The following is a 144,179-nucleotide window of genomic DNA, read 5'->3' on the forward strand; positions in this document are numbered from 1 at the left end:
CCTCAATCATGTAACGTGTGGCCCTACTGGAAGTTACATTAGTCTCTTCGTCGTCGACACTGGAGTCAGTATCCGTGTCGACATCTGTGTCAACCATCTGAGGTAGTGGGCGTTTTAGAGCCCCTGATGGTTTTTGAGACGCCTGGGCAGGCACAGGCTGAGAAGCCGGCTGTCCCACATTTGGTATGTCGTCAAACCTTTTATGTAAGGAGTCGACACTATCACGTAATTCCTTCCACAGCACCATCCACTCAGGTGTCGACCCCGCAGGGGGTGACATCACATTTACAGGCATCTGCTCCGCCTCCACATAAGCCTCCTCATCAAACATGTCGACACAGCCGTACCGACACACTGCAAATACACATGGAATGCTCTGACAGAGGACAGGACCCCACAAAGCCCTTTGGCGAGACAGAGAGAGAGTATGCCAGCACACACCAGAGCGCTATATAACACTGGGATCCCACTATCAATGAGTGTTTTCCCTATAGCTGCTTTTTTATATATATTATATATATATAATATCTATACTGCGCCTAAATTTAGTGCCCCCCCTCTCTTTTTTACCCTTCTGTAGTATTCAGACTGCAGGGGAGAGCCAGGGAGCTTCCTTCCAGCGGAACTGTGAGGGGAAAATGGCGCCAGTGTGCTGAGGGAGAAGCCCCGCCCCCTTTTCGGCGGACTTTCTCCCGCTTTTCCTGTAATACTGGCAGGGGTAATTTTACATCTATATAGCCTCTAGGACTATATATGATGTATATTTTGCCAGCCAAGGTGTTATTTATTGCCCTCAGGGCGCCCCCCCCACCCCCACCCCCCCAGCGCCCTGCACCCATCAGTGACCGAAGTATGAGGTGTACATGAGGAGCAATGGCGCACAGCTGCAGTGCTGTGCGCTACCTTGGTGAAGACCGAAGTCTTCTGCCGCCGATTTTCCGGACCTTCTTCGTGCTTCTGGCTCAGTAAGGGGGACAGCGGCGCGGCTCCGGGAACGAACACCAAGGTCGGGTCCTGCGGTCGATCCCTCTGGAGCTAATGGTGTCCAGTAGCCTAAGAAGCCCAAACTACCACCTGTTAGGTAGGTTCGCTTCTTCTCCCCTTAGTCCCTCGCTGCAGTGAGTCTGTTGCCAGCAGATCTCACTGAAAATAAAAAAACCTAAATATACTTTCTTTCTAGGTGCTCAGGAGAGCCCCTAGTGTGCATCCAGCTCAGCCGGGCACAAGAATCCAACTGAGGTCTGGAGGAGGGTCTTAGTGGGAGGAGCCAGTGCACACCAGTAGTCTAAAAGCTTTCTTTATAGTTGTGCCCAGTCTCCTGCGGAGCCGCTAATCCCCATGGTCCTTACGGAGTCCCCAGCATCCACTTAGGACGTTAGAGAAATAAATTTAAAGATGTACAATGGCAACAAGGTGACCTCCTGGTGACTGCAGACGTGGGATCTTTATATTCGATAATAGAACATGATCGTGGCTTACAGGCAGTGGAAGAGGCATTAAATAATGAGAATATGGAAGTAAAGTTAAAGAGTTTATCTTTCAGAGTATAGAATTTATTTTGAAAAATAACCACTTCTTTAAGGCTACTCATTATGTGCAATGCCTGGGGACAGCGATTGGTACGCAGTTCACCCCCAGTTTCACAAATATATTTATGAACTTGTGGGAGGAGCAAAATATATGGAACGAAATGGGGCAGGTCTTGTAGAATACCATCGCTACATAGATGACATCATTTTTGTGTGGAGAGGTGGTGAAGAGTCTCTGAAAAAATTTCAAGACAGTTTGAATACGAATGATTTCGGTGTAATTTTGACCTTTATGATTAGTGAGTGCAAAATCAATTATTTGGATCTGACAGTGTATATAAAAGATTTGTACAAAAAATTATGCTAAGCCTATAGATAGCAACTCTTTAATAGGCAGGGATAGCAGCCATCATCCTAGTTGGCTGCGGGGTGTCCCTGGAAGTCAGTTCAGACATCTAAAAAGGAATTGTACTGAGGATCTGATATACAAAGAACAATTGCTGGTGATGAAAGAACAATTTTTGAATAAAGGTTACAATCAGGAAAGTTTAGATCACACCTTGGTAGATATAGAGAAAATTGAAAGAGATGCACTATTACGTAAAACTACCAAGAAAAAGGAAGGAGACCTAACCATCCCTTTGATAACAACATATGATAGTGAATACAAGAGCACTGAAGCTGCGTTGGGAAAGCATTGGTGTATTTTAAAAACTGATCCCATTTTAGAAAAAATATTGCCGGAAAAACCTACAGTTATATATAAATGGGGTCCTAATTTAAAAACACGTTTAGTGAAGAACGCGTTTGCCCCTAGCCCTACTATGATCACCAGAATAAAATCAAAAGTTTTTTTTAGGTGTTGCCTGTGTACAGGATGCAAGTGTATTAAGAGCAAGGAAGGTAATAAAATTGAAACCTTTGTATCAAATACCACAAATAGAGAGTATAAAATAGATCATTTTGTGACATGTGGAAGCAACAATGTTGTTTATTTGATACAATGTCAGTGTATGAAACAGTACATAGGGAGAACTAGTCGCCAGGGCCGTCTTAACAGCAGTGTGGGCCCCTGGGCACAACAATGCACTGGGGCCCCTACCTATCCTCCAGCTGTAGGGGTTGGGGGTGCTATCAGCGGCAGCTTTGATGTCCCGTGGGCAGTAGGGGGTGTTCTATCTTCAGCTCAGCATGTAGGACCTGGAGCAGTCATTTCTGCTAATTAATCTTTTACTGCACAGATGCGGTGGTGAGAACACTAAACTGTATAAGGGGGCATTGGGGTGAATGAAGGGGCCCTGGTACATGACTTCCAGGGTGGTAGGGGGTGTTTAATACGCAGGGGAGGGGTGGATAGTGGAGTGGGCTTAATATTCACCATTTTGCGGTGAGAGGGCAGCTTGCTTGACTGCAGATATCTCAAATTCCTGGAAATAGATTTCTTAGCTTTGAATGGGATAAAAACACTAAAGAGTCTCACCTTTCAGGAGGTACTGGGGACTTGGTAATCAGAGTTCAGGAGCCAGAGCAATCCACCAACGAAAATATAAAACTGCATACCAGGCCTGCAGAGCTGAAGCAGGGACCAGCTGCTGGAAGGCTGATATCTCTGGTTCTGGGCATAGTAGAGACAAGATGCCAGTGTCCACTGAAAGGGGAGAGTCCCATCTTTTGGAATATATCCTCAGAAAAAATATAAGTCAAACAGAATCCGAGATATCTGGCTGGGAAGAGCAATTAACAGTCTTGGATGGGGACCACTGCTTTGAAGTCGGATATCTCTGATTCCCCTTGCCCGATTTTAAAAAATCTGGTACCCCTGGAAAGACGGGACCCTCGGCTATCAGCCTAGGGCCCTTATACGCCTGGGGCCCTTGGGCAAGTGCCCATTGAGCCCATAAGAAAAAGACGGCCCTGCTAGTCGCCCATTTAAAATCAGAATGGGAGAACATCTCAAAAATATAAAAAAAAGGAGTGGAAAATCATTGTTTATCAGCTCATTGTAAAGAGGTACATGATTGTTCCATAAATAGCATTAGAAGTTGCAAAATAATTGATCATGTAAAGGGAAGTTGGAGACAAGATGATGTGGCAACAGCATTGGTGAGGAGGGAGATGTGGTGGATCCACAAACTCAAAACACTTCAACCAAGAGGTCTAAATAGAAGTTTTGAATTAAAGTGGTTCCTGTGATCACATTCTATACCCCATATTCTGTTAGGAAGATCCAAGTGCTGAAATAGGAATGCTGGCATGATATTGAATGATATTTAAGTTATGCACAATGCTATGTATATTCACAGTCATGTATTCTCTAAATAAAAAAAATCTTGTATTCTTCAAATGAAAAAGATCTTGGCTTTCCTATCAATTACAGCATTAAGGATACCAAATATAAACAATTAATGTTGACGATATTATAATCATTGTGTGGGAATTGAAGGTGTGCATCAGTGTAGGTAAAAATGTGAGATTTTATAGATTGTAAAAGGTGGAATGTATTATTATTATATGGAGATATGACTTTAAATAACCCCGGAAGATGTGTAAATATACACGGGAGTGAGCATGCCGGATTCTTAGGAAGCAATATAAATAGAGTGACCAGACCAAGCCCACCTGTGCCTTGACAAAGACCCAATTAGGGTGGAAATGCACGGCAGCAGGTGGACTTGGTCACTATCTGTATACAGCAAGGAGGCAGTGTTTGGGAGCAACAGGAGAAGAGCGGTACAGTCCGGTGGCGCTGCAGTGCTGGGAGTCTCATGGGGAGAGGACAGCTAGAGGTAGTGATTCAGCATCTGTGCATAGAACGGCATCCTGAGGATCCGGTGAGCTCCGTGCCATGTGTATATCTGAAAGCCGGGAATTATATTTCATTTGCCCTGCCAAACTGTCACTGCTTTTTGCAAGAGTAAAAGGAGGAATTTTTAAGGAAATTTTTTATTAAAGTGATTTTAGTTATAAAACCTACCTGTGGTTTATGCTGGACTATTTTGGATTATTGGAATAAGTTTACCATATTCTTATGGAAATCAGGAACTCTCTGAAAATTTGTTGAGAACAGCGCTGTGGTTTTTACTTTATATGATTCTGAGTGCTATGTTGCGTGCAGATTGAGCTGATCTGCTATATAAAGGATAACAGCTGCAGTTACGTGAGCGCTTAATAAGAAGGACTTTCCTTCCTATTGTTTGGCATTGGATTTTAAAGGTTGTTACATAAAAACCTACGAAATGAATGAAAAAGCTGTTTATAATATGGAATGTAACTAAAACTAATCTACACAGCAGAAAGAAGCTTTAAAGGAACTCATAGATAACAAGAAACTTGCTATTAATCAATCTGACAAATGTATGGGCATAGTTATATTAAACAGGAATGTTTATGTTAAAGAAGCAAGTTCACAGCTTAATAGTAGGAAATAGGATCAATGTTTTGGAAAGAATGAATTTCATGTTCTGATACTACAACAATGTTCTCACGTTCCTGCCCATCTCTCTTGCTCCATTGCAAATGCGTACCTTTTCTTTCTTTTGCCAACTGCACATGTGCAACCTGTTCTCCCTATGCAAATGTGCATGCATGGAAATGCTATCAATACCAAATCAATATTATTTGCATGATTTTTAGGTGGATTAAATACTTTGACGCCTTAAGAAATTTACTTGATATTGGCCTAAGAGAAAGCATTATCCAGAAAACATTATTATTATTATTATTATTATTATTATTATTACACTCTACAGTTCAACGTAGAGAGCTTGCCCGGGACTGAGTAATTTAAGAGGCTGTGGTCATGCCCCCTTCAAAATAAAAAAAATAAGACTAAAGTACCAGAAAAAGGGGGCATCATGAACCCTTGGTCAAGGGCAGAGTCGGGGTGGGGTTGAGTGAGGTGTGAGGGGGGTCATAAGCAGAGCCGGCCCTAACCAATATGATGCCCTAGGCAAAATTTTGGCTGGTGCCCCCTAGCACCACCGCTGGTTCCGCCTCTGACCTTGCACCTCTTTCCCACCACCATCACCCCTCACCCATAACAGTCCTTATTTTGGTGTTTGTACCCCCTATATTTTAAATAGGAACAGTTCGCACATTTGGCACACAGCCCAAAAAGGGGTGTGTTTTTGCTGGCAAGGGGCATGGCCACACAATAGTAACCCCAATTCCAATTACGCCACACCGTACTGCAACTTTATTCACATTTGATCATGCGATAGTGTCCATAATTCATATTACATCCCACAGTAGTATTACTTTACCTTATAAACGTTACTCCTCACAGGAGAGCCCCTTATTCACATTACACCACACTGAATTGCTCCTTATTCACATTACACCACACCCTATTGCTCTTTATTCATATTAGATGACACCGTAGTGCCCTTTCTATACGCAACGCCACATAGTAGAGCACCTTATACACATAATGCCACACAGTAATGCATTTATACACATAATTCCAAACAGTAATGCCCCTTTATTTATTAATGCTCTTTTACACATAATGTCCTTTACATATATGCTGCACATTATTAATGCCCTTATACACAAAATGACACACACAGTGCCCCCTACACATTTGCTGCACATTATTAGTGCCCCTATACACATAATGACACACATACAGTAGTACCCGGTTACACATATGCCGCACATTATTAATACCCTTATACACATAATGACACACATAGTGCCCCTTACACATATGTTGCACATTATTAATGCATTTTTACATGACACACATAATGCTCCTTACACATATTCCGAACACTACTGCACAAGAACCAACCCACTCACATGCACACAGCACTCACACTGCCACTAACACTGTGACCTCTGCCTCCGCTTGGATACAGATGTGTCCTCATAAATCTTGCCTCTTGCACCTTTTTTTATGAAAATGCATCTTATTTGCATTGCTATGTGGCTAGGATGCACAAGCAGCTTCTGCTGATTAAAATGATATGCGGCATGCCAATATACTGTGTGAGACTGTGGCTGTATCTGCATATGAAATGCTATACACAGAATATAGGCATGCCGCATATCATTTTAATCAGCAGAAGCTGCTGATGCCCCTGGGCATATCAAATGCCCTAGGCAATTGCCTAGTTTGCCTATACCTACGGCCGGCTCTGGTCATAAGTGTGATCGCTTTCCCTCCATAGGCAGAGGAGGCTGCTGTACTTCCTGGATCCACCGCAGCCAAGCACACAGCAGCGTGTGCTAGACTGGGGAGAGAGGCTGCTGCTACTGGCTGACAGATCAGACTCGACACCACTGAGTCTGAGTTCTCATCTTAAATTGAACAAGAGTAAGGAAAGTCCAGATTTGGTGTAAAAGACAATGGGCTGTAACTTTTCTATACTTCTAAACTGTCTGCATTGAAGGCTACATGAAAACACTTTAGACTTTTCTAGCACTGTATGCGTTCTGTATTTATATTTACTTTGTAACATTCTACTTAAATTACCAATATTTTGCTAGCAAGACAGTAAGCAGCTATATAATTACTACTAGGATGCAGTCCTATTAAAAAATAGAAGTGAAACAGAAGACTATTATATAACAAAGAGAAAGCACATGGCTTTGTGGGAGTGGTCCATAACGGATTCTATTTGTAGTGTCAAACATCTTTGTACTGGGTTATGAATCTGAAGGTGATACAAGTTCTGCTTTTCTTTACTTCTTTTGAAAGACCTCATGGAATGGGAGACTGATGTTCATTGTATTACATCAGAAAGTTGGTGAAAGGTATTTGGGAAATTGAGGTTAGTATATGTACATAATGATGTGAATATTATGCAAGTATATGGTAACATGGCAACATAACAATGGATTTGGTTTATTAGGTTGACATTCACCATATCCACTTTTATAATGTCAACATGGTGCGCATGTTAGATGTCTACATCATGACTGTCGACATTCTGTTGTCCGTATTTATGAATGTCAACATAGTAAATATCGACATTAAGACTGCATAGGGACATTTTGACTCTGGGTATGCAGTCATGATGTCAACATTGCAATGTCCAGTGGATGTGATGTTCACATGGTTGGAATGTCCACATAAACATAGTGAAAATGTCTACATTGCCGTAAGGAGTTAGGGTTAGCGTTAGGTATAACTAAAAAATATCTTGTTGACATATGCACCATGTTGACATTCTCATGTTGATATTATGAATGTCATCCTAATATCATCCTCTGTCTCGTGTCTATGAAGGGTATGCAGTCATAATATTGACTTTATGCGGACACCAAAATGTCAACAGTCATGATGTTAACATCTAACATGCTGATATCTGGAATACGTCAACAGGGACAAAATGTCGTCATATGACATGAGTGTTAGGGTTAGAGGTAGTCACGCTTGAAAACTGCATTATTGACATTGTGACCATGTCAACATTTCATCAGTGTCGATATGTGCATCATGTCAACATTGTGAATGTTGACCTAATAAACCGAATCCACCAGAAGCGCTGTGTTGCCTTGTTAACATAATACTCACAGAATATTCACATCATGGTCTGAATATACTAACCTCAATTTCCCTGATAACCTTCACCAACATTCTGATGGAACACAATGGACATAAAGCTCCCATTCCATGAGGGCTTTCAAAAAAGATGAGACAAGCATAACTTGAGGCCTGATTCAGAGATATATGCCATTGAGGCTGCGAATTAGTAAGAAAATACGCAAATGTCCCAGCCGTCGGTATTTGTACTAAGACGCCCAATGGAGGCATCTCAAATCTGCCACCTGTGTATGAAGACACAGACATCGGACTCGCATAGTCACACATACTGGCTGATGAAACTGAGAGGCCAGTGCCATTTTTCCTTTGTTAGGGATCGTAGTTGCAGGCAGTTACATACCCCAAAGTGGTTGCAACACAGAGATTGTGAGAAATGACGGGTTTGACTACTAAAATGCAGTAGTCAAACCCGTCATTTCTCACAATCTCTCCTTGACTGTAAATCACTGTGTGACTAAATCCTCACTGTGACTGCCATCACAACACCATAACGGCACATGTGTGGTGTGACTTTAACGCATGCGCAGTGGCAAGAAAATGCTCCACTGCATCCAGTAGCGGATCTTGCCACGGGCAAGCAGGACTTTTGCCCGGGGCGCCGCCTTCCAGAGGGCGCAGCACCATGGCAAGATCCGCTGCTGCTGTGGTGCCCCCCACTGCCGCGGCCCGCTGTCCATTGTGAAGGGAAACTAGACGCTACGCGTCTAGTTTCCCTTCGTGGGCTACCCGCTGTGAAGGGAAACTAGACGCTAGACGTCTAATTTCCCTTCCTGGAGAGGACCTTCACTGTAATGATGTGCGGTGCGCGTTGACGTCATCGCGCACCGCACAGCAAAGGTCCTCTCCACGAAGGGAACTAGACGCTTAGCGTCTAGTTTACCTTCATAGAGAGGACCTTTGCTGTGCGGTGCGCGATGGCGTCATCGCGCAACGCACATCCTACAACAGTACAGGGGGCGTAACTGACCACGCCCCTGTATGAAGCCTTGCCCCCTAATGCCGCCCGGGCGCCAGAAGCCCCGGTACCGGCCCTGACTGCATCCAACATCTCTGAACCAGGACCTAATCAATACTATAGATGTAGGCATGATACACCTGTGTACCCATATCCAACTTCTATTTAATTATAAAAATTTGTTTTTTTTCTATTTTCATGAAGACAATGCTTTTAGCTCTAACTATAGATCTATAGCCATGAATACTGATTTAAAAATGTTTGTGTTCTTACTGGTACAGATGAGTCCACATTTATCTTGACCTTTAATAGGATAAACTGAGACTGGCCAATCGGACTTAATCCCCTGCTGTAATGACTTAATCCCCTGCTGTATTGTTCTCTGTATTGTATTGCAGTTGAGAACAATAGATGAAGGGTTTATGCCAGGGGTGGCCAAACAGTCGATCGCGATCGACTGGTCGTTTGCGGACATGCAACCAGTCGATCGCGATCCGCCGCCCATCCACCCGAAGCCGCGACTCTCCTGCCTGCCGCCCTGCCCCTCAGTCTGGTCTCCGGCAGTGACGGCGGAGTGTATAGCTAAAATCAGGCGCCGGTTCGTTAGCCAATCAGAGCTCGCGGACCGGCGCCTGATTTGATATATACACGCTGCCGTCACCGCCATAGATCAGACTGAGAGGCAGGGTGGCAGGCAGGAGAAGCGTGCGCTGCGCTCTCCACATACAGCACAGTGAGCAGTACTATGGGGGCATATCTGGCACTGTGGGCACATGGCACAGTGGGGGCATATCTGTATCTGGCACTGTGGGGGCATATCTGGCAATGTGGGGACATATCTGGCACAATGGGGGCATATCTGTATCTGGCACTGTGGGGTCATATGTGGCACTGTGGGGGCAAATATAGCACTGTGGGCACATGGCACTGTGGGGCATATCTGTATCTGGCACTGTGGGGGCATATCTGGCACTGTGGGCACATGGCACTGTGGGGTCATATCTATAATCTGGCACTGTGGGGGCATATCTGGCACTGTGGGCACATGGCACTGTGGGGGCATATCTGTAATCTGGCACTGTGGGGGCTTATCTGGCACTGTGAGGTCATATCTGGCCCTGTGGGCACATGGAACTGTGGGGGCATATCTGTATCTGGCACTGTGGGGTCATATCTGGCACTGTGGGGGCATATCTGGCACTGTGGGGGCATATGTGTTTGAGATATTTTACCTGTGGGGGCCAATGTGTTATTTTGTGCGAGACAGTCATTAGACTCTGTGCAGCAAGGCTACATCCCTTTTTTGTTATACCACGTCCACTTTTTGTTATACCATGCCCACTTTTTTGTTATGCCACGCCCCTTTTTTTGGCGCGCGCCGATTATTCCACCTAGATAGAGCACAAAAGCTTTTCAGTTGTCAAAGCAGATCGCCGACTCCAAAAGTCTGGCCACCCCTGGTTTATGCTAATAAGTCATGTTGTGACTAGGCGCAGAAAACTAGTCAAGATAACCGTGGACCCATCTGTATCTAGTCTATATTTACTTCTTCCCTAGATAGTCAACTCAGACCATACTGACTTTATCCCAGAGAGACAGACACTAGACAATACTAGAAGAATATTTAACATTCTCTCATATGTACATCAATCCAAAACGTATGACTTGGATCACTGAAAGAAGCGTTCTACCATATTAAATTATGTTTTTATGGAACTTTGACTCCATAAATTCAGACTCAATGGCCCTTCTCTTAGTGCAATCCTATCAACTATGTGAACAACCAGATCAGAAATGTATTTTGAATGACTAAGCTCCATATGCTTCAGTGACTAAAGCAGTCTTTATTTCAAACCGCTTTACAATCTCCAGTGGAAGAAGACAATTTTGCCACTTCTCTCCTCTGAAATAGCTCTCCTTAAAGAACTTACCGTTCTAAGAACAGGTCATAAAAACTGCTTATTTCTAGGTTATGTTATACTTACCCTTATACAACCAGAAACATCCATCCATTCTCCATATAAGCTCTTAAATCAACATAGTGAGGTCTTTTATCACAAGCCAAACATTAATAAAACAGGTTAGTAGTTGTTTTACCGATGGACACAATACCGACGGTCATAATCCCGACAGCCATTGACCGACAGTCAAAATACCGATATGGTCAAAATACCAATATTCATTATGCCAACATGTTCAAAATGCTAACATAGGAGGGTATGCAATTAGCTTTGTTTTTCCATCTAGGTGAAAAAATGTAGCCTTTTCGCTATCTTTAGTGCGAATGGAGATTCGCCTTATGCAATAGCAGGGCTGAATTTTTTGCCTAGGCGAAAAATGTGGCAGGGGCGGAGAACACGCGGCGAATCCACTTTTTTTCCATCGAAAATGCGGGCCATTTTCTACGATTTTGAGGCATTTTTCGCCAATGACTTTTCACTTAATAAAAAAGGTGAAAAGGCACTGGTGAAAATGCTTTCAAAACAGCTGAAATCGGCCCTATTTGAATACTCATGTGGGGCAAATTCATTAGGTCCAAAGTGATTAGAACTAATTACATACCCCCATAGTCAGAATACCAACATTTGAAATAATGACATGTCAAAATGCCAACATGCATTTTTAAGGCATTTAAAAAACAAAACAAAAAAAAACAGACTTGTGCATACTTTACCATCCCAGTGGACCTGGAGGGGGAATATAATAGTGTGCCCAGCACAGCGAGGCACCATGCCGGAAGCATGGCAAGTGCAGGGAGCCATGTGAGGGGAAGCGGTACACTTAGACGGTGTCCATGTCAACCTGTGTCGACATTGACACACACAAAAAACAGAAAACTCATTGGTATTTTGACATGTCTGCATTTCAAATGTCTGTATTCTGACTATGTCGGCATATTGAACATGTCAACATAATGAATGTTGGTATTTTGACCGTCTCTGTATTTTGATTGTAGATCAATGGCTGTCGGGATTATGACCATATGTATTGTGTCCGTCGGTAAATCATACTGAACCCTTAAAACCGAAGACCTTCCTCTGAATGTATGTCCTTTCATTTAAAGTCTATTTAAAGTTGTCTCCATTAAACAATTAGGGAGCCATTTATCTTGTTCACCTCAATGTAAAACGGCATGAAATTACTCCACTCTAATCAATAAAATGGCAACCTCTAAGCAAATGGACTCCTTTCACATTCTCACTACTGGGTCATATTTTTTTCATTCCTATATACCTTAGTGGCGTCACAAGGGGGGTGCGGCCCGCTCCCGGGTGTCACCCACCGAGGGGTGACACCAAAATGCCGGTTCCTGCTTAGAGACAGGAGCTGAGTGCTGCACTGTTATATGAAGTGCAGCAGTCGGCTCCTGTCATTGTGGAGGAGCCAGCACTGCAGGCACAGCACTCCCCAGCAGTGAGCCTGCACCTTCTAACCCCCCCAAGTTGGAAAAAAAACGGGTGTCGGGACGCGAGGTTCCGCCCCTTTTGGGAAGCCACGCCCCTTTCAAGTCATTCAAGCTGATAAACAAGATGTCAGTCCGTGAAGCCTCGCCCCTTCCCACGAAGCCCCGCCCCCTCTTTTGCCGCCGCACCGTGTGTCCAAGAGGTGAGTCCGTGAGTGACGCCTCTGTATACCATTTCATAACAATCCCTGCTTCCATGTCAAATTACATTTAGAAGTTTGTATGAGGAAAGAAAAAGTTCACTTATAGTTTTGTTAACTAAATGTATTGATATTTTAACAGCCCCAGACTACTGTAGGCACAATAAATAATTAATATTATCCAAAGAACAATGGCACCTGTATGTGGGTTTATCTGGAAACCAAAATACAGGCATTAGTAGGGATAGTGTGTACAATTTCTTGCTATGCCTAAGAGAGCTCAAAACTTATAAAATATAACTTATAAACATATGTGATCTGACGACAGCTTAAAAAAATATAACAATTTATTGATCACAGTAACAACACATATAAAATAAGAGAACTTCTCCACATAGATGAAAAATAGAAATGACTTCTCCTTATTGACGCCTCTGCAGTAGGTATTACTTAGCCCACACACACAGCTTAGGGGCAAAATAATTCTTAAAATTGTGCTAATATAACAGTCTTCTAACATAACAGTGTCGCTACAGTGATACAGGGGCAGATGTATTAAACTGGAGAAGGCATAAGGAAATGATAAACCAGTGATATGTGCACGGTGATAAACACACCAGCCAATCAGCTACCATATGTAAATTAACAGTTAGGAGCCGATTGGCTGGTGCATTATCACCTTGCACTTAACACTGCATTATCACTGGTTTATCACTTCCTTACGCCTTCTCCCGGTTAATACATCTACCCCACAGTGAAGCACTTCCCCAGCGACCTATTAAAAATGTATGTATGCTGTCGGACTTAAAGGTGCCTGAGCTGGGAGTGACGGAAATAAGATTACTCTGGTGATGGCTTACACCTTGGCACTTTGTACAGTGCACTTTATTTTTCACGTGACACTATATTTTCCTTGCCCTAGCCTTTTGACTCTTCATAGTACCTCGACCTATGTGGTCACAGATTCACCCCAATTGTATTTTCAATTACTCTGGATTTATTATGGAAGGTATACATACCTAAGAATTTCATCCTCTTGGTAGCCGTATAATTGGATGCCACTAACAACTGAGAGGCTGTGTATACATAATTGTACCATCTTACATCTTATTTTGCCATTGATTTTATGTTGCTTAGTAGAGCATTTTGTGAATTTTATGCTCCTATTAACATCTAAGCTTCCTAATATCTGACAATTAAATTCATGAGCTCTTGGTAGCTGTTTTATTGGATTTGACCATCAGCTAAGAGGAATGGCCTAGCAATAAGAATGGGTGCTACTTGCATGGTTCTAGTCAACTTGACAACCTACTAAAATATAAGCACCGATTTAAAATGACTATTTCTAAAATCATTATACCTTACACCTTAAGCTTACAAACATCTTATGCTTTTGGGGAAAGGGTTTCACTACTAAACTAATTGTTTATCAGTTTATATATTTAAGACCTTTGCCTCCTAACTATTTGGGTCTGACTAGTCTCTTACATTCGATTATTATATTCTATATATGTATGTGATTAATTTGAAATATCATTTATTGTTTTTACTTGTGCTTTTTTATATATCATTGTTCTAAAGGGCAATTGTGTATTAAATACCTAATACCTGGTAGCACTGTTTATTTCTATTTACTATTACTGTATGGGGAGAGGGCTTTTTATGGCAATCTGCTAGCAAATTCCATGAATCCGCTGGTGGTTTGTCCATTTGGAATCTGTTGGCCCTCCATAACTTAATGATCTCTAGGGCTGATATTCAGTGCGGTTCTGCATCCCTGACCCCTCTCCAGCCACTGAATGTCAACAGTCAGAGTCAAATGTATGCACACCACCTCTCTCTGTGGCTCTCACTGACCACCAGCCTCTGGAGCTGCCTTAGCCTTCTCCCAGTCACTAGTATTCCAAAAAATTAGGTCATTGCTCGCACACTTGCACATGTGTTACTGGTGACACACAATTGCATCACACCTCAATATGTCAGGGCAGCTCACTTCTGCCATGCCTCTACCACATTTGCTACCAGAAGCCATCAAAAGCACTGCTAGAACTCAGCAAAGCGATAGCTTATGTCAGGAACCAACCAGGGTGTATTAGGAATAGTGACAGGTGGGAGGTGGATGCGTGTTATCTGTCACGATCCGGGTATCTGGACGCCATTACTTGCCGTTTAGGTGTCTTCTGAGACTGGCCCAGCGTTCCAAATCCGGATCTCATCTGTGTCAACACTCTGCACATCCCTCCTGTCATTCTGAGACACTACCACAGCGGCGCCATGTTTGAATCCAACATGGCGTCTCCCGTCCTCCGCGGCCTCCGCCGCCGTTACTGTGTTATTGCTGCAGGTTCTCAGAATCATGTATCATGCCTGCCGCGGCCTCTGCTGCCCTCCAAGTGTCTCAGCATATAACTGTCATCTGGCGTCTCCTGTCCTCCGCGGCCGGCGCCGCCATTATCATTATGTTTGCACATTTCATTTCAAACCAGTTTTCCCTCCAGGTTCCAGCATGGGTGCAGCCATGTTGGATTTGATCACATGCTCCAATTCCTCCAATCCACCGTCTCTGGAATCTGCATAATTGCCCAGCCAATGCCTGCATAGCAGCAGGTATAAGTATCCTGTGTCTGGGCCAGATAGAGGTCAGTGCTTTGAATGTCATACCTTGTTCCAGTCTCTCTCTCCTGTGGCTTGTTTCTCCAGGTTCCAGTTCCTGTCTCCAGCATCCACAAAGAGACCCGCACCTGCTTTCCATCTTGCAGTGCAGCCTGACTCTACAGCCTTCCGTGGCTGTCCAGTTTCCAGCTATCTACTATCTGCTTCCAAGCAGCCAGCTTTCTACTGATTCCAGCTTCTACCAAACACCGGTGCTGATCCAGCGGATCCTATCTTACCAGCAGTATCCACTACCACCGGTAACCATCTTTCAGCTATTCTGTTTCTACGCTCCCTAGCATCTCACATCATTCACTCTGTGTTTTATCACCTGGCTGATTCCATTCAGCATCCACTCTGCATTTCATCACCTGGCTGATTCCACTCAGCATCCACTCCGTGTCTTACCACCTGGCTGGTTCCATCCAGCTGATACAGCAGCATACTCAAGTTACAGATTCACCTGCTACAACTACTGGCATGTTCCTCGGCTATTTCTACAACTACAACCAGGCCTGGTAAGGTGATTCCATCAAAGGACTTTTACATCTGTTCTAAACCTACCAGTGCTCTGAGAAACCTTCTATGGTTATGTATTCCAGGAACTGTGTTATTTGCCACTGTCTTTGCTAAACTTGAATACTGCTTGTTGTCACACGGAGTCTGTTAATAAACTTTTATTTTGAATTTTAAACTGGTTGTCATGGTCACACCTTCGGGTAATCATTCTGCACTTACATGTCCAGGGGTCTGATTAAACCTCCCAGGTTTAATTTCAACTCAGCCCCTACAACTGAGGCTTCCTCCCGTCAGCCTAAACCCTCAGTTGTGACAGTAAGCACTGACCATATGAATCCAGCCGGAGACCAGGATCAAGCGGCTAGACCTATGCAAGAACTGGCAGCCAGACTCGAACATCAGGAGGCTGCACAAGGTCACATCATCCGCTGTCTCCAGGATCTCTCTACTCGGCTGGATGGGATTCAGACGACCCTCCGTGGACCTGGCACGTCTGGTGCGTCCGCCACAGTGACTCCAGCTGTAACCCCACCCACCATGCCCATTTCCATACCACGTCTTCATCTTCCAACGCCAGCAAAATCTGACTGATCTCCAAGGTTCTGCAGGGGATTTCTCAACCAATGCGAAATCCATTTTGAGCTTCAATCTGGCAACTTCCCCAGTGACCGTACCAAAGTTGCTTATATTATTTCTCTCCTCAGTGGCTCAGCCCTTGATTGGGCATCACCGTTATGGGAGAAGTCTGATCCCCTGCTGTCCTCCTATACTGACTTTGTAGCATCATTCAGGCGCATCTTCGACGAGCCGGGCCGGGTTTCCTCTGCTTCATCTGAGATTCTCCGTCTACGCCAGGGAACACGTACTGTGGGACAGTATCTTATACAGTTCAAAATCCTGGCATCTGAACTGGCCTGGAACGACGAGGCCCTGTATGCTGCATTCTGGCATGGCTTGTCAGAACGCATTAAAGATGAGTTAGCTACCAGAGACTTGCCTTCTAAGTTGGATGAGCTAATTTCACTATGCACGAAGGTTGATCTACGGTTCAGAGAGAGAGCAACCGAGCGAGGAAGATCATCCGTTCCTAAATCTTCTGCTCCTCCTCCTCGTCAACCATCTCCATCCAAGGATGAGCCTATGCAAATTGGTCGTTCCCGTCTATCTCCCGCTGAGCACCGAAGACGCCTCTCCGAGTCTCTATGTCTCTACTGTGCAGCTCCGTCGCACACTATCAACGCCTGTCCCAAACGTTCGGGACTCCAGATCCTAGCTCGCCAAGGAGAGGGCCGGCTAGGAGTAATGATCTCCTCTCCATCTCCTCATGATTGTAACCTCCCAGTGTCGCTCCAAATTGCTCAACGTTACAGGAACGTCATTGCCCTCCTTGATTCCGGAGCAGCTGGGAATTTCATAACCGAAGCTTATGTTAAACGGTGGTCCCTACCCACCGAGAGACTGTCCTCGTCCATCTCTTTGACTGCCGTGGATGGCAGCAAGATTTTTGACGCAGTCATTTCCTTAAGGACTCTTCCAGTTCGTCTGAGAGTGGGAGTTCTTCATTCTGAGTATATTTCTTTTCTAGTGATTCCAAGAGCCACACATCCAGTGGTTTTAGGCCTTCCATGGCTCCGTCTCCACAACTCATCGATTGACTGGACGACTACGCAAATACTGGCATGGGGTCCCTCCTGTGCTGAGACTTGTTTAGCCAAAGTTCTTCCTGTTTGTTCTTCCTTCCCCAGGTCATCTGATGTTCCACCTCCTTCATATCAAGACTACACGGACGTGTTCAGTAAAGCCTCTGCTGATATCCTTCCTCCTCATAGAGAATGGGACTGCCCAATCGACCTCATTCCAGGGAAGGTTCCACCGCGAGGCCGAACTTATCCGTTGTCTCTGCCTGAGACACACTCCATGGAAGAGTACATCAAAGAGAACCTGGCAAAGGGTTTCATCCGACCATCTTCTTCTCCAGCCGGCGCAGGCTTCTTCGTTAAGAAGAAAGACGGTGGTCTGCGTCCGTGTATCGACTACAGAGGTCTGAACGACATTACCGTTAAGAACCGATACCCTTTACCCCTGATTACAGAACTCTTCGATAGAGTTAGTGGTGCAACCATTTTTACAAAGCTGGACTTGAGGGGTGCCTACAATCTCATCCGGATCCGTGAGGGTGACGAGTGGAAGACCGCCTTTAACACCCGTGACGGACATTATGAGTACCTCGTCATGCCCTTCGGATTGAGCAACGCTCCAGCAGTCTTCCAGCACTTCGTGAATGAGATCTTCAGGGACATCTTATACCGCCATGTCGTGGTTTATCTAGATGACATCCTCATCTTTGCTAATAATCTAGAAGATCATCGTTTCTGGGTAAAGGAGGTTCTTTCCCGTCTCCGTGTCAACCACCTCTATTGTAAATTGGAGAAGTGTATGTTAAAACCATTCCGTTTCTAGGTTACATTGTGTCCGGTTCCGGACTAGAGATGGATCCTGAGAAACTCCAAGCAATCCAGAATTGGCCTATACCCTTAACCCTCAAAGGGGTCCAGAGGTTCTTAGGGTTCGCCAATTATTATAGAAAGTTTATACGAGACTTTTCCACCATTGTGGCGCCTATCACTGCATTAACCAAGAAAGGTGCTAATCCATCCAAGTGGTCCGAAGAAGCTACGCAGGCCTTTCACCTTCTGAAGGAACGGTTCATCTCTGCACCAGTTCTGAAACAGCCCGACACCGACTCTCCTTTTATCTTAGAGGTAGATGCCTCCTCCGTTGGAGTAGGAGCGGTGTTATCCCAGAGGGCCAAAGATGGACATCTACATCCTTGCAGTTTCTTCTCCCGGAAGTTCTCCCCAGCTGAGCGCAACTATGCCATTGGCGATCAGGAGTTGCTAGCCATCAAGCTCGCTCTGGAGGAGTGGAGATACCTGTTGGAGGGAGCTTCTCATTCAATCACCATACTTACCGACCACAAAAATCTTTTATATCTCAAAGGCGCACAATGTCTGAACCCTCGTCAGGCCAGATGGGCACTTTTCTTCTCTAGGTTTGACTTTAAACTCCAGTTCTGTCCGGGTTCTCAGAATCGTAAGGCCGATGCCCTTTCCCGCTCATGGGAGCAAGAAAATGAGTCCGAGTCTGCAGACAAGCATCCTATTATTAATCCGTTGGCATTCTCCACGGTAGGGATGGACTCTACGCCCCCGCCAGGGAAAAGTTTTGTTAAGCCAGTTCTAAGGAAGAAGCTCATGCATTGGGCCCACGCTTCCCGCTTTGCTGGACATACAGGCATTCAGAAAACCCTAGAGTTTATCTCTAGGTCCTACTGGTGGCCAACTCTGAAGAAGGACGTTATGGAATTTATTGCCTCCTGCCCAAAGTGTGCCCAACACAAAGTCTCCCGCCAGTCGCCTGCGGGGCAACTGGTTCCATTATCTGTTCCCCGTCAACCATGGACCCATTTGTCGATGGACTTTGTTACCATTCTACCTATCTGCAACAAGTTTAATACCATCTGGGTGGTAGTTGACCGGTTCACCAAGATGGCACATTTTATCCCTCTCACCAGTCTTCCGTCAGCTTCCAAGTTGGCTCAAGTGTTTATACAAGAGATCTTCCGACTTCACGGTCTTCCTGAAGAGATTATCTCGGATCGTGGAGTACAATTTGTAGCCAAATTTTGGCGAAGTTTGTGTCAAGTCCTCCAAGTCAAGTTAAAGTTTTCCACAGCTTACCATCCTCGGACCAATGGTCAAACCGAGAGGGTGAATCAGGACTTGGAGGCCTTCCTCCGTATATATGTGTCTTCCTCTCAAGATGACTGGGTTCAACTCCTTCCTTGGGCCGAGTTCAGCCACAACAATCAATACCATTCCTCATCTTCTTCGACACCATTCTCCATTAATTATGGATTCCACCCTAAAGTCCCAGAATTTCATCCGCTTCCCGCAACTTCTGTTCCAGCAGTGGATGTCACCTTGCGTCAGTTTTCAAATAACTGGAAGAACGTCCGTGCAGCCCTGCTTAAAGCCTCATCCAGGTATAAGAAGTTTGCCGATAGGAAGCGTAGAGCGGTTCCTGCTCTCAAGGTGGGTGATCGTGTGTGGTTGTCCACGAAGAATTTGAAGTTGAGAGTTCCCAGCATGAAATTTGCACCTCGCTACATCGGTCCCTTCAAGATTGAACAAGTCATCAATCCTGTTGCCTACAGATTACAGTTACCACCCTTCTTGAAAATACCCAGGACATTTCATGTTTCCTTGTTGAAACCGCTGATCCTGAATCGGTTTCATTCCGCACTTCCTCCAGCTCCCAAAGTTCAGACTCAACGGGGAGTCGAGTACGAGGTGGCCAAGATTTTGGACTCACGTTTCCGTTACGGTCAGTTACAGTATCTCATTGACTGGAAGGGCTATGGTCCTGAAGAACGCTCTTGGACCAATGCCTCAGACGTCCATGCTCCTGCCTTGGTCAGAAATTTCCACTCAAAGTTTCCTTTAAAGCCTAAGAAGTGTCCTGGGGCCACTCCTAAAGGGGGGGGTGCTGTCACGATCCGGGTATCTGGACGCCATTACTTGCCGTTTAGGTGTCTTCTGAGACTGGCCCAGCGTTCCAAATCCGGATCTCATCTGTGTCAACACTCTGCACATCCCTCCTGTCATTCTGAGACACTACCACAGCGGCGCCATGTTTGAATCCAACATGGCGTCTCCCGTCCTCCGCTGCCTCCGCTGCCGTTACTGTGTTATTGCTGCAGGTTCTCAGAATCATGTATCATGCCTGCCGCGGCCTCTGCTGCCCTCCAAGTGTCTCAGCATATAACTGTCATCTGGCGTCTCCTGTCCTCCGCGGCCGGCGCCGCCATTATCATTATGTTTGCACATTTCATTTCAAACCAGTTTTCCCTCCAGGTTCCAGCATGGGCGCAGCCATGTTGGATTTGATCACATGCTCCAATTCCTCCAATCCACCGTCTCTGGAATCTGCATAATTGCCCAGCCAATGCCTGCATAGCAGCAGGTATAAGTATCCTGTGTCTGGGCCAGATAGAGGTCAGTGCTTTGAATGTCATACCTTGTTCCAGTCTCTCTCTCCTGTGGCTTGTTTCTCCAGGTTCCAGTTCCTGTCTCCAGCATCCACAAAGAGACCCGCACCTGCTTTCCATCTTGCAGTGCAGCCTGACTCTACAGCCTTCCGTGGCTGTCCAGTTTCCAGCTATCTACTATCTGCTTCCAAGCAGCCAGCTTTCTACTGATTCCAGCTTCTACCAAACACCGGTGCTGATCCAGCGGATCCTATCTTACCAGCAGTATCCACTACCACCGGTAACCATCTTTCAGCTATTCTGTTTCTACGCTCCCTAGCATCTCACATCATTCACTCTGTGTTTTATCACCTGGCTGATTCCATTCAGCATCCACTCTGCATTTCATCACCTGGCTGATTCCACTCAGCATCCACTCCGTGTCTTACCACCTGGCTGGTTCCATCCAGCTGATACAGCAGCATACTCAAGTTACAGATTCACCTGCTACAACTACTGGCATGTTCCTCGGCTATTTCTACAACTACAACCAGGCCTGGTAAGGTGATTCCATCAAAGGACTTTTACATCTGTTCTAAACCTACCAGTGCTCTGAGAAACCTTCTATGGTTATGTATTCCAGGAACTGTGTTATTTGCCACTGTCTTTGCTAAACTTGAATACTGCTTGTTGTCACACGGAGTCTGTTAATAAACTTTTATTTTGAATTTTAAACTGGTTGTCATGGTCACACCTTCGGGTAATCATTCTGCACTTACATGTCCAGGGGTCTGATTAAACCTCCCAGGTTTAATTTCAACTCAGCCCCTACAACTGAGGCTTCCTCCCGTCAGCCTAAACCCTCAGTTGTGACATTATCTGTGAAAAGAGGAGGAGAGAGACAAAAGGTTGAAGGTAGAAACAAAAAAGAGATGAGAAAAAATGGGGAGGGGGAACTATGGGAGAAGAGACAAACCTGCAAGTGAAATGAGGGAAAGAGAGACAGGGCAAAAAAAGGCGGGAGAAAAAAAAATGGAAGAGAATAAGAGGGCAACTGAGAGATATGTGGGTGAAGAGAGACAGACAGATGAAAGGGGGAGTGATGACCAGGATCATCTTAATGCATAGGCACACTGGGCAGCTTTGCCCAGGGCCTACTGTTCCGTTAAGATGGCCCTGGTGCATGGTGACAGGAAAGTCCTGCAACGTCAGCCTACAGTAACCCATGCAGATCCTAATTTTATAGCACTTTCTATGCTCACAAGCCGGCAAATGATGGGTCCAGAATACCAGTACAATATAATCATCACCATGTCCTGCCCCAGGAAGATCAGTATTGGAAAGGATATAAGGATCTCCACATAAATAAAGACTGATTATTGTTGTTATTATTATTAGTTAATATTATTACAAGTAAAATGTGTACATATCCACACGGAAAGTTAATGGTATGTTCACGTTACTAAACAAAATTGTTGTTAAATCAGTGTAACTGTACTATTTGTATTTGTTTTACCACAGAAAGACAGTGGAGTAACTTGAAGACCTGACTTCAGGAAATTACCAGATTACTGCAAGACCACAATGAAAAACAGTATCTGTTCACACTTTTATAGGCACAGACTGAAATGGATGTATGGACAAGTAAGATATGTCTTATCATAATATCATTATTGGTATTAGTATTACTATTGGAGGGATTTATAGTAAATGTCATTAGAAAACACTGCATGACACTGTGTTTATGCATCTTCATAACATATTGCATTTTAGAGATGAGCGAGTTCGGTTTTACTCGTATTTACTCGGTTCTCAAAACGGCATCTTATTGGCTCACGGATGTCTCTGGTTTTGGATAGCTAATAAGATGCCGTTTTTAAAACCGAGTAAAACCCGGACCCGCTCATCTCTATGCATTATGGACATGATTCAGGTTGATCGCTTATGCGGTCCAACCCACAGTTTCCCGATGGTCAGGAAACTGCGCACGTGCAGGACCCATTCTGCGCATGTGCAGAACGGGTCCTGTGATTGCATTGTAATAATGTGAACTCCTCTGCTTGATTGACAGGCAGAGGAATTCAGGAGGAGGGGTGGGGGCGGCGAGTTGCCCAAGTTTTCCGGGAGTGGCAAGGCCAAGGACTGCAAACGAGTGGCGAAATGAGCGATCTAACTAGATTTGGCCTGCATGCAGGCCAATCTAGTTCCGGCGATAGTCCGCACATCGCTATCGCTATGGGGCATACACACGGAGAGAGATCTCTCCGTGTGTACACCACTTAAATTTAGGACTACACAGATGGCTGATGGCTGCTCAATGGTGATCCGATGCTGCTTCTTCGGATGCAGTGTTCAGATCTGCTATGCCGTCTGTGGGCGCCTTTTGTCCTCAGATGCCTCCTTTGGCTTTAACACATTTTCGCATCGCTGCTGCATTCAAAGACGGAGCACAAATGCAAATAGTGTAGAACTTAGAACCAGTCCCTGTGTTACTTCTTCATATAGACCCATAGTATCAGATAGTGCTTTGGGTTTTAAGTGGTACAGATGTGTCCTCATACATCATTGTTGCAGTCGCACCAAACAGCCCCTCATGGCGCACCAGGTCCAGTGAAAGTCTGCTAGCGTTGGGCATCTTTTTTACATCTTTTGTGACATAAATCTGTATTAGACTCACCAGGAGACTGTACTAATTAAGTTTATATGTGATACTTGTTGTTTGTATATGACTGAGTCTCTGAATCTGTATAAGAAGTGCTACAGCAGCCACAGCTTTTTTCCAAAACGAGTTCCATTGTGCTCCATATGCGTTCTCAGTCACACACAATATACAAGTGTCGCATATCAAATGAATCAGCACAGTCTCCTGGTGCGTGCTGGCTACATCGCACTGTGACAATGTCGCATTTTTGTCTGAAAAAGACGCTCGACACTAGCAGAGTTGCACGGGACCTGGCGGCTCACTCGTACCTGGCGTGACACATCTGTATATGGAAACTTAATTTTTTAACACTATCTACTATATGAACATAAAGTTAATTACAAGGCAGAAAATAACAGTATCATTCAATTAGTCAGTGTGCTGATATCAATGCTAGTGGTATCTGAGGAAGAAAGTAAAAGTCTTTGCCAAATACCAATAAATGCTTTGTATTTGGCAACATATATGGGTGTGCAAAAATGACTGGTACATATAACACAGCCTCCCATGCCCACAGCCCCTCCAAAACAGCAGCACAATCTCCCTTGCCTGCAGTCCTCCCCAGAACAGCAATATTACACTGTACTGTACTGCTCTTACCACTCTGTATTATACTGTACTGTCCTATCCCCTGTTTACTGTACTCTATTATACTGTACTATGCTGCCGTAGCCACTTTCTATTATACTGTACTATGCAGCCCTAATCACTCTATATTTTATTGCCCTGTACTGTACTATGCTGCACTAACTACCCAGTAACTGTACTGCACTCCCCAGTGTCACCCACTGCCTGTTTCCATCCTCACCTACTGCCTTTCACCCACTGCATTTCCCTAGTGTCACCCACTGTTTGTTGCCTACTGCCTCTCCCCAGTTTTACCACTGGCTCTCCCCAGTTTCACCCATTGCGTCTCCCAAGTGTCACACACTGCCTGTCACCCACTGACTCTCCCATTTGTAAGAGGGCGCAAATGTATAGTTTGCAGGGGGGCACCGAGCACCCTAGAACCAGCTCTGGGTACGCGAGTATGGGCCAGAGTAGTGATTTTATAAGCAGGCGGGAGGTAGCCACCGCCTGGCCAATAGGAGCATTTTGGGGTGGGGATTCAGGATGCAACCAGAGGTAGTGGGTGGGCAGGGTGTTGGGAGGCCATCATAGGTTTCAAAATCCCAAACAGAATCTGCATAGTTGGCAGGGTTGATGCCAGAGTGGGGATGATGGCCAGCGTGACAAGCATGCTAAACTGGGCGCCATATTGAGGAGGACTGTACTTGTACTGTGTGGCATAATGGGCACTACTACTCTGTGGCATAACGTGTATATGGGGTACTAATACTGGGAGGCGTAATGTGTACATAGGGTACTACTATGGTGTGGCATGTGTATAATGGGTACTACTGTGGTGTAGTATAATGTGTATAATGGGCACTACTACGAGATGGCTTAATGTGTATAATAGACACTAATACTGTTTGGCCAAATGTGTATAATAGGCACGGCTTATATGTGGCGTAACGTGTACATGGGGTACTACTACGGTGTGGCATAATGTGTATGTGGGGTGATACTACTACTGTGTGGTGTAACATGTATATGGGATAAAACACAGAAACATAGGGGGTCATTCCGAGTTGTTCACTCGCTAGCAGATTTTAGCAGCATTGCACACGCTAGGCCGCTGCCCTCTGGGAGTGTATCTTAGCTTAGCAGAATTGCGAACGAAAGATTAGCAGAATTGCGAATAGAAATTTCTTAGCAGTTTCTGAGTAGCTCGAGACTTACTCCGACATTGCGATCAGCTCAGCCCGTTTTGTTCCTGGTTTGACGTCACAAACATGCCCTGCGTTCGGTCAGCCACTCCCCCCGTTTCTCCAATCACTCCCGTGTTTTATCCTGGCACGCCTACGTTTTTCCGCACACTCACAGAAAACGGTCAGTTTCCGCCCAGAAACACCCACTTCCTGTCAATCACACTCCGATCACTTCAACGATGAAAATTCTTCGTTCGGGCGTGAGTAAATCTACTAAGTTTTGTGCTAAAATACTTAGCGCATGCGCACTGCGTACCATGCGCATGCGCATTTTCGCCCTAATCGCTCCATTGCGAAAATCGGCAACGAGCGAACAACTCGGAATGACCCCCATAGGCCGCAAAGGCAAATCTGCAGAGAAATAAACCAGTGTGTTTTATTACATGGGGCTATAAGTACCAGCGGGCCTTTAGAGCCCTGCATGCTGGTACTTGTGGTTCTCCAAGTACCAGCATGTGTGGCAGGCTTGCTGGGACTTGTAGTCCCACTGTAATGGACAATATTACTTTATACACTTGCACAAACTATCAACCCGCACCCACCGCCATGGGGTATGGGGGGATAGCCCCAGGCTTCAGCGAAGGCCTGTGGTACCCAGGTGTCCCCACTTCCCTAGGAATCCCCAACCTGAGCTGACTAGTTAGGAGGATGAATGCATTGGCCACGGGACACCGTCAAGTGTCCCTTGGCTGTGGAGCCTGGTGCTTGTTCTAAAAATACAGGGGACCCCTGCTCCCCTTTCCCATATTGTTAGATCCAGGGCTGGCTCCTAGGGCCCAGTGCTGGTTCATTAAATATGGGGGACACTACACATTTTGTTTACTGGTTTTGTTTTGTTTTTACTTGAACCTTGACCAGCTTAAATATTCCAGGGCTGGTCATTAATTGGAGAGGGAGCAAGAGAGAGACTATGGGAGACAACACAGAAAAAAAGCCATTCCTTTTCCTGTGTGCTCTTTAGAGGGCCAGCCCATTATGTGTATTACAGAGGCGTATCTAGGGTAGGGCGAGTGGGGCACGTGCCCTGGGCGCCTTGGCAGGCCCAGGAGAGGGGGGCGCCGCCGGCGTCCAGGGCATCATGCCCCACTCGCCCCCGTCAACCCTAAATGTAAGGGGAGGAGAGCGCAGCATCTCTCCCTCCCCTCACCGCCGCTGCCAGCAGCGCTGCTGTGTCCGGTCTCCGGCGTTAGCCAATCAGAGCTTGCGGACCGGCTCCTGATTGGCTGCCGGTCAGCGAGCTCTGATTGGCGGCTGTCTGGCGCCGATTCGCTAGCCAGAGACCTGGAGCGGTGAGGGGAAGGAGAGGCGCTGCACTCCGCTCTCCTCCCCTCACATAGCAACAAGCGGCCGGTAAGTGACGGGGGGGGGAGTCCGGCGGCACGGGTGGGGGTCCGGCGGCACAGTGGGGCATGTATCTGGCACCAAGTGGGGCCTGGTACTGTGGGGCATGTATCTGGCACTGTGGGGCATTGTATCTGGCACTGTGGGGCATTGTATCTGGCACTGTGGGGCAATGTAACTGGCACTGTGGGGCAATGTAACTGGCACTGTGGGGCAATGTATCTGGCACTGTGGGGCACGTATCCGGCACTGTGGGGCAATGTATCCGGCACTGTGGGGCATGTATCCGGTACTGTGGGGCAATGTAACTGGCACTGTGGGGCATGTATCCGGCACTGTGGGGCAATGTAACTGGCACCGTGGGACATTTTCAGTGGCCACACCCCTTCTGGAGCGTGGCCACACCCCGTATGGTGTGTGGCCACGCCCATTTTTCCGCAACGCGAGCCTTCGGCGCGCACACATGCTTCTTTTTGTGTGTGTTTGTTTTGTTTTTTTTTGGGGGGGGGGGCATTTTCCATCTTGCCCTGGGCTCCGAAAACCCTAGTTACGCCTCTGGTGTATAATTGAGTATTATGAGTATTCCTGAGCTTGAAATCCTGTGGAGATGCAGGGAAATGTATGTTATAGGCCACCTGCCAATTGAATTGTGGAATTAAGGAACCGCTTTCGGGTCCATAGTATATGTGTGTGTAAATATGATTCTGATACCAGCCAGTGCTTCACCAGCCACTGACCTAACCGCCAGGGCCAGATTGAGGGCCTCATGGGCCTGGGGCTGAAAATGTTCAAGGGCCTATTATGAGCAGCAGAGGTGGTATGACCATTGCTGTGTGGGCGTGGCCAGTGCCATGTAGACCCCATATACTATCAGCCCCAATGTCTCTCTAAATATGTCAAAGTATAAAAATTGCATCATTTTGTGTGGAAAATAGAAATACAGTTTAATGCTTATGATTTATGGCTGACCGTATGGACAGCTGTGCAGCTGGTCATCATTATGCTATCATTATGAAGGGCCTTTTTTTATGTGGAGGCCTGGAGCTGTATCTCCATTCGCCCCATTGTTAATCTGGCCCTGCTCAACGCACACCATTGCCGTACAATATGTAATACATAAATATTACTTACTAGTATATTGGACCTGGCATTCGCTGGTAGGATAGGTCTCTCCTCCAAATTTCCTTCATTTACCTCACCTGCAAAACATTTTGACTGCCTCCCGACCTTACTGCAACTCACCCCTTCATTTCGCCCCATGCTTTCACTGCCCGTGTTAATCTCAGGGCATGTCAAATAGAGGTAGCACTGGAGCCCTGTGTACCATAGTTCACACGCACAGATTTCTTTCCCTTTGCTATTTTAGTTTATGGGGGGAATTCAATTATGCGCTGGGTTTGCACCTGGAGCTATTTTATTGCGCTAACCCATGGATTCCGTGCAAAGTGTTGTAATCTGAGTTATCCCTGCGCACTGAATGCAGAGTCCTGAGGCTGTGAAGGAGAAATCCACCCTCTGCTGGTTAGCGCATGGGGTTCCTGCAGCTACTGTAACTGAATTGGACAGCACGTTCAGATAGCTGCAGGACAAACCCAACGCCTAATTGAAACTCCCCTTATATGTTAATGTTGGATTTATTTAAGTTGTGTAGAATTGTGGTTGTGTTATTTTGTGAATCCTCCAGTATGATATCCCGGCTGTCGGGATCCCAGTGGGCTCGCTGAGCTTGTCACGCTTTGGGCCCAGTGGCGACCTTTGGTCGCCACAGGGTTATATTTCCCCTCGAGTGGTAGCATGGGGATTCCGGGCATACCGACCGCCGGTATTTCACCAGGTGTCCAGATTCCCACGTCTGTATCCTGACCGCCGGGATCCAGGCAGCCGGCAACTTGTTTGCCTCCCTTCCATTGTTTATATGCACTTGCACTGCAAAAAATGTCTTAATCTTGTACAAAACCAACATTTATTAAGTAGTAATAGTGTTAGAGAAAACAAATATCAAAACAGCAATTTAGTGTAAATCCCTCAATAGCTGCTTAGCATGTCATTCACAAACTACTCACTTATGGTATCCTTTATTCATGAAGTGCCAACATATTACACAGAACCGGGGGATCAGGGCTTGAAAGCAGATTGCTGTGGAGGGGCTGACGGATTTCAGTTAAGATTAAATCAAGCTGCCTGACATTGGGTGGGTTAAATATATATATATATATATATATATATATATATATATATATATATATATATATATATATATATATATATATATATATATATATATATCCAACAGCAGGTGCGGCACTCCGTGCGACGAGATCAACGGGACACTTACTTCAAGGTGAAGTAAGTGTCCCGTTGATCTCGTCGCACGGAGTGCCGCACCTGCTGTTGGTTTTATTTGAATCTTTGTGGAGGCACCCAGCGCTTTTGTTTGCTTTATTGGGAGAGCCGGACTCGCTTGTTGTGTGTGTGTGTGTGTATATATATATATATATATTGCTCAAAAAAATAAAGGGAACACTAAAATAACACATCCTAGATCTGAATGAATGAAATATTCTTATTAAATACTTCGTTCTTTACATAGTTGAATGTGCTGACAACAAAATCACACAAAAATTATCAATGGAAATAAAATGTATTAACGCATGGAGGTCTGGATTTGGAGTCACACTCAAAATTAAAGTGGAAAAACACACTACAGTCTGATACAACTTTGATGTAATGTCCTTAAAACAAGTCAAAATGAGGCTCAGTAGTGTGTGTGGCCTCCACGTGCCTGTATGACCTCCCTACAATGCCTGGGCATGTTCCTGATGAGGTGGCGGATGGTCTCCTGAGGGATCTTCTCCCAGACCTGGACTAAAGCATCCGCCAACTCCTGGACAGTCTGTGGTGCAACGTGGCGTTGGTGGATGGAGCGAGACATGATGTCCCAGATGTGCTCAATTGGATTCAGGTCTGGAGAACGGGCGGGCCAGTCCATAGCATCAATGCCTTCGTCTTGCAGGAACTGCTAACACACTCCAGCCACATGAGGTCTAGCATTGTCTTTCATTAGGAGGAACCCAGGGCCAACCGCACCAGCATATGGTCTCACAAGGGGTCTGAGGATCTCATCTCGGTACCTAATGGCACTCAGGCTACCTCTGGCGAGCACATGGAGGGCTGTGCGGCCCCCCAAAGAAATGCCACCCCACACCATTACTGACCCACTGCCAAACCGGTCATGCTGGAGGATGTTGCAGGCAGCAGAACGTTCTCCTTGGCGTCTCCAGACTCTGTCACGTCTGTCACATGTGCTCAGTGAGAACCTGCTTTCATCTGTGAAGAGCACAGTGCGCCAGTGGCGAATTTGCCAATCTTGGTGTTCTCTGGCAAATGCCAAATGTCCTGCATGGTGTTGGGCTGTAAGCACAACCCCCACCTGTGGACGTCGGGCCCTCATGGAGTCTGTTTCTGATCGTTTGAGTAGACACATGCACATTTGTGGCTTGCTGGAGGTCATTTTGCAGGGCTCTGGCAGTGCTCCTCCTGTTCCTTCTTGCACAAAGGCGGAGGTAGCAGTCCTGCTGCTGGGTTGTTGTCCTCCTACGGCCTCCTCCACGTCTCCTGATGTACTGGCCTGTCTCTTGGTAGTGCCTCCATGCTCTGGACACTACGCTGACAGACACAGCAAACCTTCTTGCCACAGCTCGCATTGATGTGCCATCCTGGATGAGCTGCACTGCCTGAGCCACTTGTGTGGGTTGTAGACTCTGTCTCATGCTACCACTAGAGTGAAAGCACCGCCAGCTTTCAAAAGTGACCAAAACATCAGCCAGAAAGCATAGGAGCTGAGAAGTGGTCTGTGGTCACCACCTGCAGAACAACTCCTTTATTGGGGGTGTCTTGCTAATTGCCTATAATTTCCACCTGTTGTCTATTCCATTTGCACAACAGCATGTGAAATTGATTGTCAATCAGTGTTGCTTCCTAAGTGGACAGTTTGATTTCACAGAAGTGTGATTGACTTGGAGTTACATTGTGTTGTTTAAGTGTTCCCTTTATTTTTTTGAGCAGTGTGTGTATGTATGTGTGTGTGTGTGTGTGTGTGTGTGTGTGTGTGTGTGTGTGTGTGTGTGTGTGTATATATATATATATATATATATATATATATATATATATATATATTGCAAAAAAGAGGAGGCACTCGGAGTCAGCATATATATAATGTGGTGCTTTCTTTCAGCGCTCTCTATAAATTTATCTCAGCTGCATTAGTTGTAGAGGAATACAGTTATGTGACCGGCGGTCTGACCGACCGCTCATGATCCCGACGACCGGCGGTATCCCGCCCGCTCATGATCCCAACAGTCGGCATGCTGACCAACAGGGACTATTCCCACTCGTGGGTGTCCACGACATCCATAGAGTGGGAATAGAACCTGTAGCCGCAGGTCGCCACTGAACCTGCAAGGGGCTTGCTGCACTCGCCCCCCCACCAGAATTCGTCACGCAATCCCAACCCATCCCAACCTGTTGTAGATGGGAAATGTATAGAAATTTCACCGTGGTGCTTACTAATGCAAACAACAATACATATACATAAATAGTATTTATTTTAGAAAACCAGTAATTTTAAACCTCCCTGGGGTATATACAGTAATTTACCACAGATTGACACTGCATATAACATGCATTAGAGCATTAACGCTAAACATAAAAGGCCATAATTAAATGGTAGATTGATATAAGTCACCTGAGTAAAGCATGGGACAATAAAAAAAAACATTTTTTTTTCCCTGATAATCCAGCAATGTAGCGGCTCCTGAGCAGAATGACCAGTGGATTGCCCCGGTAATGGATCAAAAGATAAACGGGGTATTGTGAATATAGCGTAAACGCTCAAAAGGAGCCAAGTTATTTCAAGTATTAACAGTCAATGTGAAACATGTATGCCAGAATGGAATATCTCACCACCCATGATCAGTGATGGTGTCTGATCCTTAGCCACCATGTGCCGGGACCAGCGTTGTAGCCCAGAGCATGTGCCTGAATCAGAGTAGCGGCAGTGATTGACAGGGCGTGGCTGTGCGCTCCCATCTCCTTGTTGGTGTCAGCTGCTGGAATAGTGGGAATCTAGCATCAGGACCAGCGATGTAGCTTGGAGCAAGTGCCAGGATTCAGTGTAAGGAGGTGGCCCAGATTGGGAGACGGAAGCTAATGTCCGTCACACCTGCAAATGCATGTACGCAGCTACTGTGCGAAATGTTGCAGTCGCCAGGATTTGAAGTGATACCCACTGGTAACTTTGCAAATTCTAGCAGCTGCGTACAGGACCCTGACAGATGGGATCCCCGCAGTCAAAATAGCAATGCTGAAATCCCAACCCCACTCGGAATGCTGACACCAGCATCAGTGTAGGGTCACAATCCCCGATGCCAGCATCACAACCGCTGGGATCCTGAACAAGCGAGTGCCAGCATGCAGGACAGGTAAGCAGTGGGGGGGAGGCTAGGTTTAGACACCCCAGGGAGGGGTAGGGTTATGCTGCAGGGAGAGAGGATTACGTTTAGGCTGTGGGGAGGGAGGTTAGGTTTAGGCACCCCTGGGGAGGGTTAGGTTTAGGCTGGGAGGGTGCAACACAGGGCCATTGGAGGGGAAGGAAAGTATACTTTTCCATCCCCGTCAGGATTCTCAATAGCAAGATGCCACGGTCGGTATTCTGACCACCGACATCCCGCCTGCCAGCATTTCAATCCCAACCCCTGTGTACAAATATTAGTCACAAACCCTTTAATTACATTACTCTGCAAAAAATTTTTGACTCTCTGCATCTGGCATGTGATATGCATTTTTGCCTAATTTAGGGATGCTGAATTCAGTGAAAGAATAAGATTTTCCCTATACACAAATAACAAAAGCGGTAACAGCTATAGCTGAGAAAGTAGATAGGTGAAAATTTCTGTTGATCTCTATAGAATTTAAATATTGTTATTGTATTTATTTATAAAATACTAATAAAACTACAGAAACGCATAAAACCCACAGAAACCAAACTTCAAAAACTCTTAACAATCCAAATTATGTAATTGTTAATAAAAGATAAAATGTAAAGTCACTTTGTATTAGGGAAATAGGATGCTGACGCTTTTCGTTTGTACAGTGTCTCATTGGTCTCTCTAACAAGGCACCAGCCAGCAGTAGTTCCCCATCATTGCAAGGTCCCAGCATGCTTGGTAGCAATGCTCCATTGTCAGAATGTCTTGGTCAAAACGTTTCCCCTGTTTATCACTTACACTACCCAGGTTGTCAGGGAAAGTCTAGATGGGAATGTAAAAAGTGAATGTTGTGTGACATTGTACAACCCATATTCTTGTAGTTGTCCAAGAGTTTATTCACAATGGACACGCCGTTGGCCTCTGTTTTCTGTTGCCTAAGAATCCACATACAGCAGCCTTGGAGGAGGACCAAGCAGCAGACTCAGTTTCTGTCTGTCATGAACATGACCACTTTTCTTGTGCTAGTAGCTTGTCTTATGACTTACCTCTGCCATCAGTCCTGCAGTTCACTGCATCCTGTGTTGCTCAATTCATTACATGAGTTGTCTCCCAGCATACAAGTTGCACTCTGTGTTCCTGGCTGCTGATTAGCCACCTGAGAGTTCACTTTTGTAAGTAATCTGCAGAATCTTGTTTTCAGCAGTGTTCCTGGACCAACTGATCTCTCTGCATGTTGCTCTCAGCTAGCAGTAAAGCCTGCACACACTGTCCCTGCACAGCACTCTCAGCATTATGATACTCAAACTGAATGCCAAAGTTCCCTCCAAACCTCAGACATGGGCGCCGCCATGACACTTGCAATCGGCTGTCCTCTGATTCTCCAACCGCAGCCTTCACAGCAGTCAGCTGATTCCATCTCCCAATCACCACTGACAAGGGAGCAGTGGCGGAGCTACTGCCGGTGCAACCGGTGTATTGCATTGAGGTCCGTGGCAGTGAGATTGCTCACAGCCGGCGATATAAATTGTACTAATAATGAGTCTAAGTGACTCTTTATAGTATTCCGCCCAGACGCTGCAGGCCTGTAACCAAGGAGACGGCAAGTCGCTCAGAGTAGGGGAGGCCTGGGACAGATATTGCAGTACTACCCCGTTATTTCTTCCTACGCTGTTTCCTCCCGTTCGTAGGGCCAGGCCCGCCACCTTCTTACCCTGAGCCCACCCTCTCTACCCTGCTACCTTGCTCCTACCCGTCTGTCGGACCAGACCCACCCCCTTCTTCCCCTCTACCCTGCTCTCTCTTTTCAGTGCTCTCTTCCGTCTGTAGGACTAGGCCCCCATCTTCACCTCAGCCCACCCCCTTCTTCCCCTCTACCTTGCTCTGTCCCATCTGTAGGTCTAGGCCGACCACATCTTCCCCTCAGCTACCCCCTTCTTCCCCTCTACCTTGCACTCTCCCGTCTGTGCTCTCTCCCATCAGTAGGGCTAGGTCCCACACCCTCTTCCCCTCAGCCCGCCCTCTTTTTCTCTTCTACCCTGCTGTCTCCCATGCAGTGTACCAAGCCCTTATCCCCCTTCTACTCCACGCTGCTGCCTTAGGCTAATTCTACTCAGCCTGGTGCTCCGTTGGTGAGTGGACTCATGGGGGTAAATTTACTAAGATGGGAGTTCTATTTAAGATGGGATATTGCCAATAGCAACCAATCAGATTTTACTTCTCATTTATCTAGCACCTTCTAGAAGATAATACCTAGAATCTGATTGGTTGCTATGGGCAACATCCCATCTTAAATAGAACTCCCATCTTAGTAAATAAACCCCTTGGTGAGTTCATATAAAAGAGAGGCACTGAGATGTTTTAATTTATTGTGAGGAATGTAGTGATGTAGTATGTTGTATGGGGAAGGAAGTGTAGATATGTAGTGCAGCTTATGGGAGGGATGCAGCGTAATGATGTAGTGTGAGGTATGTAGGGGTATAGTGTAGTTATGTAGTGTATCGCATAGGGGATGTATAGTATAGTTATGTAGTGCAGTGTGTAGGGGGGCTGTGGCATAGAGTGGCATAGTGATGCAGCATACAAGGGGGGGGTTATAGTGTACTGCCCCTTTTTTTTTTTTTCCTTTAGGTAACCTCAAACCTATTTGATCCTTAGGTTTGCAAATCATGTGATAGAGCTAGGTAAAAAGATTCTTTAATATGCTAAAAGATAACTTGTTGTAGCAAATAGTCGAGGAACCAACCAGAATAGGGACTATACTGGACCTAGTACTAACTAACAACATAGAGATTATAGCAAATACCACAGTAGGCGAGACTTCATAATATGATCACATTCAACAATAGCTTTCAAAAGCAGCTAAGGTGCAACTAAGACTTTAAACTTAAAAAAAAAAAAAAATTACCATGCTGAAACACACACTTAAGGACATAGATTGGGAAACCTTGTTTTTGGCAAAGAATACTGCTGAAACGTGGGATGTTTTTATCCCCATGGGCAGTAAAAATAAGAATATTAAATTCAAACCAATGTGGTTAAACAAAAAAGGTAAATGAAGAAATGGATAAAAAGAGGCGTGCATTCAAAACTTTTAAATCAGATGGGAAGGCGGAATCATTCCAGTACTACAAGGAATGAACAAAAAGAGTAAAAAAAAAACCAGAGCAGCTAAAATAGAAAACGAAAAGCAAATCGCTAAAGAGAGTAAAACTAACCCTAAAATATTATTTAAGTACATAAATGGCAAGAGGCTAAAAAAAGAGAATATAGGGCCATTAAAAAATGAACTGGGATTCTTGATAAACAAAGAAAAAGTTGAATTATTGAGCACATATTTTTCATCAGTGTTTACTAGAGAGGACCAGATGGTAGGATTAGTAAGTAACAAAAATAATAGTAAGGATAAAGGCCCATTACTTAATTCTTATTTGTCTGAGCGATTAAAAAAATTAAGACTAACAAATCTCCTGGTCCAGGTGGACTTCATCCTAGGGTTTTGATGGAGCTAAATGCTGAAATAGCAAGGCCATTGTATCTGATTTTCACTAATTCACTTACTTCAGGCATGGTACCAAAGGAATGGCGTATAGCAGAGGTAGTCCCATTATTTAAAAAGGGTAATAAAATTCATCCTGGTAACTATAGACCTGTTAGTCTGACATCAATAATGGGGAAACTTTTGGAAAGTATACTAAGGGATAGCATACAAGATTATTTGGAGAACTCCCATGCTATTAATAAGAACCAGCACGGTTTTAAGAAAAACAGGTCATGCAAACTAATTTGATTAGCTTCTATGAAAAAGTAAGCAACAATCTTGACCAGAGTAACGCAGTAGATGTGGTCCATCTGGATTTTGCAAAAGCTTTTGACACCGTGCCTCACAGGAGGCTGATTTTCAAATGAAGGGAGCTCGGTATAGGAGACGCTATTTGTACATGGGTGAGTAATTGGCTTGATAACAGGGAAGAGTGAGTTGTGGTTAATGGGATGTTTTCCACCTGGGCTAAAGTAATCAGAGAAATACCACAGGGTTCTGTGCTGGGGCCACTATTGTTTAACATATTCATAAATGATCTAGGAGAAGGACTAGAAAGCACAGTGTCAATTTTTGCAGACGATACTAAAATATGTAGGGTAATCAAGTCAGATGTGGCTGTGAAGTCCCTTTGGACTGATTTAATTAAACTTTAATTTTGGGCAACGAAATGGAGCATGAGGTTTAATGTAGAAAAATGTAAAGTTATGCACTTTGGGACTAAGAATAAACATACAACCTATAAATTTGATGGGGAAAATATAGCGGAAACTGTATTAGAAAAGGATTTGGGGGTGCTCATTGATAGTCGATTTAGCAGCAGTACACAATGTCAAAGTGCAGCAACAAAGGCAAATAAGGTGGAATTGAGACAAGGGATGAGAACGTAATCCTGCCACTATACAAATGATTGGTACGGCCGCATCTTGAGTATTGTGGACGGTTCTGGGCACTACATTATAAAAGAGATATATCAGAACTTAAAAAGGTTCAGAGACGAGCGACCAAATTGATTAAGGGGTAGGAGACACTGGACTATGAGGAGAGGCTTTCTAGGTTAGATATGTTTACACTAGAAATGAGCCGACTAAGAGGAAATATGATTAATATTTACAAGTATATAAAGGGGCAATATGCGGAGTTATCGGGTGATTTGTTTATTAAGAGACCTCTACACAAAACGCATGGACACCCGCTAAGGCTTGAGGAGAGGAAATTTTGTACCAGCGCAGGAAAGGATTCTTCACTGTAAGGGCAATACGACTATGGAATTCACTGCCAGAGAAGGTTGTAATGGCGGACTCAGTCAATGCGTTTAAAAATGGGTTAGATAAATTTCTAACATAAAAAGATATACGAGGATATAGCCTTTAACCAGAATATAATAGGGAATATAAAATAATTCAGGTTGAACTCTATGGACTACTGGTCTTTTTTCAACCTCACCAACTATGTTACTATGTAAATGTATTAAGCTTTAATAAGAGATAAAGTGAAGATGGAAAAAGAGTGATAAAGTACCAGCCAATCAGCTTCCTAACTGCCATGTCACAGGCTGTGTTTGAAAAATTACAGTTAGGAGCTGGTTGGCTGGTACAATGTTATCACTCTTCACTTTATCACTTTTCAAGGCTTAGTACATCTTTCCCTAATACATTTAGGCCTTGTGCCCTTATTTAGCAATAAAAGTTTGCACCTAAATTTCATTTTAAAGGATAATTAGGGATTTTATTTTATTAGTATCCCCCTGCGCTGTATTCCGCTTGGTTTGTTTTTTTCACCTTCTCACATAAGGTATATTGGGGCAGATGTATTAACCTGGAGAAGGCATAAGGAAGTGACAAACCAGTGATATGTGCAAGGTGATAAAGGCACCAGCCAATCAGATCCTAACTGTTAATTTACATATTGGAGCTGATTGGCTGGTGCCTTTATCACCTTGCACATATCACTGGTTTATCACTTCCTTATGCCGTCTCCAAGTTAATACATCTGCCCCATTGATTCCTTATTTATCATTCTCTTAAATGAATGTTTTAGCATCTACAGCGCTATTTTTACCTTGCCTGCTGCTGTGCGTCTTTAAAATAGTTCTGGCTGAAATATGCCTTGGGACTCCGTGGAGAAGAGGAAGCTCTGATCCTACCCGCTTGGAACACATCCCCAGAATTGTCGCACCATGGCATCTGGAAGTGGATACTGCACATCCGTCTGCAAATTGACTAAGGCGCATGCACCATACCTTAAGTTGCGGGGGGCTAATCTCCATTTCTCAGTGCTGCAGGAATGTGACCTGTGTGCTGACAGGTCAGAATCCATTAGCGCTCGCCATGCTAGTAGTTCATATTGAATAGATGAGCATAAAGCCAATATAGCTTGGCGAATGGAAACACTATATATCACTACAGAGCAGGATTGATGATAAATGAGGGCATTAGTTCTTTGTAAGGATATTCATATGCCTGTCCCAAGCATGTTTAAATTGCTCTACTGTCTTAGCCTCTACTACCTCTGACGGGAGGCTATTCCACTTATCCACTACTACTGCTGTGTGGCATAATGTGTACATGGGGTACTATAACTGTGTGGCATGTTTATAATTTATGATAAGCCACCCTGGGGCCTCGCCTTGTTTAAATAGTAAAAACAAAAATAAAAAATGCTCCAGGCCTTGTTTAAGAAATAAAAAAGAGCCCCAGGCCTTCCTTATTAAAAAAGACCCAGACCTTGTGTGGGCAGGGTGTGAAACCACGCCTCCTCCGAGGTCATACACACAGTTTTTCATCCACTGCCCACACCTCCCCTCACTGCCTGGCCCCCATTCTAGTATGAACACTAGATTATGTATCTATATAAGACTTCTATCATGCTTTTATAGTTGTTGTTTTTTTTTTTGGGGGGGTGCCATTTTTCATCTTGTCCTGGGCGCCCTACTTACGCCTCTGCCTGTATGTGCAGGGTTATGGTCTGTAATCTCCCACTTCCCATCAGGCAGCAGAAAAACTATTCTTGCACACTGCCTATCACAATGGCAGTAGCTGTACTTTGTCATGGATAGGGCAGCATTCCAATGCTAATGGCTAATACAGCCTTTAATGGCATGTTCAAGCTCCTCATGAGCATTTTCCAACACATTCAATAATAAATTAGGCCATAGACACATGCTCTGAAAATATTTTAGGCCCCCGGTGTCAGCATCCGGAGTCTTACCTCCAGTTCTGGTCCCTGCGGCCTTCCTGTTAGCTGGCTGGTGTGGCTGCGGTGGTTAGGAGCTGCGCAGCGACGTCCTCCGGTGTGGCTGCCGGGCGTCTGGAGGCTGGGATCCGGGTCCTGGGGGGGCTGTGCTGCGGTGTCCGGAGGCGAGGCCGGACAGCGAGACGGAGTTCGACTAGCTGCGGTGTGGCGCTGAACCAGCGACGGTCTCTGGAGAGGTGGACTCTGACCCGGCTCCCCCCCGCTTCCGCTTCCACGGCTGTGCTGCAATGTCCGGAGGCGAGGCTGGGAGATGCGGCGGTGATCGGCTTCCACGACTGGCACCGGATGAGTGATGGCGGAGGATCCCGGGAGACATCTGCCTGCATGGGTGAGGATAGAGCCTGCTGAATCGGGACCGACTGCTAACTGGGGGGGTGGCCACTGCTGCCCTCGGCTCCCTGGGTGTTCGGATCTCTCTCAAGCCCTCTGGCCCTGCTGCTGGAGACTGGGACCTTGTATCTCCTGCTGCGGTCGAACAGCGGTGGTGATTGCTGGGGTGAGCTCTGTGCCTGCTCGGCCATTCTGAGGGGACTCTTTCGTATTAGCTGTGATATGGGGATGGGGGCCGTCATTGGGTGCACGCTGACATAGTGGACGCTGCATTGGAAGCTACTGCGGCTGTTTAAAAACTTGCCTGCCGCTGACCACTGGCTGCTTGGTCCTGCTGCCTGGGACTGCATCATTACCCGCGGGACTTATGTGACCTCCTTTTACGCTTGTTACCACCAGCCGGTTAAGTGCCTCTCCCCAACTTCTTTTGCACTACCTCATACCTCTTTCCGACTGATTGCTTTGTCTCTCCCCTTTACTTTGGCACTTTCGCCTTGTGGTGTGGGGGCCCAGGCCTCTCCCCTATTCTTTTTTCTGTATCTCGCTGGATTCTCCCTTTTTTTTTCTTTCCCTGTCTGCTCACCACTATTACTGTACTTACCACTGCTGTTTGAAGCTGCTTCATAAGGCACTGGTACAGGAGTTCATAGAGTTGTGTAGTCCCTATACAGAAATCTCTTAGGTTACATTGCCACCTGGTGGCGACTTGATGTTGTGACGCTCGGTTTAATTTCAATGGCTATATTAATCCACTGTTACCCTTTACAGAGCCTTTTCATTTGCCTTTTTATGCTTAGTATGTAATTTGATGTTTTTATTTTCGCTGAGTAGCTCTGACATATCTTCCAACTTGAGCTCTTACGTGAGGTGTTTTATTATCATATACCACCGTGTGTTCACATCAGGGCCTGCTACACTTTCTGTTTAGCGGTCTGCCGACCGGGTGATGGACAAATTCGTCCATAAAACTCCAGCGGTTAGACCTTCTCAGTCCTCAGTGAATACAAGAATGAGTGAAAACAAAAACACTGCGGGGAAGCTTAACCCCCCCCCTCTCCTCCGGGTGGGGGCAATCCTCAGGCTCGGCCTCTAGAAACAGAGGCTCTGCCTGACCAGCCCTCTTTACTACATATGGCACAGGAGATCTCGCGACTCCTCATGCCTCAAATTGACAAGAAACTTGAAAATATACAGTTCATTGATAAAAGATTGGAACAGATACAAACACTACTAGATTCCACACTTACAAAGATTGATCAGAACACCTCACGGATAAACTCCTTAGAGCAAAGGGTTAGTGACGGGGAGGATCAGGTGCATATGCTACAACGATCCACTGCCACCCAAGATTCATCTATTGCTGCTCTGCAGGCAAAGATAGATGATCTTGAGAACAGGGATAGGAGATCGAATCTGCGCTTCGTGGGCATCCCCGAATCAATCAGGGACGGGCAGTTGGCTGATTTTATACTGCATGACCTGTTCTCAGCTCTAGATATCTCAGACCCCCCATTTCTTCTGCATATTGAAAGAGCACATAGAATTGGTCCCACTCGCCCTGATGTTGATGTGAGACCACGGCCTGTCATTGCGAGATTTCTGGATTTCCGCATGAAGGAACATGTTTTGCGCTCTTACCGGAAAATCCCGCAATTGCTAGTAAATGGTAAACGTATTTCTCTGACGTCCTAAGTGGATGCTGGGACTCCGTAAGGACCATGGGGAATAGCGGCTCCGCAGGAGACTGGGCACAACTATAAAGAAAGCTTTAGACTACTGGTGTGCACTGGCTCCTCCCACTATGACCCTCCTCTAGACTTCAGTTAGAATCTTGTGCCCGGCTGAGCTGGATGCACACTAGGGGCTCTCCTGAGCTCCTAGAAAGAAAGTATATTTAGGTTTTTTATTTTACAGTGAGATCTGCTGGTAACAGACTCACTGCAGCGAGGGACTAAGGGGAGAAGAAGCGAACCTACCTAACTGGTGGTAGTTTGGGCTTCTTAGGCTACTGGACACCATTAGCTCCAGAGGGATCGACCGCAGGACCCGACCTTGGGGTTCGTTCCCGGAGCCGCGCCGCCGGCCCCCTTACAGAGCCAGAAGCAAGAAGTGTTCCGGAAAATCGGCGGCAGAAGACTTCAGTCTTCAACAAGGTAGCGCACAGCACTGCAGCTGTGCGCCATTGCTCCTCATGCACACCTCGCACTCCGGTCACTGATAGGTGCAGGGCGCTGGGGGGGGGCGCCCTGAGGGCAATATAAGACACCTTGGCTGGCAAATCTACACCATATATAGTCCTAAAGGCTATATAGGTGTAAAAAATACCCCTGCCAGAATTCCAGAAAAAGCGGGAGAAGTCCGCCGGAAAAGGGGCGGGGCCATCTCCCTCAGCACACTGGCGCCATTTTTCCCTCACAGCTCCGCTGGAAGGAAGCTCCCTGGCTCTCCCCTGCAGTCTACAAGCTACAGAAGGGTAAAAAAGAGAGGGGGGGGGGCACTAAATTTAGGCGCAGTGTATATATATATATATATATATATATATATATATATATAGCTAGCAGCTATAAGGGAAAACACTCATTTATAGTGGGATCCCTGTGTTATATAGCGCTCTGGTGTGTGCTGGCATACTCTCTCTCTGTCTCCCCAAAGGGCTTTGTGGGGTCCTGTCCTCTGTCAGAGCATTCCCTGTGTGTATGCGGTGTGTCGGTACGGCTGTGTCGACATGTTTGATGAGGAGGCTTATGTGGAGGCGGAGCAGATGCCTATAAATGTGATGTCACCCCCTGCGGGGTCGACACCTGAGTGGATGGTGCTGTGGAAGGAATTATGCGACAGTGTCGACTCCTTGCATAAAAGGTTTGACGACATACCAAATGTGGGACAGCCGGCTTCTCAGTCTGTGCCTGCCCAGGCGTCTCAAAAGCCATCAGGGGCTCTAAAACGCCCGCTACCTCAGATGGCAGACACAGATGTCGACACGGATACTGACTCCAGTGTCGACGACGATGAGACTAATGTAACTTCCAGTAGGGCCACACGTTACATGATTGAGGCAATGAAAAATGTGTTGCACATTTCTGATGTTACCCCCGGTACCACAAAAAAGGGTATTATGTTTGGAGAGAAAAAACTACCAGTAGCTTTTCCTCCATCTGAAGAGTTAAATGAAGTGTGTGAAGAAGCGTGGGCTTCCCCTGATAAGAAACTGGTAATTTCTAAGAGGTTACTAATGGAGTACCCTTTCCCGCCAGAGGATAGGGCACTGGGAAACATCCCCTAGGGTGGATAAAGCGCTCACACGCTTGTCAAAGAAGGTGGCACTACCGTCTCCGGATATGGCTGCCCTGAAGGAATCTGCTGATAGAAAGCAGGAGGCTATCCTGAAGTCTATATATACACACACAGGTGTTATACTGAGACCAGCTATTGCTTCAGCATGGATGTGCAGTGCTGCAGCTGCGTGGTCAGATTCCCTGTCAGAAAATATTGATAACCTAGACAGGGACACTATATTGCTAACCGTAGAGCATGTTAAAGACGCACTTTTATACATGAGGGATGCACAGAGGGATATTTGCCGGCTGGCATCTAAAATTAGTGCAATGTCCATTTCTGCCAGAAGAGGGTTATAGACTCGGCAGTGGACAGGAGATGCAGATTCCAAAAGGCACATGGAAGTTCTGCCTTATAAGGGTGAGGAGTTGTTCGGGGATGGTCTCTCGGACCTCGTTTCCACAGCAACAGCTGGGAAGTCTACATTTTTACCCCATGTTCCCTCACAGCCAAAGAAAGCACCGTATTATCAGGTACAGTCCTTTCGGCCCAATAGGGGCAAGCGGGTTAAGGGCGCGTCCTTTCTGCCCAGAGGCAGAGGTAGGGGGAAAAAGCTGCAGCATACAGCCAGTTCCCAGGACCAAAAGTCCTCCCCCGCTTCCTCCAAGTCCACAGCATGACGCTGGGGCTCCACAGGCGGAGCCAGGTACGGTGGGGGCCCGTCTCAAATATTTCAGCAATCAGTGGGCTCGCTCACGGGTGGATCCCTGGATCTTTCAAGTAGTATCTCAGGGGTACAAGCTGGAATTCGAGACGTCTCCCCCCCGCCGTTTCCTCAAATCTGCCTTGCCAACCACTCCCTCAGGCAGGGAGGCAGTGTTACAGGCAATTCACAAGCTGTATTCACAACAGGTGATAGTAAAGGTGCCCCTACTTCAACAAGGACGGGGTTACTATTCCACAATGTTTGTGGCACCGAAACCGGACGGTTCGGTGAGACCCATTTTAAATTTTAAATCCTTGAACACATATATAAAAAAATTCAAGTTCAAGATGGAATCGCTCAGGGCGGTTATTGCAAGCCTGGACGAGGGGGATTACATGGTATCACTGGACATCAAGGATGCTTACCTGCATGTCCCCATTTACCATCCTCACCAGGAGTACCTCAGATTTGTGGTACAGGATTGTCATTACCAATTCCAGACGTTGCCGTTCGGTCTATCCACGGCTCTGAGGGTCTTTACCAAGGTAATGGCCGAAATGATGATACTCCTTCGAAAGAAGGGAGTTTTAATTATCCCGTACTTGGACGATCTCCTGATAAAGGCGAGGTCCAGGGAGCAGTTGTTGGTCGGGGTAGCACTATCTCGGGAGGTGCTACAACAGCACGGCTGGATTCTAAATATTCCGAAGTCACAGCTGGTCCCTACGACACGTCTGCTGTTCCTAGGGATGGTTCTGGACACAGAACAGAAAAAAGTGTTTCTCCCGGAGGAGAAGGCCAAGGAGCTGTCATCTCTAGTCAGAGGCCTCCTAAAACCAAAACAGGTGTCGGTGCATCACTGCACGCGGATCCTGGGAAAGATGGTAGCTTCCTACGAAGCAATTCCATTCGGCAGGTTCCATGCAAGGACCTTTCAGTGGGACCTGTTGGACAAGTGGTCCGGATCGCATCTTCAGATGCATCGGCTGATAACCCTGTCTCCAAGGACAAGGGTGTCTCTGCTGTGGTGGCTGCAGAGTGCTCATCTTCAAGAGGGCCGCAGATTCGGCATACAGGACTGGGTCCTGGTGACCACGGATGCCAGCCTTCGAGGCTGGGGGGCAGTCACACAGGGAAGAAACTTCCAAGGACTATGGTCAAGTCAGGAGACTTCCCTGCACATAAATATTCTGGAACTAAGGGCCATTTACAATGCCCTAAGTCAGGCAAAACCCCTGCTTCAAAACCAGCCGGTACTGATCCAGTCAGACAACATCACGGCGGTCGCCCATGTAAACCGACAGGGCGGCACGAGAAGCAGGACGGCGATGGCGGAAGCCACAAGGATTCTCCGATGGGCGGAAAATCACGTGTTAGCACTGTCAGTAGTGTTCATTCCGGGAGTGGACAACTGGGAAGCAGACTTCCTCAGCAGGCACGACCTCCACCCGGGAGAGTGGGGACTTCATCCAGAAGTCTTCCAAATGATTGTAAACCGTTGGGAAAGGCCACAGGTGGACATGATGGTGTCCCGCCTCAACAAAAAGCTAGAAAAGTATTGCGCCAGGTCAAGAGACCCGCAGGCGATAGCTGTGGACGCTCTAGTGACACCGTGGGTGTACCGGTCGGTTTGTGTTCCCTGCTCTTCCTCTCATACCAAAGGTACTGAGGATAATAAGGAGAAGAGGAGTAAGAACTATACTCATTGTTCCGGATTGGCCAAGAAGAGCTTGGTACCCGGAACTTCAAGAAATGATCACAGAGGACCCATGGCCTCTGCCGCTCAGACAGGACCTGCTGCAGCAGGGGCCCTGTCTGTTCCAAGACTTACCGCAGCTGCGTTTGACAGCATGGCGGTTGAACACCGGATCCTGAAGGAAAAGGGCATTCCGGAGGAAGTCATTCCTACGCTGATTAAAGCTAGGAAAGAAGTAACGGCAAACCATTATCACCGCATATGGCGTAAATATGTTGCGTGATGCGAGGCCAGGAAGGCCCCAACGGAAGATTTTCAGCTGGGCCGTTTCCTGCACTTTCTACAGTCAGGGGTGACTATGGGCCTAAAATTGGGTTCCATTAAGGTCCAGATTTCGGCTCTATCGATTTTCTTCCAGAGAGAACCGGCTTCACTACCTGAAGTTCAAACTTTTGTTAAGGGAGTGCTGCATATTCAGCCCCCTTTTGTGCCTCCAGTGGCACCTTGGGATCTCAACGTGGTGTTGGATTTCCTAAAGTCACATTGGTTTGAGCCACTTAAAACCGTGGAATTTAAATATCTCACGTGGAAAGTGGTCATGTTGTTGGCCTTGGCTTCGGCCAGGCGTGTATCCGAATTGGCGGCTTTGTCATGTAAAAGCCCTTATCTGATTTTCCATATGGATAGGGCAGAATTGAGGACTCGTCCCCAATTTCTCCCTAAGGTGGTATCCGCTTTTCATCTGAACCAACCTATCGTGGGTGCACCTGCTTCAAAGCAGACTATTGCTCGCTGGATCTGTAGTACGATTCAGCTTGCACATTCTGCGGCTGGACTGCCGCATCCTAAATCAGTGAAAGCCCATTCCACGAGGAAGGTGGGCTCTTCTTGGGCGGCTGCCCGAGGGGTTTCGGCTCTACAACTTTGCCGAGCAGCTACCTGGTCGGGGTCAAACACGTTTGCTAAATTCTACAAGTTTGACACCCTGGCTGAGGAGGACCTAGAGTTTGCCCATTCGGTGCTGCAGAGTCATCCGCACTCTACCGCCCGTTTGGGAGCTTTGGTATAATCCCCATGGTCCTTACGGAGTCCCAGCATCCACTTAGGACGTCAGAGAAAATAAGAATTTACTCACCGGTAATTCTATCTCGTAGTCCGTAGTGGATGCTGGGCGCCCATCCCAAGTGCGGATTGTCTGCAATACTTGTATATAGTTATTGTTTAACTAAAGGGTTATTGTTGAGCCATCTGTTGAGAGGCTCAGTTGTTATCATACTGTTAACTGGGTATTGTATCACGAGTTATACGGTGTGATTGGTGTGGCTGCTATGAGTCTTACCCGGGATTCAAAATCCTTCCTTATTGTGTCAGCTCTTCCGGGCACAGTATCCTAACTGAAGTCTGGAGGAGGGTCATAGTGGGAGGAGCCAGTGCACACCAGTAGTCTAAAGCTTTCTTTATAGTTGTGCCCAGTCTCCTGCGGAGCCGCTATTCCCCATGGTCCTTACGGAGTCCCAGCATCCACTACGGACTACGAGAAATAGAATTACCGGTGAGTAAATTCTTATTTTTAGTCTTTCAGGACTTCTCTGCCTCTGTGGCGCAAAAGAGGAGAGAGTTTTCTGATGTTTGCAGGATGCTTCACGAGAGTAATACCAAATTTGCGTTGATGTATCCAGCTAAATTGAGGATACATGACAATGGCCGCACGCTACTATTTGCGGATCCTGTTACTGCCAAATCCCATGTCACAAGTATGTTGACTCCTGAGAATCCGTAACATAAGTATTAGTTATTACTCCACAATATGTTTACTGCCTTGGGTGGGCTTATCTTTAACAACTAGGAGACCATGAATCCCGTACCACACCGACCAGCTTACCCTTCAATGCAGTATCTATTATTGTTGTGGTCCTCGTTTGCACTGCAAAATTCCAGTTGTTTTGGTGTTCCCTGCCTTATATACTGAGTTGGTTTAATGTACACATGTCTGAGGCCTTAGGTCTCATTATCGGCTGCTCAGCTTAATTTAATTTTACTTTACGTCAATTACTACAGTTATTGATGTGTTCCTCGCCAGTGCTACCGGAAGGTTTAGCACTTGCGCTGTTACTAGTTTGGTTTGGAAAATGTGAAAATGGTTATGTGAAGCAATGTATTTTTTTTTTTATTTTTTTATTTTTTATTTTTTATTTTTTTTGCCTGTGCCGTGCCTCCCTCACCAGATCCGTTAACTAGCTCTATGGTTCACTGTGGTTTAGATTGTCCCTCTCCGCTCGCTGGGACGGGGGAGGGCAACTGTGTGATGTAGTGTTCCTTCTGGATTGCCGCCCTCGGGTGGGTGTAGGTTAGCAGACTCATGACTGCCTTCGATACAAGAGCCTCCTCATCGGATGCTTTTTTTAAGATCCTGTCCTGGAATGCGGTCGGCCTCAACTCCCCGATTAAACGTAAAAGGGTTCTTACACCTTTAAAACGGTTTAAACCCCAGATTATATTTCTCCAAGAGACCCACTTGATGTCGGGCGCCTCCTCTGCTCTTCGGGCACCGTGGTTAGATGACTGTATTTCCGCTGACTATACACGAAAGACCAGTGGGGTTGCGATCCTATTTAGTGAGAATTTACAATACACTATTCTGGACTCTATTATTGACCCGCAAGGCCGCTATTTAATTTTAGATGTGGAAGTTTGGGGTACTAAATATACACTAGTGAATGTCTACGCACCCAATGTCGAAACTGCTGCCTTCCTCCGGGACTTGAGCTCTCAGTTGTTGCAACGCGACAATTTTCAGCTTGTCCTGGGGGCAGAGCTGGATTAAGGCTTCGGGGGGCCTGGGGTACATAAGACAGGGGGGCCCTAAAATTTAGTTTCCAGGGAGGAGAAGGAGCCGTGCGGGGGGCAGTGCGGCGCGAACGGGGACAGGAGGGCATGTCGGGGGCGTAACCACGGCGGCTGCGCTGGCAGGAGGCTTCACTAATTTCTACAATGAAGCAGAAATTGCGAAGCGATCGCAATTTTTGCTTCATAAAGGGGGGAGGCGGTGGTCAGCATGCTAGGAAAAGGATTGCAAATTCTGCTAATTAGCAGAATTTGCAATCCTTACTGAATTGGGCCCTGAATATGCTTGCCATATGATGAATACAAATAGGATTAATGAAGCCATTTGGGTGGTGATATATAGTACATACATAGGAATGGATGGCCTGGCACTCCAATAAAGGAGCAAATGCCACTGGTGCCTTCTGTAATTAGTACAACAGGAAGAAAACAGCGGTACATAAAAATGAACACATTGAACTATTTGGACAAAACCATCAGACTGCCGCTGTTTTCTTCGTGTGTGTGTGTGTGTGTGTGTGTGTGTGTGTATATGTATGTGTGTGTGTATATGTATGTATGTGTGTATATATATATATATATATATATATATATATATATATATATATATATATATATCTCCTGTACATAATAAAACAGCCAGCCTTACATTTTTGTGAAATGTTCTCCTGGTAGGCTGCACAGATAATATACAGAACAACTGTATTAGGAGAGCTGGCTGGGTGCTGGCTGCATCCATACAATGTGTACTCCTTCTTCACTGCAGCCTGCGCGCCCAGCCAATGACTGAGCCGCAGGCTGCTGCTCCCCAGATAATTGGACAGCTGAGCTGTCGCTCAGCTGTCCTTCCCTCTGTCTCCCTGTACCATCCTTTCGATACACTGCAGACTGCAGTGGGGAGCCTCCCGTGAGCCGCCAGGGACAGCAAACGATTAGCTGCCCTGCGTGTGATGCCGCCGCGCCGGCTCCTGGGAGCGGGGAGCGCAGTGCAATACCGCTGATCGGACCAGTGATCCGATCTATGGCGGTGGCGGGGGGCCCTTTTGAAAAAGGGGGCCCGGGGTACTTATCCCCGGGACCCCCCTCTTAATCCGGCTCTGCCTGGGGGGTGACTGGAACACGGTAGATGATCCTGCTGTTGATAAATCTCAGGTCCCACGCACATCCCAATCTTCTTTTTGGTCACACCTTCAAACTTTAATGGTCTCCCTCCAGCTTACTGACGTTTGGCGTCTCCTAAACCCTTCCGACAAATCATTCACTTTTTTCTCCTGGGGTTCATCGATCCTGGTCCAGGATTGACTCGATTTTAATTGCGGATTCTCTGGTCACGCGGGTCGCGCATGCTGATATCCGTAATATTTTAATTTCGGATCACGCTCCGGTGACATTGATGCTACAGAGAACTCTTCAGTCAGGGGGCTCCAGACACTGGAGGTTTCCGAGTTATCTTTATAATTGCGATGACTTTCGGAAATTCTTGATAACTAATTGGGCTAACTTCTTAGACGATAACCTTGAGTACTGGGATCGCCCGAATACTCTCTGGGGTGCAGCGAAGGCTGTTCTTCGAGGTCAAATTATTGAATAAGTCCATAGATTGCCAGATTTTTCATTTTCATCTTATACTGCACTACATTCAGAGTTAGATGCTGCGCTGCAGAATCACCATGCCCTACAAACTGAGGAATCTTTGCGGCTCTATTTGCAGGCAAAACAACTACTTGGGGTAACAAGTCTGGTCGACTTTTGGCTAATATGGCTAGGAAGAAGACTGCTCGAAAATTCATAACGGCTGTTAAACATCGGGATACGGGGCATCTCCTTACCTCTTCCCCTGCTATAGTGAAGCATTTTGAATCTTATTTTGCCGACTTATATTCGGATCTCCGTTTTAGTGAATGTGCTCATGTCGCACTTTTACCTGATTCAGCTTTGCCTCCTATACAGAGTACGCAGTCGGATTTTCTGGTGAGTGCAATTACTGAGGAGGAGCTTGTCTCGGCTATGTCCAAACTCCACCTGCACAAATCCCCGGGCCCGGATGGCCTCTCTAATGAATTTTATAAAATCCTTCAGCCTCATATAACTCCGACTCTGCTAGAACTGTTTAACGGCCTGCTGCATCACCGTGCCCCTTTTCATCATTTCACAACAGCCCATACCATTTTGATCCCCAAGCCTGCTCAGGACCCTCAATTGGTGACTTCATACAGGCCCATTACGTTGTTAAATACCGACATAAAATTATTCACCAAGATTTTGGCGGATCGACTACAAACGATTCTCCCCCACGCTCTAACTACTCATCAACTTGGTTTTGTTCGTAATACACATTCGATAAAAGGAATTCGAGCTGCTGTTGCTGCAGTCATAGCCTCTGCTCATTCGCCCCATTCCAGGAATTTACTCCTCAGCCTAGACACTACTAAGGCCTTCGACACGGTACTGTGGCCCCATCTATTCAGGGTCTTGGAACGAAGACTCTTCCACCAAGACTTTGTTAATATAATTCGTTACTTATATGACTCTCCTTCCACTTACTGAATGGCTATACCAGTGATCCGGTGGTTATGCATCGTGGCACGCGACAGGGATGTCCCTTGTCACCCTTATTGTTCAGTTTGGCCATAGATCCCCTCCATCGTTTGCTATTGATTGACACTCAGTTTCATGGCATTCAGATAGGTCGTAGGGAGCTAAAGCTTACTGCATTCGCTGATGATCTACTGCTGTATGTTTCAGATCCGGGGACTTCCTTGACTCATATATTCAATTTACTGCAGGCATATGGACATGTTTCTGGCTTCAATGTTAACTGGTCGAAGTCAGTGGCACTACGACTGGGAAATGGTGCGTTTTTGAGAAATGGGGTGGGGGGTTTACCACTGACATGGAGCTCAGATCAACTCGCCTATCTGGGGATTCAAATATCGAGACAACCGGAGTGACTTTACACCCTAAATTTTCTCAGCTATCAGAAAAATTGAGGCAGAACTTGACTCCTGGAAATCTCTGCCTTTATCGTACATGGGGAGAGCGAATTTGATAAAGATGATATCATTCCCCCATCTGATGTACTTTATACAAGCCATGCCACATGTGCTCCTACCCAAAGATGTTCAACGCATCAATTTTTTCTTTTTAGACGTTTTATTTGGCAGGGAAGAAAACCACGTATAGCGTTGATTAAATTACAGCAAACCACGGAGAATGGGGGAATTAATTTTCCTAATGTCCTTTGGTATTCCCAAGCCGCTCAACTATGATATTTGCATGAATGGGTGCACAATGACCACAACTACACGAACACTAGCTTAGATAGAGAATTTTTACAAGGGGGGGACCTGGTCGCCTTTTTACATTTGCATGCTCGGGAGGTGTCTGGGGAGTGGAGGAGGAATCCACTATTGTGGAACGTTAAAAAACTATGGACTGATATGTGTAATAAACTAGATTTGAACTCCCACAAATCACTGTACCTTCCGTTCATGGCTAATCCAGACTTCCAGGAGGGTAGGGCGCATTATCCATTCAACATCTGGCGGATGGGGGGTGTCTCCAAAATAGCTCATTTGGTGGATTCGCAAAGCTTGAGGCCGCTCACATTCCAGGAAGCCACTGCTAGACATCCAGTTCTACTGGCCTATCCTGTGGCCTTTCTACTAGCCCAACATTATGTTTCTACTACTATTGGCTGTTTATCACCTATGGATTGGAACAATCCGATAGATAAACTACTGCAACAAGCCCCTAGAGTTAGGAAGGCAATATCAATGGCATATGGATACTTTAGGACTGTTCTAGACTACTCTACGGGACAGGGAGGTATCCGGTCCTGGACAGAATGTCTCCCGGGGATCGAGACGACTGACTTGCTTACGGCCCATGTAAAAGCTTGTAAACTGTTTCCCTCTTCTAGATATAAAGAAATGTCTCTCAATATTTTGCACAGGACTTATCTATCGCCTCATAGACGTTGTCTCATAGGGCTAGCTGACACACATGCTTGTTGGAAGTGTGGTTCTCCCCAGGCAGACCTATATCACTGCCTGTGGACATGCCCTCTGATTAGACAGTTCTGGATAAGGAATTACTTAACGACTAACCTAGTGAATTATTGGAGTTTGTGCCCACAATGGGCGCTTTTCGGTATATTCTCCCCGGACCTACGTCTCTCTCAGGGAAGTAGAAAGCTACTGCTAGCAGTTAGTATAGCAGCCAGAAAGGCTATTCTGCAAGTACGGATTGCTAGGGATCCACCTACACTTTCGTTGTTTAAGGCCAAATTATTTTATCTCTTTCAAATGGAATGGATAGGATGTTTGCTAGACAAAGATACTAAGACACAGAGATTCTTTGAAGTATGGGAAAGCTATATAACGACCTTGTCGACAGCAGTCAGGATACAGCTCCATAACTCTTATTCTAATACAGAATGGTTTTTGACTAGAATGATTGCGGGGGATCCGCCGATTGTGCTATTGGACTGAACGCCATTTTCAGCTCGGTAGACGACTGAGGAAGTTGGCATACGGACACGTTTGTTTTTTTTTTTGTGTGTATTTCTCTTTTTTTTTTTTTTTTTTTTTTTTTTGTTATCCTCACTTGCAAGTGTCTGGGGCAGCTGACTAGACCAGCTTTTAACCTAATATTTACTGAAGCCCAGAGAGACATGTTCCATATAAGTGTAATATGGTTGTTTGTACTGTGTTTAAAATCTCTCTTGATTGGGGACTTGGTTGTATTATTATTTACTCCCCTTTCGCTTTTTCCTATTTAATTAAAATTTGACCTACTGTGAAAATGTACGTATGTTTTGCATATATTGCTTCAATAAAAATATGTTTAAAATAAAAAAAAAGAGAAAGATTTGGGTGAGGTTCCTGACAAGGAGGACTGGTCTAAAATATGGGAGTATGGGGGTAATTCAGACCTGATCGTAGCAGCAAATTTGTTAGCAGTTGGGCAAAACCATGTGCACTGCAGATGTGGCAGATATAACATGTGCAGAGAGTTAGATTTGGGTGTGATGTGTTCAAACTGAAATCTAAATTGCAGTGTGAAAATAAAGCAGCTAGTATTTACCCTGCACAGAAACAAAATTACCCTCCCAAATCTAACTCTCTCTGCACATGTTATATCTGCCTCCCCTGCAGTGCACATGGTTTTGCCCAACTGCTAACAAGTTTGCTGCTACAATCAGGTCTGAATTAGGACCTGTATTACCACCAGTACCATATGTGTCAGAACAAAAGATGCCTTGTTCTCCTGTTGGAGAGTATGTCACACTGATTGCACCTTTCTTCATATTTGGTGACTTTGCCCAAGGCAATCCACTTGTTGTGGAGACATTAAAGAACTATTTCTAGTATTCTTAAATTTGGAAATCCCATTTTTCCCTAAATACTTCCTCCTTCCCATAGATGTCCCCCTTGTTACATGTCACCAAAACAAATTGATTCGCCATATCCACTCCACAGCTACTTGTCTGGTTGCATCCTCGTAGGAACATCCTTGTCCCCCTACTAGTCATGCTCTTAAATCTAAACTTTAGTATACCTACCAAATGGAATTTATCGCAAACTTCCTTAATAACTCCTATAAAAACATTTGTGAAAATATGGAAATCCTGGACTCAATGGCGTCCAAATTCCTTTTTTTAATTAGGGGACAATCTCTTAACAAAAGATTTACCTCTGCTCCCTTCTGTCACACCTGAGGGCTGAGGCTGACTGAGGGAAGCCTCAGTTGTAGGGGCTGGCGTGTAGGTGAACCTTGGAGGAGAGATTAGGTTCCTAGACATACAGTACGTTTATAGCACCATGAGCCCGAACGCGTGACCACAACAACGGAGTAAAATTATAAACAGTCAGTTTATTGAACACACAGTACAACTTGTGGCAAAGAGATAGTGTCAACAGTGAGTGCAGGATAAAAATGCAGTACAGTTCCTGAGTATGCAATTGGTAATTGAGACTGTGGCTATGTAGAACAAGATCTCAAAGTCCTTTACTTGAATCCGGATTTGGAAAGTCTGTGACCACAGCTAACCGCTGCAAAAAGGAACAAGTACTGCACAGTAGATGGTAAACAGGAGACTGGAATAGGCACTGATACACTGAGGTTGAAATATTGTAGATAGGATGCCAGAGACTACCGGACAGAACTGGTGTGAGGAAAGTTGTACTTGAACTCACCAGTAGAGCAACAGTTCGATGGTGAGCATCGATGGATACTGTGGTTGTTACGATTCCTGTACTCCAGACTGGAGAAGATCTTATGGCAGAGATCTGAGTACAGGAATGAAATACAGGTTGTGGGAGCTGGAAAGCCTAGTAACCCCTGGCACCCTAACTCCGTTGTCTCGCCCGTGTTATCAGAAATCCCCTGCGAGACTATGGTTGCTTGAGCCCATGGCAGCCGCGTTCGAAGGGCGGATTATGTCTGCCCAACCCCGATGCCCCCGCAGGTCTTAATGGGAGACAAGGGGAAGTCCGAGACAGGGTGATAACAAGGGGCCCTCTGACTAAGCAACCAAGCCAGGGGTTACAAGCTAACTTAACTAAATCAAAAGGTATGTGCGGACTAGCCGCCAGGGAAAAGGACAACCAAAGATCCACTGATCCGACACTCCTATCCGGCACCGCTGGACACCAGAGTGGATCTTGTGGAAGCGGAATCCTCCGCAAAGCTCCAGAACACAATATAAACAAAATAATAAATAATAGCGGACAAGCTGCAACACACGGCTGCGCCGCGACTCACGAACACCACCAGATGTTAAAGGTGCTCGATCAGACTCCAGGAACAGATGGTAACTTCCGAGTACAGGATCACTGAGAACAGGAACAAACGAACAGACCGGGACTGGGAACTCTCTCTGCAGCAGAATCAGGCAAACAGGAAGCTATCACCGGCGTCTGTGAGGAGTCCTGGGAGTGCTTTTAACAGAGAGTCCTAATTAAATAATCCAGAGCAGCTGGCCTATTGCATGATTCCAACTGACAAAATGCAATTAGCAGCCAGGTGAGGCTGAACACATGGAACAAGCTGCAATTACACAGACTAACCAGCGGCAGCAGACAAGAGCATACTAAAACAGAGCAACAGGAAATCCTGGCATGCAAGACAACTTAATAAACATGAAATACCTAACAAAAATGCAAAACAGGAATGAGCCTCAGCCGTGGCTCATAACATTACCCCCCCCTTGAGGAGGGGTCAAAAGACCCCAATATTCAGACTATCCAGAACAAGGGATACAAAAAAAAAAAAAAAACCTGACACACTGGTCTAACAGACAAGAAAACAAAAAACAAGCTGTAGCAACAACTTGTAACAGTGCCCTCCCCTTGATGGTGGCCACTGGACACAAGACAAGGAAAAAAAAAATCTTTTTTTTTTTTTTTTTTATCAAGGCAAGAGTCAAAAATTATTTCTTTTTCTTCTTCTTCTTTTTACAAAGCTCTTTAGGTCTGACCAAGGTAATTCCCCAAACATTGTCTGAACTGATGGTACCACCCAGCAAGGCTGCGTTCAAATCAGAGACAGGTCTCTTACCCTTGGGAGCTGAACTTTCTGGTAAAGTACTATTATTAGAAGAAGAAGTCAGAAAAGCACATCCTGCAGTCAAAGCAACGGGCTGGGACTCTTGTGCCGAGTTTACAGTATTTGGTGGACTCTCAGCAGACAAGACGGGTGACTTAGAGGAACCTGAACCAATTTCTTTGGAACCGTATCTTTTAACAATTGCATCACAGAATGCTTGGGGATCCTGAAGAATGGGATCTTCAGCTTTCATTAGGCTGGTCGCCCACTCAGAAGGCTCTCCTCTAAAAGAATAAATCAGATAGAGCCCAAGGTTTTCTGAAGTGATGCCCAGAAATGGTCTAGACAACATAATAGTGTAATAGTGTTTGAAAAGCGCCATAAATTGGGCGAAGTCCCCATCAAAGGTTATGGATGTTGAAATATCAGAGTCAGGATCTGTTTCCTTTTCATCTGACTGACTGGATTGCATTGCTAGGACCTGGTCACTATTGACCTTACTCGAGGCTGAGACTCTCTGAACCCCACCCGGGGCTGAGACTCTCTGAACCCCACCCGGGGCTGAGACTCTCTGAACCCCACCCGGGGCAGTGACTTTCTGAACCCCACACGGGGCAGTGACTTTCTGAACCCCACACGGGGCAGTGACTTTCTGAACCCCACACGGGGCAGTGACTTTCTGAACCCCACACGGGGCAGTGACTTTCTGAACCCCACCCGGGGCAGTGACTTTCTGAACCCCACCCGGGGCAGTGACTTTCTGAACCCCACCCGGGGCAGTGACTTTCTGAACCCCACCCGGGGCAGTGACTTTCTGAACCCCACCCGGGGCAGTGACTTTCTGAACCCCACCTGGGACAGTGGCCTCCGGGAACCCCGCTGGGGCAGTGGCCTCCGGGAACCCCGCTGGGGCAGTGGCCTCCGGGAACCCCGCTGGGGCAGTGGCCTCCGGGAACCCCGCTGGGGCCAGCACCTCGGATTCTTTTACTGGGACCGGGTCGTTGGCCTCCCTGACTGGGATCGGGCCATCGGCCTCCCTCTCTGAGTCGATAATAATCGAAAGTTCTCCCGGGACTATGACTTCCGGGACTTTTGCTGAAGCAATAACGTTCAGAACCTCCACTAATGCAATGCTTCTTAAGTTCTTTCCTGGGGAAGCGACTTCTAGACCCTTCTTAGGGGCTGCGTCTCTCGAGACCCCACTTGGGGATATTACTTCAAAGATCCCTTCTGGGGTTTTGCTTCTCGAGTTCCCTTCAAGAACTATGGTTTTAGATACCCTTTCTGGGGTTGCGCTCCTCAAGTCCCTACCTGGGGTAACAGCTTCTGAGACCCCTTCTGGTATGGAAACCTGAGCTACAATATTTGATTTCCCTCTATAAGCTTGGGTATCGGGTACCGCTCCAGCACTCTGGGCATCGGGTACCGCTCCAGCACTCTGGGCATCGGGTACCGCTCCAGCACTCTGGGCATCGGGTACCGCTCCAGCACTCTGGGCATCGGGTACCGCTCCAGCACTCTGGGCATCGGGTACCGCTCCAGCACTCTGGGCATCGGGTACCGCTCCAGCACTCTGGGCATCGGGTACCGCTCCAGCACTCTGGGCATCGGGTACCGCTCCAGCACTCTGGGCATCGGGTACCGCTCCAGCACTCTGGGCATCGGGTACCGCTCCAGCACTCTGGGCATCGGGTACCGCTCCAGCACTCTGGGCATCGGGTACCGCTCCAGCACTCTGGGCATCGGGTACCGCTCCAGCACCCTGGGCATCGGGTACCGCTCCAGCACCCTGGGCTACGGGCACCACTCCAGGGACTTGCAACTCCGCTTCCACAGGAACCTCAAGAGAGGAGAGAAACATTCTCTTTTGATTCCTGAATCTATAATGGGGCTCCCTTGCCCAAGGACCCCAATTATAGGACAGAGAGCTTTTTTGTGTGGGTTGTGTGACAAGTACCTCTGCCACAGTAGAGACAGGAGTAGGTCTAGTATCATGACTCAACTTGGACAGAGGGCAAGACTCGTCACCACACTTTGGCTTGCGCAACTCACAGGTCTGCAGATAATGGCCTAAACCCCCACAATATAGGCATAAGTTTAAGTTTCTGCGACGCAGACGCTCCTCTTCTGAGAGCCTGGGCCGCAGAAAACTTTTAAACTTTTTCTCTTCAATTAAACCAGAGGATTCTCTTGTCACCATACTGTGAACAAGAGTCTCTTTAGAGATAGATGTACTCTCAACGACTTCTGGCAAAATAAGCAAGATTTTAGTCAGAAGGTTTTGCAGTTGCTTTAGGGATTGCTGAAAAGCTTCTAGTCGCTCTGGTCTCAAAGCACTGAATACAGAGTTCAGGGCTGCGAGAGATGCCTGCAGGGCTTGCATAGTAGACATAGGAGGATTTAAAACTAGACAAGACAAGACAAGGCAAGACAAGGCTAGGCAAGGCAAGGCAAGACTAAATTTTTGCTAAACAAAACAAGACTTTTTTTTTTTTTTTTTTTTTTAAACACCGGACTGGATCCCTAAACACCGGACTGGATCCCTAAACACCGGACTGGATCCCTAAACACCGGACTGGATCCCTAAACACCGGACTGGATTCTGCACAGGACTGGATTCTAGACTAGACACTGGACTGGGCCAAAAAAGGAAAAAAAAAAGTTTTATTTCTTTTTTGTGGTATGGCCGGTGATAATGTTACGATTCCTGTACTCCAGACTGGAGAAGATCTTATGGCAGAGATCTGAGTACAGGAATGAAATACAGGTTGTGGGAGCTGGAAAGCCTAGTAACCCCTGGCACCCTAACTCCGTTGTCTCGCCCGTGTTATCAGAAATCCCCTGCGAGACTATGGTTGCTTGAGCCCATGGCAGCCGCGTTCGAAGGGCGGATTATGTCTGCCCAACCCCGATGCCCCCGCAGGTCTTAATGGGAGACAAGGGGAAGTCCGAGACAGGGTGATAACAAGGGGCCCTCTGACTAAGCAACCAAGCCAGGGGTTACAAGCTAACTTAACTAAATCAAAAGGTATGTGCGGACTAGCCGCCAGGGAAAAGGACAACCAAAGATCCACTGATCCGACACTCCTATCCGGCACCGCTGGACACCAGAGTGGATCTTGTGGAAGCGGAATCCTCCGCAAAGCTCCAGAACACAATATAAACAAAATAATAAATAATAGCGGACAAGCTGCAACACACGGCTGCGCCGCGACTCACGAACACCACCAGATGTTAAAGGTGCTCGATCAGACTCCAGGAACAGATGGTAACTTCCGAGTACAGGATCACTGAGAACAGGAACAAACGAACAGACCGGGACTGGGAACTCTCTCTGCAGCAGAATCAGGCAAACAGGAAGCTATCACCGGCGTCTGTGAGGAGTCCTGGGAGTGCTTTTAACAGAGAGTCCTAATTAAATAATCCAGAGCAGCTGGCCTATTGCATGATTCCAACTGACAAAATGCAATTAGCAGCCAGGTGAGGCTGAACACATGGAACAAGCTGCAATTACACAGACTAACCAGCGGCAGCAGACAAGAGCATACTAAAACAGAGCAACAGGAAATCCTGGCATGCAAGACAACTTAATAAACATGAAATACCTAACAAAAATGCAAAACAGGAATGAGCCACAGCCGTGGCTCATAACAGTGGTTCGATGTTGTGTGGGATGAAATGCTGGGCGATATAGGAATATTGCTGGGGATGAGATGAAGCACCGCTGAAGACAGATGGTAACACCCAACACTGCTGGAAGCGATGGAACGCTGGACGCTGGAAGCCAGTGACAAATGTACCTTGAAGCTAGAGAGCGATGCAGTAGTGCAGAGCGATATAGGAATACCGCTGAGGACAGATGGTAACACCCAACACTGTTGGAAGCTGGAAGCGATGGAACTCTGGAAGCTGAAAGCCAGTGACTAATGTACCTTGAAGCTTGAGAGCGATGCAGTAGTGCAGAGCGATATAGGAATACCGCTGTAAGTGGTATGCAGCAGCACTGTAGGCAGATGGTAAGATCAATCACTTCTGGAAGCTGAGAGCGATGTGGACGACACGCTGAAGCTGGAAGCCAGTGACACTTTACCACAGAAGCTAGAGTGCGATGCTATAGATAACTGGAAACAATAATGATAATCATTTTATTTATATAGCGCTCTTTCTCCAATAGGACTCAAGGCGCTTAACAGATACATAACATAATATAGTACAGAAAATAATGAAGTACATTTCAATGATGCCAGGATACCGCTGGAGCTTGAAGACAGAGTAGAACCTGCGCTAGAAGCCGGTATCAGGATTGCTGTAGAAAGCCAGGAAGCAGGACTGGAACACTGCAAGAGTCAGGCTGCACCGCACAATGGTAATTGGTGCCGGTCTCTTGGAGAAGCTGAATCACAGGAGCTGGAATCCCTGGAAAGTCAAGCTGAGCATTCACCAAACAGGAGAGACATGTATGCAGGATTGACAACCAAAGCACTGACAATTATCCAGCCTTGGAGAAGGATATTTATCCCAGTTGGTAAGCAGGGATTGGCTGGACTGCAGGAGAAAACATGTGATGCAAAACAAACATGGCTGCGCCCACATTAGAAACTGGAGGGAAAGTCTGTTTGTATTCCACATGTGAGAATCAGCAGTAATGGCAGTGGAGACTGCAGAGGGCAGGAGACGCCATACTTTAAACAGATGGATGTTTACTGTAATGTTGCCACGTCAGCACTGCAGCGATCACAGAGGAGCATCTTGAGATTCAGATATGCAGCACCCTGCCCGCAGACAGCGCAGGTGGAATCCGGGCCTGGAACGCCGGGCCAGTCTCAGAAGGCACTTTGCAGGTAAATAATGGGGGCTAATAACTAGTGATGAGCGGGTTCGGTTTCTCGGAAACCGAACTCCCTCGAACTTCACCCTTTTTACACGGGTCCGAGGCATACTCTGATCCTCCTGCCTTGCTCGGTTAACCCGAGCGCGCCCGAACGTCATCATCCCGCTGTCGGATTCTCGCGAGATTCGGATTCTATATAAGCAGCCGCGCGTCGCCGCCATTTTCACTCGTGCATTGGAAATGTTAGGGAGAGGACGTGGCTGGCGTCCTCTCCGTTATTGTTGAACTTGATTGTGCTTTATTGTTTAATTGTGGGGAGGAATGGGGAGCAGCTGTATAATATAGGTGGAGTACAGTACAGAGTTTTGCTGATCAGTGACCACCAGTTTTATCCGTTCTCTGCCTGAAAAAAACGCTCCTTATCTGTGCTCAGTGTGCTGCATATATCTGTGCTCACACTGCTTAATTGTGGGGACTGGGGAGCAGCTGTATTATATAGCAGGAGTACAGTGCAAAGTTTTGCTGACAGTGACCACCAGTATACGTTGTCTGCCTGAAAAACACTCCATATCTGTGCTCAGTGTGCTGCTTTATTGTGGGGACTGGGGACCACCAGTATAATATTATATAGGAGGAGTACAGTGCAGAGTTTTGCTGACCAGTGACCACCAGTATATAATATATAGCAGTACGGTACGGAAGGCCACTGCTGTACCTACCTGTGTGTCGTCAATAAGTATACTATCCATCTACATTCTATACCTGTGGTGCATTTTAGTTTTGCAGTTTGCTGACACAGTGACCACCAGTATACTATATATAGCAGTACGGTACGGAAGGCCACTGCTGTACCTACCTCTGTGTCGTCATTAAGTATACTATCCATCTACATTCTATACCTGTGTTGCATTTTAGTTGTGCGCAGTATATATAGTAGTAGGCCATTGCTATTGATGCTGGCATATAATTCCACACATTAAAAAATGGAGAACAAAAATGTGGAGGTTAAAATAGGGAAAGATCAAGATCCACTTCCACCTCGTGCTGAAACTGCTGCCACTAGTCATGGCCGAGACGATGAAATGCCATCAACGTCGTCTGCCAAGGCCGATGCCCAATGTCATAGTAGAGAGCATGTAAAATCCAAAAAACAAAAGTTCAGTAAAATGACCCAAAAATCAAAATTGAAAGCGTCTGATGAGAAGCGTAAACTTGCCAATATGCCATTTACGACACGGAGTGGCAAGGAATGGCTGAGGCCCTGGCCTATGTTCATGGCTAGTGGTTCAGATTCACATGAGGATGGAAGCACTCATCCTCTCGCTAGAAAAATGAAAAGACTTAAGCTGGCAAAAGCACAGCAAAGAACTGTGCGTTCTTCTAAATCACAAATCCCCAAGGAGAGTCCAATTGTGTCTGTTGCGATGCCTGAACTTCCCAACACTGGACGGGAAGAGCTTGCGCCTTCCACCATTTGCATGCCCCCTGCAAGTGCTGGAAGGAGCACCCACAGTCCAGTTCCTGATAGTCAAATTGAAGATGTCACTGTTGAAGTACACCAGGATGAGGATATGGGTGTTGCTGGCGCTGGGGAGGAAATTGACAAGGAGGATTCTGATGGTGAGGTGGTTTGTTTAAGTCAGGCACCCGGGGAGACACCTGTTGTCCGTGGGACGAATATGGCCATTGACATGCCTGGTCAAAATACAAAAAAAATCAGCTCTTCGGTGTGGAATTATTTCAACACAAATGCGGACAACAGGTGTCAAGCCGTGTGTTGCCTTTGTCAAGCTGTAATAAGTAGGGGTAAGGACGTTAACCACATCGGAACATCCTCCCTTATACGTCACCTGCAGCGCATTCATCATAAGTCAGTGACAAGTTCAAAAACTTTGGATGACAGCGGAAGCAGTCCACTGACCACTAAATCCCTTCCTCTTGTAACCAAGCTCCTGCAAACCACACCACCAACTCCCTCAGTGTCAATTTCCTCCTTACCCAGGAAAGTCAATAGTCCTGCAGGCCATGTCACTGTCAAGTCTGACGAGTCCTCTCCTGCCTGGGATTCCTCCGATGCATCCTTGAGTGTAACACCTACTGCTGCTGGCGCTGCTGTTGTTGCTGCTGGGAGTCGATCGTCATCCCAGAGGGGAAGTCGGAAGACCACTTGTACTACTTCCAGTAAGCAATTGACTGTCCAACAGTCCTTTGTGAGGAAGATGAAATATCACAGCAGTCATCCTGCTGCAAAGCAGATAACTCAGGCCTTGGCAGCCTGGGCGGTGAGAAACGTGGTTCCGGTATCCACCGTTAATTCAGAGGCAACTAGAGACTTGATTGAGGTACTGTGTCCCCGGTACCAAATACCATCTAGGTTCCATTTATCTAGGCAGGCGATACCGAAAATGTACACAGACGTCAGAAAAAGAGTCACCAGTGTCCTAAAAAATGCAGTTGTACCCAATGTCCACTTAACCACGGACATGTGGAGCAGGGCAGACTCAGGACTATATGACTGTGACAGCCCACTGGGTAGATGTATTGCCTCCCGCAGCAAGAACAGCAGCGGCGGCACCAGTAGCAGCATCTCGTAAACGCCAACTCGTTCCTAGGCAGGCTACGCTTTGTATCACCGCTTTCCATAAAAGGCACACAGCTGACCACCTCTTACGAAAACTGAGGAAGATCATCGCAGAATGGCTTACCCCAATTGGACTCTCCTGGGGATTTGTGACATCGGACAACGCCAGCAATATTGTGCGTGCATTACATCTGGGCAAATTCCAGCACGTCCCATGTTTTGCACATACATTGAATTTGGTGGTGCAGAATTATTTAAAAAACGACAGGGGCGTGCAAGAGATGCTGGCGGTGGCCCGAAGAATTGCGGGCCACTTTCGGCATTCAGCCACCGCGTACAGAAGACTGGAGCACCACCAAACAATCCTGCCCTGCCATCATCTGAAGCAAGAGGTGGTAACGAGGTGGAATTCAACCCTCTATATGCTTCAGAGGATGGAGGAGCAGCAAAAGGCCATTCAAGCCTATACATCTGCCCACGATATAGGCAAAGGAGGGGGAATGCACCTGACTCAAGCGCAGTGGAGAATGATTTCAACGTTGTGCAAGGTTCTGCAACCCTTTGAACTTGCCACACGTGAAGTCAGTTCAGACACTGCCAGCCTGAGTCAGGTCATTCCCCTCATCAGGCTTTTGCAGAAGAAGCTGGAGACATTGAAGGAGGAGCTAAAACAGAGCGATTCCGCTAGGCATGTGGGACTTGTGGATAGTAACATAGTAACATAGTATCTGAGGTTGAAAAAAGACAATTGTCCATCGAGTTCAACCTATTTGTGGTCTCCTAATGCATTATGATTTGACTAAAATTTCTGACTGATGCTGCTGTCAGCCGTTGCATTTTATCCCTATTTATAGTAACTATAATGCATGACTATGCACCATACCCCTGGATATCCTTATCCATTAGGAATTTATCTAACCCATTCTTAAAGGTGTTGACAGATTCCGCCATTACAACTCCCTCGGGCAGGGAATTCCAAACGCGTATTGTCCTTACCGTGAAAAAGCCTTTACGCCGTATTGTGCATAATCTCCTCTCCTCTAACCTGAGCGAGTGTTTACGAGTCCTCTGTGTTGATCTAACCAAAAACAGGTCCCGCGCAAGCTCTGTGTATTGTCCCCTTATATATTTGTAGATGTTGATCATATCCCCTCTTAGTCTCCGCTTTTCCAATGTAAACATGCCTAGTCTTTCAAGCCTTTCCTTGTATTCCATCGTCTCCATGCCCTTAATTAGTTTGGTCGCCCTCCTCTGTACCTTTTCAAGCTCCAGGATATCCTTTTTGTAGTACGGTGCCCAGAATTGTAAACAGTATTCAAGGTGTGGCCTCACTAGTGATTTATATAACGGGAGTATAATACTCTCGTCCCTAGCATCAATACCCCGTTTTATGCATGCTAATATCTTATTAGCCTTCTTTGCTGCAGTCCTACTTTGGGTACTACTGCTTAGCTTGCTATCTATGAGGACACCTAAGTCCTTTTCCAGTACAGAATCCCCTAATTTTACCCCATTTAGTAGGTAGGTGTAATTTTTGTTCTTGTTACCACAGCGCATTACCTTACACTTGTCTGTGTTGAAGCGCATTCTCCATTTGGCTGCCCATGCTTCTAATTTAAGTAAGTCGTTCTGAAGAGATTCGGCATCCTCCTCTGTATTTATAGCCTTACACAATTTGGTATCATCTGCAAAAATTGACACCATGCTCTCTAGACCTTCTGTTAGGTCGTTAATGAAAATATTGAACAATAGCGGTCCTAATACTGAGCCTTGCGGCACACCGCTTAGCACTTCAGTCCAAGTTGAAAAAGATCCATTAACCACAACGCGCTGCTTCCTATTATCTAACCAGTTTTTGACCCAAGTGCATATTGTGCTTCCTAGCCCTGATTCTTGTAGCTTGTAGATAAGTCTCATGTGTGGTACAGTATCGAACGCTTTGGCAAAGTCTAAAAAGATTACATCCACGTCTTTACCCTGATCTAGGTTTGCGCTTACTGTTTCATAAAAGCCAAGTAAGTTGGTTTGACAGGATCTGTCCTTCATAAACCCATGTTGATTCCTTTTAATGACCTTATTGGTTTCAAGGAACTTCTGAATACTATCTCTTAGAATACCTTCCAATACTTCCCCCACTATAGATGTAAGACTAACTGGTCTATAATTACCTGGTTCAGCTTTACTTCCCTTTTTGAATATAGGCACTACTTCCGCTATACGCCAGTCTTTGGGAACCATACCTGATATAACTGAATCCTTAAAGATCAAAGATAGCGGTTTTGCCAGTTCAGAGTGAAGCTCCATTAGAACCCTTGGATGAATACCATCGGGCCCTGGTGATTTATTAATCTTTAAATGTGTTTTTTTTTTTTTTAATTCAATGTTTTTTTATTGAAGTTTTTCAATTTTGCTTTAACACTTCACACAAACAACACACCTAAAACTACCACACACAATATGTGCAGGAACAAGGGTACATGTATACAGCATATAATACGTCCAATAGGTATTACTTCTCATACCTCTTATAATCGCAGAGCAACGGTGTCCTAGGCCAACACATCCTAAACATAACACTTCCATTATATTCATATGCACAACAGAATTGGCACATTATGTTACATATATCATAGCAGGGCAAGACCGGCCGCGGGGGTGTCCCCCTCCCACAGAGCCCTATACCGATACACGGGAAGGAATCCAGATCTACTCATTCCCTATCCTTGTAATATTTAGAGTCCAACCACCTGCCCCATATTGTGGACCATTTCCTCTCCACTTTCCTAGCCAGAAACACAAATTTTTCGTGCGCTATTGTTTCGTTGACCAGGGATATCCACGCCCCAGATGCTGGGGCCTCACTAGCCAGCCATAGCCGGGCAATACAAACCCTAGCTAAGGTGCATAAATTAATAACATATCGCCTACTAGACGGATCTAAAACTTCCTCATCCACAATCAGCAGTGTACAGAGCGCAGGAGTACATACGAAGGATGGAATACCTGTATCACACAGGATACGTATAACAGCCGTCCAAAACAAAGACACGCCAGGGCATAACCACAGTAGATGCCAAAAATCTGTATCCACAGCTCCACACCTAGGGCATTGCGAGCTGTGGGAACCCCCAATATGCGCTAATCTCACCGGGGTCATATACACCCTGTGCAGAATGTATAGTTGTATTTGCTGGTATCTAACAGAGGAAGTGGAGATCCGGTGGGCTCCCACAGCAGCATTCCATGCATCGTCCGATAGCATACCCACATCTGCCTCCCATCTACCCCGAAGAGCCGTAAGAGGGTCATTGTGATGCATTTGCAGGATACGACCATATATCCTAGAGACTAAATGTCCCGAATCTAGCGTTTGCAACATTAATTTAACCGGGGAGTCAGCCAGGACTGGAGGGCCATTTGGGAACTGGGCTGCCAGCGCGTGTCTTAACTGTAGGAAATGAAAGAAGAACCTTGAGGGAATGTTGTGTGCGTGCTGAAGTTGTTGGAATGAGTTAAGAGTCCCATCACTGTATAAATGACCCAAGGATGATACTCCCCATTTTCCCCAAACTTTCCGGACCTGAAGATGACACAGTTCTGGCAACCCATATATGTTATCCAGTGGGGTATCAGGATCAATGCCATGACCCCGCATCACAGAGTGCACCATTTTCCATATTAGTAGGGATTGCTTAATAAGTGGTAATGTGGACATTTTAACGCTACCACAAAGAAGTAGTTGCAGTGGGGAGCCCCCCGGATAATCATGATGCAACATCAGCGAGTGCAGAGCCATGGCATCGAGGTCACCAACCCACTTCCAGACATGCGCCAGCTGCGCCGCATAATAGTAGAAACGGAAGTTGGGGAGGGCCAGACCCCCAATTTCTCGTCATCTGGTCATGGTATCTAGTCTTAAACGTGCTCGTTTACTGGCCCATACCAGGGAGGAAAGCAACCCATCTATTTGTTTGAAAACCTTCTGTGGAATATAGACAGGAGATTGCTGCAAGACATAGAGAAGTTTGGGCTGGAAGACCATTTTAACCATATTAACCCTCCCCGTGACCGTCAAAGGCAACTTACCCTACGTCTGCACTCGGCCGCGGAGATACATTATTTGAGGGGTAATATTAAGAGGAGAAAATTTTTGAGGGTCATTAGACACCCAGATACCCAAATATTTGAAGGATTCCACCCACCTTAATGGAAGAGCCACCAACGGGGAGGCAGGGACTTCGCCTCTAAGTGGGATAATAAAGGATTTCTCCCAGTTAATCAGGAGACCAGAGTATTGCCCGAACTCAACAATAATTTCCATGATCCTAGGCATAGACTCAGCATAGCGATCCACAAACATCAGAACGTCATCAGCATATAGGGCCACCCTGTCCTCCCGAGCGCCCACTTTAAGTCCATAGATCCCTGCATCTTCCCTCAGAAGACACGCAAGGGGCTCGATAGCCATAGCAAACAGGGTAGGGGACAAGGGACAACCCTGTCGCGTGCCTCTAGATAAGGGAAAAGAGTGAGATACGAAACCATTAACCGCCACCCTTGCCGAAGGAGACGAATACATCAGCCGAACACATTTAATAAAATTCGGGCCAATACCAAATCTACGCATAACTTCCCATAAATATTCCCACTCCACAGAGTCAAAAGCCTTAGCGGCATCCAATGACACGACTATGGAGGAGGAAGGGTCCGCACGTGGGATTTGTAGGTGGGTAAACAGACGTCTGAGATTAATAGAGGTCGATTTATTGGGCATAAAGCCCGTATGATCCGGGTGTATAATGTGAGGAATAACTGTATTTAATCTGCTAGCCAGCACCTTAGCCAAAATTTTAATGTCAGTAGGTAGGAGGGATATAGGGCGGTAGGACTCCACTTTCCTGAGATCCTTATCAGGCTTAGGGAGAACCACAATCACTGCCTCCGCCATAGACGGGGGAAGAGACTCCTGTGTAAAAATCTGGCCATATAACTCAAGTAGGCGCGGGACAAAAAAATCCAGGTTATGCTTATAGACCTCAGAGGGTATTCCATCCAAGCCCGGGGCTTTACCACTAGGGGAGGCCTCAATCGCTGCCCTAACTTCATCGGGGGAAATAGGTGCCTCCAGAAGGTCACAAGCCTCACTGGATAGGGTGGGGAAGCAGACCCCGTCTAAATAATCGTTCAATTGTGATGAGGTACAATCCTTTTTAGATTTATACAAGTGGCTATAGAAGGATACAAATTCAGCCGTCATTTGTGGAGTCTGGGTCAGGTGAACACCTTCAGCGCTCACAATCTCCACCACTACACTAGTAGGTCTGTCACCCCGAGCCAAAGAGGCCAGATATGTCCCCGGCCTGTCCCCAGTAGCGTAAAAGGTATGGGATGAGAAGAGGAGTCTATGCTGAGTCTTTTCCATTAGATAATCTCTCCATTCCCTCTGAGCTGACAGCCAGGCTGCCTTGGAGCTGTCCAAAGAATCCTGCAAGTATTGCAGCTCCGCTGCGACACTCCGGACCTCCAACTCAGCCTCCCTTCTCTTATAGAAGGATTTCAAATCAAACACCCGTTTAATCAAACTCCCCCGTAAAAAGGCCTTAAATGTGTCCCATAAATTAGAGAGAGCCTGGTCGGCACTATTCAGCTCAAAGAATTCCTGCCATGCGGCCACCAGATCAGAGCCGTCCCCCATGTGCACAAGCCAAAATCGGTTAAACTTCCACACAGCTTGGCCCCTATCGCAATTAAAGTCTAAATTAAAGGTTAAAGGGGAGTGGTCTGATATACCCCTAGTCTCATATCTAATATTACCAACGCGGGGAACCATGTCGCTCGAGAGGAGGGCCAGGTCAATCCTAGAGAACGAGGAGTGAGAGTGTGAAAAACACGAGTATTGTTTGAGAAAAGGATATCTCAGTCTCCACGGATCAACCAGTCCCAGCCCCGACACCACATTTGCAAAACCGGATCTCCCAGGACATGCAGCAGACGGAGACATAGAGAGCCTATCCTTTACCACATCTAGCACATTATTGAAATCCCCGAGGCAGATAACAGACATCCCAGGGGATGAGGCCATGAACCCAGCAACCTTCTTAAGAACATCGGGGGAGTATGGAGGGGGCACATAAACAGCTAGCAGGAGGACAGGGACGTAAAATAATCTACATTTCAAAAACGCATATCTCCCCCAGGGGTCCGTTTGTATAGATTCCATTACAAAGGGGACGGTCCGCCTAATAAGGACCGAAACCCCACGTGAGGCAGACGTGTGCATAGAGTGGTATGCCCATCCCACCCAGGGTCTCTTCAATGAAAGAATCTTACACCAAGTGTGTTTCCATAAGGCAGACAATATCAGCGGCATAGTGTTTGATCTGTCGGAGTACGAGAGACCTCTTAATTTTATCATTGAGCCCTCTCACATTCCACGATAACACCTTAAGTCCCGCCATAGTACACCAAAAGTATAATAGGTGCATCACCCCGCGGCCAGCCAGCCCCGCCACGTACAGATTCAGTAACCAGACACCGTTGCTTATATTGCACAGTAACAATCCATGTACTTTCACAACATACATTTCCCCTTAAAAACCAAATATAACCTAACATCCTCCCCCGCCCCCCTCCCCGTATACCACCCCCAACATGCAGCATACTTGGATCCCAAAACTGAGTGAGCATACCTAAAAAATAACTAAACCAAACTTTGTGGCACCATCGACCAGTGCAACTACTCCTTAATCGGGGCCAAGAATGTAATGACTCTTGGGAATGGAGAACAACTAGAAAAAAGGAAAATTAGGAGGTAGCTCCCAGCCACCAACCATTCCCCCCTCTAAAACAAAAACAGATGAGGGGGGATCATAAGGGCCCGCCACCTAGGTCCATCTAGTACTCAAATAAAACATACTCGGATATCATGAAACCACCCAAATCAGGCCAAATATATAACAATCCCCTCCCCCCCCCGCCCCCCGCACATATCCCGCAACCTATCACCTCACAGTAAATAGCACACATAAGTAACCCAAACAGGATGAGTAAAAACAAAAAAGGACCGGAGAAAGTCAGCCTCCAAAGACAGCCGGAGATTCACGGATCTGCAAGGGCACGCCTCGCCGGGAATCGTCTGTCCAGCCACACCATGGCCTCACGAGGAGTTGTGAAAAACTTTGTTTCCCCATCAGCCACCACCCGCAGCCTAGACGGGAAGAGCATGGCATATGGCAGGTCAAGTTCACGGAGCCTCCTTTTGACAGGCAGAAACTGAGCCCTATCTTTTTGTACATCCACCGCAAAATCTGGAAATACTGATATAGGCGACCCATTCCATTTCAAAGGGCCCTTGGTACGAGCCAGCCTCAACACTGTGTCCCGGTCACGGAAGTGGAGGAACTTAGCAATGAAGGTGCGGGGTGGAGCCCCCGGAGGCAGCGGGCGCATTGGAACTCTATGGGCCCGTTCAACAGTAAAGTATGGCGAAAAATCCTCAGATCCCAAAGGATCCCGGAGCCATTTTACGAGAAACTCTTCGGGAGCGGAGCCTTCTTCCTTCTCGGGCAGGCCAAAGAAACGGACGTTATTGCGCCGCAGACGCCCTTCCATATCCGTAAGCTTTTTGCGCACGTCAGTCATCTGAGATTCCAAAGCATCAGTACGACGACCCAGCGGGCCGACAGAATCTTCAACATTGGATATACGGGTCTCCGCTTCCCCCACTCTCTCTCTCACCCGCTGAAGGTCCTGATGAATAATGGAGAGATCAGACTGCACTTGCCCGATTTTATCAGCCAGACGCACCTCGCTGGCAGTCACCGCATCCAAAACTCTCTGTAGTGCGGCATCCGGAGGGTCAGAAGAGGCAGAACTGTATGCAGGAGAAGGGGGCGATGCCTCATATCTTGCAGTCTCCCCCCTCCGTTGCTGAGGGCCCTGGTCACGAACAAACTTATCCATCGATCCCGCCGCCGCGCCAGTCTGGCGACCCTTCACCATTTTGGACAGCACGGTGTCGTTCCCTCCGGTCAGCAGGATATATCAAAGCAAATACAGGCAGAGGGGGGCGCCCACCCCAACACCCCACGGGCCGGGCAACGGGTGCAAGCCAATATATAGATATGTATAAATAGCCGGCAGGACCAAGGTCTCCAGGTATAATGCAAAGTGTCCGCCTAATACAGCAGGGATGCAGGGACTGTCACCCCCAAACAGAACCGCGGGACGCAGAGGATCAATCCCCCAGCAGCAGCCTCCAGATTTAGCAGGGAGGCTCGCACCACCGATAATGCAGGCAGGGACAGCAAGCCCGAGGATTAAAACAGGAGGGGGAAGAGGATTATATGCAGCCCAATAGCCACTCAGCCAGTGTAGTTGAGGCTCCAATGGTTAATCCCCCGTACAGTATAGAAAGTGCACCACCTGCACTTGGGTCCCAGTATAGAAGGGGATATAAAATGGAAGGAGTCCAAAAAATGGCCGACAGGGCAGGCAGCCAGCGATGTGCAAGGTGGCCACACACCCCTCCAGGCTTCACCCACGAGCAGGGGCAGACAGTGCAGTCCCGCGGGTGTAGGAGAGCCCCGGCCGTCCGTTGCGGTCAGCGGAAGACAGCGGGAGCCGCACTTCCGGTATCGCGGTCAGCAAGAGCCTGCGGCAGAGGAGACGATGCAGGGAGCTCCACGCAAGGCTCCCCCGGACACCACAGGAGGCTTGCTGGGCGGCAGAGGAGAGCTCTCGTCGTTCAGGTGCTCCGGACGGCCGCAGCAGGTGGCGGCGGTGATTAGAAGCCGAACCTCCGGCGGCAGCACGTGGAAGCCGTTCCCCACTCCGGCCCAGCACAGATCAGGGTCTATAGGTATTCAGGGCTCCCGGTCCTCCGGAGACAGCGGCAGGAAACTCAAACCCATTCCAGGGGGGGCAGGGGGTACTCATACACCGATGGCCCCAGTATTAGACCCAGGGGGGAGTACAGGATATTACTGCAGGATTTAGTGGCTGGAGAGCTGCACGATGCTAGTGCTACTCCATGCCCGTCCAAGCCACGCCCCCCCAATCTTTAAATGTTTTAATCGGTCACAGACTACTTCCTCGCTTAAATAAGTACCTATCAGTGGGATATTCTCATTATTGAGATTATGTGTTAGTCCCTGAATTGGGTCCTTTCTAGTAAATACTGTTGAAAAAAACTCATTTAGTGTGTCCGCTATGTCATTATCATTTTTGCTTAAGACTCCCAATTTGTCTTTTAAAGGGCCTATACTCTCCTTCTTTAATCTCTTGCTATTAATGTATTTAAAGAATTTTTTGGGATTCGCTTTGCTTTCCTTTGCTACTAGTTTTTCAGTTTCTACTTTAGCCGCTCTTATTTCCTTTTTGCAAATTTTGTTACATTCCTTATAGTGCTGAAATGACTCTGCTTCCCCGTCAGATTTGTATTTTTTAAATGCTCGCCTTTTCTTGCCCATAAGTTCCTTAATCTTTTTGTTAAGCCACATCGGTTTTTGATTTTTATTCCTTTTTTTGCTACTCGTAGGAATACATTTGAGTGTATTTTTAGCTAGCAGGAATTTTCGTACCTCCCATTTCTCCGTAGTATTTTTTCCTAAAAACAAACCTTCCCATTCAATATCCCTGAAAAATACCCTCATATGTTCAAAATTTGCTTTGCTAAAGTTTAAAGTCCTAGTTGAGCCAGTATAGGGCTGTTTATAGAAACTGATACTGAATGGAGCCCTTAATTCGCTTAACCAGGATTCACGGGTGGTCAATCTGTTGAAATCAGAGCACTACATTTTGGCCACCGTGCTCGATCCTAGATTTAAAACCTACGATGTATCTCTCTTTCCGGCAGACACAAGTCTGCAGAGGTTCAAAGACCTGCTGGTGAGAAAATTGTCAAGTCAAGCGGAACGTGACCCGTCAACAGCTCCTCATTCACATTCTCCCACAACTGGGGGTGCGAGGAAAAGGCTAAGAATTCCGAGCCCACCCGCTGGCGGTGATGCAGGGCAGTCTGGAGCGAGTGCTGACATCTGGTCCGGACTGAAGGACCTGCCAACGATTACTGACATGTCGTCTACTGTCACTGCATATGATTCTCTCACCATTGAAAGAATGGTGGAGGATTATATGAGTGACCGCATCCAAGTAGGCACGTCAGACAGTCCGTACGTATACTGGCAGGAAAAAGAGGCAATTTGGAGGCCCTTGCACAAACTGGCTTTATTCTACCTAAGTTGCCCTCCCTCCAGTGTGTACTCCGAAAGAGTGTTTAGTGCAGCCGCTCACCTTGTCAGCAATCGGCATACGAGGTTACTTCCAGAAAATGTGGAGAAGATGATGTTCATCAAAATGAATTATAATCAATTCCTCCGTGAACATTCACCAGCAATTGCCTCCAGAAAGTACACAGGGATCTGAGATGGTGGATTCCAGTGAGGACGAATTAATAATCTGTGAGGAGGGGGATGTACACAGTGAAAGGGGTGAGGAATCGGAGGATGATGATGAGGAGGAGGACATCTTGCCTCTGTAGAGCCAGTTTGTGCAAGGAGAGATTGATTGCTTCTTTTTTGGTGGGGGCCCAAACCAACCAGTCATTTCAGTCACAGTCGTGTGGCAGACCCTGTCGCTGAAATGATGGGTTCGTTAAAGTGTGCATGTCCTGTTTATACAACATAAGGGTGGGTGGGAGGGCCCAAGGACAATTCCATCTTGCACCTCTTTTTTCTTTCATTTTTCTTTGCATCATGTGCTGTTTGGGGACAATTTTTTTGAAGTGCCATCCTGTCTGACACTGCAGTGCCACTCCTAGATGGGCCGGGTGTTTGTGTCGGCCACTAGTGTCGCTTAGCTTAGTCACACAGCGACCTTGGTGCGCCTCTTTTTTTCTTTGCATCATGTGCTGTTTGGGGACAATTTTTTTGAAGTGCCATCCTGTCTGACACTGCAGTGCCACTCCTAGATGGGCCAGGTGTTTGTGTCAGCCACTTGTGTCTCTTAGCTTAGCCATCCAGCGACCTCGGTGCAAATTTTAGGACTAAAAATAATATTGTGAGGTGTTCAGAATAGACTGGAAATGAGTGGAAATTATGGCTATTGACGTTAATAATACTATGGGATCAAAATGACCCCCAAATTCTATGATTTAAGCTGTTTTTTAGGGTTTTTTGAAAAAAACACCAGAATCCAAAACACACCCGAATCCGACAAAAACATTTCGGTGAGGTTTTGCCAAAACGCGTCCGAATCCAAAACACGGCTGCGGAACCGAATCCAAAACCAAAACACAAAACCCGAAAAATGTCCGGTGCACATCACTACTAATAACCCAGATCGTGACACCTTCGCCCCCCTTTTTTTTTTTACACTTTAGGCCCTCATGGATACTCCCCTCCCACCATCCTTCTTCTCCTTCTCCTTGGCGCACCACCGCTTCCTCCTCCCTTCCCCTTTCTCAAACTTAAAATCAGGTTCAATGCCTTCTTATTTGGATTACATGTATTGTCTTGTGATTTTTATTTTGAGGACCAGTACCACTTTTGATTTTTGAGTAAAAATGGATTGTCTGGTTTTCCTACATGATACATAATAAACACCTGCGACTCATCCACAATATATGAGGGCATGAAAATACCAGTAAGCACAGGGAAGCAAAGGAAGGAGGGCTAATAGAGGTGAAGAGCAAGCAGGCTGGGTCATTTATTGTTAATCTATAGTAAGTAGACCAGACGTTTCATTGATCAGCAGTGCTGCCTGTATGAACAGCAGATATGTGAATGCACTAGCATCAATGGTCTAGACCTTAGGTGCTTACAGTATTTTATGTGCCCGTTTTTAATGTCTACTGTATTTTTTAACAAATGTGTTTCCATCCTAGTATCTATATGTATTTATTCTAGCTCATGCAAGTTCTAATTTTTGTTCTTTTTGTGCTCAGAGAGAGCAGAAGAACATTATATGTGAGTGTAATCCACAGAGACATGCTCTTTCAGCTTGTGTTGTGCATTTGTCGTGGTTTCATCCCATTGGGATTTTAGTCCATCTTAGCAACATAATCACCTTGTGAAATTCATGGGAGTTGAATAGACTCTAGTATAGCCATAAGATTTGGAGAAACATAAAGATCAACATTCATTTTACAAAAGTACTGAACCATGTATGCAGAGATGTAACGTGGAGCCATGGCACCCCCTTCCCTTTCTTTCAAATGAACAAGTCGGTCATGTTGCAAGGACTGCATCAGCTGGTTAGTCCCCACATAACAGTTTTACTTAACTTTATTTCTTGTAGTCCCATCTACCACACAGGTCTGGAAAGCAGTGGTCTCCATGCAGTGTCTGTATCATGTGACTGCAGCAGCCACATGAAACAGCAGGGAGAAATCTGATTCTGATCAGGGGGATGTAGTTACGGAGACACACAATACCGACGGCTACATCCCGTCCACCTCAAAATCCCGACAGTCGGCATGCCGACTAGCGGGTACTGTTCCCACTCGTGGTTGTCCACGACACCCAGAGTGGGAATATAACCTGTGCTCGCCACCGAGCACGCAATGAGCTTCAGTGTGTGTGTGTGTGTGTGTGTCCCCTTCTAGCATCTAAATGCCGGGATCCCTGCCGTCGGTATGGTGACACCAACCTTAGTGTGTATGATAAATGAGTGCTCATTCAGATGAGACAGAAAACACCAGCACGTGAAAATGAAAAGTATTATATATATTTCACTGAACAATAAGCCGTAAAAGCATGATTGCCATAAATAAAAATGACAAAAAACAAACGCAAAGTATTGAAGCCATAATGTGTGCAATAAGGAATCCTAGACTCTTCTCAATCAGTATTATTGTATATTATTATTATTATTATTATTATTATTATTAACAGTTTCTTATATAGTGCAGCTTACAGTGATAAAACAAAACTGGTTAATAACAAAAAGTCATAGAGGTAGGAAGGCCCTGCTCGCAGGCTTACAATCTGTAGGGAAATGGGCATTGATACACAAGGGCAGGTGCTATCTGTTGCACAATTGTCCACCAAATTGCAAAGGTTCTTGGTGGGCCGTATGATACAAGATCGATATGTGTGCCTGGCAAACTGGATGCTGGCGGTCACAATATCAACGTTGGCATCCCAATGGTCATGATCCTGACAGTGGCGAGGTAATTATTCAAACCCTCCCCAGCCCCCAACCCTAACTTTCCCTTACCACAGCCTAACCATAACCTCCCACTCAGTGCCTAAACGTAAACCTAACCCCCCAGTGGTGACTAACCCAAACCTTCCCTCCCCGCAGTCTAACCCTAAACCCCCCCCCCCCATAGCCTAACCCTAAGGCATCTAAACCACCCCCCTTCCCGCAGGCAAACCCTAACCCTCCTGCTATACTCACCGTCTGGATTCCGGCTGTTGGGATCTTGACCTTTCTGGATTCCGGCGTCTGTGTTCTGATGGATGTCAGGATACCGGCGTCAGGATTTTGAGTGCCGGGATCCCGACAGTCGGTATCTTGAACATATACCTATGATACGGTCATCCAGCAATGTTGGTATCAGGAGAATGGGAAAGTGAAGACAGATAAAATATGTGAGGACTGTACAATGGGGATGTAATTGGATAGGAAAGTTTATGAAGGTTATGTGGGCGGTATTACTGAAAGATTGACAAAGCTCAAGAAATTGCAATTGTAATGCTGGCCATACATCAGGACGATATCTTTCCAACCAGTCAACTACTGAAATGGTCTGTCCACTAGTTGGGAAAATCAAACTGGTTTGATTTTCCCAACTAATCGTTCAGGTGTAGGGGAAACTTTCCCCCCAACTGAACGATTACTAGGCGGACTCTGCCTGCTAGAGTCCGCCTACTTTTGTCTCTTGGACTGCAGAGGACCCTCTCTGCTCCATCCCCCTCCGGCCACCTCACCGCCCCAACCTTTCCTGCCCCAGCCGCAGTGACCGGCCACTGCACAGCCACCAGCCTCACTGCACCGTCCATCTCTGTGCGCACCGGCCGCCAGCCTCAATACCCCTCCGGCCACCAGCCTCTGTCCCGCGCAGGGACCGCATCACCGCCGCCTCGTCCATCCCGCCGCTGCCATCAGTGCTGCCAGGCTCCATCCCTCCGGCCACCTTACCGCCCAGCATCTTTCCCTCACAGCCGCCAGCCTCCCTCCACGCACCGGCCGCCAGCCTCACCGCACCGTCCATCTGTCCGCACTGGCCACCAGCCTCAATCCCCCTCCGGCCGCCAGCCTCTGTCCCACGCCGGGATCTCCTCACTGTGCCTCGTCCATCCTGCCACTGCTTTCATTTGCAAGGACCAGCTACAGGCACCGGGCACCTCAGCACCGCCAGGCTCCATCAGGGACCAGTCACCCAGTCCTCTCTGCCACCAGCCTCCATCCTCCACCGGCCGCAGAGAGGGCACAGCCTCCATCCTCCACCAGCCGGAACCACTATCCCCCCGCACCGGCCGCTAACCTCTATCACGCACCTGCCGCAAGGGCCGGCCACAGAGAGGGCACAGGCTGCAGTACACTGTGACACACACACACGTACACTGTGACACACATATATACACACTGTTTCACACATACTGTCACACACATATATACACACTGATACACACATATACTGACACAGACACACATATATACACTGATACACACATACTGTCACACACACATATACACACTGACACACATATATATATACTGACACACACACACACACACACACACACACACACACACACACACACGCACGCGCGCACACACATATATATATATATATATACACACACACACACTGACACACATATGTACACTATGATAGACACATACACTGTGATAGACACGCATATATACACCTACTGTATATACACTGTGATATACACACATATGTACACTGATATACACACACGTACGTACACTGTGACACCCGTATGTACACTGTGACACACACGTACATACACACTCACGTATACTGTGACACGCGCACACTGTGACAAATGCGTACACTGACACACACACACGTACACTGACACACACACACGTACACTGTGACACACACGTTCACTGTGACACACACACACAGGCGTACACTGACATACACACAGGCGTACACTGACACACATACACAGGCGTACACTGACACACACGCGCGTACACTGTGACACACACACACGTACATAGATACCTAGTAGCGTGAATGGATGTTTCAGATATGTGGATTAAGTGGATATGAAATTAATCAATAAATTGGTTCAGTTGCGACGGACCCCAGAGATTTATTTGCACAGGTCTCAATTAATAGGGAAAGCTAAAACAAATATAAAGGGCCGTGCTAGAGAGCCAATAATTATATTCAGAAATGCCGGTGGTTCCAAATTAATACACATTTATTTTACACACAATAAGACATTAAGGGCGGTATCCAATTCTTTTCACTCCCTTCCACACCCGTTCTGTTGCTGCTGATGGGCGTGGTATAATAATTTCAGCTCGCTACCCCTGCTACCCGTCATGCAGCTAAACCTGATTACTATGGGCGTGATATGCTCGATAACGGGGATAACTTTAGAAAGGAGATTAGGCGTGATATATCATTTGAATACTGCCCTAAAAGTACTCATTACTGGAGAGCAAATAAGACCAATTGTAGATACCTGTAACAATATCAAAAGTAGCGATAAAATATATAGTAGCTGCTTCTGCTACATATGTTGCAACTCAGTCTGTGCATGTATCCTTTTTCCTCATTCAAATGCAGTCCAGAAAAGCAGTTGAAGGAATATAAATGATTATCTATTTAGCAGAGCTATTTAACCGCTGAAGTCCATATAAGCCACTATAATTATTGGTATATATGTATCCGAACGATAGCTCTAATTGATAAGTTCACAGGCGGTCCTTATAAATAAACAAAAGCGCTTATAATGTCATACATGCATTTGTATCATCTCGATTAGACTACTGTAATGCCCTCTACCTTGGTCTCCCAGCGAAAGAATTGCACCGCTTACAGCTGGTGCAAAACACAGCTGCCAGGCTGTTAACCAACCAGCCCCGTTCTAACCATATAACACCCATCCTCTACTCCATTCACTAACTGCCTCTAAGATGGCGAATCATCTTCAAGATTGGCTTACTGAGTTTCAAAGCATTACATGACCAGGGCCCAAGGTACTTGAAGCAGCTTCTGACCCCATACTGCCCCACTCGATTACTGCGATCTGTAGATGAAGGACTTTTAGCAGTACCTAGAATCTCCCGTAATTCATCCGGGGGTCGAGCTTTTAGTCATGCCGCTCCGACTCTATGGAACTCACTTCCCTGCACAGTGCGAGAGGCACCAACTATAGAATCCTTCAAAAGTAGACTCAAGACTTTCCTGTTTACTCAAGCATTTCCATAATGTCCCTTTTAGTATCTTCATGCTTCTGTATTTTATGAAAATGTACTTCATTATTTTCTGTACTATATTATGCTATGTATCTGTCAAGCGCCTTGAGTCCTATTGGAGAAAGAGCGCTATATATTAAAATTATTATTATTATAATGTCAAATAGCCGTTGCTGGGAGCCGCTACTCACTCTATCCCTGCTATCTGGGACCCATTTGTAGGTGAGAGGAAGCAGTCTGAAAGAAAAGCCCAGTTTAACTGAAATAAAGACACTTCTGCATGTTTTAAATTGAAAAAAAAAAACACAAAAACTGAAGTACTGTAGGCAGGCACTGTCCGCCTACTTCGGTGACATCACAAGTTGGACAGAAGTTGGCAGGTTGGTTGGTCTGATGAAAAGTTGGTTAGATGTGTGGAGCACTGGTAAAAAGTTGGTTAGATGTGTGGGGCACTGTTTTAGTTGAACAGACAAGTTGGATGGTTGGAAGTTTGGAGTGTTGGAGAAAAGTTGGTCTGATGAATGGCTAGCATAAGTCATTGATGTAATAGAGGAGCAGCTGCAGTGCATCTGGAAAGTATTCACAGCGCTTAACTTTTTCCACATTTTGTTATGTTACAGCCTTATTCCAAACTGGGATAAATTCATTTTTTCCCCTAAAAATTCTACAAATACCCCATAATGACAACGTGAAAAGATTTAGATTTTTGCAAATTTATTAAAAATAAAAAACTAATAAATATTCACAGCCTTTGTGCAATACTTTGTTGATGCACCTTTGGCAGCAATTACAGCCTCAAGTCTTTTTGAATATAATGCCACAAGCTTGGCACATCTATCTTTGGGCCATTCCACTTTGCAGCACCTCCCAAGCTCCATCAGGTTGGATAGGAAGCAACGGTGCACAGCCATTTTCAGATCCATCCAGAGATGTTCAATTGGATTCAAGTCTGGGCTCTGGCTGGGCCACTGAAGGACATTCACAGAGTTGTCCTGAAGCCACTCCTTTGAAATCTTGGCTGTGTGCTTAGGGTCATAGTCCTGTTGGGAGATGAACCGTTGCCCCAGTCTGAGGTAAAGAGCGCTCTGGAGCATATTTTCATCCAGGATGTCTCTGCACATTGCTGCATTCATCTTTCCCTCTATCCTGACTAATCTCCCAGTTCCTGCCACTGAAAAACATCCCCACAGCATCATGCTGCCACCACCATTCTTCACTGTAGGAATGGTATTGGCCTGGTGATGAACGATGCCTGGTTTCCTCCAAACATGACGCCTGGCATTCAGGCCAAAGAGTTCAATCTTTGTCTCATCAGACCAGAGAATTTTGTTTCTCATGGTCTGAGAGTCCTTCAGGTGCAAATTGGCAAACTCCAGGCGGGCTGCTATGTGCTTTTTACTAAGGAGTGGCTTCCGTCTGGCCTCTCTACCATACAGGCCTGATTGGTGGATTGCTGGAGAGATGGTTGTCCTTCTGGAAGGTTCTCTCTCCACAGAGGAATACTGTGGCTCTGACAGGGTGACCATCGGGTTCTTGGTCCCCTCCCTGACTAGGGCCCTTCTCCCCCGATCGCTCAGTTTAGACGGCCGGCCAGCTCTAGAAAGAGTCCTGGGGGTTCCAAACTTCTTCTATTTATGGATGATGGAGGCCACTGTGCTCATTGGGACCTTCAAAGTAACAGATATTTTTCTGTACCCAGATTTGTCCCTTGAGTCAATCTTGCCTCGGCGGGGTCTACAGACAATTCCTTTGACTTCATACTTGGTTTGTGCTCAGACATGCACTGTCAAGTGTGGGACCTTATATAGACAGGTGTGTGCCTTTCCAAATCATGTAGAATCAACTGAATTTACCACATGTGGACTCCAAGTAAGCTGTAAGAACATCTCGAGGATGATCAGTGGAACAGGATGCACCTGAGCTCAATTTTGAGCTTCATGGCAAAGGTTGTGAATACTTATGTACATGTGATTTCTTAGTTTTTTTATTTTTAATAAATTAGCAAAAATCTAAAAAAAAACCTTTTTCACGTCATTATGTGGTATTGTGTGTAGAATTTTGAGGGAGAAAATGAATTTATTCCATTTTGGAATAAGGTTGTACCATAACAAAATGTGAAAAAAGGGAAGCGCTGTGAATACTTTCCGGATGCACTGTAAGTACTGTATGTTGAAAGTAGAGATGAGCGCCGGAAATTTTTCGGGTTTTGTGTTTTGGTTTTGGGTTCGGTTCCGCGGCCGTGTTTTGGGTTCGACCGCGTTTTGGCAAAACCTAACCGAATGTTTTTTGTCGGATTCGGGTGTGTTTTGGATTCGGGTGTTTTTTTCCAAAAAACCTAAAAAACAGCTTAAATCATAGAATTTGGGGGTCATTTTGAACCCAAAGTATTATTAACCTCAAAAACCATCATTTCCACTCATTTTCAGTCTATTCTGAATACCTCACAATATTATTTTTAGTCCTAAAATTTGCACCGAGGTCGCTGGATGACTAAGCTAAGCGACCCTAGTGGCCGACACAAACACCTGGCCCATCTAGGAGTGGCACTGCAGTGTCACGCAGGATGTCCCTTCCAAAAAACCCTCCCCAAACAGCACATGACGCAAAGAAAAAAAGAGGCGCAATGAGGTAGCTGTGTGAGTAAGATAAGCGACCCTAGTGGCCGACACAAACACCGGGCCCATCTAGGAGTGTCACTGCAGTGTCACGCAGGATGTCCCTTCCAAAAAACCCTCCCCAAACAGCACATGACGCAAACAAAAAAAGAGGCGCAATGAGGTAGCTGTGTGAGTAAGATAAGTGACCCTAGTGGCCGACACAAACACCGGGCCCATCTAGGAGTGGCACTGCAGTGTCACGCAGGATGTCCCTTCCAAAAAACCCTCCCCAAACAGCACATGACGCAAAGAAAAAAAGAGGCGCAATGAGGTAGCTGTGTGAGTAAGATAAGCGACCCTAGTGGCCGACACAAACACCGGGCCCATCTAGGAGTGTCACTGCAGTGTCACGCAGGATGTCCCTTCCAAAAAACCCTCCCCAAACAGCACATGACGCAAAGAAAAAAAGAGGCGCAATGAGGTAGCTGTGTGAGTAAGATAAGCGACCCTAGTGGCCGACACAAACACCGGGCCCATCTAGGAGTGTCACTGCAGTGTCACGCAGGATGTCCCTTCCAAAAAACCCTCCCCAAACAGCACATGACGCAAAGAAAAATTAAAGAAAAAAGAGGTGCAAGATGGAATTGTCCTTGGGCCCTCCCACCCACCCTTATGTTGTATAAACAGGACATGCACACTTTAACCAACCCATCATTTCAGTGACAGGGTCTGCCACACGACTGTGACTGATATGACGGGTTGGTTTGGACCCCCACCAAAAAAGAAGCAATTAATCTCTCCTTGCACAAACTGGCTCTACAGAGGCAAGATGTCCACCTCATCATCATCCTCCGATATATCACCGTGTACATCCCCCTCCTCACAGATTATCAATTCGTCCCCACTGGAATCCACCATCTCAGCTCCCTGTGTACTTTGTGGAGGCAATTGCTGCTGGTCAATGTCTCCGCGGAGGAATTGATTATAATTCATTTTAATGAACATCATCTTCTCCACATTTTCTGGATGTAACCTCGTACGCCGATTGCTGACAAGGTGAGCGGCGGCACTAAACACTCTTTCGGAGTACACACTTGTGGGAGGGCAACTTAGGTAGAATAAAGCCAGTTTGTGCAAGGGCCTCCAAATTGCCTCTTTTTCCTGCCAGTATAAGTACGGACTGTCTGACGTGCCTACTTGGATGCGGTCACTCATATAATCCTCCACCATTCTTTCAATGGGGAGAGAATCATATGCAGTGCCAGTAGACGACATGTCCGTATCCGTAATCGTTGTCAGGTCCTTCAGTCCGGACCAGATGTCAGCATCAGCAGTCGCTCCAGACTGCCCTGCATCACCGCCAGCGGGTGGGCTCGGAATTCTGAGCCTTTTCCTCGCACCCCCAGTTGCGGGAGAATGTGAAGGAGGAGATGTTGACAGGTCGCGTTCCGCTTGACTTGACAATTTTCTCACCAGCAGGTCTTTCAACCCCAGCAGACTTGTGTCTGCCGGAAAGAGAGATCCAAGGTAGGCTTTAAATCTAGGATCGAGCACGGTGGCCAAAATGTAGTGCTCTGATTTCAACAGATTGACCACCCGTGAATCCTTGTTAAGCGAATTAAGGGCTCCATCCACAAGTCCCACATGCCTAGCGGAATCGCTCCGTGTTAGCTCCTCCTTCAATGTCTCCAGCTTCTTCTGCAAAAGCCCGATGAGGGGAATGACCTGACTCAGGCTGGCAGTGTCTGAACTGACTTCACGTGTGGCAAGTTCAAAGGGCATCAGAACCTTGCACAACGTTGAAATCATTCTCCACTGCGCTTGAGACAGGTGCATTCCACCTCCTATATCGTGCTCAATTGTATAGGCTTAAATGGCCTTTTGCTGCTCCTCCAACCTCTGATGCATATAGAGGGTTGAATTCCACCTCGTTACCACTTCTTGCTTCAGATGATGGCAGGGCAGGTTCAGTAGTTTTTGGTGGTGCTCCAGTCTTCTGTACGTGGTGCCTGTACGCCGAAAGTGTCCCGCAATTCTTCTGGCCACCGACAGCATCTCTTGCACGCCCCTGTCGTTTTTTTAAAAATTCTGCACCACCAAATTCAAGGTATGTGCAAAACATGGGACGTGCTGGAATTTGCCCATATTTAATGCACACACAATATTGCTGGCGTTGTCCGATGCCACAAATCCACAGGAGAGTCCAATTGGGGTAAGCCATTCCGCGATGATCTTCCTCAGTTGCCGTAAGAGGTTTTCAGCTGTGTGCGTATTCTGGAAACCGGTGATACAAAGCGTAGCCTGCCTAGGAAAGAGTTGGCGTTTGCGAGATGCTGCTACTGGTGCCGCCGCTGCTGTTCTTGCGGCGGGAGTCCATACATCTACCCAGTGGGCTGTCAGTCATATAGTCCTGACCCTGCCCTGCTCCACTTGTCCACATGTCCGTGGTTAAGTGGACATTGGGTACAACTGCATTTTTTAGGACACTGGTGAGTCTTTTTCTGACGTCCGTGTACATTCTCGGTATCGCCTGCCTAGAGAAGTGGAACCTAGATGGTATTTGGTAACGGGGGCACACTGCCTCAATAAATTGTCTAGTTCCCTGTGAACTAACGGCGGATACCGGACGCACATCTAACACCAACATAGTTGTCAAGGCCTCAGTTATCCGCTTTGCAGCAGGATGACTGCTGTGATATTTCATCTTCCTCGCAAAGGACTGTTGAACAGTCAATTGCTTACTGGAAGTAGTACAAGTGGGCTTACGACTTCCCCTCTGGGATGACCATTGACTCCCAGCAGCAACAACAGCAGCGCCAGCAGCAGTAGGCGTTACACGCAAGGATGCATCGGAGGAATCCCAGGCAGGAGAGGACTCGTCAGAATTGCCAGTGACATGGCCTGCAGGACTATTGGCATTCCTGGGGAAGGAGGAAATTGACACTGAGGGAGTTGGTGGGGTGGTTTGCGTGAGCTTGGTTACAAGAGGAAGGGATTTACTGGTCAGTGGACTGCTTCCGCTGTCGCCCAAAGTTTTTGAACTTGTCACTGACTTATTATGAATGCGCTGCAGGTGACGTATAAGGGAGGATGTTCCGAGGTGGTTAACGTCCTTACCCCTACTTATTACAGCTTGACAAAGGCAACACACGGCTTGACACCTGTTGTCCGCTTTTCTGTTGAAATACCTCCACACTGAAGAGCTGATTTTTTTGGGTATTTTCACCAGGCATGTCAACGGCCATATTCCTCCCACGGACAACAGGTGTCTCCCCGGGTGCCTGACTTAAACAAACCACCTCACCATCAGAATCCTCCTGGTCAATTTCCTCCCCAGCGCCAGCAACACCCATATCCTCCTCATCCTGGTGTACTTCAACACTGACATCTTCAATCTGACTATCAGGAACTGGACTGCGGGTGCTCCTTCCAGCACTTGCAGGGGGCGTGCAAATGGTGGAAGGCGCATGCTCTTCACGTCCAGTGTTGGGAAGGTCAGGCATCGCAACCGACACAATTGGACTCTCCTTGTGGATTTGGGATTTCGAAGAACGCACAGTTCTTTGCGGTGCTTTTGCCAGCTTGAGTCTTTTCAGTTTTCTAGCGAGAGGCTGAGTGCTTCCATCCTCATGTGAAGCTGAACCACTAGCCATGAACATAGGCCAGGGCCTCAGCCGTTCCTTGCCACTCCGTGTGGTAAATGGCATATTGGCAAGTTTACGCTTCTCCTCCGACAATTTTATTTTAGGTTTTTGAGTCCTTTTTTTACTGATATTTGGTGTTTTGGATTTGACATGCTCTGTACTATGACATTGGGCATCGGCCTTGGCAGACGACGTTGCTGGCATTTCATCGTCTCGGCCATGACTAGTGGCAGCAGCTTCAGCACGAGGTGGAAGTGGATCTTGATCTTTCCCTAATTTTGGAACCTCAACATTTTTGTTCTCCATATTTTAATAGGCACAACTAAAAGGCACCTCAGGTAAACAATGGAGATGGATGGATACTAGTATACAATTATGGATGGAGTGCCGACACAGAGGTAGCTACAGCCGTGGACTACCGTACTGTACTGTGTCTGCTGCTAATATAGACTGGTTGATAATGAGATGTAGTATGTATAAAGAAGAAAGAAAAAAAAAAACACAGGTAGGTGGTATACAGTTATGGATGGACTGCCGAGTGCAGACACAGAGGTAGCTACAGCCGTGGACTACCGTACTGTACTGTGTCTGCTGCTAATATAGACTGGATGATAATGAGATGTAGTATGTATAAAGAAGAAAGAAAAAAAAAACCACGGGTAGGTGGTATACAATTATGGATGGACTGCCGAGTGCCGACACAGAGGTAGCTACAGCCGTGGACTACCGTACTGTACTGTGTCTGCTGCTAATATAGACTGGATGATAATGAGATGTATGTATAAAGAAGAAAGAAAAAAAAACCACGGGTAGGTGGTATACAATTATGGATGGACTGCCGAGTGCCGACACAGAGATAGCTACAGCCGTGGACTACCGTACTGTACTGTGTCTGCTGCTAATATAGACTGGATGATAATGAGATGTAGTATGTATAAAGAAGAAAGAAAAAAAAAGCCACGGGTAGGTGGTATACAATTATGGATGGACTGCCGAGTGCCGACACAGAGGTAGCTACAGCCGTGGACTACCGTACTGTACTGTGTCTGCTGCTAATATAGACTGGATGATAATGAGATGTAGTATGTATAAAGAAGAGAGAAAAAAAAAACCACGGGTAGGTGGTATACAATTATGGATGGACTGCCGAGTGCCGACACAGAGGTAGCTACAGCCGTGGACTACCGTACTGTACTGTGTCTGCTGCTAATATAGACTGGATGATAATGAGATGTAGTATGTATAAAGAAGAAAGAAAAAAAAAACACGGGTAGGTGGTATACAATTATGGATGGACTGCCGAGTGCCGACACAGAGGTAGCTACAGCCGTGAACTACCGTACTGTGTCTGCTGCTAGTATAGACTGGATGATAAATAATGATGTAAAAAATATATATCACTACTGCAGCCGGACAGGTATATATTATATAATTACGGACCTGCTGGACACTGTCTGTCAGCAGAATGAGTTCTTTAATTTTTATAGAATAAAAAAACACCACACAAGTCGCACGACGAGTGTACTTTTTCAGGCAGACATTCAATCACAATATACTATACTGGTGGTCAGTGTGGTCAGGTCACTGGTCACAGTGGTCAGTGGTCAGTCACACTGGCAGTGGCACTCTGGCAGCAAAAGTGTGCACTGTTTAATATGTACTCCTGGTTCCTGCTATAACCTATAACTGCTCCCCAGTCTCCCCCACAATTAAGCTGTGTGAGCACAGTCAGATATTATACATAGATGATGCAGCACACTGGGCTGAGCACAGATATGGTATGTGACTGAGTCACTGTGTATCGTTTTTTTCAGGCAGAGAACAAGAACAGAACGGATTATTAAATAATAATAAATTATAAAACTGCACTGGTGGTCAGGTCACTGGTCAGTGGTCATCAGTCACTAGTATAACTCCTCTTAAGCTCCAGTAAGTAAATGAAGTGTCTCACTCTCACTCTCCTATCTATTTTAATTTCTAAACGGAGAGGACGCCAGCCACGTCCTCTCCCTATCAATCTCAATGCACGTGTGAAAATGGCCGCGACGCGCGGCTCCTTATATAGAATCCGAGTCTCGCGATAGAATCCGAGCCTCGCGAGAATCCGACAGCGTGATGATGACGTTCGGGCGCGCTCGGGTTAACCGAGCAAGGCGGGAAGATCCGAGTCGCTCGGACCCGTGTAAAAAAACATGAAGTTCGGGCGGGTTCGGATTCAGAGAAACCGAACCCGCTCATCTCTAGTTGAAAGTTCGAGAGTAAATTGCTGATGTTTATCTGCGATGGCTTACTAGGCCTTGCTATTGCAGTGCGGCTTGCGAGGCCAAGGAAACTGCATCTGGGACATGTTCCAGTTTTCCCCAACGCCTGCCTCCCCCGCCTCCATACCTTCTGTCTGAACGCCTCTACCTGTCAATCATGAAAAGGCGTTCGCATTTTAGCGATTCAACTGCAGTGCCCACACTGTACATGCGCAGAACAGGTCCTGCGTATGCACAGTTTTAGCGACCATCTGGAAACTGCAGAGAGGATCGCAGGAGCAAACCTTACTGAAATAGGCCCTATGAGCCTTATTCAGGTTTGTTAGCAAAGCAAAAAGCACACAATTGGACAAAACCATCTTGCACTGCAGGTGGAGCAGATTTAACATGTGCAGAGAGCAGTGTTGGACTGGGGCATGAAGTGCCCACCGGGGGAATGCAGTTATAGGGGCCCATACTTAGGGGTGTGGCCAGCCTACAAAGGGGGTGTGGCCAGCCTCCACAGAGGCTTGAAATACACAATAGTTTAGTGCAGTGTAATGCAACATATCTACCATGTAACAGTATAATACAAGTGCACAGTCTGGAACCTGATCCCTAGAGGAAGGAGTGGGCCCTCAGGCAGTGGGGCCTACCGGTGGTTTCCCTGGTACCCCTGTGGGCCAATCCGACCCTGGCAGAAAGATGTAGGTATTTTTAGGTTGTTTTGTTGTTTTAAGCCAAAATACAAATTAAAAAAAGAACAAATATATGAATAAACCTCCTATTATATACAGTATACAATTTTCCATAATATTATGGGTGGGATTCAATTCTTTTCACCCCTTTCCACACTCGTTCTGTTTCTGCCCTCACAGACGTTGTATCATTATTTCAGCTCACTACCCCCAGAGTAGCGAGGCACCCAACCCTTTACACAGCTAAACCTGATTACTATGGGCGCAATATGCACGATAACGGAGATCATTTTAGAAAGGAAATTGGGCGTGATATATCATTTGAATCTCACCCAATGAGTCTAACGCTTAAACGTTCTCTCTCTCATACAGTACTGTTATCACTTTCGCTAATACCATGAAGCTAAATCTTAAACGTTATGGCATAGAACAGAGGTTCTCAAACGCTCTCCTCAAGGCACCCCAACGGTCCAGGTTTTATCCATGCTTTGCCACGGGTGACTTAATTAGCAACTCAGTCAATTTGATTTAATCATCTGTGCTGAGCCATGGATATACCTAAAACCTGGACAGTTGGGGTGCCTTGAGGACTGTGTTTGAGAACCTCTGCCATAGAAACTATTCCAATAAGTGACAGATTGGCCCAATTTCACAAATGGAAAAAGTTTGGGATTTTTGCCTTGGATACAAATGCTCCACGTAGTTCATTAAGATTCTTTTTATTTTAATATTTTTAGAACAATAAATCTTTTTCTAAGATGTTCTAATTTTTATGGCTGTCATATTTCTTTTTAAATAATTTTAATCCCCTGTATATTTATTAATTGATATTAGTTTGCCAAAGTATCAAACAGGCAAAAAAAAAACCATTTCCAATTTCTAAGAAACTATACTTGAATAAAGCAATCAATGAATTTGCAAGCATTACTCTTATTCAAGCAATTACTCCAAGCCACTTCGCTGGACAAAAAACATAAGGCCTTGCATCAAAAAGCCCCCTTTTCCTTCCAAGGTGTATATAGTAATAGTGAGCTTTCATTTACAAAGAAAAGCACAAGTCCTTAAGTAGCAACAACCTCCAATAAAGATGGTTTCCATTTTATCAATTTGTGTTCTCAAAACACCATCCCTCCATACAGGGGCTGGCTGGCAACTTTTAGCCTGGGGGAAAATACTTGCAAACAGGGCCGGCCCGAGCCTGTTTCTTTTGGTAAGCGAATAAATATTTTGGCGCCCCTTAGTGGAAAATATAGGGGCGTGGCTTTATGAGGAAGGAGCGTGGCCACATAATAGTACCAATTATACTGCACAGTAGTCTCTGTTAGTCACATTTCACCACACAGTAGAGACCCTTATATATGTTACATCACACTAGAGGCGCTTATACATGTTATGCCACAGTAAAGCCCTTTATACACATTATGCCATAGTAGAGCCCCTTATTCACATTACACGTTGCCTGCCCCCAGAACCACCACTGACTGGAATGTAATAAGAATGCTTAACATCTGGTTTATAAATATTATTCAGACATGGCTCTAGATAAACTAGACTCATTTAATAGATGGCATAACCATTGACAAGAACACTGACATACATACATAGATTGTATAGGGACCAAGAGCACACTGACACACACAGATTGTACAGGGGATGCTGGCAGCCATGAAGAGGCACATACAGTACCTTACCACCTTTGTCAGCTTGTCTCTATCTGTGCCTCTACGGTCTCATCTCTGCCGCTTCGGCCTCTCTGAGCCTCTATCTGTGCCCCTTCTGCCAGTTTTTATATCCTATCTCCCTTTTTTGTGCACGCTACATTCTTTATTTCACCCCCTTTGTGTTCTCTCCTCTCCCAGTGTCCATGCCAGACTGTTGGATACATTCTCCCAGTGTCCCTCCCCACTGTTGGACACAGCTTTATTCTGCTTAACTACTCCAGTAGCATCTGCGGTCTGTTCAATGTCCCCTCCCCTGGTTTGTAGAACCTTGGTTACGCCATGGAATGTGCCATCAAAGAGCAGGCACCCTGCAACCTCCCTCACACACTCATAACACAGCCCTGCACCCAGCAACCTCCCTCGGGCACACACCCATACCCCAGCCCTGCACCCAGTGTCAGCGTCCGGGGTCTTACCGGAACGCTGGGGGCGCGGGGCGGGCTTCACGGGCGGCCGGGCAGTGGCGGTGGAGGGCTGCGGCGCTGGGTTCAAGGGTACAGGCAGCGGTAATGGCGTTGAGGGGGTCCGCTCATGGCGGCGGGACGCCGCTGCAGCAGCTCGCTCTCGCTAAGCCGTTGCCTAGGAGACCAGGGGCAGTGAGCAGCATGTTGTCAGAAAAGGTCTGCATTACTGGGCGCCGCCATGTTGGAGACCAAGTTTCTGACATAATTCCTGTTCCTAGTTTTCCAGACAATCCAGGGAGACTTCTTCCTATAAAAGGGGGCTGGTTTAGGACAGGGATGCCAGTGCTTCAAGTTGCAACCCTGTTGTAGGTGCTTTAGCCTGTGCTCCCAGGATTCCTGCTGTATTCTGGTACTTCTAACCCTGCTTTGCCAGTTCTCAGTTGCTGCTGCAGTTTTCCCGTTCCTAGCCTGCTGCTGCCTGTGGAGACGCTCTTGGAAAACCCGGTTCAGTAAGACCCTTTGGGCACGGATGACCCGGGTCTCTTGCCTCGTCCTCCAAGCCATAGTCTGCAGATTCTTGCTACCAGCCAAGTCCTCGAACCACCATTCACAGTCCTCAGCTCGTTATCTCCAGCTTCATCTTTCAAGCCACAGTCTACAGTTCTCAGTCTCCAGTCACGACCCAAACTACCGTCCACAGGCCCTCATTCTGAGTTGATCGCAGCAGCAAGAAAGTTAGCAATTGGGCAAAACCATGTGCACTGCAGGGGAAGCAGATCTATCATGTGCAGAGAGAGTTAGATTTGGGTGGGTTATTTTGTTTCTGTGCAGGGTAAATACTGGCTGCTTTATTTTTACACTGCAAATTAGATTGCAGATTGAACACACCCCACCCAAATCTAACTCTCTCTACACATGTTATATCTACCCCTCCTGCAGTGCACATGGTTTTGCCCAATTGCTAACTTTCTTGCTGCTGCGATCAACTCAGAATGAGGGCCACAGTTCTCAGCCCCTCTACCGCAGTTTCATCTCATAAGTCGCAGTCCACGGTTCTTGTCTTCAGCCTCGTTTTACTCTCACCCACAGTTCCACAGTTCTTTGTCTACGACCACGTTCTCAAGTCACCGTTCATCAGCCTCAGTTTTCTACCTCTGCTCTGTACATAATAAATACTTTTCATTGACTCTCAAACTCCGCCTACATCCTTCATTGCTCCGTATCCCATGCAAAGGAACTATATCCAACCCCCTCATTTTGTTCTTCCCCAGCCTGCTACCTCCTTGGGCAAGTCTCAACTGCCGGATCCCCAAACTTTGCTAGACGTGACAGTAAGCACTGGCCAAATGGATTCGACGGGTGATCAGGCCTCAGGAGGCGATTCAACCGCTGATATCTGGTCTCGCTTAAGTAAGCAGGAGGCCACACAATCTCAAATTGTGCAGTTCATGCAGAGTATGTCCGAACGTCTCGATTCTCTCTGTGTTGCCATGACGGCTCCTCAAGTTCCTACACCTGCTCCCACATTAGCACCTCCGGTTTCGCTTCCTCCTGTGCCAGGCCCACTTCCACGGTTGCATTTGCCATCTCCCAGTAAATTCGATGGGAATCCAAAGCAATGCCGTGGGTTTCTTAACCAGTGTGAAATCCAGTTCGAACTACAGTCGGCCAGTTTCCCATCAGCACGAACCAAGGTAGCCTATATCATTTCTTTACTTACTGGGCAAGCGTTGGAATGGGCGTCACCATTGTGGGAGAGGTCGGATCCAATCCTGTCTAACTACTCGGAGTTTGTAGCCGCCTTTCGAAGAATCTTCGACGAACCGGGCAGTACTTCTGCTGCCTCATTGGAGATCCTGCGCCTGCGTCAGGGCACGCGTACGTACGGTCAGTCAGTACGTGATCCAGTTTCGTACTCTCTCTCCTCTGAACTGAACTGGAATGAGGAGGCTCTCATCGCAGCTTTCTGGAGCGGTCTCTCCGAGAAGATCAAAGATGACCTCGCGACTCAGGACGTACCTGATAAGTTGGATAAGTTAATTTCCCTATGCAATAAATTAGACTTAAGATACAGAGAACGCTGTATGGAGAAATCACAGTCAGATCGTCCCAGGCCTCGAGTCGTTCCTCCACCAACACCATCAACTCCAACTACTGATGAACCCATGCAGATCAATCGTTCCCGTCTTTCCAACGAGGAACGTCAGAGACGGCGACAAGGGAACTTATGCCTGTACTGTGGTGCATCTGATCATTTTGTTAAATCTTGTAGCCAACGTCCGGGAAACGCCCGCTCCTAGCTTGTGCCGGGGAGGTCAAGCTAGGAGAATTCTCAGAATTACTTGCCAAGAAAGAGTCAGTCTTGTTAACCCACCTGGAGCTTCCTTCTTCCTCTCTTCTCATCCCTGCACTACTCGACTCCGGAGCCGCCAAAAGTTTTATTACATCAGCTCTGGTCAAACGATCTGGGATACAAACGGTCCGTTTGGATCGTACCATCTCAATTACTGCTGTGGATGGAAGTCATATTCCTAAGGGAATTATCACTCTTCGTACAATTCCTCTTAAGATGAAGGTTGGAGCTCTTCATTCGGAAAACATCTCTTTCCTAGTAATTCCCAAAGCCTCTCACGAACTGATCCTAGGATTTCCATGGTTAAGTAGACACAATCCCCACATAGATTGGCAAACCATGGATGTTCTTTCCTGGGGACGAAACTGCTTCCAGAACTGTTTGCCCTCTGTAAGACCTCTCTGCTCTTCTAGTCCTTCCAGCCTCCCTGCAGAATACCAGGCCTTCCAAGATGTTTTTAGTAAGCATGGGGCGGACACCTTGCCTCTGCATCGCACTTGGGATTGTCCCATTGATCTGGTACCCGGCAAGACTCCTCCCCGAGGTCGAATCTACCCGCTCTCACTCCCTGAGACTCAGGCCATGTCGGAGTATATCCGGGAGAACTTGGAAAAAGGGTTCATTAGGTTATCCACCTCTCCGGCTGGCGCTGGGTTTTTCTTTGTCAAAAAGAAGGATGGGGTTCTGCGGCCCTGTATTGACTATAGAGGTCTCAATGACATTACAATTAAGAACAGATATCCATTACCTCTAATTCCAGAACTGTTCGACCGTGTTAAAGGAGCTACTGTATTCACTAAGCTGGACTTACGGGGAGCCTACAACCTTATACGTATTCGCCCAGGTGACGAATGGAAGACGGCTTTTAATACGCGCGACGGCCACTACGAATATCAGATAATGCCTTTCGGCCTATGTAACGTCCCAGCCGTCTTTCAAGAATTTGTTAATGAAATCTTCAGAGATCTCCTCTATGACTGCTTGGTGGTTTACTTAGATGACATCCTCATTTTTTATAGGGATCTGAAGACCCATCGAGAACAAGTCAAAGAAGTTCTAACTCGTTTACGGAGTAATCAACTATTTTGTAAGCTTGAGAAGTGCACCTTCGAAGTACCCACGATTCCATTCCTCAGTTACATCCTTTCAGGGCAAAAATTGCAGATGGATCCCGCTAAAGTCCAAGCGATTCAAGATTGGTCGCTTCCAGCTTCCCTTAAGGGAGTTCAACGTTTCCTGGGGTTCGCTAACTTCTACCGAAGATTCATTCAGAATTATTCCTCTGTCATAGCCCCCATAACAGCATTAACCAGGAAAGGAGCCGATCCAGCCAAATGGTCTCCAGAGGCTTTAGAAGCCTTTTCATTGTTAAAGAAGGCCTTCATGACCGCTCCTGTTCTTCGACAACCTGATCTCAGTCGTCCGTTCCTGGTGGAAGTCGATGCCTCCACGGTAGGAGTGGGAGCAGTTTTATCTCAGCTCTTCGAGGACAAGAAAGTCCATCCTTGTGCGTTCTTCTCGCGAAGATTCTCCCCCGCTGAGCAGAATTACGCTATTGGGGAACAAGAATTACTAGCAATTAAGTTAGCCTTTGAGGAGTGGAGGTATTTGTTGGAGGGAGCTCAGCATCCAATCTCGGTAACCACGGATCATAAGAACCTCCTGTATCTACAGTCAGCCCGATGTCTGAATCCACGTCAAGCAAGATGGGCACTCTTCTTTACCCGTTTCAACTTTAAACTTAGTTACCGCCCAGGGTCCCTCAACAAAAAGGCAGATGCATTATCTCGTTCCTTGAGTTCTGAAGAACCCTCTGACCGTTCAAAAGAACAATACATCTTAGACTCCACCTCTTTTTCAGCAACCAATACCTCTCCACTTCCTCCTCCAGGAAAGATCTTCGTTGCTCCAAATCTGCGCAAGAGACTGCTTACATGGGCTCACTCCTCCTCCTTCATGGGCCATGCGGGTGGTCATAAAACGCTCAAATTCATTCAGCGCTCCTACTGGTGGCCTCATCTCAGGACTGATGTACAGGAATTCGTGGCTGCCTGTCCAAAGTGTGCTCAGCATAAAAGTCCTAAAGGTCCTCCAGCCGGGTTACTTTATCCGCTACCTGTGCCGCAAAGACCATGGACACATATTTCTATGAACTTTATTACTGATTTGTCAGGCGGACTGAACACCGTATGGGTCATAGTTGATCGATTTTCTAAAATGGCACACTTTGTTCCCCTGGCCAGTCTTCCATCAGCATCCCAGCTGGCAAAATTATTCATAGCAGAGATTTTTCGTCTCCATGGATTACCGCAGGAAATCGTATCTGATAGAGGTCCCCAGTTTGTGGCCAAGTTTTGGAGATCCCTATGTTCTGCTCTTGGCGTGAAATTGAATTTCTCCTCAGGATATCATCCTCAAACGGATGGTCAAACAGAGAGTGAACCAGGACCTGGAGACATTTCTGCGTTTATTCATGTCCTCCTCTCAGGACGACTAGCTGGACTTCCTCCCATTTGCAGAATTTGCCCATAACAATCTTTATCACTCTGCCACAAAATCTTCTCCATTTTCATTAATTATGGTTATCATCCGAAAGTTCCTGACTTCCAACTTCTGCCTACACTCGAGGTTCCTGCCGCAGAGTCAACACTTAGACAATTTACTGAAACCTGGAAACAAATTCACAAGGCCTTGCTCAAGACATCCAAGAAGTATAAGACCTACGCAGATCTAAAGCGAAAAGCGGTACCAAGTCTTAAAGTGGGAGATCGGGTTTGGGTTTCCACACGTAACCTAAGATTGAAGGTTCCTACTAAGAAGTTTGCTCCCAGGTTTATTGGGCCCTACCCAATCGAAAGCGTTTTGAATCCTGTGGCTTACAAGGTGAAGTTACCTCCACATTTAAGAATCCCTAACGCTTTTCATATTTCTCTCTTAAAACCGTTGGTACTCAATCGATTCAGAGCTGCTCTACCTAAATCACCCAAGATCCAGTCAACACAAGGAGATGAATTTGAGATTCATAAGATCCTCGACTCCCGCAAACGATATGGTCGCCTCCAGTACCTAGTTGATTGGAAGGGATATGGACCTGAGGAAAGGTCCTGGGTAGAGGCAGAGGACGTCCATGCCCCAAGACTTCTTCGGACATTTCATGCCATATTTCCAGCTAAACCTTATAGGTGTCCGGAGTCCACCCGCAAAAGGGGGGGTACTGTCAGCGTCCGGGGTCTTACCGGAATGCTGGGGCCACGGGGCGGGCTTCACGGGCGGCCGGGCAGCGGCGGTGGAGGGCTGCGGCACTGGGTTCAAGGGTACAGGCAGCGGTAATGGCGTTGAGGGGGTCCGCTCGTGGCTGCGGGACGCCGCTGCAGCAGCTCGCTCTCGCTAAGCCATTGCCTAGGAAACCAGGGGCAGTGAGCAGCATGTTGTCAGAAAAGGTCTGCATTACTGGGCGCCGCCATGTTGGAGACCAAGTTTCTGACATAATTCCTGTTCCTAGTTTTCCAGACAATCCAGGGAGACTTCTTCCTATAAAAGGGGGCTGGTTTAGGACAGGGATGCCAGTGCTTCAAGTTACAACCCTGTTGTAGGTGCTTTAGCCTGTGCTCCCAGGATTCCTGCTGTATTCTGGTACTTCTAACCCTGCTTTGCCAGTTCTCAGTTGCTGCTGCAGTTTTCCCGTTCCTAGCCTGCTGCTGACCGTGGAGACGCTCTTGGAAAACCCGGTTCAGTAAGACCCTTTGGGCACGGATGACCCCGGGTCTCTTGCCTCGTCCTCCAAGCCACAGTCCACAGATTCTTGCTACCAGCCAAGTCCTCGAACCACCATTCACAGTCCTCAGCTCGTTATCTCCAGCTTCATCTTTCAAGCCACAGTCTACAGTTCTCAGTCTCCAGTCACGACCCAAACTACCGTCCACAGTTCTCAGCCCCTCTACCGCAGTTTCATCTCATAAGTCGCAGTCCACGGTTCTTGTCTTCAGCCTCGTTTTACTCTCACCCACAGTTCCACAGTTCTTTGTCTACGACCACGTTCTCAAGTCACCGTTCATCAACCTCAGTTTTCTACCTCTGCTCATAATAAATACTTTTCATTGACTCTCAAACTCCGCCTACATCCTTCATTGCTCCGTATCCCATGCAAAGGAACTATATCCAACCCCCTCATTTTGTTCTTCCCCAGCCTGCTACCTCCTTGGGCAAGTCTCAACTGCCGGATCCCCAAACTTTGCTAGACGTGACACCCAGCAACCTCCCTAACACACCCATACCCCAGCCCTGCACCCAGCAGCCTCCCTAACACACCCATACCCCAGCCCTGCACACAGCAACCTCCCTCACACACCCATACCCCAGCCCTGCACCCAGCAACCTACCTAACACACCCATACCCCAGCCCTGCACCCAGCAGCCTCCCTAACACACCCATACCCCAGCCCTGCACACAGCAACCTCCCTCACACACCCATACCCCAGCCCTGCACCCAGCAACCTACCTAACACACCCATACCCCAGCCCTGCACCCAGCAGCCTCCCTAACACACCCATACCCCAGCCCTGCACCCAGCAGCCTCCCTAACACACCCATACCCCAGCCCTGCACCCAGCAGCCTCCCTAACACACCCATACCCCAGCCCTGCACACAGCAACCTCCCTCACACACCCATACCCCAGCCCTGCACCCAGCAGCCTCCCTAACACACCCATACCCCAGCCCTGCACACAGCAACCTCCCTCACACACCCATACCCCAGCCCTGCACCCAGCAACCTACCTAACACACCCATACCCCAGCCCTGCACCCAGCAGCCTTCCTCACACACCCATACCCCAGCCCTGCACCCAGCAGCCTCCCTAACACACCCATACCCCAGCCCTGCACACAGCAGCCTCCCTAACACACCCATACCCCAGCCCTGCACACAGCAACCTCCCTCACACACCCATACCCCAGCCCTGCACCCAGCAGCCTCCCTAACACACCCATACCCCAGCCCTGCACACAGCAACCTCCCTCACACACCCATACCCCAGCCCTGCACCCAGCAGCCTCCCTAACACACCCATACCCCAGCCCTGCACACAGCAACCTCCCTCACACACCCATACCCCAGCCCTGCACCCAGCAACCTACCTAACACACCCATACCCCAGCCCTGCACCCAGCAGCCTCCCTAACACACCCATACCCCAGCCCTGCACACAGCAACCTCCCTCACACACCCATACCCCAGCCCTGCACCCAGCAACCTACCTAACACACCCATATCCCAGCTCTGCACCCAGCAACCTCCATCACACACCCATACCCCAGCCCTGCACCCAGCAGCCTCCCTAACACACCCATACCCCAGCCCTGCACCCAGCAACCTACCTAACACACCCATACCCCAGCCCTGCACCCAGCAACCTCCATCACACACCCATACCCCAGCCCTGCACACAGCAACCTCCCTAACACACCCATACCCCAGCCCTGCACACAGCAACCTCCCTCACACACCCATACCCCAGCCCTTCACCCAGCAACCTCCTTCACACAATATACCCCTGCCCTGCACCCAGAAGCCTTCCTCACTCACACACCCAAGCCCCTGCACCCAGAAGCCTCCCTCACTCACACATCCACCCAAACCCCAGCCCTGCACCCAGAAGCCTCCCTCACTCACACACCCAAACCCCAGCCCTGCCACAGACAAACCTCCCTCACGCACTCATATCCCAAACCAACTCCAGTCTCCTTTTTACTCAGTTTTATTAGCAGCAGTGGGGCGGGCTCAGTCTGCAAGGGTCCAGTTGTGAAAAAGCTGCATGTGTGCTAGAAGGGGGCGGGGCTGCCAGTCAGTGTGTGTCATGTGAGTGTAGAGCACCTATCCGCAGCTGAGGAGCTGTGACTGGATGGAGGAAGCTGGGAGGCTGGCTCTGCTGTGGCACCCGGGGGAGAGACGGTCACTGGTGGTGAGTACAGACCCACCCTCTCTTCTTGGGGAATGTCAGGCTGCCATCAAACATAGTTGTAGGCTGTAGCAGCTTCCCGCAGGCTTGAACACCCTCTTCCCTTTCCTCTCCCTGCCGGCTTCTATTCCTGCCCCTGTCCCTCCTAATGTGACATCAGGGAACGCGGGGAATTGGTTTACCTTTGCGGCTCAGCTTGAGATTCCACAAGGAGGCTCCCGTAGAGTGCGGGAATGTTGACAACTACAGTATGTCCCGGCATCTGTTCTCCCACTCCCATTGGAACAGGAGCTGCAGCTACGCTCCACCCACTATCTCTGCTGTATTGTACAATATTGTATGCACACATCACCGATAGCACCACCCACCGCAACTCCTCACTGGTGTCAGTGTCGCTGATTAAAGCTCTGCGATGTTACATCGTGACTGCAGCACAGTGTGGTGCCCTCCTCACTGTCACGCTCTACGCATCCGCGTGCTCTGCGTTATGGTCGGGCCAGCCCTGCTTGCAAATGGCCCTGGCTTTTCTACCTGTGCTCAGCAATGGAAATATGGGCATGAACCAAGCGTACACAAGTACAGGAGATGGCGAGTCATACTCATTTCAAGTGCGCCCGCACTTATAGCTGGAGGAGCATAACTGGGATGTAATGAGCAATCTCACATAGATAAAAGTTCAGTGAGAATGTGCAAGTGTAAGCTGATGGGCACTGAAGATTAAACTAAACATATGGATAGGGGACAGGCGCACCAAAGGATGTATAAAACTCTTCATACAAGCAAATATACATATTTCTTTCTGTACACACAGAGTGGAGCATGTGTGCCCAATTCCACCTGGACATCATTACGCCCAGAGGGAGGAACTCACCCTCTCTTACAAACAGAACTATCTTATTCACAAGAAGAAAAGAACTTTGCACACATAATAAAAATTATACTAGCTGATGTGCCAGGTTTCAACTGAGCAAAGGTTTGCTGGGCAGAACATTTTACCCTTTTTCACCCCCTTAGGAGTCGAATTATGAAAAATCCCTGCTTAGTGTATGGCTGCAAATAACTGTCACAATTTCCAGACTACCCAGCAGGTCACATGTTCCAGGGAACATGTGACCTGCTGGGTAGTATGCAGGGGCTCAGCAGGAGGGAGAGTTCACCAACTGTCACATTTTCCAGAGCATAATGGTGATGCATTGTAAATGTCAGGCCGACGTTTTGCCATTTGTGCCATTTGCCACAACTCCAAAACAAAGCAACCAATTACAACGCCAATATTTTTCTGCAAATCTACAGAGCAACACTGGTGTATGACGTGCCCTGTTCAGACAACGGCATTTTAGGAATATGTCACTCATAAAAGTCATCCTTCTGCTATTAATATATAGATATATGACTAGTTAGCTCCCTGTATTAATATTTTAATCTACGTTATTTATATTGGGGTGCTACCTTTTGACAGCTACTAAAGAGTCAAACCAAAGGTAAAAAGAAAGGTTTTGTTTCTTAAATGGTGCACTGACAATTTTTAAAACTTCACTTTTATTCAACACTATAAATTTCACAATTGTATCAAACCAAGTGAAATAAAATGAAAATGAATACATAGATAGCCACATTCTGCCCCCATGAACACAGGCGCAGAATGGATCTTGCGCCTTTGCAGCACCACAACCACCAGATTTGTATGTAGGTGTTTCTGGTTCTCATTCTGAATTAGGCCCATGGCTGATGCCCATTTTTTCTAATGCACTCTGTTATCCTGAAGACAGAATAAACATTCTGAAACATTGATCTACCAGGAGCTGTGTCTGCAGTTTTCCTTACAAGTCTGTTGAAGTGCCGTTGTTTCTTGCCCATGTATATTGTATGCATATTTATTGTTTTTTTGTGCCCCCCAACCCTTTCATATCTATCTATCTATCTATCTATCTATCTATCTATCTATCTATCTACATATACATACAGTAGGTGCAGTTTGTACTGCACGATGTTCAAGTCCTGTGAGTGCCTCACCTTCCTCCTCTGTATGACCTGACTGCTACTGAGGGCACCTGGGCGCAGAAGCAGAACTCTGGGAGGAAACGGAGTCATCTGCCGCCGGGCTCCTGCTCTGATGGGGGCACCTCTCCTCCCATTATGTGACACCATTGAATTAAGTTAATTGATATCTGTCGCTGTCTTTTTAGTGGCCGACTTCCTCACTGGTCCCGGCACCTTACAAATCACACCCTCTTTATTATACTGATTATACACATTTTACCCAGGATTAGAAACCCCGACCTATTACACTGGAAGCAGTCACCTTACTGATGAAGATATTTGCTCCTGTATAGGAAATATGAGAATTTTAACTATATGAAGATACTTCTCTGACAATTACACGTAACTTTATATAGTTAGAATTCTCATGCTTCCCATACAGGAGCAAATAGCTCCACCAGTAAAGTGTCTGCTGTCAGTGTAACAGGTCATGGGTTCTAATCCTGGGTATGACTGCTAAGAATTGTGTGATTTAAAATAAAAGTCAATTAAATGTATAAATACAGTATATACATTTTTTTCAGAACACTACACACACACACACACACACAAACATATGCATACATTTATTTATCTTAATATAGGAAATAGGGGGGGCACCAATATTTATCTTGCCTCCGGGCAACTGGGACGAACTTACGCCACTGCCTGGGCGCATTTGTCCTCCAGAATAACATGAATGTAACAAATGGGCCACTCACAGTTAAGATCACATAGAATTATTTAATGCTTACATATATTCCATGTCGACGGCAGCTGCCATCTATAGATCTACTATTTTATGATGCTGTTATACCCGTCTTGAAACAGGTCTGACATGGACTGAAACGTCAAAATGGAATGTATGTTAGCGTAAAACAATTATTTCTGACCTTAACTGTGGTGAGTGTCCCATTTATATATATATATATATATATATATATATATATATATATATATACATGCAATTGTTCGAAACAGTGCCGGATTTATACCAGACTATATATATATATATATAGATGTCCACAGAGGTGGCGGGCGCACTCTCACAAATATATTCAAATTCTTTAGTGAATATCAACTGTTCTTTATTGTAGCCTCATAACTCGACGTTTCGATCCTTCCACAGGATCTTTTTCAAGAAAGGCAGTACGATATCATTTATTTCGTGATATACAATCATTAAACAATGCCTAAAAGGAATACAAAGATGAGAGAAGACTCAGCCTCCCAGGCCCCTTGATGATGGCAGAAAATCTATATAAACAGGGCTTCAGTTACCCCATTCACATAGTGACTATAGTGTACAATCAATCTTATTCTTATGATGCTTAATAAACACCTTCAACCAAAGTGTAATTTGTCACCAAAGTGTTCGGAGAAACCACCTTAGTCCCATAAGCATAAGAAATACTTATCCACCAAAACGTGCCTAATTGTACCATTAAACCCACTCGTGGGAATGATATTATAATGAAGACTCTCACGGGAACCAGAGATCACTTACACAAGGGCTTAAAAACAAGGTGACAGTATCCAGGGCCGGAGGACTGCCAGCATCATGTGTGGTCCTATAGCAACTACATGCATAAAATGAGACTGTTAGAAGACTGAAAAACTCCAAAGTTTCAAACAAGACACTAGCAAGATAAGTAGGCTATTACCTATAGTGATCACAATCAAGGTATAGTATATCCTGGGTTCATAGTAGTTCAATACAGCTACTCAGCCCAACCTGCTGAAACAATATTTACTATTCAAAGTGTGCAAATCTCACAACTTAACACAACATATGCAAAAGAAACAACAGTGCCTACCGTGTGCTGGAGCCTGCCATGTGTTCCCAGGAAGCATGCTAAAGACAGCCTTGCCCCGGATGTATATATACCCCCGGACCGGAAGTGCGTCCACAAAGGCAAAAAAGGCAAAGAACTCCACAGTCTACTATATGAAAGATGTATATTGGCTGCATACACTCACCGCAGGTTAGTGATTCACAGGGCGGACACTGTACTCTGCCCGTCATTCAGGCCCTAATAATTTCATGTTCGGCCGCGTTTTGCGTTCCACTCACCGGAAGTGGAACGCCATGCGTTCCAAACCCCGGAAGTAGATGCGGTGTGTCTCTTACAGGGCGGACTCTGTACTCTACCCGTCACTCAAGCCCTAATGATATCAGGTTTGGCCGCATCAAGCGTTCCACTGACCGGAGGTGGAACGCAATGCGCTCCAAACCCCGGTAGTGGATGCGGTATGTCTCTGACAGCTGGGTAGTAACTATACATCCTCACTGTGAATTCAACTTAATTTAGCGTTTAGGTTCAAGTTCATCGTGTCCCCACACTGTCTTATACCGGCACCACTTACTCGTCTCAATGGGGCATTTAGAACAAACTTACAAGTATATATATATATATATAACAACACTGCGGTTCTCCATTACACTGATAAGTCGGGTGGACAACTTACTCTGACCGAATAGCCTACACAAAACTAAGTGGCTCAGGGAATCTATTCTGATGTCATGCAATCATGACCTGAAGTTTAGTAAATAATCTTTGCATGATGGTAATTATTTAAATTATTTAAATTCGTGCCATCAGGGACCTGGAAGGATGGGCTAACAGACATAATCAAAATACATAAAAAAACAATACACACATAACACAAATATCTACAGGAACACCCCATAGGGGTTATTTTCATTTAATCCTCTTGGGGACACCGTATCCAAGCGGTTGATCCAAAAGCACTCCCTTTGTTTCAGCCTCTTGGTCCGGTCTCCACCAGTAACACTCGGGGGCACCCAATCAATGATTTTGCACTTTAGACTAGCAACCTGGTGACGGGCTTCAATGAAGTGACGAGCCACCGGCTTATCTGATTTACCGCTATTCAATGCCACATGTATAGATGAGCGGTGATTCGCCATTCCGTCCCTAAAATTGCGGGTAGTTAACCCAACGTAAAACAATCCACATGGGCATTTTAGAATGTAGATGACGAAGTCTAATCTACAATGTAGATGATAGTTAAGTTTAATGGTAGAACCGTTGTGAGGATGGGAAAATGTTGGCCCCACCATCATTGAACGACACGTAGTGCAGCTCCCACAGGAGAAACAGCCTGGTTTTTGCTGCAGCAACTGGGTAGTAGACATAGGAGCATTAGGATATAATACAGGTCTCATGAGCATTTGCTTTAGATTCGGTCCTCTGCGGTAGGCCAACATAGGAGGGTTCATACGTGAGAAAGGTAATGCAGGATCAGTGCTAACGATTGGCCAGTGTTTCTTAAGTACCTTATTGAGGTGCCCTGAGTGGTTATCATAACGTGTCGCAAAGACTAGACGATTGTCTAGTCTATCCTTATTCTTAGGCTTTGTCCCTGCAAAAATATCACGGGCTCTGGATAAACACTGGGAAAGTGTCTTATGTGTGTACCCACGTTCTAGAAAACGCTCTTCGACCTCTTTGAGTTGAATTTCAATGTTGGTTCTGTCTGAATTAATTCTTAGTACTCTTAGAAATTGGGACACTGGCAAGTTCTCCTTTAATGCAGGGGGATGATGGCTAGTTGCATGAAGCGTCAGATTTCTGTCGGTCGGTTTTCTATAGGCAGAGGTAATGAAAGTATCCCCAACCTTGCTAATGTGTACATCTAAAAAATTAATTTCAGAACCAGAGATACTAGAAGTAAACTTTATAGGACTGTCCAACTGATTAAGATTATTTACCATTGTGTGAAACGATGACTCAGTGCCGAGCCAAAGTAAAAAAACATCATCGATAAATCGACGATAAAATAAAATTTGATGACCATATTGTGGGAAGATCTGGGTTGTTTCATAGTTCGTCATATATAAGTTGGCATACGATGGGGCCAAATTAGACCCCATCGCCGTCCCCGCTAGTTGTATAAAGTACATGTCTTTATACAAGAAATGATTGGAACGTAAGACCAATTCGGTAAGTTCAATAATACATTCAGTTGGTACAGTGCATGTAGAGTGCGATATCAGTGCAACTCGCACTGTTTCCAGTCCGCCGTCGTGTGGAATAACTGTATATAATGAATTCACATCCATTGTGGCCAAAAAGCATGATGTGTGCTTACAATCAACTTTTTTCAATTGTTGAAGGAAGTCACCTGTGTCTTTTATATAGCTCATGCTTTCGACCACAATGGGCTGGAGGATACTATCCACAAATTTGGCCAACGGTTGTAGCAAAGAACCTTCCGCCGCTATGATGGGTCGTCCAGGGGGTTGTACCAGAGTTTTATGAACCTTCGGTAAAGTATATAAGATCGGACACCGAGGGTGCTCAACTGATAAATAGGAGAATAGTTCATCATCAAACCAACCATTATTTCTCCCTCTTCTAAGGCACTCGTCTATGGCACGTTTAATACCCGGTACAGGATTTGAATCGACTTGTTTATAAGTCTCCCTATCAGCTAGCTGGCGCATGATCTCTCGATCATAGTCCTGCCAATCTTGGATGACCACAGCCCCGCCCTTATCTGCGGGGCGTATAACAATGCTGGAATCTGCTCTCAATTTAGTCAAGGATTTCCTTTCTAGTTGAGATAAATTATCAAATTGTCTAGGTGGAGAGAAATTACTGGTGTCCCATTGGACCACCCTCAAGAATGTTTTAAGACTGGCGTTCTGTGTAGGTGGATCAAATGTTGAACTTTTTTTAAAGGGGGATGGTGTATTTTTACTCATTTTATCAGAAAAAAACTCTTTTAATCGTAGTTGTCGACCAAATTTAAATTGGTCAATGCTACTCTCAAAGCGGTTATGATGGCAAGTGGGAACAAAAGACAAGCCGTGAGCTAAAAGTGACAAATCGGCTTCATCAAGTTGAATACTAGATAAATTGAAGACAACATTCACGTCTTTTTTGGTCTCCCTCTTCTTCGAGTACCAGCTTCGTCTGGGATGTGGTCTTCACTGCCTTTTTTGTTTCCTGCCATTATCGTGGATTCGGGGCCCTGGTCCAAAAAACGTCTCTGTTGGTTGCCCTCATTGGGATCAGTATCAGATGTCGAAATAGAAGAAGCGAGCTCCCGTGTATACCTGGGGGCTCGTCTTCTCCTAGGGAACCTACCCGTCTGGTTAATAGGATTTTGGGTATTACCTAATAGCCATCTGTACACCAAATGGTTTTTATAATCACTGGTGACAACGGCTAATTTTTTACGTTTAAAAGAGACAAGCTCTCGGTGATAAGTATCGATCTGTGTTTGTAGCTTGTCAATCCATTTTTGAGATTTATCCTCTGTCAACAATGGTATTGCTGTAATATTGGCAGCTTCAATCTCAATCTTAATGTTCTTTAGCTCGAACCCAACTTCCTCTATGACTAAGGCCATAAGGTCGAAGGAACATTTATTGAGGATTCCGCACCACCGGCTACAGAATTTAGGATTACTCCTTCCTAATGTAGGTGTGTTGGTGATGCGGAATCCTCTGGGAATCTGCCGACGTCGATGATACTCTGAAAGAAATTGGCCGTGGAGCTTAAGGTCAACCTCTTTTTGGCGTTGTTTAATAAGCTTATAGAAAACATCACAACAGGGAGACCAAAAAAGACGTGAATGTTGTCTTCAATTTATCTAGTATTCAACTTGATGAAGCCGATTTGTCACTTTTAGCTCACGGCTTGTCTTTTGTTCCCACTTGCCATCATAACCGCTTTGAGAGTAGCATTGACCAATTTAAATTTGGTCGACAACTACGATTAAAAGAGTTTTTTTCTGATAAAATGAGTAAAAATACACCATCCCCCTTTACAAAAAGTTCAACATTTGATCCACCTACACAGAACGCCAGTCTTAAAACATTCTTGAGGGTGGTCCAAAGGGACACCAGTAATTTCTCTCCACCTAGACAATTTGATAATTTATCTCAACTAGAAAGGAAATCCTTGACTAAATTGAGAGCAGATTCCAGCATTGTTATACGCCCCGCAGATAAGGGCGGGTCTGTGGTCATCCAAGATTGGCAGGACTATGATCGAGAGATCATGCGCCAGCTAGCTGATAGGGAGACTTATAAACAAGTCGATTCAAATCCCGTACCGGGTATTAAACGTGCCATAGACGAGTGCCTTAGAAGAGGGAGAAATAATGGTTGGTTTGATGATGAACTATTCTCCTATTTATCAGTTGAGCACCCTCGGTGTCCGATCTTATATACTTTACCGAAGGTTCATAAAACTCTGGTACAACCCCCTGGACGACCCATCATAGCGGCGGAAGGTTCTTTGCTACAACCGTTGGCCAAATTTGTGGATAGTATCCTCCAGCCCATTGTGGTCGAAAGCATGAGCTATATAAAAGACACAGGTGACTTCCTTCAACAATTGAAAAAAGTTGATTGTAAGCACACATCATGCTTTTTGGCCACAATGGATGTGAATTCATTATATACAGTTATTCCACACGACGGCGGACTGGAAACAGTGCGAGTTGCACTGATATCGCACTCTACATGCACTGTACCAACTGAATGTATTATTGAACTTACCGAATTGGTCTTACGTTCCAATCATTTCTTGTATAAAGACATGTACTTTATACAACTAGCGGGGACGGCGATGGGGTCTAATTTGGCCCCATCGTATGCCAACTTATATATGACGAACTATGAAACAACCCAGATCTTCCCACAATATGGTCATCAAATTTTATTTTATCGTCGATTTATCGATGATGTTTTTTTACTTTGGCTCGGCACTGAGTCATCGTTTCACACAATGGTAAATAATCTTAATCAGTTGGACAGTCCTATAAAGTTTACTTCTAGTATCTCTGGTTCTGAAATTAATTTTTTAGATGTACACATTAGCAAGGTTGGGGATACTTTCATTACCTCTGTCTATAGAAAACCGACCGACAGAAATCTGACGCTTCATGCGACTAGCCATCATCCCCCTGCATTAAAGGAGAACTTGCCAGTGTCCCAATTTCTAAGAGTACTAAGAATTAATTCAGACAGAACCAACATTGAAATTCAACTCAAAGAGGTCGAAGAGCGTTTTCTAGAACGTGGGTACACACATAAGACACTTTCCCAGTGTTTATCCAGAGCCCGTGATATTTTTGCAGGGACAAAGCCTAAGAATAAGGATAGACTAGACAATCGTCTAGTCTTTGCGACACGTTATGATAACCACTCAGGGCACCTCAATAAGGTACTTAAGAAACACTGGCCAATCGTTAGCACTGATCCTGCATTACCTTTCTCACGTATGAACCCTCCTATGTTGGCCTACCGCAGAGGACCGAATCTAAAGCAAATGCTCATGAGACCTGTATTATATCCTAATGCTCCTATGTCTACTACCCAGTTGCTGCAGCAAAAACCAGGCTGTTTCTCCTGTGGGAGCTGCACTACGTGTCGTTCAATGATGGTGGGGCCAACATTTTCCCATCCTCACAACGGTTCTACCATTAAACTTAAATATCATCTACATTGTAGATTAGACTTCGTCATCTACATTCTAAAATGCCCATGTGGATTGTTTTACGTTGGGTTAACTACCCGCAATTTTAGGGACCGAATGGCGAATCACCGCTCATCTATACATGTGGCATTGAATAGCGGTAAATCAGATAAGCCGGTGGCTCGTCACTTCATTGAAGCCCGTCACCAGGTTGCTAGTCTAAAGTGCAAAATCATTGATTGGGTGCCCCCGAGTGTTACTGGTGGAGACCGGACCAAGAGGCTGAAACAAAGGGAGTGCTTTTGGATCAACCGCTTGGATACGGTGTCCCCAAGAGGATTAAATGAAAATAACCCCTATGGGGTGTTCCTGTAGATATTTGTGTTATGTGTGTATTGTTTTTTTATGTATTTTGATTATGTCTGTTAGCCCATCCTTCCAGGTCCCTGATGGCACGAATTTAAATAATTTAAATAATTACCATCATGCAAAGATTATTTACTAAACTTCAGGTCATGATTGCATGACATCAGAATAGATTCCCTGAGCCACTTAGTTTTGTGTAGGCTATTCGGTCAGAGTAAGTTGTCCACCCGACTTATCAGTGTAATGGAGAACCGCAGTGTTGTTATATATATATATATATACTTGTAAGTTTGTTCTAAATGCCCCGTTGAGACGAGTAAGTGGTGCCGGTATAAGACAGTGTGGGGACACGATGAACTTGAACCTAAACGCTAAATTAAGTTGAATTCACAGTGAGGATGTATAGTTACTACCCAGCTGTCAGAGACATACCGCATCCACTACCGGGGTTTGGAGCGCATTGCGTTCCACCTCCGGTCAGTGGAACGCTTGATGCGGCCAAACCTGATATCATTAGGGCTTGAGTGACGGGTAGAGTACAGAGTCCGCCCTGTAAGAGACACACCGCATCTACTTCCGGGGTTTGGAACGCATGGCGTTCCACTTCCGGTGAGTGGAACGCAAAACGCGGCCGAACATGAAATTATTAGGGCCTGAATGACGGGCAGAGTACAGTGTCCGCCCTGTGAATCACTAACCTGCGGTGAGTGTATGCAGCCAATATACATCTTTCATATAGTAGACTGTGGAGTTCTTTGCCTTTTTTGCCTTTGTGGACGCACTTCCGGTCCGGGGGTATATATACATCCGGGGCAAGGCTGTCTTTAGCATGCTTCCTGGGAACACATGGCAGGCTCCAGCACACGGTAGGCACTGTTGTTTCTTTTGCATATGTTGTGTTAAGTTGTGAGATTTGCACACTTTGAATAGTAAATATTGTTTCAGCAGGTTGGGCTGAGTAGCTGTATTGAACTACTATGAACCCAGGATATACTATACCTTGATTGTGATCACTATAGGTAATAGCCTACTTATCTTGCTAGTGTCTTGTTTGAAACTTTGGAGTTTTTCAGTCTTCTAACAGTCTCATTTTATGCATGTAGTTGCTATAGGACCACACATGATGCTGGCAGTCCTCCGGCCCTGGATACTGTCACCTTGTTTTTAAGCCCTTGTGTAAGTGATCTCTGGTTCCCGTGAGAGTCTTCATTATAATATCATTCCCACGAGTGGGTTTAATGGTACAATTAGGCACGTTTTGGTGGATAAGTATTTCTTATGCTTATGGGACTAAGGTGGTTTCTCCGAACACTTTGGTGACAAATTACACTTTGGTTGAAGGTGTTTATTAAGCATCATAAGAATAAGATTGATTGTACACTATAGTCACTATGTGAATGGGGTAACTGAAGCCCTGTTTATATAGTGTTATGATTCCCGTACTCCAGACCAGAGGTGATCTTATGGCAGAGGTCTGAGTACTGGGAAGATATGCTGGTTGTGGGAGCAGGAGAGCCTAGTAACCCCTGGCGCCCTAACTCCGTTGTCTCGCCCGTGTTATCAGAAATCCCCTGCGAGACTATGGTTGCTTGAGCCCATGGCAGCCGCGTTCGAAGGGCGGATTATGTCTGCCCAACCCCGATGCCCCCGCAGGTCTTGATGGGAGACAAAGGGAAATCCGAGACAGGGTGATAACAAGGGGCCCTCTGACTAAGCAACCAGGCCAGGGGTTACAAGCTAACTAACTTAAACCAAAGGTATGTGCGGACTAGCCGCCAGGGAAAAGGACAACCAAAGATCCACTGATCCGTTACTCCTATCTAGCACCGCTGGATACCAGAGTGGATCTGTGGGAGCGGAATCCTCCGCAAAAGCTCCAGAACACAAATAAACTAAATAATAAACAGTAAGCGGACAAGCCGCAACACACGGCTGCGCCGCGACTCACGAACACCACAGGATGTTAAAGGTGCTCGGTCAGACTCCAGGAATAGATGACAAACTTCCGAGTACAGGATCACTGAGGACAGGAACAACCGGATTGAGCAGGACTGGAAACTCTCTGTAGCTGACACAGGCAAACAGGAAGCTATCACCGGCGTCTGTAAGAAGTCCTGAGAGTGCCTTTATTCAGGAACCCTCCAATCAGGATCCAGACAAGGTAATCTCAGGTAATGCCGTGCAGCTTGCATGCTGCACGGCCAGCACACCAAAATATAATTAGAACAGACCCAGCAACGGGGAACGCGGCCGAACGTGGCGTCCCCGTTGCTAAGGTCAGAGCGGCTCCGTGCGCCCGGCGTCTAGCGTTGCCAGGGAGCCGGCGGCTGTACGCGCACGGCGTCCCTGGTTGCTAGGCGCCGGGCCGCACCGACGAGCGGACCCCGGCGCCTAACAGTACCCCCCCCTTGAGGAGGGGTCAAGGAACCCCTAAAGCCAGGTTTCTGAGGAAATTCTCGAAAAAATGCCCTTTTGAGCCTCGGGGCATGAAGATCCTCATCCAGGACCCAAGACCTTTCCTCTGGCCCATAACCTCTCCAATGTACCAAAAAATAAAGCCGACCCCGGGACAACTTGGAATCGAGAACCTTCTCCACCAAGAACTCCTGCTGACCCTGTACATTTATTGGTAATCTCCCCTGAGATATTTTACGAGGAAATCTACTAGACGAAACATATGGTTTCAGCAATGAGCAATGGAAAGTATTTCCGATCCGCAAAGTTTTTGGTAAACGTAACCGGAAAGCAACTGGATTGACTTTTTTGATAATGTGAAATGGTCCAATAAATCTAGGACCCAATCTGGCTGAGGTTTGTCGAAGTTTAATGTTGCGAGTCGACAACCACACCCTGTCTCCTACTTTAAAAGTGCACGGCCGCCGGAGCCTGTCAGAAAATTTTTTTTCCCGGAATGCTGCTTTTCTGAGAGCCAGGTGCACTTTTCTCCAAATAAGTTTAAGATGAGAGGTCAGGGCCAGAGAGGAGACAGAGGAATGTTGAAAAAATGAATTAGCTCTGGGGTGAAAACCAAAAACTGCAAAAAATGGAGACACATTGGTGGAGGAATGACAGGCATTATTATAAGCAAACTCCGCCAATGGAAGAAACTCAGACCAGTCATTTTGGAGTTTGGCCGAGTACAAACACAAATATTGTTTTAGAGATTGGTTAACTCGCTCAGTCTGCCCATTGGATTGGGGATGATAGCCGGACGTTAAAGATAATTTCATCTTTAACGAAGCACAAAAAGACTTCCAAAATTGTGCAATGAATTGTGGACCCCGATCAGAAACAATATCAGTGGGTAAGCCATTGAGTCTGAAAACATGGCGGAGGAACAAGACTGCCAATCCCTGGGCAGATGGCAATCGGGGAAGAGCAATGAAATGGGCCATTTTGCTAAAACGGTCCACTACCACCCATATGACTCGGCATCCGGCTGACAGAGGGAGGTCCACCACAAAATCCATGGAGATATGCGACCATGGCCTAAGAGGAACATTCAAGGGCATAAGTTGACCTATAGGCAAAGAACGGGGAACTTTATGCTGTGCACAGACCTGACACGAAAAAACAAACTCTTTAATGTCTTTGGAAAGACCAGGCCACCATACTGAGCGGGAGACTAATTCCAAAGTCTTAGCGATTCCCGGATGCCCGGCAACTTTGCTATCATGAAACTCCGTCAAAACAGTTGCTCTCAAAAACTCAGGGACAAAAAGACGACCAGCAGGAGTATTTCCAGGAGCTTGATGTTGAAGCAGCTTTAACTGGGTAAATACATCCTGTGTGAGGCCTGCCCGAATGACTGAAGACGGAAGTATGGGAGTAACAGGACTGTTGTCTTGAACTGGAAGAAAACTGCGTGACAGGGCATCTGCCTTAGTATTCTTGGAACCTGGCCTGAAGGTGATAATGAATTTGAAACGAGTAAAAAATAAAGCCCAACGAGCCTGCCGGGCATTCAGTCGTTTAGCTGATTCAATGTATTGAAGATTTTTGTGATCAGTCAAAACTGAAATGGTATGAGTCGCTCCTTCAAGCCAATGCCTCCACTCCTCGAAAGCCCATTTAATAGCCAGCAATTCCCGGTTACCAACATCGTAGTTGGATTCTGCAGATGAGAATTTCCTGGACATAAAGGCACAAGGATGTAATTCAAGGGAATCCGGATCCTTCTGAGAAAGGATAGCCCCTACTCCAACCTCCGAGGCATCAACCTCAACAATGAAAGGCAATTCTGGGTTGGGATGTCTAAGGACAGGGGCTGAGACAAAGGCTTGTTTCAAGGCCTGAAAAGATAACTCAGCTTCACGTGACCAATTGGTAGGATCTGCTCCCTTCTTAGTCAGTGCCACAATGGGAGCAACTAGGTCAGAGAAAGAGTGAATAAATCTTCTATAGTAGTTCGCAAACCCTAAAAAGCGCTGAATTGCTTTTAAGTTGGTGGGTTGCGCCCAACTAAGGATGGCTTGGAGCTTCTTTGGTTCCATACGGAATCCCCGAGGGGAAATAATGTACCCTAAAAAGGATACCTCCGTGACATGAAATTCACACTTCTCCAGCTTGGCATATAGGTGATTTTCACGTAATTTCTTTAGAACCTGACGCACCTGGGTAACATGTTGTTCTACAGAGTCAGAATATATCAAAATATCGTCTAAGTAGACTACAACGAATCTTCCAAGAAATTCACGGAGCACATCGTTAATGAGATCCTGGAAAACTGCCGGAGCGTTAGACAGGCCAAATGGCATAACCAGATACTCATAGTGGCCTGACTGAGTACTGAATGCCGTTTTCCACTCATCCCCTGACTTGATTCTGATGAGGTTATATGCTCCTCTCAGGTCAATCTTAGAAAAAATCACAGCCGAACGTAGCTGATCAAAGAGGACAGAGATCAGCGGCAGAGGGTAAGTATTCTTTACTGAGATTTTATTCAAAGCTCTAAAGTCAATGCAGGGTCTGAGTGAACCATCCTTCTTCTCTACGAAGAAGAAACCTGCACTTAAAGGGGATTTAAATGGCCTGATAAATCCTTTCCCAAGGCTTTCTTTCACATACTCATTCATGGCCACAGTTTCAGGACCATACAATGCATATAACCTTCCTTTAGGCAACGTGGCACCAGGAATTAGCTCAATGGCACAATCATAAGGCCTATGGGGAGGCAGAATATCCGCATTGCCCTTGGAAAATACATCAACAAAATCCTGGTATTCCCCAGGAATGGGTGCGGGAACGGCGGCAGCTACTCGGATAGGAAGCGTAATACATTCTTTATTACAGATGGTACCCCATTGTAAGATCTCCCCCGACTGCCAATCAATGATGGGATTATGAAAGGCCAGCCAAGGGTGACCCAGAACCACAGGAACTGCTGGACAATGGGTAAGGAAAAACTCAATCTTTTCAGAATGCAGAGCTCCTACCGAGAGTAAAACAGGAGGTGTGCATAGAGAAATAACCCCATTGGACAAGGGACTCCCATCTAAACCATGCATGGTGACACACCTACCCAAGGTTAACTGAGGAATACCTAAGGCCTTGGCCCATGTTAAATCCATAAAGTTCCCTGCAGCTCCACTGTCCACAAAAGCAGAGACCGAGGAACAGAGGCTGCCAAAGGAAACTTTAGCAGGAACTAACAGTGAATTATTTGAGGAGATAAGCTGCAGACCAAAGTGAACCCCCTCACAACTCACTTGGTCAGGAAGTTTCCCGACTTGTTCGGACAACTACGGGCAAAATGTCCCTTACCTCCACAGTATAAACAAAGACCAGAATTTTGCCTCCTGGTTCTTTCTTCAGGAGACAATTTGGAAAGACCTATCTGCATAGGCTCCTCCATGTCTACAGGAATGGAAAGAACACAAGGAGTAGACCCGACAGATGCCCCTTTTTCAGCCCTCCGCTCTCTGAGCCGACGATCTATCTTAATAGAGAGCTCCATGAGTTTATCGAGAGTCTCAGGAGCGGGATACTGAAGGAGACTGTCTTTTATAGATTCAGATAAGCCGAGGCGAAACTGACTGCGTAGGGCTGGGTCATTCCATCCACAGTCGTTCGACCAACGGCGAAACTCCGTACAATAACTCTCTGCGGGATTCCTACCCTGTCTAAGAGCACGCAACTGACTCTCAGCGGACGCCTCTCTATCAGGGTCGTCATACAATAGCCCTAAAGATTTTAAAAAGGCGTCTACAGACGATAAGGCCGGATCGTCTGTCTTTAAACCAAAAGCCCAGGTCTGAGGATCCCCCTGAAGCAGAGAAATAATAATTCCAACCCGCTGAGCCTCCGTACCTGAGGAGACTGGTCTTAAACGAAAATAAAGTTTACAAGACTCTTTAAAATTAAAAAACTGTTTTCTATCCCCAGAAAAACGGTCAGGCAGATGCATTTTTGGTTCAGGGATGACCCTCGGGGAAGTCCGTAACAGATCTTCCTGTGACCTCACCCGGAGGGACAGATCCTGAACCATCTGAGTAAGTTCTTGAATCTGACTAACTAGAAGCTGGCCAGGATTTGGCACAACACCGGCGGGATTCATGAGGCCGACAAAATCTCCCAACTGAATAAGTGAAAAAAAAGATTAACTCCTGTTAATTTAAATTTTTTTTTTGTCTGGCCGGTGATAATGTTATGATTCCCGTACTCCAGACCAGAGGTGATCTTATGGCAGAGGTCTGAGTACTGGGAAGATATGCTGGTTGTGGGAGCAGGAGAGCCTAGTAACCCCTGGCGCCCTAACTCCGTTGTCTCGCCCGTGTTATCAGAAATCCCCTGCGAGACTATGGTTGCTTGAGCCCATGGCAGCCGCGTTCGAAGGGCGGATTATGTCTGCCCAACCCCGATGCCCCCGCAGGTCTTGATGGGAGACAAAGGGAAATCCGAGACAGGGTGATAACAAGGGGCCCTCTGACTAAGCAACCAGGCCAGGGGTTACAAGCTAACTAACTTAAACCAAAGGTATGTGCGGACTAGCCGCCAGGGAAAAGGACAACCAAAGATCCACTGATCCGTTACTCCTATCCAGCACCGCTGGATACCAGAGTGGATCTGTGGGAGCGGAATCCTCCGCAAAAGCTCCAGAACACAAATAAACTAAATAATAAACAGTAAGCGGACAAGCCGCAACACACGGCTGCGCCGCGACTCACGAACACCACAGGATGTTAAAGGTGCTCGGTCAGACTCCAGGAATAGATGACAAACTTCCGAGTACAGGATCACTGAGGACAGGAACAACCGGATTGAGCAGGACTGGAAACTCTCTGTAGCTGACACAGGCAAACAGGAAGCTATCACCGGCGTCTGTAAGAAGTCCTGAGAGTGCCTTTATTCAGGAACCCTCCAATCAGGATCCAGACAAGGTAATCTCAGGTAATGCCGTGCAGCTTGCATGCTGCACGGCCAGCACACCAAAATATAATTAGAACAGACCCAGCAACGGGGAACGCGGCCGAACGTGGCGTCCCCGTTGCTAAGGTCAGAGCGGCTCCGTGCGCCCGGCGTCTAGCGTTGCCAGGGAGCCGGCGGCTGTACGCGCACGGCGTCCCTGGTTGCTAGGCGCCGGGCCGCACCGACGAGCGGACCCCGGCGCCTAACATATAGATTTTCTGCCATCATCAAGGGGCCTGGGAGGCTGAGTCTTCTCTCATCTTTGTATTCCTTTTAGGCATTGTTTAATGATTGTATATCACAAAATAAATGATATCGTACTGCCTTTCTTGAAAAAGATCCTGTGGAAGGATCGAAACGTCGAGTTATGAGGCTACAATAAAGAACAGTTGATATTCACTAAAGAATTTGAATATATTTGTGAGAGTGCGCCCGCCACCTCTGTGGACATCTATAGATTCAGCGGACTTCGTTCTGTTGGGATAGCACCCACCCTGGAAAATTTGATGCGAGTACAGGACTTTCTTTGTGTATATATATATATATATATATATAGTATTATATTTTTGAGTACTCCCCTTGTATATTTTATTAATCGATCCCCCTCTTGTACTTTGGGCCTCATTCAGACCCGTTCGCACGCTACATTTTCTCGCAGCTGTGCAAACAGGTCTGAACTGCGCATGCGTGTGACCCGCAATGCACAGGCACGCCGCTGCCCGGCGAAGGGGGTCGCCGGATAGCAACGGCTTCAATGACGAAAGCAATCACAGGGGCGATCACAAGAAGATTGACAGGCAGGAGGTGTTCCTGGGCAGCAACTCACCGTTTTCTGGGAGTGTTGTGAAAAACGCAGGTGTGCCCAGCCGTTGCAGAGGAGGGATCCTGATGTCACCGCCGGCCCGATCATCACTGCATCTGAGTAAGTCTTGGGCTGTGCAGAAACCTGTGCAGACCCATCGACCCCTGCAAAGCCCTTACCCCCTCCCCTGTAGGCGGCGATTACCTGGTAACAGCAGTGCAAAAAATAGCTTGCGTGCGACAAGATCAGAATTAGGCCCTTTGTGCGCACCCCGCCAGACACCTAAGATACCTATATACCTTATGCCTATCACACCCTCCCCATTATAGCCTTATGCCTATCACTCGCTCCTCACCCCTTATATCCTTATGCCTATCACCTGCTCCTCACCTCTTATATCCTTATGCCAATCACCTGCTCCTCACCTCTTATATCCTTATGCCTATCACCTGCTCCTCACTTCTTATATCCTTATGCCTATCACCTGCTCACCTCTTATATCCTTATGCCTAGCACACACTCCTCACCCCTTATATCCTTATGCTTATCAACCCCTCCTCCATTTATATCCTTATGCCTAGCACACACTCCTAGTCCCTTATGTCCTTAAGCCTATCACCCCCTTATATCTTTATGCCTATAACCCGCTCCTCACCCCTTATATCCTTATGCCTATCACCCGCTCCTCACCCCTTATATCCTTATGCCTATCACCCGCTCCTCACCCCTTATATCTTTATGCCTATCACCCACTCCTCACCCCTTATATCCTTATGCCTATCACCCACTCCTCACCCCTTATATCCTTATGCCTATCACCCACTCCTCACCCCTTATATCCTTATGCCTATCACCCGCTCCTCACCCCTTATATCTTTATGCCTATCACCCACTCCTCACCCCTTATATCCTTATGCCTATCAACTCCTCCCCCCTTACATACTTAGGCTCTTATCTTTCACAGGCTAAACTTGCAGCAAGGGCAGGAAGCGGATCATGATGAAATGGAGCCGGGGACATCCGTGGCACTGAGTATGCCACTGGGCTGGGGCAGCAACTGTACCTCTCTGCCTACAGCCCTGCAAGGGGCTGTGGAGTTGCAAAGCTCATCACCATGGCTGCAGGCACTGTAAGGGAGGGGAAGGTGCGCTAGATGCACAGGGAGGAGGGAGAGAACCATGCTGTTGCTGCCTGGCTGTGTCTAGTAAATACTTCAGCCCAAAGCAGCAGCGCAGCCCCAAATGCTTTAGACTGTACAGGTGGAGGGGGCATATGTCACCCTGCCCCTCTGCCCAGCCCGCCACTGCCTCCATAGGTAGAAATATTGTTCAGCGTATTAAACTGGATCTTCACAGTGTGCTCCAACCTGAATATTCTTACCAAATATTAATACTCCCTCATTACCATGTGCAATCACATAACTGAAACTACTTGAAATGTTGTGGGAATCCTGACCTGTAAGGATATCTGTCCCCATTCTTCCTCTTACAGCGATCGGACAACCCCAATAGAACCATAAATTGCATTTTATGTAGACAAAGGTTACAATCTTCTTATTTATAGTCTGGATGCTGAAAGGGCTGTTGATGCTGAAAATGCTATCCTGGCCTATTATGTAGAGACCACTAGCACACATGGGTCATAAGTGGGAGTTCATAAAAGGAATAGATGCATATATTTTTATCCCTTAGTGACAGTAACTGCCAAAGGGCTTTAAACAAGCCCTTTTGAAATCAGTAACAGTATCAGGCAGTGTTTCTCCTAGTCCTCCTTGATCTTGGCTCTAGTGTTTAAAGCCCATGTTACTAGCATCAAAGTCAATAAAGGCGGTAACCGGTTGATAGATCTACAGTAAAAAGATAGTAAGTAGGTCGACCCCAAATGGTTGACATGCAAAAGATTGACAGGGTCAAAAGTTTGACAGGTGAAAGACAGACAGTGCTTAAGGTCGACAGGTTCAAAAGGTCGACATGAGAATGGTCAACACACAATTTTTTTTACCTTTTTGGAAACAAATTAAACTTTTTCATCATTTACCATCCACGTGTACTATGATTGGGAATAGTAACCTGTGCCAAGCACAGTGGTAGCGGAGAGAGGCACCTAGCCCAAAGAATAGTGAGCAAAGCGAGCCCTTGAGGGTACTCGTTTCCACTTATTTGCCTTAGATATGGTGAAACATACAAAATGACACCCCAAAAAAACTTGTGTCAACCATTTTCATGTACAGCTTTTGACCCTGTCAATCTTTTCTACTACCTTTTTCATTTAGAAATGTTTTAAATGTTGACCTTTTGACCCTGTCGACATTTTGCATGTCACTCTATTGAACTACACCCAATAAAAGCATTTGCCAAGACTCGGCTTCAAAGAAATGTAAAATAGTCCTTTACCAGGGACAAATGCAGGATTTCTGTAGGGTGGGGGGGTCCAAATATTTGATTTGACAGCAATGTCGCCAGCTCATGAAGGATGCATAATTAGGACGTATCAAGCTATATTCTGCGCCAAAGTGTAGTTTGTGTAATACAGTACTTCAGACAAATCTAGGACCAATGATCACAGCAAATCACTTACCAGCTTCTCTCTCTGGTGTGATGATTGAGCACTCAGATCCACAGACATAAAGCAGACGTGGCAGGAAAATCTGCCGCCACTGAGGGTGTGGGCATTGGGCTCCATTCCGCCCTGTATACTACATGTAGTGGCCGCTGGCCAGGCTGTGGGGAAGGGGGGTTTCCGGGCAACTGCCTATGTGTACATTGTCAATGTACTGCTGAAACTAGTGAAACAATTAACCTTGCTTTTTTTTGTTATTATTTGAAATTCACAAGTACGATGTGCTCCGGCTGTAAGATCAACTCAGACAAGACTGTGGCCCTCATTCCAAGTTGTTCGCTCGCTAGTCGCTTTTCGCAGCAGTACACACGCTAAGCCGCCGCCCTCTGGGAGTGTATCTTAGCTTAGCAGAATTGCGAACGAAGTATTCGCAATATTGCGAAAAGATTTTTCTGTGCAGTTTCTGAGTAGCTCGAGACTTACTCTTCCAGTGCGATCAGTTCAGTGCTTGTTGTTCCTGGTTTGACGTCACAAACACACCCAGCGTTCGCCCAGACACTCCCCCGTTTCTTCAGCCACTCCTGCGTTTTTCCCAGAAACGGCAGCGTTTTTTCACACACTCCCATAAAACGGCCAGTTTCCGTCCAGAAACACCCACTTCCTGTCAATCACACTCCGAACACCAGAACGAAGAAAAAAACCTCGTAATGCCGTGAGTAAAATACCAAACTTCTTAGCAAATTTACTTGGCGCAGTCGCAGTGCGAACATTGCGCATGCGCAATTAGCGGAAAATCGCTGCGATGCGAAGAAAATTACCGAGCGAACAACTCGGAATGAGGGCCAGTGTTCTTTAATATATAGGTACCTCCTGTAATTAAGAAGTTACTGGACCTTAATTTCAATTTCAAAAAGCATGCTCACAGTCTTATATTTCTGGATGAAAATATCACCACAGACCATGCTCACCTACCCTCCACTAATACAGTCTAAAGATCTACAGTACATGGGACAAAGGCTACATAGCTTGGATTGGACATGTGACCACTACTACATTTAATGTTTTCCTTGGATACTTTTCATTTTCCAGACTCCCATGGTAAGAGTTCCAACCAACACATTATAAACCTTGCAACAGTTTGTCTAAATTGATCTGTACATAAGGATGACCTAGATCAGAGTAAATAGTCTGAAAGTACACTGCTCAAAAAAATAAAGGGAACACTAAAATAACACATCCTAGATGTGAATTAATGAAATATTCTTATTAAATACTTTGTTCTTTACATAGTTGAATGTGCTGACAACAAAATCACACAAAAATTCCGGACCTGACTCCAATTGAGCACATCTGGGACATCATGTCTCGCTCCATCCACCAACGCCACGTTGCACCACAGACTGTCCAGGAGTTGGCGGATGCTTTAGTCCAGGTCTGGGAGGAGATCCCTCAGGAGACCATCCGCCACCTCATCAGGAGCATGCCCAGGCATTGTAGGAAGGTCATACAGGCACGTGGAGGCCACACACACTACTGAGCCTCATTTTGACTTGTTTTAAAGACATTACATCAAAGTTGGATCAGCCTGTAGTGTGTTTTAATTTTGAGGGTGACTCCAAATCCAGACCTCCATGGGTTAATAAATTTGATTTCCATTGATAATTTTTGTGTGATTTTGTTGTCAGCACATTCAACTATGTAAAGAACAAAGTATTTAATAAGAATATTTCATTCATTCAGATCTAGGATGTGTTATTTTAGTGTTCCCTTTATTTTTTTGAGCAGTGTATTTATCAGCGTGTTATGTGGCACATAGAACTTAGAATTCAATGCTCTTCATCAAATTCTATCAAATCTAACCTTAATTCAGCTATGATGGGTCTGACTGACTTAACTAGCCTGAAAAAATGACTCAACCAAATTCTTTATTTATTTATTTTTGTGTTAAGGTCAAGGAAATTGCTTATACATCATGATGTCTCAGGTATATTGTAGCTTCCAGGCTAAATAAAAACTTTCTGCAACCCTAAGAACTATACTGGAGGATTTAATCGCAGGTGGGCACTCTGCCTATGGGTGTGGTGGTCTTGCCCCAAACTTGCTGCATATCAGTCCTCTGTGAGACAGTTAATCCAAGAGATCACTACATATTTCAATCTTAGAAAAATCATCCTATGTTCTTCTCCCTTCTCAATATAATGCATTTGAGTGGGCACTCACTTGATCTGGTCTTTACTCACCATTTTGATATTTCCGACTGCTTCAACTCCCAATTCCCCCTCCCTGACCATCACCTGCTCTATTTTAACGTATCCCTCTCTGCTTCTCTATCTCTACCTCATAAGTCTACCATCTGTAAGTGTAACATTGAGGTCATTGACACTGTTTCCTTATCCTCTCTGCTTGACTCACTTCTATCTCCTATTCTCTCTCTCCTTTCATGAACAAGCCACTTCCCTATACAATGCCACCCTTACTTCTGTTCTTGACTCTGTTGCTCCAGCATCCATTATTAACCCTCGCAGATCAACACCTCAACCCTGGCATTCCAAATTCATTAGATATCTAAAAAAAAATGTTCACGTACTAACGAGCGACAGTTGAGAAAATAATGCTCCAAAGCAGATTTCCTCCATTTCAAATTTACAGTGCATGTGGAAAGTATTCACAGCGCTTCACTTTTTCCACATTTTGTTATGTTACAGCCTTATTCCAAAGTTATTTAGTTTCTGTGCAGGGTAAATACTGGCTGCTTTATTTCTACACTGCAATTTAGATTGCAGAGTGAACACACCACACCCAAATCTAACTCTCTCTGCACATGTTATATCTGCCTCCCCTGTTGTGCACATGGGGGGTCATTCCGAGTTGTTCGCTCGCAAGCTGCTTTTAGCAGCTTTGCACACGCTAAGCCGCCGCCTACTGGGAGTGAATCTTAGCTTATCAAAATTGCAAACGAAAGATTCGCAATATTGCGATAAGACATCTCTGTGCAGTTTCTGAGTAACTCGAGACTTACTCGGCATCTGCGATTAGTTCAGTGCTTGTCGTTCCTGGTTTGACGTCACAAACACACCCAGCGTTCGCCCAGACACTCCTCCGTTTCTCCAGCCACTCCCGCGTTTTTCCAAGAAACGGTAGCGTTTTTTCACACACACCCATAAAACGGCCAGTTGCCGCCCAGAAACACCCACTTCCTGTCAATCACATTACGATCACCAGAACGAGGAAAAAACCGTGAGTAAAATTCCTAACTGCATAGCAAATTTACTTGGCGCAGTCGCAGTGCGGACATTGCGCATGCGCACTAAGCGGAAAATCGCTGCAATGTGAAGAAATTTACCGAGCGAACAACTCGGAATGACCCCCATGGTTTTGCCCAACTGCTAACAAAGTTCCTGCTGTGATCAACTCATAATACCCCATAATGACAACATGAAAAACGTTTTTAAAAAAAAATATATTTTTGCAAATTTATTTAAAAAAAAAAAAACTCGACTTCCGGTTCTGGGACCCATGGAGTGAGCCGCACGCTACAGGAGCTCCGTCCCGCCGCCTGCCGCAATAAACCTTTTAAAGGCTGTTACAGCCTCCACGTCCCCCAGCCCACCCTCGGCAGGACCCGCGGTCAGCATGGACCGCTATGTGACGCCCGTAGCCGCGGCTCCCCAGGCTCCCGCCGGCGCTAACACGAGGCTGGAGAAACGCCGCGCGGGTAGCAACATGGCGCCTGGCGCCGGCCCTGAAGTCACCTCTCCTGCCTCCAAGAAAGCCGCGGCCGAGGGGACAGACATCACAGGATCACAGGTATGCCGTGATCCTGAAGCCCCTGTAACGTATGGGGACGTAGTGGCAGCAATACAAGCCACCATGGCACCCTGCTATCACAGGCTGTTACTGATTTAACTACACAGCTGCAGCATCTACAACAGAGAGTCTCTCACACTGAATCCCAGCTGCAAGCAGCTACACATGACATAGAGGGGCTGCATCACTCAGTGAAATCTCTTACTACAGAGAACTATCAAATATGGAATAAACTAGATTATATTGAAAATCGCTCAAGAAGAAATAATATCAGATTGGTGGGTTTGCCGGAATCACTTAAAGGCACAGCGCTGGCTCATTTTGTACGTGTCACCCTTCCTGCAATTTTGGGCATAGAACGGGACTGCAGCAATCTAGTTATTGAGAGGGTTCACCGTGTGGGCCCTGTCCCCACCCCCAACAGACCGCGTCCACGTGTGACTCTGTTTCGCTGTCTGAACTACCTTCATAAATTGGCATTCTGGTCCGCATCCCGCAAAATGAAAGATATCCAATGGGAGGGTAATAAGCTTTTCATATTCCAGGATTATTCGGTGGAATTGACCCGGGCCCGTAAAGCGTTTTCCCCCATTTGCACTCAACTTGTATCAGAGGGTCGCAAGTTTGGCTTACTCTACCCCGCACGCTTGCGCATTTATGAGGGTACCTCCCACAAAGACTTTCTGTCGCCTGCTGACGCTGTGGCCTACCTCCGTAATATCTCTAGAGAAAATGACACGGATATTACAGACCTCCCTTCAGCGGCAACTGGATCATAATTCACAGGTTTTCCCCCTGCGGTCTCATCATTTCTTCTACGTGAACTGCCTTGATTCTTTTTGCGACTGCTCTCTTACACTATAGTGGCTGCTGCCGCTCTATATACGATTCTGCTTCATTATACCTTTGATATGTTTTCATATATAAATATATTCTACAATTGCTTACCATGTTATCCACACATGCTGGGGGCTGCCCCATTCTCATGGACTTCCGTGGTTATGTTTGTAATCTTTTACATAGGTTTTCTACAATACTCTGCTTACTACATTCCGCCCATGAGATGTTGTTCTTCAGAGTATACTGTTATCCTGTTTATTTTTGTGGGATTCTGGGTGGGTATAGTTGATTGCATTGTGGTGGTGGGGAGGGGCTCCTCCTTTCCTGTTGGTGTCCGCCACTGAACACTCGTGTGCGGGTCCACCATCACTGGTGCTCGCCCATGCTCGTTGACCAGAGGTCGCTGGCCATTGGTGTATTGGTTATTTTTAAAGTAATACTTCTCCGATTGTACGGCCTGTTATTCACGATTGCCTCCTCTTTCTCTTTTTCTTCTCTTGTTTTGTCTCTTCCCTCCCCCCTCTCTCCCACCCCCCATCCATCAGGATGTGATTATGTTACTGTTCCTTGTGAAGGTAGTAAAGAATGCATCTGTTTTGCCTTTTCCTCTGACATATGCCTGATCTGACGGTGGGATCCTGGAATGTTGGGGTTTTTAATTCCCCAGCAAAGAGACGGAAAGTACTCCTCTATCTTAGTAAACAACGGATAGACCTGGCATTCCTCCAGGAAACACACCTGACTCCAGAGGAGATGGCAAAATTAAATGCTTTGAACTGGCGGGTATTGGGTTTTAGCTCTTTCAATTCTAAGGCCAGAGGGGTTGTTATATTAATCATACGTTCTATTCCGGCGGAAGTCCTGTCCACTGTTACTGACCCTGATGGTCGTTATGTGATAATATCTGCTAAGATTAATGGTAGAATTTATTCAATGTGTAATGTATATGCACCTAACGTTTATTATAAGAATTTTTTTCAGTCCTTACTGGCTAAACTGACTCCCCTCCTCACAGACCCCTTGATCCTCTGCGGGGATTTCAATGTTATCTCCTCCTCCTACCTAGATAGATCACATTCGCCAGCAAGACCTCTTTCCTTGCCCAAATTTGGGGTTCCCCTACTGGCTGAAAGACTGCAGGTGGTGGATATTTGGAGAGCCTTACATCCCACAGAAAAAGAATACACCTGCCTCTCTGCGGCCCATCATACACTATCTAGGATAGACTATATTTTATTATCCCATTCTCTCTTACTGCATATATCAGACTCCCAAATTGAGGCGATATCCCTGTCGGACCATGCCCTAGTTACTGCGACCCTTCACTTTCCAGACGCTTCCTCCTCTCCTAAATTGTGGAGATTCCCCTCATATATCGCCAACTCCCTGAAATTTCAACAAAGACTGGAATCTTCTTGAGAAACTTTTAAAACTAACAATACATCCCATTTGGATGAAGATCCTATATTATTCTGGATGACCGCAAAGTCGGTCCTCCGGGCTGCTATTATATCCTATGTCTCCGCCACTAACAAGAAATATGCCTCTAAGTATCTAGAGTTTCAGAGACCCCTGTCGACAGCCTATCAGCAATACAAATCTCTTCCCACTCCACACAATCGTCTTATATACATGGAGGCCAAAACGCATTTCGATAAATTTATGTCTTCCATGGGTAATAGGTTCTCCTTTTCGGTGAATTGTAGGTTTTATAAGTTTGGCAATAGAACTGGAAAATTGTTAACGACTCTTCTCACTGGTTCCCGCCCTCCCATGGTTACTCATCCCTTACGTACCTCCACTGGCATATTAACTACTAACAACCAGGAGATCTCTGATGTAATGAAATCCTTTTATGAAGACTTGTACTCCTCATTCCTACGCCCCTCCCCTGCCACAACCCCCACCCCTCCACCATGGCCCAATGAGTTTTGGGACAATCTTCCTGTCCCTCAACTTCAGACCTCCATGGTCCAATCATTGCTCAATCCTATTTCGTTAGAGGAAGTCCAGAGTGTCATTGGCCAATTTGGCAGGGACAAAGCACCGGGCCCTGATGGCTTTAGTGCCGATTTTTATAAAATTCTATTACTCCGAATAGGAGACACCCTGTTGTCTGTCCTAAATGCTATTTTGTCTTCTGACACTATTCCCAGACATTTTAATACTGCTGTCCTCAAAGTCATTCCCAAACCTGGTAGAGATCTGTCCCAACTGGGATCGTATCGCCCGATCTCGCTGTTAAATCTTGATTACAAGTTACTCACTAAAATATTGGCAAACCGAATTAAATTATTACTCCCCCATATTATACACAAGGATCAAACTGGATTCATCTGGGGTAGACACTCGGAGATCAACGTACGGAGAGTTTTAACTGCCATTTATGCTTCTTCTTCTTCTTCTTCTCCTTCTTTATTTACCCATTCCTCTCTTCCAGTTATTCTCTCCCTTGACGCTGAGAAGGCGTTCGACCTCGTGGATTGGGACCATCTTTTCTCTACTCTCCTACACTTTGGTTTTCCTGCCGATTTTGTGAATCTTCTAAAACTTCTTTACACAGCTCCACAAACTCAGATTTCCTGTAATGGGGTACTATCCTCATCCTTTGAGATTCAGCGCGGTACTAGACAGGACTGCCCCTTATCACCCCTACTATTTGCAATAGCACTGGAGCCCTTAGCGATAGCCTTACGCCAATCGAGAGTTTTTACGGGAATTAAAATTGGAGACATTGACCTCCGTCTTGCTCTTTTTGCCGATGATATGCTGTTATTCGTTTCTGATCCATCGACCTCCATCCCGGAGATCCTTGGATTGATACAAGCATTCGGAATTAGTGCGGGATATAGGATTAATGTGGCCAAATCGGAACTTCTGCCCTTGGGTCCTTCTGCCTATACCATTTCCGAACTCCTCCCATCTCTTTCTTTTAAAATTGCCCACACGAAGATTACCTATCTGGGGATTCAAATCCCAGCAAATCTCTCCAGACTGTATGAGGAAAACTACACTCCTGCCTTAGCACGTGTAACCTCGTTGCTAGATAGTTGGAAACTACTACCTCTGTCTCTGTTGGGGAGGATAGCTGTTTTACAAAGCATAGTCTTTCCGAAATTATTTTATCTTATGCAGATGCTCCCGATCCGCCTTACGAATCATGACATTCGATACTTACGGAAGATTATGTCAAAATTCCTGTGGAAGGGGAAAAAAGCGTTTATTGCTTTGAATAAATTGATGGCCCCTAAATCTGCAGGTGGCTTTGGTGTTCCTGATTATATGTCCTATTCCATGGCGACTTTGTTCCGATGTGCTGCTGACTGGCTGTTTGACAGGGAACTCTTTACAGACTCTGCTCTGGATGAGGCCTTATTTACTCCCTACTCTCCGGGAGCATTGCTCCTGTCTAAACCCTCCCTGATCCCGACTCATATCCTTAACAACCCCCTTTTTCATGATGTTTATTACAACTGGCGCTCCTTACACAAGAAATTTAAATGTAACCCTGAGGTGTCCATATGCATTCCACTATGGAGTAATCCTGTCTTTCCCCCATCTCTCATTAACTCCAATTACCGGCTCTGGAAAGAGAAGGGTCTGTCTAACTCTTCCAAAGTGTTTGACCCGAGAGGTTCTATGTATTCATTCTCATCACTCCAAGAGAAATTTGACCTGCCTCACTCTCATTTTTTCATGTATCTCCAGACCCAACATTATTTAGACTCAATCACCCGTATGCGCATCATACCACATGACACACCCCCTTCCTCTCACCCATTGTTAGTCTCGCTTAATATTCATAAGGCTGGCCCAACACGTATTAGACAGATTTATACCATCCTGACATCTAGTGCAACAGAGTGTAGATGGGATAAACTACTTAGCCAATGGCGTAAAGATATACCTAGCCTGACTAGTCACCATCAACTTAGTGATCATTACATTTCTACCCTGAAAGCCCTGGCTTCACCTTACTTACAGGAGGTCCACCTCCGTACTTTGCAGAGAGCCTATATCTCCCCAATTCAACATGCTCGGTTTAATCCCAAGGAAACGGGGGAATGCCATAAATGTCATATTCGTACAGCTTCCTTCTACCATATGTTTTGGGAGTGTGGTCTGATCCGACGTTTCTGTCACAAATTACTGGCCTACATTAATCAACTGTTGCATATACGTGTATCAGCAACGCCCCTTTCTTGTTTATGTGCAAATTTTTCTGAATGGAATTTAGGACCTGGGAAACAGCGAATTATACAGTTTCTCACTATTTTAGTAACTGTCTCAAAGAAAATAATTCTATCCCACTGGTTATCAACCTCTTCCCCTACATTGGTAGAAGTTCATAGTAAATTATTGCAGATATTATATTACGACAGGAAATCGTCTCAAGTCAATATAGAGTTGGGTGTCAAATCTTTTTACAAAAAGTGGGGCCTTTACATTGATTCGTGGGATCGGACCACACAGGCCCAAATATTTAAGGTGTTTGAGCACACTGAATGGTTCCTCCACAGGAAGATACTGGAAGAGTCCATGTTATGAAACCATTATCCCTACCTTATGATAAGCCCTAGGGTTGAAATCTAGTGCTCTCCGTCCTGATATTGATGTATCAGTTGCTACCATTCATCGTTTTTATGGATAAGAACGTCCTGACCCTCCTTCCCTATTTACCCTTATGTGTATCCCTACGCCCCCCCCCCCCCCTCTTTCTTTCTACAACTCTCCTTTCTCCTCTTTTCTTATTGATATGTGTTTTATATAATGTTCCTAATGTTATACTTCAGGGAATGACTTCCTGAGGGTTAATTCTTGGAGTACTAGATATAAAAGAAATTCATATCATTGACAATTATATGACTCCAGTGCATAGTGTTCTTACTGGTGAATCACATCTGCTCCACTACTCCGAAGATATCGTAGATTCACTTCCTGATATTGATTGATGTACACACCTATGTTGTTTTTCTGCTTTATTCATCAAATACTTGCTATTTGTTTCTGTTTTACATTGTATTCCATGAAAATCATAATAAACAGATTTAAAAAAAAAAAACCTCACAGCCTTTGCCATAAAGCTCAAAATTGAGCTTAGGTGCATCCTGTTTCCACTGATCATCCTCGAGATGTTCCTACAGCTTAACTGGAGTCCACCTGTGGTAAATTCAGTTGATTGGACATGATTTGGAAAGGCACACATCTGTCTATATAAGGTCCCACAGTTAACAGTGCATGTCTGAGCACAAACCAAGCATGAGGTCAAAGGAATTGTCTGTAGACAATCCAAGACAGGATTGTCTTGTGGCACAAATCTGGGGAAGGGTACAGAAAAATATCTTCTTTGAAGGTCCCAATGAGCACAGTGGCCTCCATCATCCATAAATGGAAGAAGTTCAGAACCCCAAGGACTCTTCCTAGAGCTGGCCGGCCATCTAAACTAAGCGATCGGGGGAGAAGGGCCCTAGTCAGGGAAGTGACCAAGAACCCGATGGTCTCTCTGTCAGAGCTACAACATTCCTCTGTGGAGAGAGGAGAACCTTCCAGAAGGACAACCATCTCTGCAGCAATCCACCAATCAGGCCTGTATGGTAGAGAGGCCAGACAGAAGCCACTCCTTAGTAACAAGCACATGGCAGCCCACCTGGAGTTTGCCAAAATGCACCTGAAGGACTCTCAGACCATGAGAAACAAAATTCTTTGGTCTGATGAGACAAATATTGAACTCTTTGGCGTGAATGCCAGGCGTCATGTTTGGAGGAAACCAGTCACCGCTCATCACCAGGCCAATACCATCCCAACAGTGAAGAATGGGACGCTGTAAAACATCCCCACAGCATCATGCTGTGGGGATGTTTTACAGCGTCAGGAACTGGGAGACTAATATGGATAGAGGGAAAGATGAATGCAGCAATGTACAGAGACATCAATCTCAAAAACTCTTTATTCACGTTGTTATTTTGGGGTACTTTCCAGATGCACTGTATGCTTTCATCCTACAGTGCTGGCCTTTCCATCTCTAAACAGATATACTTCAAAAACCTCATCTCCTCCCAGTCTTTAAACCCTGGCGTTTCTTTGACACTGTCAACTCCCTCCTCTGACCACCTTCACCTCGACTCTCTTCTACACTCTCTGTCCTTGATTTTGCCACCTACTTCACATCCAAATATGACTCCATATGCCAGGACATTACATACCAACACACCCTCAACAACCTGCCCCCTCCTTTCCCTGACCACCCTTTCTCATACATCTCACCAACTCTGATGTCTTTTTTCCCTGTATCTGGAGATGAAGTAATGCCCCTCATTGGGTCACCCCACCACCACCACCACCACCTCCCCTCTAGACCCAATACCCTCCTGCCTCCTCCACTACCTTTCTCCTTCTGCTTGTTTCCATCTTGCCCATACCCTTCCTCCCCCTCATGCACTGTCCCCTCTGCCTTCAAGCATATCCTTGTCTCTTCTATTCTTAAAAAAAACCTAACCTTGATCCTAATACTCTCTCCAACTATTGACCCATCTCTCTCCCGCCTTCTGCCTCAAAACTCCTTGAGCATATTGTCTAAAACCACCTAACTGACTTTCTATCCTCCCACTCCCTTCTTGACCTAAGTCAGCCGGTCTTCTGTCCTGTTCACTCCACTAAAACCAAGTTGCCAAATCCAAGGTAAACTACTTTTGCTTATTCTCCTCTCTGACTGCTCTTTCTCTGTCTCCTCTCTTGACTCCACCTCCCCCGCACTTCACCTAAAATTAAGTGTCCCCATTCTATTCTTGGACTTCATCTTCTTTTTTTCTCTATACGTCATCTTTAGATGAGCTCATTCACTCTTTCTACTTCCAATATCATCTCTATGCTGATGATACTCAAATCTACCTTGCCTCCCCTGACCTCTCCCCCTCTTTCCTCACTCATGTCTCCAACTGTCTCTCTGTTATCCCTTTTTGGATGCCCCAGCACTATATTGAACTTAACATGTCTAAGACTGAGCTGATCATTTTTCAGACCCTCCCACACAATTTCATTATCTATTGATGGCACAACTATCTTCTCTAGCCTCCAAGTGTGCTGCCTTGGAGTTATCCTTGATTCCTCCCTCTCCTTTAAACCACACATTCAGTACCTCTCACAGTCCTGTTGTTTCCATCTCAAAAATATTTCAGGGATCAGACCCTTTCTCACACTACATGCTACTAACACCCTCATCCGCTCACTGGTCATTCCAGATTGGACTACTGTAATCTCCACCTACGGATGGAGCCACGCTCATTGAGATTGCCTACATCGCAGGTGGTGGCGAGCGGCGTACCTGCGCATCGGCCTGCCGCCGAGCGTACAGAGACACACCCATTCACTTTGAATGGGGCGCTTGCGCGTCTACAACACACGTCCACTCCCGGCAGTCCGGGCGCGACTAGGCACAGACGGAGCCATGATTAGCGCGGCTCCATCTGTATCTGGCCTCCCTGGCAAATGCCTCTCTATACTCTAATATATCCTCAATGCTGTTGCCTAGCTCACCTTCCCCTCCAAACATACTACGTCCACCTCCCTTCTCTTACAAGCCCTACACTGGCTCCCCTTCTGAATCCAATTGAAGCTTCATAAAGGGGGTACACACCTAGAGATGTGTGCTGAGAGATCTATCACAGACTGCTCAGCACACATCTCTCCCCCCGCTCAGCACTCACACAGCGCTGAAGTGAGTGACCTGCTAGATTGAGACTGCATGCAGGCTCAATCTAGCACTTGCGATAGCGATGCATGGGCCATGCATCACTATCGCTGGGGGACATACATACGAGAGATCCATGCTAAATTTCTAAGCAATCTAATCAGATTGCTTAGATTTTAAGCACGGATCTCTCCGTGTGTACCCCCTTTACACTCATAAAGCCTCCACCTATTTCTTTATAATTTACATATCTTATCTCTCTTTTCACTCCTACCCACCCTCTTTGCTCCACAAATACATACCGCGACTCCTGCCAACTAATTCCCTCCTTCCATTTCTGCTTCCAAGATATTGGCCGTTGTGCTCCCTACCTCTGGAATTCTCTACCTGTACCTATCAGATTCTCCATCTCTCTACAAAACTTCAAACGGACTCTCAGGACCCACTTCTTCATCAAACTTAGCCATCGCTCATCCTAACCCTTTGTTCTATGCTCACTTCTACCGCATCTGTATCACCCCTGTCTGTTTGCCCCTCCCCTTTAGAATGTAAGCTCTCATGAGCAGGGCATCTCCCCTCATGAGTTTTTCCTTCTCGACAACTATTTTCTACTCCATAGTCCCTACAATGGCACCTAACCCTCGATTTCTGCCACCATGAGAATTATTTCAGTGTCATGTCCCCGATGCAGAAATGTTTTATATACCATGTACTTATCCTACATTGTCTTGTACTGTAAGTCATTGTTTTCCTGATTGGCTCATTTATTTACATACTTTGTTAAGCGCTGCGGAACCCTTGTGGTACCATATAAATAAATGATAATAATAATAATAATATATAATTTGTTACTTTTACAACAAATTAGTCATATCTTCTACAGTGATTAATAGTGCAAGGCATGCAAATATCATGGAGAACATAAAATGCATACTAAAAACCTCCTCCGCATTCTTTGACATGATACAGAACAATATTCCTGCCATTATTATGTACCTTGAATAAATGATTAAGTGATCTTGAGATGACCCAGACTACTCGAGGCTTCAGTGAGCAAGTAACAGATGTGCACAAAGAAGACTTAACCTGTGACACTTCCCTCCAATAGCTGTCATTATCATACTCCTTTCTGCATGTTATTTTACATTATGATTATTAAAAACTCCATTTCACATTGCCCCTACACACATACACAGTCTGTTATATTTTACCCCTAAATAGTTCATTAAACAGTTTCAAAACAAAGTTATTCTTCTCTTTTATAATCCTTTTCAGAATAAGGTGCATATTTATTAAAGGCCCATAAGGGATGATGCATAATCCTAAAGGGGGATTATCTCTGTTTTTCAACACTTGTTTTGTTGCATATATGTTTGCCATGACCATAACTAGGGATGGGGAAGGGGGGTCGGGCTAGGGGGGCATGTGACCTGGGCGCCGGATTGGAGGGGGTGCCGCAACGGTCAGTTTAATCCTTCTTACACCTCCTCCGAGTCCCGATGCGTACAGGTCTCTTAGCGTCAGAGCAGCACAAGGCAGTCCAGGCTCTACTAGCTGCCTGCCGCCTACTGTGATGAAACTGAAAATAAACTACAGCTCCCAGAAGCCCTTGCTGCGGGAGCTGTAGTTTACCTTCGGTTTCTTCAATGTTTATGTGTTTGTGATGCCTGTTCTGCCCTTAGAGGGGGCACAGGGAATAAGTTACCCCAGCCTCCCACTGCTGCTTTAGATCACCACAACAGTGCACTGCTAAGCTGGAAAAATGTTTGGGGGGGTTGGCGCCGGATTACTGTTTTGCCCCGGGTGACAAAAATCCTAGTTGCAGCCCTGTGTTTGCAAGTATTATTTTATTTATTACTAGTAGCTAAACTATAATGTTGAGGGTTTAATTAGAATGACGACCTCAGTGTAGAAGATACAGCTACTGGATGTGCATGGAGATGAAAGAAAAACACAATTACAAGTTACAATGGCGTTTCATGGCCAATCATTTACATTTCTGTTATATCAAGTTCATGATAGCTATAAATGAAGCTGATAAAAATGATTAAGTGTCTGGCTAGAGTCATTTATTTTTTATTCTTGCTGCTGGCAAGAATATATAATCCTAATTTAAAGAGATCAGATGTAAGAAATAAAGTAATACATATGAATTAGGTGGATGACTTCTTTCTGGATGTCAGTCAGTATGAAATGTTATTCTTACTTATACATAGAACTACTGAATAATCCCTATGGTTTCTGTTATATAGGCAGTTGCCAACTAATCTCATTTTGCTGTGTGAACACTACTATAAGTAATTGTTTAGAACAGAAAAGAAAATTGCCTGTGAGTCTTACAGCATTTTCCTGCCTTTTATGTGTTTTGTTTCTCTAAAATTTCTCCATAATCTCTCCATTCTATTGCCTCTAATTGCAATGATTGGAAATTAACATTATGTTTGTTTGCCTTACAGTCCTTAATTCAGGAATATTACTAAAGTGCCAGGACACACAGGCACACTGCTAAGTATTAATCAGGGCCAAAGTGGCCATATCACACGTCTGGCAAAGCCAGATGTTCTGGGCTCCAAAACAGTCCCTTAGTGATAGTGACATTTTCATTTCTTACAAAAATGAGGCAGGATTGGCTTCACTCAGTGGCAAATTTCCCTTAAGGCATGTGAGGTACGTGCCTAGGGGCAGCACTCATTTGAGGGCGGCACTTGGATGGTTTTGTTGCTACTGTTAGCCCAAAAATTACTAGTAACTGGAAAATATTTCCACTGTACTGTACCATATGCCATCTTGAGTGTAAACAGGTAGCACATGCACATACAGCCCCTGTAAACTGTCATCCTACTTATACCCTTTTTAGACATAAATACCGGCAATTACCCAGCATTTCAGTGCCGGATCATTTTGTCGGTTTCTGCCTGACCCCCCCTTTCACACAAGGAAGCAAATTACCCGAGTCAAGAATTTCTACCCAGTAAATTGAGGATCAAAACGGGTATTTCGTCTGTGTGAAAGGGTCAACCTGGGTCAAAATTCCTGTGTCTCCAACCCTGGGAAATTTCTGGATTGAAGTCCCGGGTATTTCAACCCAGGTTGATCCTGTCACACAGAAAAAAGAACCGTGTTTTTTGGCAAATTACCGGGTGAAATTTCTTCACCCGGGAATTTGCTTTTCTGTCTGAAAAAGGTATTAGTAAATATGTATACATAATTCAAAATAAAAAATTTTTGTAGTATTTGTTGTTTTATTCTATAAAATTGGCTATCATTAAATGAGGGCTTATAACCAATAAACATAATAAAATTAGACAGGTGTGGGGAGGTCATTACTGTTGTGCCTAGGGGAGCCCTCACCCCTAAATCTGCCCCTGGCTTCACTAGTGTACAGGATGACCTGTGATATGCGTATTTTAATACAAAGAACAATGTACACTTGTATGTTTTTTCATTTTAATTATACTTGTTATGTAAGAATGTAAACTAAGAAGTAGGTCATAGAAACAGGAGAAGCCTATATTAATTATTAAAACGCCCCTCCTAAAAGAAAAGTCTAGGTAATCCTGGGGTCGGCAGTCAAAAGCTGAGCTGGCATTCTCCTTGATGGAATAGATATAAGGCACGATGTCACATCATGACGTCATGTTGTGCATACTAGTGGAAACTGGGAGCTGTGAGGAAGATGCCTGGAGCCAGGTGCCATCACTGAGGTGGGCCGTGTACTTTACATACCAGAGCCGTCTTTTAGTCTCTGTCCAACCCTGATATTAACTGAAAAGTTCATCATTTATTATCAGAAAAACACGAATACTGACATTTCTTTTTTCAAGTATCTTAATTCACAAAACAGTCTGAAATCTAATTGTTTTAACATACACATTATAAACCATTCTAAAACAGTTTATTTAATAGAACTATCATGATTTTTTTGTATATAGAATAAGCATCTGAATTTAATTGAATATAATAATACCGTATCATATTATAGCAAAAATTAACGTAACTTAATGTTTCTATTTGTTCCATGTGTTTAGAAGTTATGATCTTTATGAAACATATGTAAATGTTAAGAAATAACTTTGATTTTTCAAACATAAAGACATTATATGTAACCTCATGTAAGTATAATTAACAGCTACTGCATAGTAATCACATCTACGAAATCTTGGACTCATGTGTCACATTAGACCTGTGAATTTTATCACTTGACACTGAAAAATGAAACACAGCGGGATCTACAAATTTTAGTTGCAGGTAGGTGATTCACAAATATGTTTACTCTTTATGCTGACAGCCATACAGTATATGTTAAAAGAAGCTGCAGTTCTGTACTTTTTTTTTTAATAAACTTTGCTGTAATATACCTTTATTGCTTCAATAAAGCAGATACAATTGTATGAGTGTAATGCCATCAGAAATGGTAGCATACATCAGAATTTGCGGTATAATACATTAAGAGAAAAACACAAATATTATATATAAAACAATATAGATGAGGAAAAGAAAATACATAAATACACATGTGTGGCTAAAAAAGGGTCGGAAACCATGGCTATTCAATTAACACCATCAAATGGAAACAGGAGGATCTTGAAGGAAGATTTGAGTTTCATACATATGGTATTACGGAAGCAATTAAGTATGGCCTCTTTAGTAGGTGTGGGGAGAACCTCAGTAAAACTCTTCCACGTAGCAAAAAAAATTCCAGTACGGGATTCTTTTTGGAGGGAGGCCTCCAACCAATCCATGTGACAAATATAGAACAGTTTGTCTTTAAACATATCTAAAGTTGGCACCGAGCTTTGTATCCACATATGTAAAATTGATTTACGGCTGCAGAGGATATTGCCAATAGTAATCTCTTAACCTCTTTGGGAGCTCGAGTATTTGGTGGTAATAGGCCAAAGATTGCCCATTCAGGTGTATGGGGAATATAGTTCACTAAGTGCTGAGAAGGAAAACGCCACACTACTAGCCAAAACCGTCTACGGGAGGGACATGCCCAAAAACAGTGGTAAAGGTCAGCGGGCTGCATTTAGGACAACAGGGATTATCCAAGAGGCTCATTATATAACCCCTATGTGGTGAAATGTATGAACGATAAAAAATATTAAGGTACATCTCTGTATATTTAGCCGCTGGGAATGTGGCAATCGAGGTTTGTAACATTTTTAACAAATTCTCCACCGTTAGGGATTGGAAATGTTCCAACCAATTAGCAATACCAGTTTTGAGGGAAGAGTGTTCCACTGAAGTTCTAAAACAATTATAATAAGAGGAAATAGCCCTTTTAGATAGGGGCGATTTTAACAACATATCATCCAGAGGGTTGCCCCAATCACCCAGCCGGGATTAGTTTAGAAATCTGACTGACAAAATATTGAGCCTGGAGAAATGCAAGGTTGTGAGGACCAAGAAATGTTAATCTAGTCACAGCGTCTAAGTATGACAGTGGTTTGTGTGAATCAGGATAAATTAATTGGCCTAACAAAGAAAATAGCAGCACTGCAAATGGAAATGTTTGGTGTCTGTTCCTAATAATGGCCCCTCGTATGTCAACAAGTCTTTGTTAGCAATATAATACACAACACAGTTCGGCATGATCTGCAGACTGATCAGCACCGGATTCCAGGAGGAACCCTCCATTATCACCATCCAAGCTCCACGGACCGCGATTTTAGGTGTCTGAACCAGCCCCGGATTTATAACCATCATTGTTCCATTTAAAACACATACCAAAGAGGACAACAGCGGCATTCACCATATCTAATGAGGATAAAGATTCCAAGCAAGGACTCAATCTAATGGAAACATCTCCACCTCTAATAAACGGTGACCGGTAAATATATTGATCCTGCCGAACTGTGGTTTGTATTATATTGCTAACAAAGACTTGTGGACATAGGAGGGGCAATTATTAGGAACAGACACCAAACAGTCTGATTAAAAGGAGCGTAGAAGGTGTTTCTCATATTCTGTACCTTTTTACACTGTTATTTGTCCTGGCACGAGTTGTGACATCAGTCTTTTTTATTATGAAATTATATTTATTGACAGAATCAATTGTTATATATATTTTTTTCATCAATAATTTTTATTGAAAACAAGTTTTCTCTTTGCAATGGGTAGGGGTACAGAAAGAAAGAAAGAAAGAAAGAAGGAAGGGGCGGGGGTACATAGAACCAAGGGAACGGGATGTAAACAAGCAAATATCAAAATTGTCAGAAGTCAAATATAACAATCCAATATAGATACAATAGGAAAAATACAAAGTCATCTTGGAAAAAGATACAGATAAAAATAAACACGGGTCAAACATGAAAACATATCAATAAACAGATAATCAATAATAGACAGCGCTAGTAAGGCACAGCCCCCTCCAGCAGTGACGTAGTCATGCCATGCTCTCCATTTCACCATTGGGGAGGAGGCCGCAGAAGAGTAAGGCATGAACTCAGTTTCCATAGTAAAATGGAATTGAATTTTGTTGGTGACCAGTGATAGAGGAGGGGGAGAAGCTTGTTTCCAACTTTGGGCCAATGCAGCCCTGGCAGCTATACAAATATGCCCCACCAGATATCTCTGATGAGGTGGTATCTCAGCAGGAAAAATGTGGAGCAGGGCCATGGCCGGAGAGGGGGTAAGGGACAGGTGTAAGACCGAATTAATCAAAGCAAATATCTCGCTCCAGAAATGTCGAAGGGAAGGACAGGACCAGAAAATATGGAAAATATGGCCTATTTCCCTACAGTTACGCCAGTAATATTTGGAACAAGACTGCCAGAATGAGTGTAGCCTATCCGGTGTTATATATAGTCTATTAAGGAGTTTGATATGCATCTCCGTGTGATTCAAGCACTTGGACATTCGGTAAGAAGAAATAAAAATTTGTTCCCATTGGGCTTCAGAAAGGGGAAGATCCAAGTCTTGTTCCCATTTCAGCTGCGCATTAGACTTAGTAGTAGTAAGCAAGCTGATAAGCGTCCTGTACCAAAACGAGATGTCCCCTCTAGAGTCACACAGAGATACACGTTTTAAGACAACCTGGGATAACGGGTTCGGGGGAGCCACCTGTCTAGGCAAACCTTTGTACCAGTGGTGAATTTGGAAATAATGCAATAATTCTCCACTGGGGAGATTATATCAAGACTGGAGTTGAGAAAACGATAGCATAACATTACCATCCATAAGGTCCCCCAAGACAGTCAAACCACAAACAAACCAAGTAGAGAGATTAAAATTAGGGATTAATTTAGCTATGGCTCGTAGTGAGATAGTTGAATATGGAAATTGATGTCCAGGCAGGCGAGTCACCAATTTATCCAAGATTTGTAAAGATGTTCTAGTGGCGGGGAGAAGGGACAATAAGCGGGGTCTAGAGTTTGGGTGTATCTTAAAAAGGTCTTCTAAGGGAAGGTACAAACTCCCAGTACGTTCAAGAGATACCCATCCCACTACAGGCGCCCCACTCAACCAGTATTTAAACTGGGCCAGCACACATGCCACCTGGTAAAGGACCAGGTCGGGCATATCTAGCCCTCCCTTTCTGCGAGGGAGAATCATTTTGGACCGAGCCAATCGGGGTGGCCGTGCCTTCCAGACATAGCGTAGCATTATAGCACGACATCTATCAAGGTACGTTTTATGGAAAAGAAAAGGTATGGTTCGGTATAAGTACATGAGTTTAGGTAAGAGAGTCATTTTGAAGGCTGCTAGGCGGCCAATCTACAAAATATCATAAGATAGCCAGGACTTAGTCAGGTCTAAAAAACTATTAATGAGTGGAGGTAAGTTAACATCAAAAACAGAGGCCGTAGAAGGTGGAATTTGGATCCCCAAATACTGAATTGAAGCCGAACGCCAGTTATATGGATAGTGTGATTGAAGGGTGGACACTATGGGAGCTGGGATATTAATGGGGAGAGCATCTGTCTTTGTCGTATTAATTTTATAAAAGGAAGCTTCACTATACTGTCCCAAGATAGCATGCAAACAAGGAAGGGAGGATAGCGGGTCCGTGACAAACAGAAGGACGTCGTCCACAAAGAGGCACAACTTGTGAGTAGTAGTGCCAATAGTCACCCCCGGGAAGCCCCCAGACATCCTAATCTACTCAGCAAGGGGTTCTATGCCCAACGTAAATAATAAGGGTGATAGAGGGCAACCCTGTCGGGTTCCATTCGTAATAGGAAATGTATCGGAGAGGAAACCGTTACTAAATACCCATGCAGAGGGGGAGCTATATAGAGATAAAACCGAAGAAAGAATATGGCCACTAAAACCAAACTTGTTTAGAATTGAGGACTAGAGATGAGCGGGTTCGGTTCCCTGAGATACGAACCCCCCCGAACTTCACCTATTTTACACGGTTCCGAGGCAGCCTCGGATCTTCCCGCCTTGCTCAGTTAACCCGAACGCGCCCGAACGTCATAATCCCGCTGTGGGATTCTCGCGAGATTTGTATTCTATATAAAGATCCGCGCATCGCCGCCATTTTCACTCGTGCATTGGAGATTGAACGGAGAGGACATGGCTGCGTTCTCTCCCTGAAAAGCTCCGTAATCTGTGCTCAGTGTGCTGCAAATATCTGTGCTCAGTGTGCTGCAAATATCTGTGCTCAGTGTGCTGAAATTATCTACGTTCTCTGCCTGAAAACGCTCCATATCTGTGCTCAGTGTGCTGCAAATATCTGTGCTCAGTGTGCTTTATTGTGGGGACTGGGGACCACCAGTATAATAGTAGTACAGTACAGTAGGCTATTCCTGTATCTTGCAGTTCTGTGTCACTGCAAGTATCCATTCCATATCTGTGCTGCATTTTTGTGAGCAGTATATATAGTATTACAGTGCAGCGTTTTGGTGACCAACAGTATATAGTTGTACAGTAGGCCATTGCTGTATCTTGCAGCTCTGTGTCACTGCAAGTATCCATTCCATATCTGTGCTGCATTATTGTGAGCAGTATATATAGTATTACAGTGCGTCATTTTGGTGACCAACAGTATATAGTTGTACAGTAGGCCATTGCTGTATCTTGCAGCTCTGTGTCACTGCAAGTATCCATTCCATATCTGTGCTGCATTTTTGTGAGCAGTATATATAGTATTACAGTGCAGCATTTTGGTGACCAACAGTATATAGTTGTACAGTAGGCCATTGCTGTATCTTGCAGCTCTGTGTCACTGCAAGTATCCATTCCATATCTGTGCTGCATTTTTGTGAGTAGTATATATAGTATTACAGTGCAGCATTTTGGTGACCAACAGTATACATATATAGTACAGTACAGTAGGCCATTGCTATTGATATATTACTGGCATATAGTTCCACACATTAAAAAATGGAGAACAAAAATGTGGAGGGTAAAATAGGGAAAGATCAAGATCCACTTCCACCTCGTGCTGAAGCTGCTGCCACTAGTCATGGCCGAGACAATGAAATGCCATCATCGTCGTCTGCCAAGGCCGATGCACAATGTCATAGTAGAGAGCATGTAAAGTCCATAAAACTAAAGTTCAGTAGAATGACCCAAAAATCTAAATTAAAAGCGTCTGAGGAGAAGCGTAAACTTGTCAATACGCCATTTACGACACGGAGTGGCAAGGAACGGCTGAGGCCCTGGCCTATGTTCATGGCTAGTGGTTCAGCTTCACATGAGGATGGAAGCACTCATCCGCCCGCTAGAAAACTGAAAAGAGTTAAGATGGCAAAAGCACACCAAAGAACTGTGCGTTCTTCTAAATCACAAATCCCCAAGGAGAGTCCAATTGTGTCGGTTGCGATGCCTGACCTTCCCAAACTGGACGGGAAGAGGTGGCACCTTCCACCATTTGCACGCCCCCTGCAAGTGCTGGAAGGAGCACCCACAGTCCAGTACCTGATAGTCAAAATGTTATGAGCCACGGCTGTGGCTCATTCCTGTTTTGCATTTTGGTTATGTATTTTATGTTATACTTCTGTTCATGTTCCCCGTGGGTGTCATGGGGTGTTCGGAGTTTACCCTTAAGGAAAGGGTACTGTTATGAACCACAGGTAGTGGTTCATTCCTATTTTATGTTTATAGTTGTCTTGCAGGCCAGGTTTTCCCGTTGCTCTGGTTTAAGAATATTCTTGTTTGCTGCCAGTGGTGAGTCTGTGTAATTGCAGCTTGTTCCCATGTGTTCAGCCTCACCTGTCTGTTGATTGCACCTCTCAGTTGTGCAGCAGGGCAGCTGCACGGCATAATTAATTAAGACTCTCTGTTATATGCTGGCTCAGTGCAATTCACAGACGCTGGTGATATTTCCAGGTTTCTAGACTTCCAGAGTTCTTGCGTTCTGAGCTAGTCCCTGCCAGTTCCTGAGCTCCTGTCTAGCAGTGTCTGTCTAGCTGCTTCCAGTGTTGGTTCCTGTGTCGATTCCTGTGCCGGTTCCTGTGTCCTGCCGTGAAGTGTTCCTGTCCAGAAGTCCTGTGGCTTTGTCTGTGCCTAGTCGAGTTTCTGGCTTCTTGGTGTCCACCGGTCTGTCGTTTGGGATTCTGCCTGTCCTCCGGTTCTGAGAGTCTGTGTCGGCTACATTGGGGGTTCCTGTCCGTTTGCCAGTGTTTGTACCGGTTCCGTGAGTAGCGGCTTTGCCGCGTCCATCGGCCTAGGCCGCAGTATTCTTTAGTTATATTTTGTTACTGGTGTTTTGCAGAGGGTTCTGCTTATGCTGTCACCGCCGGTACACAACAGTATTGTGTTGGCGAGTGGACAGCATTTCCTTGGTTGTTCTTTTCCTTTGGCGGCGTGCCGCACATATATTTAGTTTTAGGGTAGTTAGTAGCCCCTAGCTTTCTGTTGTTTTAGTCAGAGGTCCCCTTGTTATTATCCTGTCTCGGTTCACGCCTTGTCTCACGCTAAGACCTGGGGGCATCGGAGTTGGGCAGACATAATCCGCCCTTCAAACGCGGCTGCCGTGGGCTCAAGAAACCATAGTCACTCAGGCATGAACTGACCACACGGGTAAAACAACGGAGGTAGGGTGCTAGGGGCTATTTCCACACCACACCTTATTTCAGCGTCACGTTCTGGTGCTCAGGACTCACTACGCAACATCTCCCTTGTTCTGAGCACCAGGAACCTAACACAAATTGAAGATGTCACTGTTGAAGTACACCAGGATGAGGATATGGGTGTTGCTGGCGCTGAGGAGGAAATTGACAAGGAGGATTCTGATGGTGAGGTGGTTTGTTTAAGTCAGGCACCCGGGGAGACACCTGTTGTCCGTGGGATGAATATGGCCATTGACATGCCTGGTCAAATTACAAAAAAAAAAAATCACCTCTTCGGTGTGGAATAATTTTAACAGAAATGCGGACAACAGGTGTCAAGCCATGTGTTGCCTTTGTCAAGCTGTAATAAGTAGGGGTAAGGACGTTAACCACCTAGGAACATCCTCCCTTATACGTCACCTGGAGCGCATTCATCAGAAGTCATTGACAAGTTAAAAAACTTTGGGTGACAGCGGAAGGACAACTAAATCCCTTCCTCTTGTACCCAAGCTCCCGCAAACCACACCACCAACTCCTTCAGTGTCAATTTCCTCCTTAGACAGGAACGCCAATAGTCCTGCAGGCCATGTCACTGGCAAGTCTGACGAGTCCTCTCCTAACTGGGATTCCTCCAATGGATCCTTGAGTGTAACGCCTACTGCTGCTGTTGTTGCTGCTGGGAGTCGATTGTCATCCCAGAGGGGAAGTCAGAAGACCACTTGTACTACTTCCAGTAAGCAATTGACTGTCCAACAGTCCTTTGCGAGGAAGATGAAATATCACTGCAGTCATCCTGCTGCAAAGCAGATAACTCAGGCCTTGGCAGCTGTGGTGGTGTTAAACGTGTGTCCGGTATCCACCGTTAATTCACAGGGAATTAGGCAATTTAATGAGTTAGTGTGTCCCCGGTACCAAATACCATCTAGGTTCCACTTCTCTAGGCAGGCGATACAGAGAATGTACACAGACATCAGAAAAAGAGTCACCAGTGTCCTAAAAAATGCAGTTGTACCCAATGTCCACTTAACCACGGACATGTGGACAAGTGGAGCAGGGCAGACTCATGACTATATGACTGTGACAGCCTACTGGGTAGATGTATTGCCTCCCGCAGCAAGAACAGCAGCGTCGGCACCAGTAGCAGCATCTCGCAAACGCCAACTCGCTCCTAGGCAGGCTACGCTTTGCATCACCGCTTTCCATAAGAGGCACACAGCTGACAACCTCTTACGGAAACTGAGGAACATCATCGCAGAATGGCTTACCCCAGTTGGACTCTCCTGGGGATTTGTGACATCGGACAACGCCACCAATATTGTGCATGCATTACATGTGGGCAAATTCCAGCACGTCCCATGTTTTGCATATACATTGAATTTGGTGGTGCAGAATTTTTTTTAAAAACGACAGGGGCG

At 45.9% G+C, this 144,179-nt stretch overlaps 1 long non-coding RNA gene across 1 annotated transcript; it reads left to right on the top strand.

Annotated features, from left to right (window-relative positions):
• The first annotated feature begins 4,165 nt into the window (after nucleotides 1-4,165).
• On the top strand, nucleotides 4,166-102,173 carry LOC134935409 (uncharacterized). The gene is made up of 4 exons (XR_010180118.1): nucleotides 4,166-4,360; nucleotides 6,701-6,846; nucleotides 22,359-22,481; nucleotides 101,966-102,173. It is a non-coding gene; the product is annotated as an uncharacterized LOC134935409 (long non-coding RNA).
• The last annotated feature ends 42,006 nt before the right edge of the window (nucleotides 102,174-144,179 follow it).

The sequence above is a fragment of the Pseudophryne corroboree genome, chromosome 6, assembly GCF_028390025.1.
Source record: "Pseudophryne corroboree isolate aPseCor3 chromosome 6, aPseCor3.hap2, whole genome shotgun sequence".
Taxonomy (NCBI): Eukaryota; Metazoa; Chordata; class Amphibia; order Anura; family Myobatrachidae; genus Pseudophryne; species Pseudophryne corroboree.